Consider the following 121896-nt stretch of genomic DNA (forward strand, 5'->3'; position numbering starts at 1 on the left):
TTACTACCTCCTTTTGGTGGCTGCATCCCCCACAAGTTTACTGAATAAGTTTCATGTAACATTAAAAAAAAAAGACATAGAACATTTCATCAGCCCCAAACTTTCCTTGTGCCTTTTTATGGGCAGTTCCCATCCCTCACACTTGGCCTTCAGGCCACCACCGGTCTGCTTTTCATCATAGAGTTTTGCCTTTTCTAGAATTTCATACGCGGAAGGGAGGAAACTGCAAGCAGATGGCATAGCAGGTGCAAATACAGGATTTTTTTCTTGAGATTCACGCATGTTGCTGCTTATATCAGGGGTCGTTCCCTCCTATGACTGAGTAGTGCCCCATGGTATAAGGGGGCCACAATTTGTAGATCCATTCACCAGCTCACTCTCCTTGCGTACCTGTCCACACACCTGCTCACGGTTCCTCACCTCCACCCACCCTAGTTTGCCCACAGTCCTGCTTCCCACCCCCTCACCCTCACACACAGCCCCCTGCCCTGCACACACCCACTGCCACCTTATTGACTTCCCGCCAAAAAAGGAAGAACCCCATCCCTCTTCGATGACCTTTTAAAGGTGTAGGTAAAGATGGCTGTGTGAGGCCAGCTGGTGGCTCTCCCCTCCCCTAGCTGAGGCCAGGTCTGGGAGAAAGCTAGGCAGACAGGGGATGCTGTCTGAGGCCTCTCTGCCCTGGGGTCCCAGCTCCGCCTCTTCTGGGCCTTGAGACAGGAAGTCAGGTCTGGACAAGGAGGCAGGTGGGACCACTGGCTCCTTCGAGGGCTGCCAAGCATCCCACCTGCTCCTAGGAGTGACCTCATCCACCGCCACCCACACACACACACAATCTTGCTATTTTGGGGATAGGGGAAGGGAAACCCAGAGAGAGCAAGGGCTTGCCCAAGGTTACACAGCTCAGAGGGGAACCAGGGCAACTTCACCTCCTTGCCTGCTATCGGCAACTGAGATACATAGAGGCCCCACAAGATCCAGAGAACGTCCTAGAAGAGTCCTCAGGCCACTGTGAATGCTTGAATGGAGGCAGGCAAGGTCAGCCTATCCACCCCTCTGGCCTCACACTGCCAGGGAACCAGGCAGGGAGTGGGAGACACTGCTGCTTCTCTGCACTATCTACTCGGGTCTCTCTCTCCACTGCCCCGTGAGCTTGCCCGAACCCCTCCAGCTGTCACCTGACTGAGTAGAGGAGAAGAAACAAATGAGGGGCCCCTCCCTACCAGGCAAGCGGGCTATCAGATCCCAGGGTTAGGAAGAAGGGGCTACTCCCTGCCTCATTAAGAGCTGTTCTCTCTATCCTACCTCCCTACTTACGTTCCCTACCCCCCTCCCTCCCAATAAGCCAGTAATAATAATCCCTTTTCAAAAGCCCCACAATTCCCACTGCTGGGCTCAGAGACAGAGACACAAGCTAGCAGCCTGTGGCTGTGCATAAACATGAGAGACAGATGTTGCCAACATCTGGAGACCAAGGAGGCCCAGTGCTGCCTGGAACTGGGAAAAGTGCCCAGCTGGGAAGAGTGCTGCTGGGGAGGGAACCCCTATCTGTCACTCATCGGGCCAGGGGCCACTTTACCCCAAAAGAGGGCCCCTAGTTCCCGGCCAGCGCTCCCAGGCTTGGAAGTGCTTTGGCGGGGGAAGCTGGGCGGGTGCTGCCTGCAAGGAGGGGACTTCAAAGGTTCCTCTAATCCCTGGTGACATTTTCAGACATAGGAGTTTGCTTTTTTATGCTGCTGATCAAAGCCCAAGCCTTTATAAATAACCCTCATAAAAGCCAAGGGGCTTGTAAAGTTAAACAATAAGTCACAAAGAGTGTGAGCATTCAGGGGCAAGAGACAGGCTGGGGGAGTCTGGCTCCTGCCCCTACTATGCTCACCAGATGGCCACCCTCCCTTGCCCCCAGTGAGTCAAAAGATGGAAGGACCTGTGGGAGGTCAGGAGGCAGTCCTGTAGGGTCTGGCTTGCATTTGAAGGTTTCTCTCCAGCCCCTGCCAGTCTCCAATAGGCATCCTAGGGCTGGTCTTTCATTCATTAACTCATTCATTCTTTCAGTCAGTCAGTCAATCAACAAACATTTCCTGCTGCCATCCCTGTGCAAGGCCCCTGGACAAGGATCATAAGGCTAGGCATTACAAGTGTTTGAATCACAGCATTGCCAACTCCTAGCTGGGGGACTTCCAGAAAATCACATCATGTCTCTGAGACTCAGTTTTCTCATCTATATAATTTAGGACATTTTGAACCTGTCCTAAAGGAGTCATTGAGAGGCTTCAGTGGGCCTGGCATGTGGTTAAGGCTCAAATATGGGTCATTATTTCTATTAACCAGACAGCAAAAATCATAATCAATGGTGTCTACAGAAGGCCTCTTTTTTAATTTATTTATTTATTGACTTGAGAGAGAGAGAGAAACATCAATTTGTTGTTCCACTTATCCATTCATTTATTGGTTGATTTTTGTTCGTGCCTTGACCAGGAATTGAACCCGTAACCTTGGCATACCAGGATGACGCTCTAACCAACTGAGCTACCAGGCCAAGCCTCTGTCTGGCTCCTGCTCCCTCCAGATAACTTCCTCTTTTGCCCTTATGTGTGCAGGGGCCCCAGTTGGGAATGGGTTTTGGTTTACATTTTCTGTGAAGTCACTGAGGCCATGAGCCATCAACCAAAGAAAGGCTGTTTCCAGAGCCAGAGGATGGCAGGGTGTGGGGGGTTGATATGAGTGCAAGTCCTACGTACAGCACTTCCCAGCTATACACCCAGTTCTCCCTCTCTCAGCCTCAATTTTCTCATCTATAAAATGGGGGCACTGGGGAAGATCCAGTGAGAGCAGGACTATCCAGTGCCTGGCACATAACTGTGGACACTTTTGGCTCTCCCCATGGTGGAAACTTCCAGAGGGAGAGCTTAGCATCAGTGCAGAAGGAGTAGAAGGGATCGGACTGGCAGGTGATGAGGGCCCTTTGTTCCCAGTACACTGGGAGCAGGGCCTGGGGCCTCCCTTGGATGAGGAGGTCAGGATGTGGGACAGACTATACCCTGCCCCATCAAAGACCACCCTACGTGTAAACGGCAGCTTCAGGATGGTGGCAAGCCCATTTCATAGATGAGGCCCAGGGCAGTAGAAGCATTTCCTCCCAGCCAGATTGTGTCAAGATTGGAATTTGAACCCAGGCCAGGCTGATTCCAGATCAGCCTTTTCTGCTGCTCCTGTCGGTGCCAGGGGTTTCTCCCAAAGCTGGTTTCTCCCGCAGCATCTGCCTAACCAGCCATCCCGGAGAAAGCAAACAAGTCCCAGAGCTGAGAGCCTGGCTTTACATCCCTGCAGCTCTTGCTACGGGGGATTCAAACTTAGCTTCCACCACCCCAGCTGCCAGCTCCTGGTTCTCCACGGAGGCTGGAAGTCTGAGATGGGGGTGCCAGCCATCATGGTTAGGTGAGGGCCCTCTTCCTGGCTGCAGACTTCCCATTGTGTCCTCACATGGTTGAGGGGCCAGGGAGCTCTCGGGGTCTCCTTTATAAGGGCATTAATCCCATTAATGAACTTTGCTGTCCCAAGGACACCGCCTCCAAAAAGCATTGCTGAGGGTGCTAGGTGTTCAACATAATGTACTTAGGGAGGACCCAAACACTCAGACCACGGCATTGGGGAATTCCATTCATTGATTTTATCCTTCACTCATTCAGTCAGCAAGGCAGTCACTGAACAATTCTTCATTAGCACCTATCCTGTGTAGGCCCCATGCTGATCACCAAGGCCATATAATCAGGGTCTCTGCCCTGCAGAGCTCACGTCCAGTGTTGTCAGAGCGAGGCTCTGAGCACAGAGGTGGAGCTCAAACCATATGAGGGGAGAGCCACAGGAGCTTTCAGTGGAGGTGACAGTTGAGCTGGGGTCCAAACAGTGAGTAACAAGTCAGCCTGAGACGGGGGACCAGAAAGGGTATTTATGGCAGAGGGAACAGAGGGGAAAGTGAGAAGGCACAGTCATACACACAGAAGGGGGCCTCCCCCACATCACTCCTTTGTCATAGTTCAAGATCAGAATCCTCTGAGTTGTGGGTGTGTCGGGCATCCTGAGATCCTCGTATCCTCCGTGTCCCCCACCCCCATCTTCTTATTCCCATTATGGCACCTGAGGCAAGGGAGGCTCAGAGAGGTTGAGTAACTTGCCCAGGGCTACACAGCAAAAACACTTTGGATCTGGATCAGCTTGGTGGATGTGGGCACTGGGGAGCTAGCTGTTTATCAGGGGTCCTCCCAGAGCCTCCAGGGTTTACAGCTTGTGCCCTCAGCAAGTAACCTCTCCTTGCTGAGTCTCAATTTCCTCATCTGCAAAATGAGACTCAGGTGAAGTCCCCCTGCCCCTGCCCCACCTGTTACAGCCACATCTCTCACTGACCTCATTTGGGAAGTTGGCCTGGAAGCAGCTGTCCCAGGGGAATGCCAGCCATAAACCCTGTCCCAACTAGGCCAGGGACAATGGGATCCCCCTGTGGGCATCTGGCCTAATTGGCAGCAGACCCCAGGGAGCTGTGCCAGCTTCACTAACACTTGCTTGGAGATCCTCAGGGCCGGTCCCAGGACCCAGCTCCCCTGTGGCCAGAGGATGGCTTCCTGCCATGCCCACGCTGGTGCCGCCCGCAGATGCCCTTGCTTGATCCCCAGAGCACCCAGTGGAGTCAGTACTTAGGTCTCCCCTTTCCAAAGGAGGGGTTGGGTGGCAGGGTGGAACCTCCCACAGAGCCCTTGCCATGCTATGCCGACAACATCCCAGGCCCTGGTTCCCTTGTCTCGATCATGAGGACGATGAGGCCAATTCCATGGGCCAGGCACTGGCCTCGGTTCCCTCATCTGTAATATGGGCGGATCTGACTTACTAGGTTAGCATAAGAATTAACCACCATAAGAGCAGGTACTTTTTAGGGGCTTTGCATGCATGGACTCATTCAATCCTCACTTCAACCTCAAGAGGTAACCCCTACTGTTATCCCTATTTTAAAGTTCGGCAAACAGAGGAACCAAGAGGTGAAGAGACTCATCCAAATGCAGATAAAGTCCTGGCATAGAAGGCCTTGATAAAGGCTAGCTTTTATTTCTGTTCCACTCCCTCCAGTATCCAAAGAACCCTTGCTCACACTCCCTGCTGCTCCCTTATATTCCACCTCTGTCCAGACAGTGGCAGAGAGTGTCATTTGTGGGGTCACCTGGGGGACAGAGTTGCAAATGCTTGTACCTTGATTAAAGTTAGACTGCAGAAGGAACTTTCCAGCCCATGAGGACTGTGAGCAGAAGAGCGTATCTCTCATGGCCAAGGTTGAGAGAGATGCTGAGATAAAAAACTTGCCCCAAGACAAAAATAGGGTAGGCAGCCCCTTCCAAGTTCCCTGCAGCCTCAGGATTCTAGATGCAGGACCGTGGCGGGGCCTGCACAGTGCCCTTTCTCTTGTATGTTTCTTCCTGGGGTTGGGGGATGCCAGGCTATTGTCTGGCACTTGGAGGAGGTGGAGTTCCTTGGTGACGGGATCCTGGGATTGGTGAGAAGACCCCCTTCCCCACCCCATGCACATCGGCCCCCAAGAGCAGCTAGCTGGGCAGCATTTCTGCTGTCTGTGGGCTCATTTATCATTCCGAGGGGGGTACCGCCACTGTGAGGTCCCCCGGGATAGCTCTTCTGTGGCCCCGTCTGATTGAAATTCAGGCCCAGTGCACACAGCCCTGGCAAGTGGCTGCCCAGAACCCAAAATAAATAATACCAGGGGCAGGAGGCACAGATCTGCTGCTAGTTATGGCATATCCTGATTAAATGGGGGTGCATAAGCCCCAGCCAGTTGGCTCAGCAGTAGAGCGTTGGCTCAGTGTTTGTATTTCCCGGGTTTGATTCCTGGTCAGGGCACACAGGAGAAGTACCCATCTGCTTCTCCACCGCTCCCCCTCTTTCTTCTTTCTCCTCCTCCCCTCCTGCAGCCAAGGCTTGATTAGAGCAAGTTGGCCCTGGGTGCTGAGGCTGGCTCCATGGCCTCAGCTTCAGGCCTAAAATTGGCTCCGGTTGCAATGGAGCAACAGCCCCAGATCGGCAGAGCATCGCCCCTTAGTGGGCATGCCAGGTGGATCCCGGTTGGGGCACATGTGGGAGTCTGTCTCTGCCTCCCCTCCTCTCACTAAATATATATATATATATATGGGGTGCATAAATAAATATTTCAGCTTCCAAGATGAATAAGCCAGCAGGACTATTTGTGGCCAGCTCTGCTCTGAGCCTCTCTTGTCCTTCTTCCCTGTGGGGGCAAGGGACAGAGCATTGGCACCACTTGTTGGATGGCCCAAGAGCCATCCTCACCTCTTGACCTCAGTTTCCTCATCCATCAAATGGGTGTCATTGATCACCCCTAAGCCAAGCTCACAGCTTATGGAGTGAAAATTGGAAAGGACACTTGGGATAATTGGGTTTTGATTGTAAAGATTAAAGGACAGAGAATTTGGGGGCAGGTGGTCTTGGGTTTGAATTCCAGCTCTAGGACCATCCCCTTGCCTCAGTTTCTCCTTCTGTATTTTGGGTGGATATTAAGAGCCAATGAATGCTCTGGGCCATGCTTAGCAGACAGCACAGGAAGCAGCCACTGTGAGGATTATCAACACCACATACCTGAGCCCTGGCAGTTTATGTCATTAAACATGGAGGTCCCCAGAAGACCCCATCCTGGGCTGGGACCACATTCTCCCTGCCCACTGGGAGGCCTCGCCTAGAGACTTCCATGCCTGTCCTCACAGATGCCACCTACTCATTTCCAGGAGGCAGAGCAATTATGAAAAGGGGCCCCCCAGGGAGAAGAGGAGGAGAGAGAATCATCCTGGAAAAGTTTAAATCAATTAACTCCCTTCCAGAAAACAGGCTGGAAAATGTAATGGCAAAATAATGATTTTTCTCTGCAGGATTAAATGACATAGACCAGAGCCCAGAGAGGACTTGGGGAGGCAGGCACAGGAGCCTCGTCTGTGACTGTCTGTGTGGCCTTAAGCAAGCCTTCTCTCCTTTCCCAAGCCTGAGCTTCCCCATCTGGACGAGGGGAGGGCTTGGGCCAGCATCAGGAATGGCTAATAGATGGCGGCGTGCCTCCGGTAACTCTTAACTCCATTGTCCAAGCTGGTGTTGCTAGTCAATTGCAGCCCTGTACTCATTGAGCCCAGATGGGACAGCAGAACCAATCAAAGCCAGAGCTCAAGGCATTCCTTCCAGATAGGCTAGCGCAGGTGCAGAGGCACCGAACTGCACTAAGATGGTCTGCAAGCCCTCCTCTAGCGCAACCAACGTCAATATTCACCCACTGTTATTTCTACTACGACAGACTCAGAGTCCATCACAGCACTTCCAGCAAAGGTTAACATTCACTTGAGTGTTAGCCGTGGGCCAGGCACTGTTCTAAATGCTTCCAGGTATTAACTAATTAAAACCTCATAACCGTCAGACACAGCAGTTACTATCATTACTCTGTTTATTTTTGCAGAGGAGAAAACCAAAGCCCAGAGAGGGGACGTGATTTGGTTGGAGGTCACACAAGTGGGATCAAGTTTTGAATTCATGTCTCTCTGTCCCCTTACCTGAACCCCAGCAATCCAGATGGGGTAATAACGTCAACCTTCTCTTCTCTTGTCATTGGAAGTCTGGGGAAGAGAGCCAGTCTAGTATTGGCCCACACCAAGCTATGCGCCACGTTAGCCTCATTTTCCAGGTGAGGAAGCTGAAGCCTAGCAGGGGGAGGGACCTGCCCAATGTCACAGGGCTGGTTGTTGGCTGGGTGGGGTGGGGTGAGGTGGCACTGTTCATTTTCCTCCTTCCCTCTCCTGCAGGAATGGTACCCATTTATTCTGAAACCCCCAGTGCCCAGCCAAGGCCTGGCACACTGGAATCGTGGAATGAATGAATGAATGCATGCATGAGTGAGCCAGCTAGTATTAGAAGAGTGCCAGGCTTAGGGTACACACCACCCTTTCCACCATCAGCCCTCCAACCCGTAAACTAACTCCCTGTCCTTTGCTGACCCACCTTCCCCAGCTGGGTGACCTCTCACCTCTGCTCACAGCCCCAGATGACGCCAAAGGCTTCTGGTCGGGGCCCAAATCCATCATTTCTGAGCGGTCTGTCCCAGTCCTGCCTCCCTCCATCCATCTTCCCACTGCAGCTAGAGAGAAGGGGTGGTGTTGCGATGGAGGAGGGGTCCCACTCCCAGAAGTTTTGGCCCCACTGAAGTCCTCTCCAGTGCCTCCCATCACCTCGCAAATGGCCATTTCCTACCTGCAGAACCCTTCGGTCAAATACCTTGGAACCAGACATATTAGACAACCAAAGGCAGAGAGAGGGTTCTAGTGAAAAGGTGCCAATCCACCCTCCTGGCTTTATAGCAGCCCCCAAGGTGGAGACCCCCCAGAGAAGCTTTAAAAAACCATGGAGATCAATTCTGCCCTGGGGGCCCAGAGACCTGGGTATGAATTCCTACCCAGCCCCTGGCTCACTCTGGGCCCTGGAACAAGTCCCTTCCCCTCTCTGAATCTCAGTTTCCCATCAGCAACATGCAAGAATTGAGCTTAGTGGTTTTCAAACCTGTACTATTGGAACAATGGAAACCTTTTTTCAAATTAAGTCACATGCTGAACTCCAGTGTGAAAAAGAGATGAAATTGAACGTTGAGGTTGGTGAGGTAGGGGGTAGAGTGTGGACCCCAGAGCTCTCTCTTTTCAGCTCTCTCAGTCCACCCACACCACAGCTTGTAGTTCCTGACACATATTCCTAAAACCCCAAGGTTCCTAGAAATTTTTTGAAAATACACAAACAGAGATTTTTCCCCAATTATTTTATTATGAAACATTTCGAGCATACAGCACAGTTGAAAGACATTTACATTGAACACACAAATAGCTACTATGCAGATTCTACTCTTAACATTTTATTGTATTTACTTGCTTCATCAAATAAGGGCACCCTCTCGGTTCTTCAGAATTCCATGGCTCAGAGAGGGCCGTGCTGGGGGGGTCTGAGTCCTTTCCAGGAAGCCCTGTGCGTTCATGATGGCAATGTCAGCTGCTGCAACAAACAGACCCTGGCATTCTAGTGGCGTAACTCAACAGGAGTTCATTGCTCACCTAACAGTCAAAACCTGTGTTGTTGGTCAACAGGTGTGTGACTTTCCTGCTCAAGTGATTTAGGGACCCAGGCTCCATCCATCTTTGGTCTTGCTCTAATCTAGAAGGGTCGATCATATGCCTTGGGGCAAAAGAGGCCAGTTAAAGAAAATAGGCATGTGTACTTCTTACATTTCATGGGCAAAAAGCTAATCCTCCAGCCATGCCTGGAAATATAGACCCTGGCTATGTACCCCAGCTGGGCTCCGCTTCCTGGAGGCCATCCCATCCAATAGAAAGGGGTGTGGAGTTCAGTGGTGAGTTGGCTATCTCTGCCATGCCCAGTGTGGCTGGAAGCTTTCACAACCATCTAAAATTAACCTAATTATCCTAGCCATCCCCTAGTCTCCATGCCAGATCAGAGGAGCCCTAGCCAGCTCTCCAGAGGACTTTAAGTTAGCTCAACACATATTAAGCTCTTATTGTATACCTGGGCTCTGTACCAAGACTTGTCCATACAAAGATGCACAAGACCAGACTCCTATTCTTAAGAACTTTCCAGTAAATGGAACAGACAACTCCTTTGTCTTGAATCACCCTTTCCTGAGAAAACGCCCAGGAGACTTTTTTTTTTTTTTAGGGTAGGTGGGTCTGATGTTGGAATACTGGAGGAAGGGTCTGATTGGATATACCTTTCCTAGGCACCTTCTGTGTGCCCACACCATTCATGTGGTCAAACTCATTTCATTCTTCCTTCACTCTTGCGAAGGCACTTGCCCCATTTTACATAAGGGAATGAACGCTCAGAGTGGTGCAGTGACTTGCCTAAGGTCACACAGCCATGGTGGAGCTAGGATTTGAACCCAAATATCACTTCCTAGTTCCCTGCTCGTTTCTGTTCTATGAGGTCATCTGTTGGAATCTGTAGTTGAAGAGAGACACAGAGGGTTAGCTTCCCTTCTGACACAGGCCCAAAGTTGAGAGCTTCACACGTGTCCCCTAATTTCTTCCTTCCTGCACCCATGAAGTTGGTGCTGTTTTTCTTGCCACTGTAGAAAACAAGAAGCTGAGTCTCAGAGAGGTGAAGTGACTTACCCAAGGTTACACAGCCAGTCTGGTTTCGTATCCTGGTCTATTTGACATCATTGGGGCACATCTTAATGTATGGGTGGTTTTTATGGCTAAACATAGAGGCAGTGGAATGGTTCCTTGTCACAAGAATGGCTTAAGAGGCAAAGCGATGCTTTCTGCACTAACAATGGCATGAACATATTTTAAGGCAATGGAATGGCGTCTCTGAGCAATAATGGTTTACAAAACGGCTGCAGACAGCTGAGCGGAGCCCCTCCCTGCTGGATCCCAGCCAGGAAGGGTCTCTGGGGCAAGGGCAGAGGCACCTTCCTGGAGCTCTCTGGGTCTGAGCCAAGGGCTAGGGCTGCAGGAGGGAGCCCAAGGCGACTGGACAGGAAGCAGGGACCTGGCCTATTGATGACAAAGGGCCCAATCAATGCTATCTCCCCAGGCCAAGCCTGGCCAGACATTGATTTCTGCCGCTGTTGTTAACTCCCTGTTTATGTAACGCCTGAACTTTGCACAACTGAACCGTTTCATGTGCAGAAGAGGGCCTGTTGCCATGAAAACCAGGCTGCACATGACAGCGGGGATGCGGCGGGATCCCTGTTTTATTGGCCTGCGCTGAATGTATTTTAACCTTGATAAGTCAATAACTTTTTGTACAAAAGGAGATCTGCCAGGCGGGCTTGGGAGGGCCTGCTGGCCTTTCTGGGCCAGGGGGGGGATGCAGAGCGGGTTGTGTTTAATCCCTTGGAAATCTCCCTGAAACTCAGAGCCCGCGAGAAACAAGCCCAGCTGGCCAGAATGCAGACGACCTTGAGAGGTTGTGGGACCACCCTCACCTTCAATCACTGTTTCTTGTGGGGTAATGCTAACAGCTAAGTCAGAAACCCTCTATGGCAAAGAGACCCCACCAGGGTTTAAATCTTAGTCCGAATCACTCAGGAGCCCTCTGCCACCTTGAACAAGGCCACTGACCCCAGCCTCAGGGTCTACCCTGGTTTCTCTTCATGGGCTGATTACAAGGTTTACAGAGTGTGTATGAGGAGCCCCTGGGCTATTGCTTGTTCCACTGATGGGTGTTACTGCTGTTGTTGCTATATTTTACAATAATAATCATTGATTATATTTGTAGAGCCCATTAGGCTTTAGGAACTGTCATATTATTTTCTCATCGTTCTTGAGATAGGCAGGCATAGGGTAGATAATCCCAATTTTCAGATGAGGAAACTAAGGCCCAGGGAAATTGGCTGACTTGTCTGGGGGGTCGGGGGGAGGCTGGTCACATGACAAGGAAGGAACCAAGCCTTCTGACTCCCAGGCCAGTGTTTTCTAACTCCATTCACAGGAATTGTTCCCCAACAGCCAAACCCAAACTCCTGGCAGACATCATTAATCGATGACAGCTCAGCCCTCTTTCCCCTCTGAGCCTGGGTGAGGCCTCAGAATCCTCCTCAACCCAGAGCTGATGTTTGAGGTGAGACTGATAAGAAACTGTGTACCCCCAAAAGGTCTCTGGGTTCAAGTCCCAGCTCTGGCACAAACTTGCCACATGACTTTGGGCAAGGTCCCTTCTCTGGACCTCTGACCTCCAGTAGTGAAACAGGGGGGCATTCTCTGAGGGTTCTCCCAGGTAAAACGAACCCCTACTTGCTGGTTCCTGTCTCAAAAACCAAGGCCCCTTAAACCCCTCCTAACTCTATCAATAAATATTGACATAGAACCTACTCTATGTCAGTGATTATGCAAAGTGCTGGGGACACAGCAGTGGAGACAATGACAAAGAGTCCCTTCCTTCCTGGAGCTGACAGTTTAGACAGGGAGGCAGAAAATAAACAAGTCAACCCACAAGTCCTCAGGGAGTTGCCAACATTAATAAGTACTGAAAAGGGAAAAGCAAAAGGACGATGCTCTGGGGAGAATAACATCAGATGGGGTAGTCAGGGAGGGCTTCTCTGAGGAGGTGACATTTGAGCTGAGCCTTAAAGTATAATACTGAGCCAGCAGTGCAAAGGGCAGAAGGAAGAGTGTTCTGGGCAGAGGGAACAGCTTGTGCAAAGACCTCAAGGTAGGAAACAGTTTGGCATCTTCAAGCAACCAAGAGGCCAGAGTGGCTAGAGGGGTGTGAGGGTGGAGTATATTCCGGGAGTGTGGTAGGAACCAGTCCCTGAGGCTCCCTAGGCCTCCACAGGCCCCCTCTCTTGGCCTCCTTGTCCCATCCCCCTAGGCCTGCCCTAGAGAGAGGCTCCAGGTATGGGGGGGCAGGGTGAATAACAAGGTTACACGTGCTTCTTCTTTTCCCTTTTCTCCAGGAGGAGCATAAAGAGCTCTTTCTTTTCTGCTTATTAATAGCTCTGATTAAATTATCTCTGAAAAATCTACGTGGTGTGCACCAATGGGGGCTCGGCTCCCTTCAGGCTCTGGCCTAGATTACAGCAACGAGGGCAGGTGAGGCAGGCAGTTGGGTGCTGGGAAGGGAGCCTGGGGCAGGCCTGCTTCCACCACCAGGATAAAGGCGCGGTGTCCGCTTCCCTGCCTCTCTCCCCAACTCCTGCTCAGCCTCTGACCCACGTCCACTCTTGGGACAGTCACAGCTACCTCACTTGGGACACTAGGCCTTTGCATTCACAGCTCTTCTGTCCCTTCTCCCCTTAGTCACCTCCTACTCATGTGTCACAGGGCAGCTGATCAGCCTTTTCACTATCACCCGCACACCGGCTTGGTCAGGAGCCCGCTCTGGGCTTTCCTTTTCCCTTCCCTGTTACCCTGGATGATAACTGCTAGTTGCCTTCTCTGTCCCCCATGAAACTTGAGTTCCATGAAGCCAGGGATTGTCTGGTTCACTGCTGAATCCCCAGTGGCAGTCACAGGGCAGGCCCTCAGGAAATGATGAATGAATGAATGAATGAATGAGCAGAATTAAAGGAGGAATGATCAGGTGCCACTGAGTGAGGGCATGGCTAACCATATATATGTGGGAGCAAATTTCCAGGCTCCAGGCCCCTTGAGCAGTGCCTATGTGGCACTTATCCCCATTTCACAGATGGGGAAAAGTGAGACATAGAGCCGATGAGGCATATGGCTAGTAAACTGAAGAGTCAGGGTTCAAACCAGTCAGTCTGATTCTCCCCCTCCTCCTCTCCCTGCTCTCCCTACCTACTAGAAAAAAAACCACAAAAACTAAATGAATGGGCACATTCATTCATTGACTCAGAGATGAATTCAGCAAACCTTTATTGGGCACTGACTGTATGCCAGGGCTGTGCTAGGGATGAAACAGTCAGACTGCAGCCCCCGCCCTCGCAGAGCCCCTAGGTTGGTGGAGAAGACTGACAAATGAGTGGATACATCTTTAAAAGGGGAAGCAGTCAAGAAAGGCTTCCCAGAGGAGTTGGCATCCTAGCTGAAATCTGAAGGAAGGTCAAGAATCAACTGCCTGGAGGGAGGATATTCTAAGTGGAGGGGGACAGCATGGGCCTGGAAGTCCAAGAGACACACTGGAGAAAGTGCAGGCACATCAGCAAGGCTGCTGTGTAGGGAGCATACAGGGGCAGTGAAGAATGAGGCGCCCTCTGTCCCGAGCCCCCTCAGGGCCTCTTGGACTGCTCTCTGCAGCCAGTGTCAGGGGCCTGCCTGCCTGCCTGGTGGTTCCGTGGACCGTGGCAAATCCATCTTGACACTGTCTCCATTCACATAGTGCAGAGTTATTGGACACAACCAAGAGCAAGGGGAGGCTGGATCAAGGCTGGGAGTTGGGGAAGGGGGTGGGCATGAGGGTCCAACCTCAGGGAGGTGGGCATGAGCGAGGGTGGTGTAGGCTGCTGAACACTATAAGTGTGTGAGGGCAAGACATAAGTGAAGGCCCAAGACTGAGCATCTATGGGGGAGGGGGGCTCACCTGTCTGGAGCGGTGTGAGAGACACCTAGAAGATACCCCTCCACCTACATGGCTACCTTTGAGCCTGCTGCTGTCTGAGATTCCACCATGGATCTTACAGACTTCAGAGATGGTGGGGTCTTAGAGATCTTCTAAACCCCTGGCTATACACTGGAATAATGTGGAGGCCTTTGCAAACTGCTGAGGCAGGGAGGGGCTGCCAGCTCCAGAGTCTGATTGGTAGCTTGGATTATGAGTCTCATCTTCCATGTTACCGCAGAAGAAACTGAGGTCCAGAGAGAAAGAAACTTGCCCACAAGGTCACACTCAGTCAATCAGAGGCTGGCACTGCGTGCAATAAATCAAGGTCAGGGGCACTGGTGTTTGGGACCCGGTTTTGTCATTGTGTGGCCTTGTGCAAGTCACGTGGCCTTCTTCGGCTGTAAAATGTAGATAATAATCAAATAGACCTCATAGGGTTGCTGTGAGGGTGAAAGGAGATAGAAATATGTGATATAAATAGCACCGAGCACTGAATGGCCCATAGTTGGTGTCAAGTCATGGTAACCTACAATGGAAAAAAAAATCCCAAACTTTGGGAAGGCTGTGGTGTGGCCTGCTGCCTGCTCCTCCCCTTCCTGCCTGTTTGCTTCCCAAGGTTTTGGTTGTTGGTCCCTCGACATGCACCTGGCTGGGGTGCCCCACACATTCTCCCCACCTGTCCAGGGCCCAGTCCACCCAGTGCGTTGCCCAGGCAACGTTCCCTGACGTCACTGCCAGTTCAGGCGGCCGGCCCCAGAGTGGAAGCAGCTGGCAGCAAGATCACATTTCCAGGTAAATCCCCACCCCCCCACCCAAACTCCTGGGGGTGCTGAGTTGGGTGTGGCTGCAGAGGGGGGAGAACTAAAGGGGTGGGGGACGTACTGGGAACCATGCGTGAGGCCGCTGCTCAGCAGCCTGAAACAGGGCCAGCTCCTGTCCTAGATAAGGCAGTAGGTGGCCTACTTGAGCCGGCCCTGGAGCTCCCCCACCGGCGCCTCTCCCAGATTCTGTGTAGGGATGGGTTGGCTCCTGGAAGTAGGCCAGAGCTGACTATAATCAGCTCATCCCACGGAGTACATTCAACAATGTCTCCAAAGCCCACCGTGTCTTGAAAACCACACCTGGCATTTATGGAGCACTTATTGTCAACAGCTGGCATTTACGAAGCACTCAGTGTGTTCTGAGTCCTTCCCACACAACTCACTTTGCCCTCACAACAACCCTGTATGGTAGGATATGATATGCAGACAAGAAACCGAGGCACAGAGTCATAAAGATAAGTGTTCAAGGCCAACAGCTAGCAAGGACAGGACCAGAACCCCACCCAGGTTCTGTGGGACTCTAGAGGGTCGCATGAACATAGTCTGAGGGTAGTGGGAGGAGTTCTGGCTGCTACTTTGCATTTCTATAGGGCTCCTAAGGTCTTTCCTGGAAAGCTAGCTCCCCAACTTGCTGTGTGAGGACACATGGCAACTGAGGGAACTGTTCTTCCTAAAAAGCAAGGTTCAGTATAGTTTGATGGATTCAAAATTTGGAACCCAGTTTCCGCATCTGTTAAGTGGCAAAGAATACCAGTGCCTGCCTCCCGTGATTGTGATGAGGATTCCGTGAGGCAGAGTTCTAAAGAGCTCAGTATGGTGCCTGGTTATATAGTTAGTGCCCCAGATATTTCAACGTTGCTACCAAAAATCAACCACTTCCAAAAATATGTTTTGGGGCAAAATAGTCCAGATAGAATGTCTTAACCTCAATTTCCTCTATAAGTTGGTAGTATAATAATAGTGCCTATCCATAACAGTTTTCCCATCTGTATAATGGGGGTAATAATACTTGCTGTAACTTACAGGATTATGTGTGAACATTGGGGAAAGTACTTCATTACACGTGTTAGCTTCTTTTATTGTTTTTCTTATTTTTAACAATTAACTACCAAAATGTGCTTAATAATGATACCTGTTTTTCCACCTCCGTTCTCGACAAAGGGACTATAAGTACCAGCATGCCATGCACCCTCAGTTGGGGTCCCTGCGCCCAGTGACTGCGTGCTGCATACTGGGAGTTGCAGTCCTTTCGAGGCTGGCCCCGCCTCGCTCCAGCTTTGGGGAGGAGGTTGGAGAGCCGCCCTGCCGGCCTTTGAATTTTGCCGCGAAAAGCGCGCGTGGTGGCCCCTCGGCCACGCCCCCTGCAGGACGCGGCGCCGCGTCACCCTGGTAACCGCCTCTCAGCCGTCGCTGATTGGGCCGGACATCAGGGGGCGGGTAGGGGGCGAGACGCGACGGCAGCTGCGGGCGCTCGCGCCTGTCAGTCGGGTCCGAGCGGAGGAGCGGGCAGGGTGGCTGGGCCGGCTGCTCCGCGAAGAGGCTGCGCGCGCCAGCCGGGGGAGGCTAAGAGCCAGGCCCATCACCTGCGCGGCGAGGCGCGCGGCACCTGGACCTGAAGCGAGGCGAGGCGCCGGCGCGCGGCAGGCAGCGCGACACTGAGGTCCCGGGAGCCGCCGCGCGCCACCCGGGGCCATGGGCGCGTGAGAGCCTGGTGCGTGCCGCCCCTGCTGCACCTCGCGAGCTCGCAGTCCCGGTTCAACGTCCTCCGGGCCTTCCCCACGTCCTCTCTGTTCCATCGTGACCGGTTATTTCTTGGCGCTGAGGTCCCCGGGGCTGCATTCGAGCCTCCGTCGCCTCGGCTGCCGCTAGTCTCCGGCATCCCCTCCCCCCACAGCCGGAGGAGGAGGGGCCTGTACATTCTCTCCGCCGCTCTTTGCAACCTGCGGAGGCCAGTGCATGCCCCGCGAGGCGCCCGGACCGCTGCAGGTGCGTGCAATCCCAAAGGAGAAGATTCCCCCACCTTCGGCCGAATCTGGGGGCTGCTAGCCGCCGGCGGGCGATCGAGCGAGAGGAAGCAACAAAGACCGGCTACAGCTGGGGCCGGCAAGAGAGGCCGTGGCCGCCGGGCTCCCGGCGCGGGCGAAGAGGGCACCCCGGGGAGCGGCGCGGGCTGAGCTGCAGCCCTGAGCAGGACCCGGAGGGGAGGCGCAGCGCCGCCCGCCGGACGCGGGGAGCAGAAGCTCCGGCAAGGATGCGCCGCTTGAGCGCCCGCGCGGCCCTGGTCACGGGCGGGCGCGACCTCCGCTAAGCGGAGAGACCCTCCACCCCCGACTTCAGACGGCGCGGGCCGGCGCCTGTATCGGCCCCACCGACAGCATCCCTTTCCATCTAGAGAGAGGTATCGGCCCCCAAGGGGGGCTCTCTCGGGCAGCCTCTGTCACCTCTGCATGGCTGCAGCCCTGCGAGCCGAGAGTCGTCGCCGCTGAGACCTGGTTGATCCGGTAAGTTCCGCGAGGCGGGGTTGCGAGTTAGAGCTGGGGGCACCCCCTGGCGTTGGGGTAGCCCAGATTGGAAATAAAAGAACCCTGGACTGTTGGGGATCTTGAAGCAGTGGTGCCTCTTGACCTCCCCTTTCCTTCCCACACACCACTTGTCTGGACTCGCCAGCCGGTCAAAGTTGAAGTTGGGGACCCGTTGTGGGGACTCTGCTGAGCTCTATCTAGGCCAGGTATATACCAGAGGTAACTGCATCCCATCCTTAAAGCCAAAAGTAGCAGGGGTAGTGGCTCTGTCTTCCGAACATTCCCCAGGAACTCCCTGTCTTGGAGTGTTTGAGGAGGGGGACACCCAGGATGGGACTGCTTGGGGTTCTCCCAAGTAGCCTCTGAGATCTTCAGTGGACATCAGCTCAGAGGGGTATGTGGAGTCCTGGTTATGCAGGTGGCTGCTTTTGAGGATTGAGCTCTCTAAGGTTAGACAGGATCCCGTCACAGCTGGTATTCCTACAAAAAACTCACAGGTGCAGTGCGTGCCTAATGCAGTGTGGTGTGATGTCACTACCAGGCATCTGACGCCACTGGGGTTGCAGTGTCAGTGGAGACAGGACTTGTCCTGACCCAAGGTCGGAGGGGGTGGGAGTGGTGGTGACCAGAAGCCAGAGGATGTCATTGGGTAGTGGAGGGGGGAAGGCAAACTCCCCACCCCAACTGCAGTCCTCTGACCTAAATCCCCAGTGCCCTGATGAGGTGGGGGAGGGAGGCAGCACCAGCTGTCCTTATGATGCTCCTTCCTCCAAGGACAGGTGTTCATTTTTGGTTATATAGCCTGGCAGTGCCTGGGGTCTTAGGAATCCCAAACAGAGCAACTTTCTGCTTTCAAAAGGGATGCTATAGAGACCACCTCCCTGAACGCCAACACACACCAAGCTGGCAACCTGAAGTTCCCCAGTCTCCAGAGAGCTGTGAGCCCCTGCCTTAAAAAGGGCTACTTCTACTCAGGAAAACATGGGTGCCTCACCACCAGCCAAGGAAGGTGCAGAGCAACTGTTGTCTGCTGCCCCTTACATCCAGGGAGGTTCCCTGCTGTTGACTGCCAAGATGAGGGGCTTTGGCCAAGCCTAAACTCCTGACTGCCCCACTCCTTTGGTGTTTAGGATGATTTTGACAAGCTCCATGCGGTGCTCATTAAGTGAATGAAGGGCAAGTCAGGCCCATCAGTGCCAAGGTCTGAGTGAAGCATGTCTCTGCCACAGTGCCAGCTTTGATGGGGGTCAGGCAACAACCCTCTCCTCCCTACCACACCCCAGTACTGGCCCTGTTCCTTGTGAATGCCCAGAGAACCCTCCCAGCAGCATTGTGCTGCTGACTCTTTGATTCCTCTTCTAAGTTCCTTCCAGCAATTGCTGCCAGTGTCGGATGTGGGTGAAACTGCTGTGATCACATTTCTAGGAAAAGGTTAGAGAACTGTGTCATTGCTTCAGTGGTGTGGGGTTGGGTGAGAGCAGGGGGAGTGTGTCTGAGGTCATTTTGAGAAGCCAGGCGCTGTCTCGATGCAGCGAGCATTTTTTTCTGTTCTCCTACCCGGCTCTCTAGCTAGATGAACAGGTCAATAAATATCAGTGGAACTGCTTTTGGGGGCTTTACTTGAAGATGGTATTTCCAGCTGAAATGGTGCTGTTAAACACACAGGCTTCCAAGGACAGAGGAGCAATAGCAGATGGGGTAGAAGTGGGAGAGGTGGGCAGAGAGCTGTTTGCGCTGCCTCTCAAAGCTTCCCAGTTTAGAAACAAACTCGGAGTGTGCCAGAGATCCACAAACACAGGCAGTTGGAGGTCCTCCATGGAGTATTTACACTTCCAGAGCCAAGGCGGAGGGAAAGGCTGTCAGAATTGGGCAATTCCTTCTGTTCCCTTCCCTGGGCTTGGCAATAGCATCAGGCAACGTGCAGGAGGGGGTGCCAGCTTACCCAGCATCTTCCTACGTGCCAGGCACTTTATAGAATCTCAGTTACTCCTTGCAGTGACCCTCATGCTGTGGCCATTATACAGATGAGAAGACCGAGGCTCAGAGGAAGTGATGAGCTACAGGTGCTCAGCCAGGCAACTGCAGGTGTTTGGCTCTCAGTTGCGCTGGTGTCCGAGTTCCCTGTCTTACCGGCCTCTTGCATGGGCAGAGGTGGAGGCACCCCCACTTGTTGGATAAGGTGCCTGCAAGAGTCAGGGGCTATTGCCTATAGAAGTTTGGCCTCATTGAGATGTCTTGCCACACTGAAGCCCAGGTTGGGACCCGGCTTCCCCATTACCTACAGGACAGATTGAGCAGAAGAGCCACTTCTGTCCTGGTCTTGTGGGCAGCCTGCTCCCCTCAGCCCTGGCACCTCTTTCCTCAGTGCTGGAGGAGGGAAGGCATGGCATGTAACCTGCCTGCCAGGAAGGGATGAGAAAGTTGGCCCTGGGCCCCTTGTCATCTGCCCCTATGAGCTTACCGAGGGAGGGGTGTCTGTCAGGCTGCCCCCAGCCATCCCAGGGACCCCCTTGGAGGCACCCAGCTGGTGGGAAGGCAAGGATGCAGATAGGGCACAGGCATCTGTGACTTGCTGACCCAGCCTGAGGGTGGGGAAGGGCCCTATAGGAGGGGTGCCATGTGACTCTCAGAAAGGACAAATAGGGATCTGCAGCAGGGCAGAAAGAGTGTTCTGGACAGTGGGAGTGGCCATGTAGTGGGCCTCTGATTGCTGGGGTATGCTGAATGAGGGGAAGAGGTGGCTATGCCCTGGAGGTGTAGGTGGGTGGGGAGGTTTAAGCAAAGGAAAGGATCCAGCTAGGGCTCCCTTGTCAGAGAGGGTGACTCTGAAGGGATGACCCCAGACATCCCTTCCAGTCAGGGTGGGGAAGGCCTGCTCAGCTCTCAGGGCAGTCCTCTTTCTCAAGGTGAGCTGTCCACCCTCCACCTCCAATAATCCTTATCACTTACCTAATTCCATGTAAGCTCACCCATCCCCTCTCCCTTTTGAGCCTCACAGTTGCTCTGGACCTGGGCTGAATTACTTAAATCCCCAACTTGAAAGAGCCAGGCTGCGGAGTGGGTCCACCCCTTGTTGGCTGTGTGACCTTGGGTGAGTAGCTTTGCCTATCTGAGCCTCAGTTTCCTCACCTGTGAGAAGGAGCTGATAACAGTACCCACTTCCCAGGGTGTGGTAAGGATTCAGTGAGGGTTTAGCACAGGTGGTGGCATACAGCAGGCACTCCTTAAATGGACATTCTCCTGGCCAGCATTAGCCTTATCCTCAGAATGGGGCCTTGAAAAGCTTTCCCAGTCCCTGTTGGAATCAATGATCAAAGACCCCAGGGATGGTCAGGACTCCCACTCTTCCAGTTGCCTCTGCTGGTCTGTCACCCACCGACCCCCAGCACCACACCTATGTGGCTCCCATCTGAGCTTCTGGGGTGGGTGCTGGGGCCTGGCGGGGGCCCTCCCCAACCTCCCTTTTGCCCCCTCCACCTTCCAATCCCTCACAAATCGGAGGAAGCAAGCTGAGCAGCTCATATTCATGAACCGTAATTCAATCAGGCGGCGATTCCTCTGGGCTTGGGGCGGGGGTGAGAACGAGGAGGCGCGCACAAAAGGGCCGCTTTATTACCTCCCGCGGGCCGGGAATTGCTGCTCTCCCCCAGCAGCGGCCGGAGCCGCCTTTATTGTGTTAACCCATTTGGGTGTCAAGAGCTATTGTGCGCTTTCTCTGCCTGTGCTGGGCAGGCTGCAGGAGGAGGGCGATGCGCCGGCCGGTCACCTCCGCGGGCGCCGCCCACCGCCCTGATTGGTTGCTAAGTGATTTGCATCTAAGGTAATCACTTTTATCTCAGAAGGATGTCGACCATAATTATAAGCTACTGACATCTTTTGAAATCTGCCTAATGACTATTTTAGTCTGCAGAGGGTGTGGAGGGGGGGGATTCTGGAGGCTAAGCGGGTGAGAGAGGGAGGAGGCTGGAAGGTGGTTTAATTTCTTCCACCTGGACCATTGATTGGTTAGTTGAGAATTATGTGAGTGCCTACTGCGTGCCTCAAACAAAAGACACTGCGGAGATGGGGGTGTTGCATCCCTGTGGGCGGAGTTAGTACCATTTCAGAGATGGGGAAATAAAGGCATTGAGGAATGAGCCACCTGCCTGGAATCACACACCCAATAAGTGGCTGCAAGCTGAGTCTTTCCCACCCCCAAATTCCTGCTGGAGTGGGTGTAGACAGAAATAAAAATGATAATCATTCCTGGGTAGAGGTCATGTGTCTGGTACCTCCTTGGGCTATATCATAGCCCTAAGAAATGCAGATGCTACTTCATTTCACCGGGGAGGAGACAGGGCACAGAGAAATTATGTCACTGCCCAAGGTCCAACAGAGAGTGGCAGAAGTGTGAGTTCTGTTGGTGGCCAGAAGTTGGATTCCTTCTCCCCCCTTCTCCACCCCTCATAGTTTCATATGGTAACCCCCCCCCCCCCCGGCATCAGCCTGGGTCAGGGCACCGTGCTGGCCACTCTCTGGGTGGCAAAGCTCTAAGGAAACAGATGGCCCAGAGCTTCCATGAGGAGTAAGATGAGTCTGCAACCAGCTCAGATTCTGGATAGACCCGGAGCAGGGCTGGAGGAGAGGCATCAAGGAGGGAAAAACTCCAGCTGGTAATGGAGGGCTTCCTGACAGAGGGGGCTTTTGCTCTGGACCCTGAAGACTGGGTAGATCTGCTCCAGCATAGAGCAAATGGGGCTGTCATGGGCAGAGGGAGTTTGAGAACCAAGGGGCACGACCAGGAAGAGCAGGGGAAGCTTACAGGTGGTGCTGGAAGAGAGCTAGACAGGAGAGTGCAGGGCTCGAGTGTGATTGGGGTGGAACCCCGGCTCCTCCTCCCACTGGCTCTGTGTCTTCAGACAGGTCAGGTTACCTCACTGAGTCTCACTGTCCTCATCTGTGCAAGGGAATCATAACAGTTTCCCACAGGTGGGTGGAATGAGCTTGACTAAGCCCTTCGGAGCTGGGTGAGCAGGGCCCAGGCCCCAGCCAGCCATCCTGGCCTCACAGCAGACCAGCATCCCAGCCCTAGCAGCTGTTTGGGGCCCTGGGAGCCCCAGCCATTGTGCGGAGGGCAAAGGGGACAAAGGCCCGAGAGGTCAGGGGGTAAAGCTGAGGCTGGCTGTGAACAGGCGCTTGGGGATGGGGACTTAATGATGAAAAACTTAATGACCCAGAGTCTGTGGGGAAGGGGCCTCCCTTGGAGGAGTAGGAGGTGGGGGGTGTCCTGCCACCAGCTGTCTGCTCCACAGATCCACTGCCAAGGCAGAGTCAGAGTTCAGGTCTGAGCTTGGCACTTGGGGAGGCAGAGGTGGCAGGACCTCCCAGCCAAAATCAGTCCCCAGGCCTGAATTTGGGGCTTGGCCCTGCCCCTTGCATCTGAGTAACCTCAGTCTCATCATCTGTCAGATGAGCCAGGGATCCACTTCGGAGGGCAGCTGTGAGGCTTGGCAGTAACCGAGAGCAAGTGGGCAGTAAACAGGAACTGCTATTTTTGCTCTTTATTCATCCGATCATTCAGAGAGATTCAGTGCTCCATGCCAGGCTCCCTGCCAGGTGCTGGGGACGCAGAGATGAACAAGCCCAATTGACTTGAAAGCTAGTATGGCCTCCAACACATCATCACAGTACAGTGGGTTAGTAGCCACAATACAGGAATTCACAGTCTGCAGGCACTGTGCCAGGAGCCCGGGGACGGCAGTGAACAAGCCAGATATGGCCCTTTGGAGCCCCCAGTCTCTCAGTGTATGCTAGGAAGTCAGAGTTGGAAATTATTACTTCCAACTGAGGTAGCCACTGAGGGCTCCCTGGAGGTAGAGGCATTTTCAATGCTGGCTTTGGAGGTTTCTATCTAAACACCTTTGCCTGTTATGGGAACCCCAGGACACTGGTGGCATCTGCTATGTGCCACACTGAGCTTCTGCCTTTGGCATTTTGTTCTCTCATGTAATCCTCATATGGTTCTGGGAAGAGTATTTTCATCCCTGTCGTGTAAATGAAGAAACTGAGGCTCATTGAAATGATGTGGCAGTCCAGGGCCATATGGCAAGGCAACACAATCCCATTCCTTATCCATGCAAGCTTTTGATGGTCCCCTGCCTGTGAAGGCACTGGGCTCTGTGGGGCTGTCTCACGAGACTCCTTGGGCAGTGGCTGAGAGGATCCATTTCTGAGCCAGCTGTTACCTTTATAAGCTACATGACCTTGAGCAGGTCACCCCTCCCACCTCCACCCCAGCCGGGCCTCAGCTACGTCCTCTGTAAAATGTCAAGGATGGCAAATCCATGGCAGGCCTGGCTTGCTTTACACTGCTGTGCCCTTGGCAGACATTGCCAATCAATTGCTGCCCTCTTCCCCTGCTGAGTTCTTCCCCTGACCTTGGATTATTTCCAGGGCTTTGGGCAGGCAGCACGAGTCAATCAGCAGGGTTCTTTCCGGGATTCTGGGCAGGCAGCACCAATATATGAGCTGAAGCCCATTTGCCTGCCTGGCCTTGAAGAGCCCAGGAGTCCCTCTGGCCCTTTTCCATGTGGTTTAGAGGACCAGGGTACCAGAGCGAGGGATATTGGGGGATCTTCTCTGAGGATATGGGTTGTTCTTCAGCCACAAGAGCTGTTGAGGTGTGAGAGTCTGTTATCTTGTTGCATTACCCAGAAAGACCTGTGTCCCCATCCGTGCAGCCTAGCTCATGCTCAGTGTGAGTGCCCTGGGCAGATTCTGAATACTTTCCATCTGAATGATAATTACCGCATTTATTGAACTCTTCCTGAGAGCTGGGTTCTTCATGGGCATCCTCTTATTCATCATTCTACAGAATATCTGCAGCATACCTCTTAGCCCCTCTCGGAAGAATTCTTAGCCCATTTCAGAGATGAGGAAACCGAGGCTCAGAGTGGTTAAAAATAAGGTTATGCACTTGCTAAGTGGCTGAGCTGGCAGTCACACTCAGGTCTTGATGTCCAGAGCCTGGAGCATGGCTGAGCAAGGCAGACAGACAGACAGGGCAACCTTTCTGGGGGTCATTTCATTAAAGGCTGGTTGACTTCTGACAGGCAGAGCTGGGCCTTCTAGGAAAATGAACGGGGCACCTTAGGTGGAAAAAACAGCATGAGCAGCAGCTCAGAGGCAGGCAGGCAGGCAAGAGTGACTAGGTTGAGGGTCTAGTGTGTGGATGAATGCGGCTGGAATGTGGAGAAAAAGGGAACCCTGGGGAGCCAAGGCTGATCTTGGCATTTGGACTTTGCCCTTCCTTAGTGGGGAACTGTGGCAGCTCTTTGGGTAGATGAACAACCCAGTCCTGTCTAAGTGTATTTATTTAACATCTCCATGAACCCAGGGTGATGCTTGGGGCTTCCTCTGGTCTACTGGAAGCTTTAGCCAGGAACAGTGCCTGGTGCACAGTAGGTAGGCATCCAAGAAATGTTTGTTGAATGAATAAATGAATGCTTGCTGGACTGAAATGCTCTTGATCTCCCCGTGGGTCCAACTGCATGGAGGAGAGGCCAGAATCTCTCTTTCCAGGGAAAGTTGAACATCAGGTTGGGAGCTGGGGCTGGGGGAGGGAGCCAGGCAGGTCCCTGGGGCAGGGGCTTCCCTCCCAGTCCTCCTATCCCTGCTGCCTGTCCCTAAGACCCCTCCTAGACTTTCTAAGGGATGTCCTCACCTCGCTGCCACGCCTGGCGGGCAGCCTGGACCCAGCACTTGGGGGAATAAAAGATGAAGGTTCATGACCATTTTTTAACTCAATAAAGGGAGAGACAAGCTGCAGGCTGCAGGCCGGAGATATAATTAGTTCGCAGCAGTGGCTCTTTCTTGATTTAGCTTCTGAGAGAACAAGACAAGGATGTTATACCCAATTAGCAGTAACATCCAGTCGGAGCCTCAATAGGTGAGATAACAAGCTATTTTTATGACTTTTCTTTCCCAGCTTGGAGGGGGCGGGGGGAAGGGAATATCAGGGCCTTATTTCTTTTCATCAGGGAACAATTATTAGTGATCTCAGGATTTCCCAAAGGCAAATGATGCATTTGTAAACCCAAACAAGCAAGCATCCTGGGACAGCAGGTGGGTGTTGTGAGCCCAGGACTAGTGAAAGGGTGCAGGCCCCTTGGCCCTATTTTGGAAGCCCTCTGAAAAGGCCCCCAAATGCAGAGGGCCCATTGGTTTGGCCAAGGGGAAGCCCAGGCTTTTGCAATGTTCTCAGTAACTGCATTGATTTTCCTACCTGCTTCAAGGAGGCCTAAGGGCCACTTCCCCTGAGGATGAGGAAGGAGCCAGTACTGGACCTTGGCAGCTCTACTTGGCACCACCCTAGATCCTTTCTGCCTACTGGGCCGGAGGTTCTGGTTCCTCAGCCCTGAACCTGTCATTGCACTCTGCCTGCTGGACCCCCATTGTGACTCACATTGCCTGACCACCTCCTGCCTGTCCTGAGTCCCAGACCCAGTCTCTGGCAGGGGTTGAGTGGTGATTAGCTCCACTCTGTCCTCCCTCATTACCCCCTCAGCCAGGACACTGGCACTGGCCAAGTCTCTGCTGGGGCAGGGCAACCCTGCCAAGCCCCACCCCAGTTGCCTGGCCACATTCCGACTCCTGGCGAGGGCTAGGGGATGCCCAGAGAGGTAGCTGGCATGCTGTTGTGACACCCCATCAGCCGGGCCCCAAGCCCAGAGCAGGTTCCTGGGTCTCTGCCCATCCTGTAGCATCTGGCCCCACCCTGCCCCAAGTTCCATCTCCCTGTCAGTGTGGAGCTCCACACTCATGGTTCAGACAACTGACAAATCCAGCCATGCAAAGTGGGAGTTTAATTGCAAACAGTTTTTATGGATCATGGGCCCATCTGTGCCACCATATGCAAGAGGGAAAAAAAAAATCCCCATTAAAAAAATTTTTTTTCCCTGCTCCATCCCCCAAACTGACTCTTAAAAAAAAAACAGTTGCCAAGGTTTCTCTGGCTGTAGCCAAGCACAGAGCCGGAAGCTTCCTGCAGGGTGGGCCTGGCCAAGTCCTAAGGCCAGGTGGGGCAGGGATGAGAGGGCCCCATGGAACCTGACTGCTGAGAGGAGGCGATGGCCACAGCAAACTGCCAGCAGTTCCTGTCCCCACTGGCTCTCTGTCGGTTCCGGGCCTTTGCACATGCTGTTGCTGTCCGAGGACCTGTTGTCCTTTCCCAGCCCTTTGCAGATGCTGTTTGTGTAGCCCCTAGGACAGGACTTGGCATGGTAAGAGCATTATGTAATGCCGATGGAACTGTGATAGTGTAATGGGCACACAGGCACTTCCTCTCCCATTTCTAACCCAGGAAATGGACCTCAGGAGGGGTTTGAGATAGTCAGTGATGCCTTGATTTCCCTACCTGCCTTAAAGAGGTATAAGGAGGCTCAGTCAATTCCGTGGGGCTGCCCAGGCTCACAGACTTCAAATTTCCAGTGGTCCCTCCTGCTGTGGTGCCTGGGCCCAAAGATGAGCCCCACCCAAGGGTTAGTCCTCCTCAGGCCCTCAGAAAGGGATTCTCCCTGGGGCCCGAGTGGGCTGGCCGTCAGCGTTCTGAAAGGACTCGCCTCTGAGGCAGCCTGCCAGGGTTCGATTGCCATGCCGCCTCATGCCAAAGACTTCCCGACTATCATTTCTCCCTCTCCATGCCTCAATTTCTTCCTCTGTGAAATGGGGATAAGTTGATGGGATACTGTGTATGAAGGTCTGTCATTTCTCTTCCTCAAAGAGGGGGTATCTTTGCTTAGTTCACTGATGTTTTTCCAGCATTCTAATGGGACACATGATGTTTACTGAATGCATGAATGAATGAATGAATGAATGAATGAATGAATGAATGAAGTATTTAAAGAACTTCAGAGAGGGAATGAGACAGGGGCTCTTGGCTTGCCAGAAATTCAGAGTTTGTACACCCTTTCTACTGAAGTCTTGAAATCACTGGGCAACCTGTGGGGATTATGAACTCTGTTCTCCTGCTGAGGAAAACTGAGGCCCAGAGAGGTCTAGGGACTCTTCCACAGTTGTACAGCAGGAAGGAGGCCGGAGCTGTGACTGGGACTCGGATCCCTGTGACTCCAGCTGACCAAGTCCCTCCCTTTACATTATAGGTGAGGAAGGTTAGGCCCAGAGTGGGGAAGGGATTTGGCCAAGGTCACACAGCAAAGAAATAGCAGTCAGCATTTGTGGGGTCCTTCCTGCCTACCCCATTATAGGATGAGGAAACAGACCCTCTGGCCTCAGAGCTGCTCTTCCCTCTTCCCAAGACTGTGCCTAGGATCTCTGTGCCTGTGGGTTTCCCCCTCAGCTTTATAAACCCTGCAGCTCAGAGTGTGTCAGCAGCCAGGTCCCATGCTGGAGTCCCTGTGCCCCAGGCCCCAAGGCCCGGTACTTGGTGCAGCCCTCCTGCAACAGGTAGCAGGGGAAAGTGGGACCCCTGGGACCCCGGCAAGCACAGGTTGGCCAGGCCCCTGGCAGGAGCCCAACCCAGGCACCAGGCAGCCCATTCCCCGCCCGTTGTAATCATTAAAACTATTAGAAGGAAACGTTCGCTTGAAGCAAATGTCAGGCGCCGAGCTGTGCTTTGTAAACGCTCACAATTAATGCCAATCAGGCCCGGAAAAAAGCCGGCCTGGAATCCTGTCTGTTTCGTCTCGTTTGTCAGCTGGTGCCGCTTCATGTTGCACATTTTCATACAATTGCTATAAACATAAAAGGGAAACTCCAGTGTTCCCAGGCGCCCGGATGGTGCGCGCCGACTTAATTACTTGGTGTTCCGCTGTTCACTTGGCTGCCCTGAGTGGGTGGAAGGGAGAAAGGGGACTTTGTGTGGCAGGGTACAGTTCTCCTGGGGATCGGCTAGGGAGATGGGTCAAGCTCCAGACCTGGGTCTCTTTCCTCACTTGGCCACGGAAGTGAGGATGACTGTGAAACAAGAAAGAACTGCTAAAATGTTTGCAAAATCCTCGAGGAGAAAAGGGGACCAGAGTCTATTAGACCTGGCTTCAGATCCCTAGTCCATCTCCTAGAATGACTCATTGGGTTTACTGCCTGCCTCCTGCACACCAGATATGAGCCACTTGCCAGCTGGGCCTCAGTTTCCCCATCTGTGAGTTGCAAGTAATAGCCCAGTGGTCAGTATTTCCAGCTGGCTGGGGCCAGGCTCTGGGCTGAGGACATCAAGCAGGCCTCTCCTCTGGCTGTTGCACAATCCTCTTCGAGGATCGACAGGGAGGGTGGGGCCTGGAGTCCCACTGCCGGAAATGTAGAGTGTGGATATGGACCTGGTTACTGGCCTCCGGAGCCTATAGTGGTTGTACCACCCTGGTGTGCCCTCCCTCCCAGGCAGGGTAGCCATAGGGTGAAAAGGAGATGAGAGAGCTAAAAGTCACAGCACACAGTAGGCGTTTCATCAGTGGTAGCTGCCGTCATCCCACTGCCAGCACACAGGCCCAGGCAGTAGGGGGCTCAGGCCCTGGCCTGTGGGTCAGCACCAACACACATGGACCTTGCTGGATGGAGGGTGGAGGGGTCTCCCAGGGGTGCCATTTTCCTTCCCTCCCCAGGGAGCCGGGCCCCCTAGGTTGCCAGGGTGGGACTCAGCAGGGAGACACTGAGAGCATGCCTGGCCAAAGCCTCGGACACTCCTGCCCGTCACCCCTCCCCGCCACCCCTCCCCCGGGTGCCTCTACTCTGGCTCTGGGGTGCTGGGTGCTGACGGTACGCCAGGCCCCATGTCACCTAACTGGACCCTCCACACCCAAGTAGTTGGGCATGTTATTCTCAACTGTCTCCATTGTATGGATGAGAAAACCAAGGTCCAAAGTGACCTAAGGTTACACAGCTAGGAGGGGGGGAAGCTGGAGTCGGAGTCATGTCGAGGTGCATCCACTGCGAAGTCTTTCTCATGCCTTCCCAGCCCCCTCCCCGTCGTGGCCTGGATGTGGCCTTGCCACACACTACGAACCCTCCCCAAGACCCTTTGAGCTCCCTGGCTCTGTGCGGACGGGTCTTCTGAGGCCAGGCTGGCTCTGCAGGGACACACCAGCCTTTGTGTAGGCTGGGGCCAGGCGGGGCAGCCATCGGGGTGGGGAGAGGGCGGTGCGGCCAAGCTGGCCAGGGATAAATGCTCAGAGCTAGGAATAGAGGCCCCTTTGTGTGGTGCTCAGTGGGGGAGGGGGTGCTGCCAGCTGCCACCCTGTGTGACCGGGGAGGTCTGAGCCCTCCACAGAGGTCTGCTGCCACCCCCAGGGGACTGGCCAGGAGCCTGTCATCTTCTCCCCTGCTGCCTTTTTCCACCACTATTTAACTTCCTCTCATTTCCTGGGGCCTCTGGCTGCTATGGTGCTATGGGTAGCCACTCACTGGGCTTGCTGCAGGCCTACTATGTGCCCCCACGGGGCCAGCACTGCACCAACCCTGCAGGTAAAGGGCAGTAGTGCCATGTGATACGCTGAGGCTCAGAGACAGGTGTCTCACCATACAGTCACAGCTGGTCACAGGACCAAGATCTGTGCCCTGCTGCTTGGGGGGTCCTGGGAGCCAAGGCTGCAACGTGAGGTGCCCCCCTGTTGTCTGGATGGCCTTAAGAAGGCTGCTGGCTGTCCCTGCTCCCTGGGTGGGCACCAGGTGTCCATTCCATTCCTCTCCTGGTCAGGCTCTGGACTAGAAGCTGCAGCTTTAGTGGGGTCCAAGCATAGGACCCTGGTGAGGGCTACCCTACCCATGACATGTTCTCTGAACCTCAGTCTCCTTGGCTTAAAACTGGGAGTGAAATAGAATCCAGTGTTGGGGGTGCCAGGGTGCAGGTAAAGCACTGAGCTTGGTGTCTACTGTGCACACTCCGGCTGCACAAACATGGCCTGCGTTTCCAGCATACCTACTATGTTCTGGGACAGGTGAGGGAACAAGCCGAGTCAGTGGGTGGGTGACAGGGATGTAGGGGAAACTCTTAGCATTAGCATGTGGCAAGGGTTGTCTCATTGGGTCCCTGCTGCAGCCCCATTTTACAGGTCAGCAGACTGAGGCTTGAGGTCCCAAGGAGCCAGGAACAAGGAGAGGTAGCTTCCCCGAAGGCCCCACCTTTAGTCTCTTCCTGACCCTCACCTGGCCCATTGGACAGCTGTCCACTGCAGTCACTGCCCAAGCCCCTTTGTGAGCCTGTCTCTGTGGGCGGCCCGGAACCACCCACAGGAGTCTCTAAAGGCTACTTGGCTTCTCACAGTGTTTCACAGCCACCAGGGACCAGCTCACCCTCCCCAGGTTGTTCCCTCCTCTGGGTCTTTGCTGAGGCTGGGGCCTTCACCAGAAGTGCCTCCACTGTCCTCCTCTGCGGGGGCAACTCCTACTGGCCTCTTCCCTAAATACCCCCTGTCTAGTTGAGTCTTGGAGTCCCCTTGCTGGGTCTTTTATACCCTACTCACTGTCACCAGAGCCCCAAGCCTTTTCATCTCCCAGCTCTTTAGTGTGGCGCATAGTAGGCCTTCAGTGAGGTCTAAAACAGAGACACAGGCCTGGCCTTTCAGGGACCTAATCCCCACCTAGCGGGAGAAACAAATACAAACTGATTGTTGACAAGGCTGCATGTCCAGGAACGGGGTCAAGTGCAGGGCACCAAGGAGCAGGAAGCTCCCACCTGACTCTCCCTGCTCCTCAGAAGGACTGAACCCTCTGAGCCCCTACTACGCTCCTGAATGCTCCTGAAAACACAGTGGTCTCCATTTAATCCTCCCAAGGCAAAGCAGGTTTACAGATGGGACAAGAGGCTCAGAAAGGCAGATGCTGGCTGAGGCCCCACAGCTCCTGAAGGTGGAGTCTTGCTCTGAGGCTCTGCCTGTCTGACCCCAGAGCCTACACCTTTCTCCAAATCAGAAAATTCAGGTGCCCGCAGGGCCAGCCAGGTGGCACAGTGAACAAAGCAGCTGCCACTTAGCTTCGTGGGAATGTGGACTTCGTGGTTTCAGAACTACCAGTTTTAGTTAATTTTCAAGAGAAACCAGACAATGAGAATTTTAGGTGGAATCTTTGTTTTTGTTTTTCTTTTCTTTTTGGTATTGCCAACCATGTGATAATTTTTTTTTATTTTTTTATTTTATTTTATTTTTTTTTACTGTAGCAAATAGGGCAAAGAAAAGATGTCTGTGGGCAAGATTTGCACCCTTCAATGATGTGATACTGGCTGGTTGGATGGCATGATAGGGGCCCAACAGGCCTCACCTTCCCCATCCCCAGCCGGTAAGAGCCCCCAGAATCCAGGGGCAGCTCCAGATACCCCTCACGACACCCCCAGATGCCGCCTGCACTGCCAGAGACAGGAGGCAGGGCCCAAGCCCCGCAAGGGCACCACCCAAATAGCTATAATCAGCAGCCTCGCCAAGACTTCAGACTCACCCAATTATCCTGTGAGGGAAAAAAAAACACAAAATGAAAACAAATTAACATGTTTGCATAGAAGCCGCTGCAGCAACACACACAGCCGTGTGCACGCACATGCTGGCGCGTGCCCTGGAGAGGCTCGAGACACCGCCGCCCCCTCTCCAGGCCTGGCACCCACCTGGCAGGGCTGGGCTGGGCGTGCCAGGCTGTGCCCACTGTTGTGAGCCAAAATGTACACTAGGCTCAGCAACTAGATTGTCCCTAAACCTGATTGGGCCTTGTGTCAGTCCATAAGCTTTCAGGTTTGTTTGTTTTTTAACTTAATAAACACATACAATTCATTATGTGCCAAAATTCAACCTCGTGATCTCAACCCCTTTCTTCAGATGGGAAACTGAGCACAGAGAGGTTAGTTGACCTGCCCTAGGCTGTACAGCTGGCGAATGGAAGAGGTGGGGTCTGAACGCAGATGGGCCAGCTCTGGGATGCTGTAACACTGCACCTTCTCTGTGGCTCCCTCCTATCTGTGGATGATGTGCCAAGACCTCCATCTGGCCTTCAAGGCCCCCTGGCCATCCCCACCTCTCCCGTCAGTTGGTGTCCTTTCTTCTCTCACACACCTCCACCCCACCCTGCGTGCTCTCTTCGCTGTGGGGTTGCCGGTGTGGTCACGATCACCGAGCCAAATGGGTATGTGTTCACATACCTGATATACTAGTCCCTCGTTGGAGCGCAAGTGGTTCCTCCTCTGTGCCTCAGTTTCTCTTCCTGGGAGATTGGGATAATAATAGTGTGTACCTCAGAGAGGTTAAGAGAATTCAGTGGGTGAACCACTGCAATGTACTTATGCTTTGTGGCTGTGCATGGGGTGAGGTCCACTGGGAAGCCCTCACCTCTCCGCTCACTGTTCAGTCAGCCCTGAGAGACCCAGCCCATCAGACTCCCTGGGCCCCTGTTGGGTGCCTTTGGGTGCCGTGTCAGGCACTGCCTTTGCACCCAGAGGCATGGAGCCAAGGGGCTCAGATTCTCCTTCCAGGGAGCTGCTCCTCTTGAGCGTGACTCCGCTTCTCTGGGCTTCCTCGAAGCTCCAGCTGACCCAGGGCCAGGGTTGCTGGGCGTGTGCCTAATTACCTCTGTTGTGTCTGAGTCGGCTCTGGTCCCACAGCCTGGCACACAGTGGGCACTAAGGCAGGGCTTGGCGCATGGAGCCGTCCCTTCTCCCCACGCGCACCTGCTCATGTTTGGGGTGTGTCCCTGGGAGTTGAAGGACAAACTGTGCTAGAAGTTGTTGTTAAGAAGCTCACTGGCCCTGGCCGGTTGGCTCAGCGGTAGAGCATCGGCCTAGCGTGCGGAGGACCCGGGTTCGATTCCCGGCCAGGGCACACAGGAGAAGCGCCCATTTGCTTCTCCACCCCTCCGCCGTGCTTTCCTCTCTGTCTCTCTCTTCCCCTCCCGCAGCCAAGGCTCCATTGGAGCAAAGATGGCCCGGGCGCTGGGGATGGCTCTGTGGCCTCTGCCCCAGGTGCTAGAGTGGCTCTGGTCGCAACATGGCGACGCCCAGGATGGGCAGAGCATCGCCCCCTGGTGGGCAGAGCATCGCCCCTGGTGGGCGTGCCGGGTGGATCCCGGTCGGGCGCATGCGGGAGTCTGTCTGACTGTCTCTCCCTGTTTCCAGCTTCAGAAAAATGAAAAAAAAAAAGAAACACCTCACTGGGCCTGACCAGGTGGTGGTGCAGTGGATAGAGTGTCGGACTGGGATGTGGAAGGGCCTAGGTTTGAGACCCCGAGGTCACCAGCTTGAGCGCGGGCTCATCTGGTTTGAGCAAAACTCACCAGCTTGGACCCAAGGTCGCTGGCTCGAGCAAGGGGTTACTCGGTCTACTGAAGGCCCGCGGTCAAGGCACATATGAGAAAGCAATCAATGAACAACTAAGGTGTCGCAATGAAAAACTGATAATTGATGCTTCTCATCTCTCTCTGTTCCTGTCTACCTGTCCCTATCTATCCCTCTCTCTGACTCTCTCTCTGTCTCTGAAAAAAAAAAAAAAAGCTCAAAGCTCATTGGGCAATAGTAAGAACAGCCACTGCCACTCAGCAAGTGGCAGTACTCAGTGTCCACATCATCTGGCTCCGTCCACATCATGGCTGGGAGAGGAGGGCACAGTTTCTAGCCCCATTTTTCAGGTAGAGAAACTGAGGTTCCAAGGGACTCAGTGACTTACTGAAGAGAGTCCTGCTGTTAGTGGCAGAGCTAGGGTTGGAACACAGCAGTTCTGGGCTGCGCTGCTGTTTGGCCCCTTCTGGATGCTGCCGGTCAAAGGCTGAGGCAGGCAGTGCCTCGAAGCTCTGAGGACCAGCAGTGGGATACTGCCCTGGTGGTGGTGGTGGCGGAGGGCTAGCTTCATTGGCCTCAGGATGTCCCCTTTGGCATCAGCCTCAGCCTCCAGTCACGCCAACCACTCAGGACCAGGCCAGCACCTGGGGGAACTGACCCAATGCCCACCCCAGCAGTGGCCAGTCCTTTAGGACATTGGGTGCCTACTTGCAATCCCAGCCTTTCCTCAGCATAGCCCTGCCACAGGCTTGGCTCCACATCCAGACCCTACCACGTAGCTTGGGACAAACCCTGTTCTCTTTGAGCAGAATGGGAGCAGAGGATAAGCTGCACCTCTCGGGACGAGCTCAAAGCTGAGATGTGGTGTCCAGCTTGCGGAAGCAGCCCCCTGCGCAGACCCCCTAAAGGCCCTTCCTCTCCTCCAGAAGCTTCCCAGCCCTTGAGCTTCCAGGACACAGTTGGGGCCGGGGCTTGCCTTGCCTCCCAAGCCATGCCCCACTGGCATGTGACAGTGGGCTTCAGAGAAGGCTTTTGCCTACTTACTGCCAGCCCTGCCCCTCTGCCCACTCACCACTGTGTTGACAAGCATTCATTTGGTTCTCTGGGGTCCAAGTGGATGGAGGTGGTAACTGTGCACTGACATGAGGGGGGAAGAGACCCCCAAGGCAGATGACCGGAGAGGAAAGAAGAGGAGAGGAGACGTGTGAGCCCTGGCCATGCAGAGAGCTGGTAGAGAGGCCCCAGTGCACCCTCTGTCTGGCGGAGATTTACTGAGCATATCCTCCGTGCCTGGCCTTGGCGTAGAAAGGGACCAGAGATGGGTCTGTGCGGCCCCAGCTCGGCTACCTCACTGCCATGCAACCCTGGGCAAGATACGGTCTCCCCGGTCTCAACCTCCTCGAACTGAGCTGGGGGGAGGGTCGCAGTAAGAGGCCGTTCAGTAGTAGTTAGTTGAAGGCCTGGGAATTGCACACTCAGAGGTTCCAACCCCTGCCCCACCCCTTGGGGGCAGGGTAGGAGCCAGTTCCAGTGGCTGTCCTGCAGCTGTGAATGGCTGGGGGCACGGCTCCCTCCTGCCCACCTTCTGAGGCTCAGAGAGCAACAGCTAGGGGCTGGTTGGGTGCAAGAAGGAGGGAGAAGATTCTTTTCCTCCCCCATTACCAAAGTAATATTCATCTTGTAGTATTTGGAAACGTTAAAGTCTGATGCAGAAAAATTCAGCCATCACCCAACTGCGCAGAGCTGAGCACTTGGTGTCATGATGAGACATTCTTCCCAGGTGTCAGGCATTCAGATAGTGTCTGATTTGGCCCTTTATAAAGGACCTGGTCAGGCAGGGCTCATGTGAGCGAGTTGCTGCATGGACATGGCCAAGCGCAGCCCCGGGGAAAGGACCTGCTCCGTGCTAAGCCTGTCCCGGGCCCTGCGCCTATCGGCATGTTCTGGCCTGAGCTTCTGGGAGCCACCTGCCTGCCTGCCTGCCCAGCAGCCCATTGTCTGGCATGTGAGGGCTCCGAGCAGCCGTTGTTCTGCACACATCTGATCCCGTCTTTTCCACATCAGATCATTTGTAACCATCACCAGGCAATTGGGCTCGTCGCTGATTCAATCTCGGCTTTGTGCTGTCACAGCCGTTTTTCTGTGCTGGGCTGATTTTGAAAAGAGGCCTATCTTCTGGGCCCGCTTTTTATAAATGGGGGGAGGGGCGGAGACCTTTATGTGTATACGTGTGTCTGTGTATGTATGTCCCCCGCACATGTGCATACAGACAGACACGTTGGTGTCTGTCTCTCATCACCAAGAGTAGAATTTGGAATGAGGTAGGTGGACAAGGGCCCTAGGCTGCCATCCCAACCCCCATCCTCTACCACCTGTCCACCCTACACACCTACTGTGTGCCTCAGAGTTTAAACACAGCAGAGTGTGTGCTGTAGAGGAGATAAATGCTAAATCATTCATCAATAAGATATCGTCAGAGTGGTCATGACCATGAAGAAATTGTAGTGATGAGATAGTGGCCAGGGCAGAAAGTTGCTAACCTAGATGGGTGATCAAGGAGGGCCTCTTGGAGGAGGCGATGTTTGAATTGAGGCATGAATGAGGAGACAGAGCTGGCACAGAGTATGGTAGTGGTACCCAGTCTGAACTAAGATGTCCTGTTAGTGTAAAATCCACCCCACATTTTAAAGACTTAGTATGGAAAAAAAAAGAATGTAAACTATTTTATTAGTACTTTTTGAATATTGATTACATGTTGAAGTGATAGTATTTTGAATATACTGGATTTATTAAACATAATTTCTCTTGTGGGTACTAGAACATTTATTAGATATATTTTTTAATTGGATGACATTGATAAATCAGGGTACATATGTTCAGAGAATATTATATTTTTATTGGAGAGCGTTGTTGTAGACTATTTAGGTAGAAATACAACTGCAACTGCAAAGGCCCTGAGGTAAGACCAAAGTTAGCCTGCTCGAGGACCAGAGGAAAAGGTTGTGCAGCTGAGCAGGGAGATTGTGGGGAGGGAGTGGGGTTAGAGGTCCATGCAGGGCCTCAGAGGATATTGTTAGAAATGCCATGGAAGTCGGCAGGGGAGATTTTAGTGAAGAAGGCAGTCAGTTCCCCAGGGAAATCTCCGCCTGGCCACTGCGGGTGGGGAAGGGTGTGTAGGGGCCATGGAAGTTGAAGGTAATAGGGCATATGGTTGGAACAGGGGTCTGTCATAGAAGAATTGCTGACAGGACCTGTTGGAGGGTAGCTAGACCAGATCTCCCCCACACACATACGCTCCCTGACCTCCACCCGCAAAGCTCTCTGCTTCCCTTAGCTCCTGGATTTCAAAGCCTCTGGGCCTTCCTCTGCTCTGGCCTTTCTCCCCACCCAGCTCCATCTTCCCTGGAGCAGCTTCTCCTGATCGTGTCGGTGAGCTTACCACACGCCCCAGCATCCTCCTCTGCAGGTGGTCAGTGGCTAAATCCATTTTTTTTTTTCATTTTTCTGAAGCTGGAAACAGGGAGACAGTCAGACAGACTCCCGCATGCGCCCGACCGGGATCCACCCGGCACGCCCACCATGGGGCGACTGCTCTGCCCATCCTGGGCGTCACCATGTTGCGACCAGAGCCACTCTAGTGCCTGAGGCAGAGGCCACAGAGCCATCCCCAGCGCCCGGGCCATCTTTTGCTCCAATGGAGCCTTGGCTGCGGGAGGAGAAGAGAAAGAGAGAGGAAAGCGCGGCGGAGGGGTGGAGAAGCAAATAGGCGCTTCTCCTGTGTGCCCTGGCCGGGAATCGAACCCGGGTCCTCCGCACACTAGGCCGACGCTCTACCGCTGAGCCAACCGGCCAGGGCTAAATCCCTTTTATAAAGTTACCTTTTTAGAAAAAAAACAAGTGATGCATGTTCGCCATAGAGAGATTAGTACAAAGAAGCATAAAGAAGAAAAATCAAACTCCACAGAGGTAAAGTCACACAGCCAGGCTGTGGCAGAGCTGGGATTGGAACCCAGGTGGTCTGGTCCCCATACCCCAGGGCTAAAATTAGGGTGCTTTGTGACCAGATGAGCAGAGGGAGCTCTTCCACCTGAAAGGGGTTGGAGACACTGTAGCCCCTGAACCGAGCTCATAGCGAAGGGCAGAAGCTGGAGACTTGGCCCACATATTAGTGGGTTTTGGCTCTTGGATTCATGTGTTTTTGGTGCCCTGTTCTGCCTGTTCTGTTTTCCCACTCCTGTCTCAAAACTCCACTGGTTTCTGCACCAGACTGACCCCACCCCCACCCCCATCAGTTGAGCCTTGGCTTCAGGCTAACAGTCCAGACCTGCATTCACCAGCCACTTTTATCCCCCCTCCTTACACACACCTTCTGGCCATTCCTCCATTCCTGCTCGGGCTTCCTGCTCAGGCACTGTCTTCTTCCCTTCCTCCTCTTCCCTTGTGGTCTAATCCTCAGGCCCACCTTGTCTGCTGGGCTCTCCTGCCCCTCCCACCAGCTGGCTTGTGGCCCTGCACAGCACTTCCCGCCCCCACTTCCCCGCCCAGGGCCTCTGTTTCCTCATCTGTACAGCTACCACAGTAATTGTCTCTTTCTCCTGGGTGTGTGGTGGGTTAAGTCAGATGATGTCTGTAAAGTGCTGAGCCCATGGGGAACACTAAAAATAAAAACTAGCTCCTATTATTGCTCTGATTATTGGATTTTCTTCTCCCTTGTTGCTGACTTAACCCTGAACTGAGGGTGCAGGAACCTGGAGTAGGGAGGGATGGGAGAATAAGGCAAGAGGATGACTGGGGGTGCCCCTCCCAGCTCCGTGATGGGCTTACCTTTGCCCTTTACCCTATTGTCTGGAGTTACCTGGTAACTCCCACTGTCCTTTTGGTCTCTGCTTATATGTTGCTTCTCCAGGAAGGTTCAGTGACCTCCTCCAAAAATACTGGGTTGAGGATTTTCTGCTGAGCTTCCCCAGTCCCTGTTATATATAGAATCTAGCAATGATGGCATTTGGTATTGACTCCAAGCTACATACACACACACGCCTTTGCTGGAAGGTGACCATGGAGACTTGATAGCACTTGTGATTATAAAGAAACAAGGCCTGACTAGGAGCAGGAGGTCTTGAATGACTTGTACAGTTGGCTCCACCACAGATTTCCCACCTTTCAGGTGGCAGCTGGGGAGGGAATCAGATTTGGCAACATCGCTCCCTAGCTAGGACTGCCTGAAGGCTCATTTGCATGAGAATGAGCCTCCTCCCTACCCCCTTCACTCCCTAGGTGCTGCCTCTCAAGGGCCAGCCAGATCTGTTGCCAGTGGCAATAATGCCCCCTCACCTCCTTACTAGGAGGGGCAGGTTTGAGCCTTCATATGAGACTCCCTCACCCCATCCAGCTTTCCCTCCCACCCACCCACGCACCCACCCACCAGCACCTTCTCTTAGCCTCTCCCTGTCCTGAACCAGCACTTGTCCACAGGAAGTGATCACCTCACCTTGAGGCTGGGGGCACTTGCCCCTGTCCTGGTGACTCTGCCTGGCCTCGCACAGATGGGGTGCTGTCAGTTACCCACGAAGAAGGTGTCTTCTCCAGCAGCCTGGAGCTGCTTCAGGGTCTCCATACACTTTGCCTGTGCATTTGTCTGTGCTTGGGACCCCTCCCCCTGCCTTCTTTTGGCTGTTTCCTATCTGCCTACCTGTAGGTAATAATCATAAACCATACTAATAATGGCTGACACTTAGGGAGTTGCTACTGTGACACTGTGACCCTGGCACTTTATTTGTACTAATTCGTGGTAAGGAATTAACTTCTTTTACAAAAGAGGAAACCGAGGCTCAGAGAGATGGAGGTATTTGCCCAAGGCCACAGAATTAGGGATAAAGCTGGGATTTAGTTAAGAGATAAAATTTAGGCATCTGGCTCCAAAGCCCGGTATATAATGCTGACAACTTTACAAGCAGCAAGGCAGTGCTTGCATCTTGATACCCCTAGAACAGGTAGAGTGGCCCCATTATGACTTGTTACCCTGCCTTGTAATTGCCCCTGACCTCTCCCGTTAGGGTCTGTCTCTGCTTCAGCATGTAGCACAGGGCCTGCACATAGTAGGCACATAATCTGTCATGTTCTGTCCAGATGTTAGAGTGCTGTCCAGGGCAGATACAGCAAGTTAGTTCCCATGGCGACTGACGTCACTACGTTCCCAGGCTCGGCCCCGCCCCCGTCTCCAAGGCACTTGTTCTGGGTGCTGGCCGTGGTGCTGAAGGGCCCAAACCAGCTGCCCACTCCCAGATGGCAGCCCTGTGTTCCAGTGGGACGCTTCCTGAGCCCCGCCTTGTCCTGACTCCCCTCGCCCAGCCTCTTTTCCGTCCTTCCTTCTGAAGACGGTTTCCTGAAGGCCTGCTATGCACGGGCACTGGTCATAGCACCGTGAACCAATGGAGAAGGGACCAGGGAGAGCCCCACAGGGAATCTCACTTATTCTATTATTCATCAGACATTTATCAAGTGCCTTGTATGTCTCTGAGAAGCCTTTGAGGAACCTGGCTTCAGTTGGAAGTAGAGTAGAATTTCAAGGGGTAGAGACGTGGAAAGAGCTTGCAAGCAAGAAAGAATTGCATGGGCATAGGCCAGCAAGTGTGGCGATGAGAGGTGTGTCCTGAGGGATACCCATCTCCGGACTCCACTGCCTGCTATCCAGAATTCATGATTGTCGGTTCACTTTTTGGTCTCCCATGTGGCCCAGAACTATCAGCATCTGTGGCTCCCGTTGGCCACCCAGAGCTGGGCCCAAGTGAGGAGCTAGTGAGGACTGAATGGAAGGCCGTCCCCTGGGCTAGAGACTGGTGTTTCTGTCCTGGAACCAGAGGGAGGAAGGTATGCTCTGTGGCTAGATTTGCATTTTAGAGACTCTGGCTGCGGGGATGATGTTGCAGTAATCTTGGCAGTGAATGAGGCCTCCACTTGAAGAGGGTAATGTCGTCCACCCCCCACCCCCCTGCCACCAGCCTTAAGAAAAGAAAGTGAAAATCCCCTTCTGGTACTGTAGCCCAAACGGCAGTGGGAAATAATCACTTTTCCTAGGCTCCCTTATCCACGCCCGAGCCCTGCGCCGTTTAATCAGCAGTGCCAGTGTGACTTGAAGATTCCTGGGCTTGAGAGATCAGGAGAGGGGTTAAAGAAAATTACCCTTGCCTCCTCCATGCTAATGTAATCTCTAACCAGATCTGCCTAGCTGCAGCTCAAATTGCTTTTTAGATTAACATTTAATTATTAACAGGGTCCCCTGGAAGGCCTCAGGCTTGGATCGTGGATGGGGGAGGGCTTCTCCTCTGGCTGCCTTGCACAGAGATGGGGGAGGGGAGTGAAGGGTAGGAGGGTGTGGGGTCAGGAAGGGAGTGAGAAAGCAGGAAAGGAGGACAGGGAGGCAGATGGAGAGGAACTGAGACAGGAGAGGAAGAGAGAGAGTGCATCCTCCAGGTGTGGGGGAGGGACTGTGCACCCAGATTCCCTATGACCTCCTGAGCAAGGGTCTCTCCACCCTTCTGCTCTGGCTAAGGGCAGGCAGATCCTGCCTCTTGGTGTTTTTGGAGACTCCGTGCTGGCCCGGCTCACGGTAGCAGGGACCAACACGGAAAAGCGACCCACTCAGGGCCACAGAGCCAGGATCTGACCCCAGCTCTCCCAGGCTGCCAACCCAGCGTGCTTCCTCACCGCCCTGGGCCTCCTGCCACCACTTCAGATTCTTGCCTGCACGTGTACACAGGCTAGGGCCAGGCCAGGGCAAAGGAGGAGGAGGCTTCCAGTCCAGTAAGGGGGCTGGAGGTGAGAACGGGAGGTGAGAACATTGGGAGGGCTCCCGCCCCCCGCCCCGCCCCCCCCCCCGCCCCTTTCCCATGAAGGATACAGCAGGCAGCTCCTCTGCATATTTTTAGGGAACTCAGAGTCCTAACAGTCTACTCATTGCTTTACACGAAGTGCTGGGTTTTCCCAGTTTCCTGTCTCGTCCCCACTCAAGATTCTAAATCTCTCAAGGGTGGACTGCATCTAGAAGCCCCTTTGTGCGCCCATGGGCTGAGGACCTAGCCCTGTGTCTTGCAGGAAACTGGTACCCTGGATTGGTGTGAAAATCAAATTGTAACATCCCCTCATCCAAGCTGGAAGGCCCTTCCACCATTGGTTGTCCTACTCCTTGTTAAAACCAATGAGGCAAACAGACTCAGAAAGGAGCCATGAGAAAGAGGTCCTCAAGGTCACTCAACCATTCAGGAACCCCCCCCCCCAGTGTTGGCCACTGCCTGGCAGGTGCCACCCTGAGGCCTCTGGGGCCAGCCTTCCTCTCTGAATTTCTAGTCTCATTGGATGCTGGGACGGGCCTGGCATGACCTTCCTCTCCAAGCCACAGCCAGTCTTCGGTCTCGAGTGGAGCCACAGAGGCCATAGTGCACAGCACCATGGAGGTGGGGGAAGGACGGGGACTAGAAATGGAACAGTTCTTGGCCTTCCTGGGTTCACAGTCTCACCCTGCTATGGAGCCCAAGCACTTACATTCTGCCTTGATCCGGGGCCAGCCCAGCACCTGCCACTTCTGGGACATACTGGAGGCTGGAGGGAAAGGCCATATGTGGGAGTGGGAATTCAGTTCTGGTTGGGTGGTCCCCTTTGGTGGGACACTCATTGATATTCCTTCTCCCAGTTTCCTGTCTCATCCCCATTCAAGATTCTAAGTCCCTCAGGGACAGACTGCACCTAGAGCCCCCTTTGTGTGCTGGCTTCCAAAAGATGCTCAGGGGGTGTTTGCTGCCTGGATGAATGAATGCACGTGGATAAATGACAGCCGCTTAGGAGAGTTGGGCCTATGTCTTTTTCACCTCAGTACTGTTCTGGCCAATGCAGGGCCCACACATGGCCCTCTGCAAATGCCCTCTGTCTATGGGGTAAGTGGCCTCCTGGGCGCGCTCGTACTCCTTCCCCATCTCCTCCTTTTGTGATTCCAACCCCTCCTTGAGTAGAATCAAGATAGATCTGGGCCTTGGAGAGAAGCAGGCCTCTGTCTCTGCTCCTCCCTGCCTAGCTGACGGGAGCTGGGGGCAGACAAGCCCCTGCCTCAGTGGAGACTGGGACTGGGGGCTCTACAGTGTGGGACTGAGGGTGCAGGCTCTGCTGGGGACTCGCACGCTCGTCTCTGCCACCTAAAAGCCGTGCGACCTTGTGCAGATGGCTTCCCCTCTTTCTGACCATTTCCAAATCTGTAAAATGGGGCTAAAAACAGAACCCACCACAGAGGCTGCTAGGAGGATGTCGCGACAGGTACAGCAGACAGGATGTACACGGGGTGTGGCCCAGGGCGCATTCAGTGAGTGTGCTCTGCTATTGTTAGCACTCCTGCGGGTATTGTTATTTTTTAACTCCCCCTCCTTGCAGCCAGACAGGCAGGGAGAGATGACAAAAGGCAGGCAGGGCCAAAGGCCCTGATTCCCTGTTCTTTTAATAAAAATAAAGACAGCCTTTAGACATCCTCCTCCTATGCATTGTTCTGCCAAGGCAAGCAGCACAGACTTAATTCCTCCTTGGACTTGGAAAGTTCCTTCCTTCCTTTCCCCTCCCCTGTCACATTTCCTTTATCTAAATCCTTAGCTATGAAAGGGCATATCAACAACTGGGGGCGTTATCTGGTGGCGGGGACCTTTTCCTAGGGGTGCCTCCAAGATAAAGGCGTCTTATCAGCCCCCATGTCAGGGACAGTGCCAAAGCATTCTAATCATTGAGGTTTGCGGCATTTTCTACCTCCCCCCCCCCTTTTCTTTATTAAAGTCACAAAAGACCTTGGGCTTATAGACAGCCAGATTTGCAGATAGGGTTTCAGAATAAGCGGTGCTCCCAGGATGGTCCTTGGCTGGCTCTCTGCAGATGGCAAGATGCTAAGCAGAGAGGGGCAGGGTGAGGTCACGGGAGGATCAGGAGTGTCTTACCTGCGTGCCCCAGTCTTGTCCCCAGCTTGCTGTGTGACCTCGTGCATGGCGCTTGGCTTCTCTGAGCTTCGGTCCTTCATCTGATGACAATCGATTCATTTATTCAGCCATTCATTCAACACCTGCTTATTAAATGGTTACTCTTTGCCAGGCACTGGGGGGAAAGAAACAAATAAGACATGGTCCTTACCCCAAAAAAAAACTCAGAGCTCAGTGGAGACAGACAGATGTGCAAATTGGCAGTTACAGCTCGGTGTGATTAGGGCTGTGAGGGGGATGCCCAAGGAAGGGGAGCCAGAGTCTAAGTTAAAATGGATCAAGGCAGCAGTGCTGTTGGCAGAGGAACCAGCAGCGGAAAGGTTTGGAGGTGTGGGCAGCCAGGCCCGAGGGAGGGCTGGGAGGGTGCTAGGAGAGATGAGGGAGGCAGGCCATGGGGGCCTTGAGGGCCAGGCAGTGAGGGTCAGGCTCCATTCTGCAGCCAGAGAGAAGTGCTCAGGCCAAGGAGAGGGATCTTCATCTTGGATGCAGATGGTGGCGATGATGTGGAAACTGGAGGTGGTGGTCCAGTCATCCTCACACATGGCCGGCCCCTGCCCCCTCCACACTGGACCCCCACCTGCCCCAGCCACAGGGCACAGGTTCCTGGGGAAATGCGCAGTCAGTTGGGGGGATTTAGGGGGTGCAGAGAGAAATCCTCCTCTCCAAGTTGAGACAGTCTCTCAGGCTGCAGGGCACTGCCTGCTGGGCCCCCAGAAGCTAGGGATGGACCCATGCAGCTGCACTGGAGAAGCCAAGGGATTCTCTGTGGCCCCAAGTTAGGGCAGGTGACCTCTCTGCTCCCAGAACTGCCTGGGCATTCACTATCAGAGCACTCTGAAAACCGGAGCCCCACTGGGAGGGCCGGTGGGGGTGTCAGGAGAGGCCCTAGAATAGGCAGCCTGCCTCTCACCCAGCTAACGACTGTACCTGCCCCTTTCAGCTGCAAAGCATGCTGGGATGCATGACTCCTGGGACTTTTGAGATGGGAGCTGGAAAGGGGTTGGGTTTCTGGGCCCCTGGCACCCAGTGAAAGGCCAGAGGTGGAGAGGAGCTCCAGAGATGAGGCTGGACATGGGGAGGGCCCTAGAGGAAAATGACCTGAGTGATGTCACGGAGCCATGTTCATAGAGAGGGACAGTACCTTCCCTAGGGTCACACAGTGGGCACTGGCTGGGGGAGGTCCCAGACTTTCAGCCCAGGTTTCCTCAGTGCACAAGGTCGGTGGCCTTCCTCCTCTCTGGCCCACTGCCGCCCTGGACTGTGGGCAGCAGTGTAGCCCAGCAGTAAGGGCAGACCCACCAGCCACTGCTTGCTGGGTGGCTCTGGGCAGGGTGCTGCTTCTTCCTGGCTTGGATTTCCCCATCTTGGAGGAAGAGGCTTGGGCCCTACATCAGGGTGGCTTTCTCCAGGTATTCCCCTCCGTCCCCCAACACCTGCCTCAGAATGGCAAGAGGCAGACACTACACTGGGCTGGAGTGGGGGACAGAGGCCAGGCTGCGTGTGGGGTAGCCACAGCCTCTTACCTTCCCAGTGTGCCCTCGATTGTACATGTCCGTGGACTACCTGCGTGTGTGAGAAAGGGTGCCACAGGGTGAGGAAGAGCATGTCCCATGGTGTGGGTAACCGTGTGACAGTGGTGTGCCTATCTGCAGGACAGTGTATGCAGCAAGTGGGTACAGGTGCATGTGGGCGCTCAGCACCCCAGAAGGCACATCCAAATATCCCCGGCGTCTGAGCGGGGCCCAGCGTGCCCATGTGTGCAGATGTGTCCTCAAGGGCCCCCTTGTGGCCCACTCCCACCTCCCGCTCACGTCCTGAGTCCCCGAGGAGCCGTGCCTCGTTCCTGCAAGTCAAGGGCTTTCATCTCTGCAATAAGCCCACTTCATTCCCTTTTTAAACTGTATAATTTCTGCCTGATTGTAATGGCATATTTTAAAATTACCAGAAATCAAAGCTGGGAAGTGGATACTGCAGCTTTTATTGCGTTGCTGCGTTAAGACCGGCGATTGGGGGTGGGAGGCAGGGGGAGGAAGATGAGAACCACCCACCCTCCCCCACCCATCCCTTCTTTCTCTTTTTTTTTTTTTTTTTTTGAGACAGTAATAGGAGAAAATTGGTTTTGAAACTGAATAAAAGTCCCTTTCAGTGTAAATCATTTCTTTCAGGGTACCTTTGCTGAAAGTAAAATAGACCATAATGAAAGGTGGTTACGTGATTGTCTTTCATTTAGCGAGAGGCCAGGACAGACAGGAGGCTGCACCGTCTCGGGGAAATACAAGATTGGAATAATTGCGCAGTAACAAGGAGCTTGTTGTGAAATTAGTATCTTAAGAAAGTAGTGAAAAAAAGGCTTTTCCTCATGAATACTTCATTATTAGAGGAAAGCGGCAGAATTTAGGGCTCCAGACACCTGTTTAGTATTAAATAACTTCCTTTTCTTCCCCTTAAACACCCCCCCCCCTTCACTCTTTCTTCTCTTTTCTTTTCTAAAGCCAGCATGAGGATTGAGTTGGCCCAGCTTGGCTGCTTAGGACTCAGGTCGTGGGGCGGGGTGGGGTGGGGTGGGGTTCGGTGGTGGTAGGGACAAGGCACGGGGGCTGGGTGGACATCAGGGGTGTCCAGGGTCCAGCTCACAGCTGGGCCTGCCATCTCCCTCCTCAGAAGAGAGGAAGGGAGGGACCTGGCCGAGAACCCCCCCCACACCTTCTCCCCGTAGCCTCCAGGGGAGGCGCTGCCTGGGTCACCCCACTCCTCAGGGACTCTGGGTTCTCAGGAAAATGGATTTTATGAAGAAAAGATGTGTGTTTCCATGTGAACACTGGTCATGTGACTCTGGGTGAGCAAGCCCAGATTGTCCTGTTTGGAGCCATATCAGAGCTGCCACCTATGGAGACCTCCGGCTGGCCTCGCCCTGCCCCTCCCATTTGGGGAAGCTCGGTCAGGAAGCCATGGTGGTCTTTGGGGCCCGGGCTTAGTGTTCAGTCTGAGATCAAGGCCAGGCTCAGCACAGGTCAGGGTTGGAGCTTCCCTCCTTTCCCAGGGACGCCAGCCTGGACATCCCCCTTCCAGGGGTGCTGTGAGAATACCCAGACAAGGGGCCTACCAACTTCAGGAAAATGGAGCACCATGTACCCGCCGGCAGTTCCCAGGCACCCCTCCCTGCAGGTTCCAAAGATGACCAGATGGGGTCTTTGCCTGTGATGCGCTCCAGGCTGAAGGGTGTGTGTGTGGAAGGGAGCTGGAAGGAGAGCGGCTGAGGGAACACAGGGGTGAGGATTGTAAGAATCTGAGGCCTGAGGGTGCCAGGGAGCCCCTCGGAGGAGGTGGCCACACTCCGAGCAGGGCTGGCGCGTGTCTGAGTGGTCAGCTCTGGCCCCATCACAGTGGAAGTCCATCACTCCAGACAGCCGGATCTTTTCCTTCCTGTGAGGCTGCAGAGGAGCCCCTTGACGCCCCCAGGCCTCAGTTCCTCGTCTGTCTGATAAGGGGGAGAAGGGGTCTGCTCTGAAAGTCTCTGATGTTCTCTGGGGTCGTGGGGGGCTGCTGGCAGTGACTCCCAGCTGGGGGAGGTGCGAGGCGGGCATGGAACAGCCCACATGACAAGTACCTCATCTCCCTCCTCACAGGGACCCTGACGCAGAGCGTGCCACGCCACAGGCCCCCAGTTCAGCCATGCTGGCCTGTCTGCAGAGAACCCAGAACCCCCCGGGCCAACACCTGGCTTGCCCGAGCAAGAGCCTGGAGCTGCGCAAATGTGAGTGGGTACCTCGTGGGCGCTGTGCCCTCTCTGCCTCCCATTCCCCACCGCCTCTCCCCTTCTCTGCCCACTCTGAGTCCACAGGGCTTCCTTTCTGTTTCTGGACACACCAGGCTTTTCCCAGCTCAGGCCTCTGTAGGGCAGTTGTCAGGAGGGAGTGCCCGCCACACTGAGCATGCCCACCCCCCTGGACCCTGTCTTGAGCTCTCCGTGTCCCTCTCGGCCTTTGCCCATGCTGTGCTGCCTCCTTGGAGTCCCCCACACACAATGGCACCCACACCCTTTGTCTGGCCAACTCCTACTGGGTGTGACCCCCATCCTAGCTGCCTTCTCTGACACTACCAGCACCATGGCCCCTACCCCAGCCCCTCCTTGGACCCCCCCACATGCCATGTGTGTCTCGCTCACCATCGCGTTCCTGCACTAGCAGAGTAGGATAATGGAAGCAAATGGTCCTGCATGGGGTCTGCGCGCAAGGCCCAATTCTCTGTGTGACCTCAGGCATGCCCTTTCCCTGTCTGGGCCTTGCTTTTCCAATGTTGTCAAATTAGGGGGCTGGACTTGGTTCCGCTAAGCCTCTGTCCTTCCTGACCACCTAGGACAGGGATCCCAAGCCCTCTGATTATTTTTAGACACCCTAGAGTGGTTGGTTTTAATTTTGAACTATTTGGAAACATTTAAAAACAGAGAGATTTGAATAAAAATATGGATTGCTAGTGTCTCTTTAAAAAAAAAAATCACACCTGGCCGGTTGGCTCAGTGGTAGAACATTGGCGTGGCGTGCAGAAGTCCTGGGTTCGATTCCCGGCCAGGGCACACAGGAGAAGCGCCCATCTGCTTCTCCCCCTCTCCCCCCTCCTTCCTCTCTGTCTCTCTCTTCCCCTCCCACAGCCAAGGCTCCATTGGAGCAAAGATGGCCGGGCGCTGGGGATGGCTCTGTGGCCTCTGCCTCAGGCGCTAGAGTGGCTCTGGTCGCAACATAGCCACACCCAGGATGGGCAGAGCGTCACCCCCTGGCGGGCGTGCTGGGTGGATCCTGGTCGGGTGCATGCGGGAGTCTGTCTGACTGTCTCTCCCCGTTTCCAGCTTCAGGAAAAAAAAAAAAAAAAAAATCACAGGATCTGGTAACAGGCTTGTGCTCCTGTGCTAGAGCTGTTGTTAGAACTGACTGTTGCCTCTTTAAAGGGACAGACACATCTCCCGTTCACCACAGTCCCCACCCACCCCTCCCTAGCACCCCTGTCCAGTCCAACAGCACGGGATCAGCCGCCATTTATCACTGTGCCTGTTTTCTTTTTTAATATAAATTTAACTTTAGACTTGGTAATGCCTCCTTGTGGTCCAGTATCAGGTTCTACAAGTGAAAACCTCGCTTTCCCATACTGCCTGGCCCCGCCTCCTTGTAGGGGTAGCCGATGTTGTCAGCTTGTGACTACTTCCAAGAGATGTTTTATGCACGTCCCAACAAACATGCGGGTACACACGTATTTTGCACACTGTGCTGCACTTCACTTCTTCACCTAGTGATACATCTTGTATGTCAGCCTCCAAAGAGCTTCCTCATTCTTTGGCCCCAGAGTTTTCCATAGCGAGGATGATCAGCCCTTAGGTTGCCCCTTACCCGACCTATTGCCTTTCAGAGCAATGCAGCAATAAACAATTGTGTATGTCTCACAAAGCAGTAAAACTACGGGATAACTTTCTAGAAGTGGAAATACTGGGTCAAAGGTATGTGCCCTTGTAACTGTGGCCTCACTGACTCATCATTTCTTTGGTCCATTTTTTTTCCAATTAGGTTGTTCTTGTTGATATATAGAAGCTGTTTGTATATGATGGAATTAGACCTCTGAATGTCATATGAATTGCAGCTGTTTTCCCAGTTTGTCATTTGTCCTTGATTCCACTGTGAATTCACCAGAATTTTCTTTGTAAAGTGAAATTCATCATTATTTACTTCTACGGCCTTTGGATTTTGTGTTATACTTAAAGTGTCTTTCTTCATGCTGAAAGTTAAAAAAGGCAGCTCCCCCAGGGTTTTTTTAAATTTCTTTACGGTTTGATTTTTTAAATGTGGACTGCCTGATTGTTTTGTAATTAATCTGGCATAAAGAACGAGCTGTGGTTCCAAGGTTAATCAAGCATCGGTGCAATACAGTTTTAACTATTGTAGCGTTATAAGACATTTTTTTAAATTTAACAGTTTTATTGAGATGTAATTCATGTGCCATAAAATCCATTTGAAGTGTACACTTTGATGGTTTTTAGTGTATTTACAGAATTTTGCAGCCATTGCCACTCAATTACAGAGTGCTCTATCACTGCAGGAAGGAGCCCTTCCCTAACCGCCAGCAGTCACTCCTTCCCCCTCTGCCCCCTTCCTTCTCTACAGAGTCCCCCATTCTGGGCTTTCCTAAGGTGGGAGCCGGGCCACGGGTGGCCTTCTGGGACTGGCTTCTTTCACTTAGCACAGTGTTTTCAAGGGTGACCCATGTCACAGCACGTGTGTAACTTACTTTAACATTTGCTGATCTGTGTTCCGTCTATTCATCGTCCCCCCCAGTGCAGAACCTCCTTGGCTGTTCTCTTTATTTGGAACCAGTTTAAGTAAGGACAAATATCCTGTTTGTGTTTTTACAGGGACTGTGTTAAGTTTATACATTACTATAGGAAGGAATGGCACTGTTACTCTGACGGCTTCCCTCCGAGAACACGGGCTCTCCCTTTCTGTGTGCCCGGCTTTCTTGTGCGTCCCTTGGGAATGTCTTAATATTTGCTTCGTTTAGATCTTACACATTTTTTTAGTTTACTTCTGGATAGTTACCCTTTTTTTGGTGAGTCTTTTCTCTCATTAATGGAGGTTATTTATGGAAAGGGCGCCACCTTACTGAAATCTTTTGTTTGTAATGATTTTTTTTTAATTTAGTCTCTTAGGTTTTCTAGTTCTACTATCATTATCATTTGCAAATGATAATTTTACTTCCTACTTTGGAAGTTTTATACCTTCTTTGTCCTGTTCAATAGTGTTGGCTCGTACCCCTGAAACGAGTGTTTGCAACCCTTTCCACGCGATCTACGAAAACATGGCGCGCCTTCACTCAGCACACCCGTGGTATCTCCACACTTGACAGTCTGAGCTGGGTGAGAGCTGAGGACTACGGTTTGGTTAAGAGTAGAGCTGTTGGCTCTTGAAAGTCACATAGTGCTTCAACCAGCTGTGTGTGCACACACATAGCAAGGTCTTCTCCTTGTCGTGTGAGAAAACAATGCTAATATCTCCTGGCTCCAGTCCTGGCTCTTGGTCTCCCTCACCACGGAATGTTCTCTTCTGGCCATCTTTCATGCCTTTGTCAATATGAACTTCTAGAATTTTTTTCTCTTGAACTATACTGCTCACAGACATTAGGGGATCAGGGAACATGCAGATACTCCAATACTTTCAGCCTTTTGTATGGCGCATTTTCACTCATGAAGTGAAAGTTGGGTTTGCATCTCATTTGCATAACTGAATAACTTTCTTTGATTTGTCGTTTGCTTTTTTTTTAACATTTTTTTTACATTTTTTTTATCATTTATTTTAGAGAGGAGAGGGAAAGACAGAGAGAGAGAGAGAGAGAGAGGGGAGAGACAGAGAGAGAGAGAAGGGGGGAGGAGCTGGAAGCATCAACTCCCATATGTGCCTTGACCAGGCAAGCCCAGGGTTTCGAACTGGCAACCTCAGCATTTCCAGGTCGACGCTTTATCCACTGCACCACCACAGGTCAGGCTGTTGTTTGCTTTTTTAAAAAAATTATTTTTATTTATTCATTTTAGAGGAGAGAGAGAGAGAGAGAAGAGGGGAGGAGCAGGAAGCATCAACTCCCATATGTGCCTTGACCGAGCAAGCCCAGGGTTTTGAACCAGTGATCTCAGCATTCTAGGCGCTTGATCCACTGCGCCACCACAGGGCAGGCCCGTTTGCTTTTCTGATAGTCTTGTTTAATTAAAAAAAAATCAAATGCTTCTTTTTTTATTACTTCATATTCACTTTGAAATATCCCCTAATTTTTGTGAGCAGTGTATCTTCCTCCCATTGCAGCTTTTGCATCTATCAGAACTGATCCGCTCCCCGTGGTGCGGGGGCCCCATGCACACAGACAGAGTTTGAACCTGAACCATCCCAGGTCCTGCCAGATGAATTATTTGCGTCCCAGGACCTCGGTGATTGAGACAGCACTCAACTGCTCCTTTCCACCTTGGCCTTCACATTTGTCAAAAATCACGTCCTTTTGCAGAGTTAATTTTCTTGTTTCATCGTTATATACTGCTCACAAAAATTAGGGGATATTTTATCACTTCATATTAATTTTTAAATATCTCCTAATTCTTGTGAGCAGTATATAAATCTACTAAGGTTCCTGAGAGCTGACACATAACATTTTCTTCTCTCCTTTCTCTCTGTGTCCTCCCTCCTCCAAAACACTGGTCACAGACAAGTAGTGGAGCCCAGACCGCCACCTGCTCCACCTTCTTAACTGCCTGTTCTCTCGTCAGATAACTCCCTTTTCTTTGCGTCAGCGAGGACTTGGTAAGCTTGAGAAAGCTGTTTAAACTTCTCTCCTTCATTTGGATTCTTATCAGGTGGGATTTCAAGGCCAGCTTCCTGTGACCTTTTTCATTTCTCCCCGGGTGGCATTGGGTTTGACCCCGAAACATCATAGTAAGTGGTTTCTTTCACCGTTTTTGACAGCTGGTGTGCGGGCCGGGCCGAGGCAGGTGGGGGGAGCACGTTGCTACACACAGCTCAGAAGGCCGCCGCTCCTCAGCCTCTTCCCGAGTTCTGGAAAGTTCCTCTTTTTATATTGTATATTTTGTGTTGTTTTCATTTCTCCTGATTAGGTTAGTTGGCTAATGAGGTTATCCATCCCCTTGTCCCAAAGTTCCATATTTAGGATTTATTAGTAATTACCCCTTTCTGTTTTCTAATTCATTAATTTATGCCTTTATCTTTATTAAAATCTTCCTACTTTCCTTGGTTTTTTAATTTCTTGAGTTAAAGGCTTAAATCTCTATAATGATAAATAAGAAAGGGAAAATTAAGGCCATGAATTTTCTGAAAACTGCTTTACTATATATCCTGCAGGTTCTAATGTGTAGTATTTTTATTACCATTTTCCCTAGCTATTTTATCATTTTGGCTTTGATTTCCTCTTTGACCTAAGGCTCATTTGAGTTCTAACGCCCCACCCAGGGAGCAGGTGCTTTTGTGTTTTGTTTTTTCTATGTAGTTTTATTGCATTACGATCAAAATGCTGTCTATGATTTCTACTCTTTTTTTAAATTTATTTTATTGAAGTTTTCTTTGCGCTATCCTCCATGGTCATTTTTGGTGAGTTTTGAGACTTTTTGTGAGGACTTGAAAAGAAGGTCTGGCTCTGTTTTTAGGATTCAGAGACTGCTGTATACCCTGTGTGTCTATGCCATCACTCACGTTAGTTAGGTGTTCGATAGCCTCACCTCCCTCTCGTGGAACGGGAAATGAGTTCGATGTCCGTTGCTAATGTGTTCCGGTCTGTTTCTCCTTGTAGCACCTACAGCTCTGGCCTTATGAATGGTGATGCAAGGTTATTTAACACAACGATGTTAATTCCTTAAATCTCCAGAGTAACTTACCGCGTTTTTCTTTACTGTGTTTAATATGTACTACAGGGGCAGGTTCCGTTTTCTCTGTTAAGATAGTCACCTCTGCTCCTTTAATTCATACTTTTTCTTGAAACCTTGGCCAATCCTTTCATTTCAACCTTTCTGAATCACTTTGTTTAGCTGTGACTCATATACTATAGATTTGGATTGAGCTTTGCGACTCCATCTGAATGCCTTTTTCGAAATTTCTGCGAGCTTAGCCCATTTACATTTACTGATATGACAGATGTCTCATCGTAATTCATTTTGTGCTTTGCTGTAATTGCTTTTAAAAGTCTTTCCTCATGTGATCTGTGTTCTCTGCTTAGTGCATCTACTAATCACGAGGAAGGTGTAACTTTAAATAATACCCTAATTTTCTATTTCTTTGGAACAGTATCTGTTACTTTCCCTAAGATGAACAAAATGATGAAATTAGTGTGCAGTTGATGCTTGAACAACACAGGTTTGAACTCTGCAGACCCAATTCTATGTGGATTTTTAAAATAGGTACAATACCATAAATACATTTTTCCTTCCTTATGATTTTATTAGTCATGTTTTCTCTAGCTTGCGTTCTTGTAAGACTACAGTATGTAATGCATGTAATACACAAAATATTTGTTAATCAAATGTTTATACCAGGGGTCCCCAAGGTGTGACCCCCTGAGGCCATTTATCCGGCCCCTGCCACACTTCTGGAAGGGGCACCTCTTTCATTGGTGGTCAGTGAGAGGAGCATAGTTCCCATTGAAATACTGGTCAGTTTGTTGATTTAAATTTACTTGTTCTTTATTTTAAATATTGTATTTGTTCCCTTTTTTTTTTTTACTTTAAAATAAGATATGTGCAGTGTGCATAGGGATTTGTTCATAGTTTTTTTTTTATAGTCTGGCCCTCCAACGGTCTGAGGGACAGTGAACTGGCCCCCTGTGTAAAAAGTTTGGGGACCCCTGGTTTATACTATCGGTAAGGCTTCTAGTCAGTAACAGGCTGTTGGTGGTCAGGTTTTTGGGGAGTCAGAAGTTTCATGTGGGTTTTGTACTAGGGGGAAATCGGCACCCCTAACCCCTGTGTTGTTCCAGGGTCAACTGTATTTTTCTTTCTTCGTTTCCTTAGGGTTTACATCATACCTTTAAACCTCTATTACTGGACATCAGCTTCAAATGATGTCCTTTGATCCCAGCTGTTAAAATGAGGACATCTGTGTACTTACACTCCTGTCCCCTCCCTTCTGTTATTAGGGATACCGTTACTGTATTCCTAGGCCTTGTGATGTTAGCATCTTGTTACAGCACCACAGCCCCAGCTGTTCCTGTCTCGGTCTCCCAGGTAAACAGGGTCGCTCCTAACCACCAGTTCTCCGGCCTTAGTTTCCCATCATCTGAAAGGCAGCCCGCTAGTCTGTGGCTTGAGGCCTAACTTGAACAGCCCTCCTGGAGTTCCCGCACGTCCTAAAAAAAAAACAACAAAACAAAACATCCCTAGGTCACCTTGTTTCCTCCAGGATTTTTGTAGACCTTGTTCTGTTCTCACATTGGATGTTGCCATGGAGAAGTGGAAGCCTGATCTTTCCTCCTCTGTGTTTCATTTTGATCTCTCCGTATCTTTCATGTCATTACTTTACTTGCATGCATCTTGGGATTGACCATTCAAGTCTGCCTTTCCCGGACACAGCGCCCTCCCCTTTGGACAGACACATCCAAGGCTTGTGTTACTTCACATCCCCTTTGGGGGCCCCCGGCGAAGCACAGACTGGCTGTCCTTTGCCCAGCTCCCCTCTGTACCCTCTTCTGATTACACCTCTCTATAACTCACTTCTCCTGGTTCTGTGCCTTTTTCCTCCTTGCGCTCGCTCGTCCCACTGTCCCCTTTGGCTTTTACAATGAGATTTTTCTTCTATTCCAGTATATCTGCTTTGTGGTTTTGCTTCAGAGAAACAATTGTCACTACATCGTTTTCCCTTCACACTGAAATACTGAGTATTAACCTCCATCTCTTCTGCGACCACATTTTTCTGATGGGAAGTGTGTCGTTTGCGAGTCATCACTTAGACTTTGCCTTGCCTCCCTTTCCTGATGTGTTTTGATTCAGTCCTGAGCTGGTTCAGTGTTCTGTGTCTCGGGAGGAGGCGAGGGTCTCCTTGCAGCTGCTTCAGAGACACACAGGTTCCTACACACACGCGCGACTGGTGGGACCTCTCACCCAGCCCTGCCTTCTTGACTCCTCAGAACCGCATGGGGATGCTCTGTCACCTGCCGAAGCGCCCCTGGCTTCAGGGCTGCAGAGATGGGGTTTGGATTTTATGCCTCGGGGAGTGGTCCTCGCATTTGGGAAGTGCTAGCTCATCCCGACATCTCCGGCTGTGGCATCCCCCACTGGCTCTCATTGCTTTGGACAGCCTGTCATCTCTTTTCTGAGTGTTTGTTCAGGGGGTTAGCTAGTTTTGCCAAAAATGGAATTGGTGTTTTTTTATTCCATGTTTGCTTTTCAGGGTATTTCCAGGAAGAGAAGGGGGGAGGCCCCCCCTGAAGGTGTTCTTTCAGGGATAAGGGCTTACAGAAATATCTGTCTGCCTCATTAAAAACAGAACAATGACAGTCTTGGAGGGCCTCCGGTTTCCAGAAAAAATGTTCTGCATGCATAGCCCCCTTTGTTCCTCTGTGAGACCTCCAGGGAGACCCCTTCACTGTCCATGAAATTGTCCAGGGCACCCAATTCAGAAAGCACAAGAATTCATAGTACAAAAGACTTCTTCCCAGAGGAGACTGATGTTAGCAGTTCTTAAATACCCTCCAGAAAAGTACGTTCATGTGGAGGGGCAGTGAATACCTTCTACACAGACGTTCCCAGCCCCTCGTGGTTCCTTGCCTTTTCCTTGCTGGTCTCTGAGATTACTCCCCATCTGATGGGATGAGCGCCCGCATTCTAACACCTGCATCGCTTCCATCACACAGATGAGGAATAACGACATTTTTAACCGTCCTCCTGTGGATGGACATTTAGGTTGTTTCTAGTCTCTTGCTATTCTGAACAGTGTTGTAATGAACGTCTTTGTACATGTGTGTATATCTGTGCAAAAATAATTCCAGAGTGGGCTTGCTAGCTCAGAGGGTCTGTGTATTTTAACCTTTTGATTGCTCCTGTCCAGCTGCCAGGCTTCCTTCCCTGCCTGGCCCTCTGCTGCCAGCTGGCTGGAGGCAGGGACCGGGCATGATGACCTGGGCTGATCCAAGACCAGAACTGGGGAGTGTGGAGAGCCACCAGGGTCGTCCTGCTGCCCCTGCCCACTCAGACCCTGTGATATCCTCGCACTTATTGGAAAAGACACGGACTCTGCCTGTAATTGAAGAGCACAGGGAAGAGGGAGGCAGGAAGGGAGATAGGCAAATTGAATTGGGCGCCCTGCCATCAGTCAAGGCTCAGACAATTGGAAGAGGAGGTTCCTGCCCTTTCCTCCTGGGCATGACTTCTGGGCAGTCAGGCCCTAGGCCCACCCCTGTGTCTCGGTGGCCCTGAGGCAGAACTGAGACAAGCAGGGCTGGCCCCAAGTTTCACAACCCTGAGCTGTGCTCTTCCTACCACGGGATAGGGGCCTTGACTGCGCCATGTGCAGTGTGACCTTGGACAAGTCACTCAGCCTCTTAGGGCCTGTGTTCCTCCTTCTGTGAAGCCAAGGGTCATATCAGACGGACTTAAGAAGCTGTACAGCTCTGGCCATCTGTGATGATGATGTCAACAGCCCAGTGAGAGGAAGACATGGCCCAGTCTGAGCCCCCTCCTCTTCCTATAAAATGGGATCAGAGCCCCTGTCTGGGCTGCACAAGGACTGGCCACCACCTATGCCCTAAACGTGACCAGCAAACCAGAAATGGCTGCAGCTCACCTCTCAGGGATCCAAGGTCAGGCAGGTGAAGAGCTGGGGGCCCTGTGGCTGTGTGGCCAGGAATTTGGGTGGCTGGCTATCGCAGCCTGTTCTGAGTAACTAGAGAAAAGTGACCTGGGAAAAAAAGGAGAAATGATGTAGGGGGAGGGAAGTCCATTCTTCCCCTCTCCTACCTCAGGCCCAAGATCTTGGACAACTACCAACTGGCCAGAGTCCCCGGGTTCCAAACAGGACCTGCCCACCCATGGGACAGAAGCCTGTTTTTCTCAGCTGCTCAAGAGCCACTAATAAATATTTGACTTTCTCATCATGGTGTTGATACATAAACTTTGGGTCATGGGCTGCTAAAAGCACAGCTGCTCAGAGAGCTCCAGAGCGGCGCCACCGTGGGGGCGGGGGGTACTCAGGGGCCTGTCTCCCCCAGGACGCTGGCTTGAGCTTCTACCCCCACTCTGCCACCCCTTGTGTAAGCAATGCAGCCTCTCTGTACCTCAGCCTGCCCCTCTGTAGCTGAGGGTAGTGGGCCCACTCTTCCCCCATGAGCCCCCAGGGCACAGACTTTGAACTCAAGATGGTCTGGGGGGTCAAATCCTGGCTGTTCCCTGGTCACAGGCGTGGTCTTGGTTGGACAAGTGAGGAACTGGGCCTCTCCAGGCCTGTTTGCTCTGCCGTAGTGTGGGGACAAGAACAGGAGGAGAGAACCCGCAGGGGCTGGGAGAGACTTAAGACACTTTATCGGCCCCATCCCTACCAGGTGGTGGGAGCCCCCTCCACACATCCATGCTCACAAGGCAACAAGGGGTTTCCCACCCATTTCTCCTTCCCCCCACCCCAAGAAGCTCTGATGGGCTTGCTGACTCAAGACCAGAAGCCACCCTTCTCAGGCCCTGCCCCTCAGCCCACCCCCGCAGATATCCCTGACCCTGAGAGGCTGCAGCCACCGCCCCGCCCCGTGAGCATTCCTGCAGGTGCAGCTGCTTCCACTGACACTAATAAAATACGGAAGAAACAAAGCAATTTCAAATTCCAATAAAATTAAAAACCTCTGGCCATACAGCAGATCCAATTATGTAGCTGTTGCCGGGTGCAGCCTGGTGGCTGGAAGGAAGGGGCAGTGCCGCCCTGCTGGGCACTGAGCCCGGGAGAGGACAGAGGCTGGGATACAAAGGGCAAGGGCCAGGCGGCATTAGCCCTCTTTTACTCCCTAACATACAACTAAGCTCTTAGCAAACTGGGAAGGCAGGCGACTATGACAGCGTCTCCAACCACGATCCACAACAAGCCAACACAAGGACCGATAAAATCAGAGGGTGACAGAGATCCAGATCACTGCCTTCCCACACTGCACAGAGGTCCTGGCCCGCTCAGTAAGACAGGGAACATAAATAACAAGGTGGAAGGATTAGAGAGAAGTAAAATAACAAGTTATAAGGATTACAGAGTGAAACTATCTGCAATGAAACCCCAAGAGAGTAAGACTTCAGCAAGACGGCAAATACACAAACGCAATCATCTTCCTCTGCAATAGAAGTTGGCAGACTTTTTCTATATAGAGTCAGTAGTTTTGGCCCTGCAGGGCATACAGTCTCAATTTAACCAACTCGCCTCCGCTGCACTAGAGCGTGAAAACTGTCCCAGATGCACAGGAACAGGCACGGCTGTGTTCCAATAAAACTTTATTTACAAAAAGCAGGCAGCAGGACACAGTCACATGCTTCTGACTCTATACCTGTAACAAAACACTGAAAAATAAATTTTACAAAAAAGATACCATTACAATATTTTGGAAACAGCTTTATGTGCATGATAACTCACATGCCATACCATTCACCCATTCAAAGTGTACTAGTGAATACATTTCAGTATAAATTCACAGAGTTGAGCAAGCATCACCACTGTCCAAGTCCGGAACATTTCCTCCTCACAGAAGCAACCCCAAACCCATTAGCAGGCACCCCTCATTCCCCCCAGCCCCCTCACAGCCCTAGGCAAGCACTAAACCACTTTCTGTCTCTATAGATTTTGGACATTTTGTAAAAATGGAATCATACAATATGTGACCTTTTATGTCTGGCTTCCTTCCCATAGTATCATGTCTTCGCGGTTTATCCATGCTGACTGCATGTTTAGTCATGTAACAGGACTTCATTCCTTGTTATTGCCAAATAATATTCCATTGTATGGATGTGCCCTGCTTTACTATCCATTTATCAGCTGATGGATTTTTAGTCTGTTTCCACGTTTTTGGTGACTATGACTAGTGCCGCTATGAACATTCATGTACACATTTCTGTGTGGACGTATGTTTTCACTTCTCTCACGTATACACCTTGGATAGAATTGCTGGGTCATGTAACTATGCTTAAATTTTTTTCCCCTTAAATATTAAATTTAATGGGGTGACATTGATCAATGAGTACATACATGGGTTTCAGATGAACATCTCCATGGCATCTGAACCATCGATTGGGTGGTGTGTCCATCACCTAGAGTCAGCTCATTTTCTGTCACCATATATTTGTTCCCCCCCCTCTATGCTTAATTTTTTGAGGAACTGACACACTGGTCTCCAAAGCAGCTGCACTGTGTTACATTTCCACCGGCAGTTGTATAACTGCTACACATAGTTATTAAGTTGTGTTAGTCCTTTATTCTGGACACAAGTCCCTTATCAGATCCATGATGTGCGGCTCAGCAAAATATACCATAAAAAAAGTGAATTTGCAGTGGCCAGGACATGGAAACAACCAAAAAGCCCATCAATAGACGACTGGATAAAGAAGATGTGGCACATATACACTATGGAATACTACTCAGCCACAAGAAATGATGACATCGGATCATTTACAGCAAAATGGTGGGATCTTGATAACATTATACGAAGTGAAATAAGTAAATCAGAAAAAACCAGGAACTGCATTATTCCATACGTAGGTGGGACATAAAAGTGAGACTAAGAGACATTGATAAGAGTGTGGTGGTTACGGGGGGAGGGGGGAGAGGGAAAGGGAAAGGGGGAGGGGGAGGGGCACAAAGAAAACTAGATAGAAGGTGACAGAGGACAATCTGACTTTGGGTGATGGGTATGCAACATAATTGAATGACAAGATAACCTGGACATGTTATCTTTGAATATATGTATCCTGATTTATTGATGTCACCCCATTAAAAAAATAAAATTTTAAAAATATATTAAAAAATTTAAAAAAATAAAAAAAAGTGAATTTGTGAGAGGGTGGTGTTGGCAGCACTTATACAGGACCAGCATCCAGAATGGAGAGCCCTGGATGTGGGAGGGGCAGAGAGCCAGTGGGGGGCAGGATGCAGTGAGCCTGGGACCACTCCCACGTGGGGAGGGAGGTGGATGCAGACAGCCGGGAGTAGGTCTACAGGAGGGAGAGGTGAGGCTGCAGTTCCAAAGGGCAGAGATGGCCACTGTAAAGACAGGGACCCGCAGCAGTGCGGGCAGGTAGGTGAGCTGGGAGCTCAGACAAACTCGGGACCTGGGGACGGAGAGAGAATGAGGTGCAGGCTCCCAAAGCCAGATGCCAGTCAGGGAGCAGGGAAGAGAAACAGGCACAGGTGGGGACAGGAATATTGGCTGGGGAGGGACTGAAGTACCCCCAGCCCTGCCTACAGGGACACCTTGGCCACTCCAGAGCTCTAGCTGCGACTGAGGGGGTACGGAAGGTGTGTGTGGACACACGTGTGTGCCTGTGAACATCTGCAGGTCTTTGTATGTACAGGACGTTCCTGAATGTCTGAGCACATGTATGTGTGAGCTTCCACGCATGTGTGCACACACACACAATGGAAGACAAAGAACCCTGTGTGCTGTGCCCGGTAATAACCACTACCTGGCACTGCCTATTCTGGAAGGCAGGCAGCAGTCTTTTCTAAGCACCCACTAGAGGTCAAGCCTTCCGAAATGCATCCTCTCTAATCTTCATTCTGTCCCCTCAGGGGAAATGGATGCCAGGGAGCTGCGATCACTTCCCTGAGGTCCCCTGGCTGGTAACTGCGGTCGGTACCTGGATTCACACCCGAGTCTGATATCCAAGACCCACAGGCTGACACCCGAGTCAGTGGGCTGGGGACAGGTCAGGGCGGTTGGCACCCACCCTGCCCCTCACCACAGCCCTCCTGGGCAGCCTCATTAGGAATTCTGCCGGTGCCACCAACTAATTAGTGTCACGTTAATTGAGCATTCAGGAAGCTGCCACCTCCAAGGGCAGTGTCGGCTGCCAAGGGGAATGCAGATGTGGGCTGCTCCTCCCTGTGGGCTGGGGCCAGGCCCTGTGCCCAGGGGTCCCTTCTGTCCTGAAGCACCCCTCACCCCCACCTCACCACAGGCGATGCCCACTGTGACTTCCTGAGCCTTAAGGAGGAGGCAACAGGCAAAACCTCCAACAGCATGATAAAGAAAAGGCACTGGCTAGACACCTACTGTGTGCTGGCACACGCCATTCCCCCACCGCTCCTGTGGAGTCGGCTCCACTTACAGCACTGGCTAGACACCTACTGTGTGCTGGCACACGCCATTCCCCCACCGCTCCTGTGGAGTCGGCTCCACTTACAGCACTGGCTAGACACCTACTGTGTGCTGGCACACGCCATTCCCCCACCGCTCCTGTGGAGTCGGCTCCACTTACAGCCGCTCTGGGGGACTGTCCAGGGCATCTCCCCGAGCCTGCCTTCCACTGTACCAGCACTGAGGGGTGGCGCGTGTCCACGGTGGGTGCCTGGGGTCCCACTGAGAACCCCGGAGTATGGGACAGGGCGGTCTGAGCTGGTGTCGTGCCCCTACCCCGTCCACACACCCCCTCTCCTGCCCCTTGATGAGCACGTACCACATGCCTTGCAGCACAGAGTATCGCACAGACTTCAGCACCCAACCGTCCACCTGACAGATGACTGAGGGTCACATCAGGTGGCTACCCCAGGTCACCCACAGCAAGGGGTAATGCTGGCTCTAGCCTGAGTCCTACTTCTCACCTCTGCGGTCTCAAAGGCAGAGCCCCCCCTCCCCCAGCTTCCCACAGACCTGGCACCACCCGATCCTGCTTTCATGTCTCCCTGTGGCAACATTAAATCTCACTTCCCTTTGAAAGGGCTGCTTTTAATTGGCTTAATACACTCGTTAATAACCGTGTCTACTTAACGCACCTGTAAAAGGCTCGTAACATTAACTTAATGGCAGGGGTGACTGGCCCACGCTTCCAGGCAGCCATTTAAATTTCCCTACAAGGCTCTGATGGGGCCCCGGTGGGCAGAGACCGGGCAGGGGTGGCCCAGTGCACACCGGAGCCCACGTTCTGTCTGGCAGCGGCTCTGTGGCCTCTGAACAGGGAATTCAGTGACCTCTGCACCTCATTCGTGCGTCCATCCTGCCTACCAGGTGTGTCATCTGCCCTGCTTAGGTCTGCACGTCATTTCAGAAGTTGGCGTCCCTGCTCACCGCAGTCCCTATGCTGTGTGGGCCTTGTGGCTTGTTCCCGGCTTATCTGTCCTCCAGTGGTCAGCAAAAACACATGGGAATTTGCCCTTGCAATCCCTGCTCGATCTGTTCCTCGAAGGTCCAACGTCCTCTTCTAAAACCTGGGGCCTGCCTCCCAAGGATAGCACAAGGATGGCACACTGAGCACTGGGCACAGTGCCTGGCCCAGAGGCAACCGTCAGCAGAGGGTGGCTGTCTGCACGTGAGAGGCACTGGGACGTAGCCCAGGGGTGGGTGGGGTGGGGCTGCAGCGGGAGGGCTGAGCCCGTGACCAGGGCCGGGAGTGCACCGAGCAGCTCAGGGTTCACACAGACGGGCTCACTGGAGGGTTTGAGGGGGGGGGTATACAGTGTGATCTCCCCCTACTAGACTGTCAGCCCCACGAGGACAGGGACAGGGACTTTGGTTTGCTTTGATGGTTACTGCGGCATCCGAAAGGCCCAGGACAGCGCTGCACACAGGATGGGCTCAGGAGAGCTCTGTGGGTGCCGGTGGGCGGGGGGCTCTGGCAGGCTGCCCTCCGTGGGGCCATCTCCCTGGCCCAGCCCCTCCCAGGACTAACTCTCCCAACTGTCATGACCGTCAGTGAGCAAGGCTCCCAGGCTGGTTGGGTTCAACTGGCCACAGCTTCACCATCCATTCACCACGACATCCCTGAGCACCTGCTATGTGTCTGTGGGAACACAGCAGCGAACGAGACTGCTCAGGGAGCCCGTGCCAGGTGGGGGAGAACCAGTGCGTATGGCGACGCAGCCCAGGCGCTGATGGACTCCCGGTAGGGTCCCTCAACCCAGCCAGGACAGGTGGAAAGGTTGGAGGGAATAGGACCCAAGCTGGGCCCTGGCCCCCCACCCTCACCACTGCTCAGAAACCCACCACAGACAGCTGGCTCAGCTGGTTCCTTCCTGTGAGGCCTTTTTCTGTGTCATTTGTTTGCCAAGACAAGGCTGTACAACAGCACAGAACACAGTGGCTGGACCCACCTCTGGGGAAGGTATGGATCCTCAACCAAGCTGGGGTCCGGGACCCACGCTGGCCCAAGTGCCTGGGGACCCCAAGCCATGGCCACGATACTCTGATGGGAAGGCCGTGCCTGATGTGCCCAGAGTGCTTTGGGAACAAGATGCGAAGCAAGGGCCACAGCAGCACCGCACCAGGCCCGGTCTGAGACGGGGCACACAGGTGACCCGCAGGCCCACCTGAAGTCTCACGTCCAAAACCCCAAAGAGCACTGAGCAGGCCCAACCTAGCACGTGTGTGGGCGACCCTGGCTCGGGGCCGCCAGCTGGACATCCCTAGGAGCCAGGGGAAGCCAAGGCAGAGAGCTGCCTGCCCGCGTGGCCTCTCCCGGGCCATCTCCTGCCTCTCTGAGCCTCGGGGCTGGCTCCTCACAATCGCCCTCCTCCTCATTCTGTGGAAGAGGAGGAGGGGGACCATGAGTCCCTGGCAAGCACTCCAGGTCCAAATCCCAGCTCTGCCCCCGGCGGTTGTATGGACCTGGGAAGCTCTGAGCTTCTACCTCCTCCTCGGTCAAACGGGGGCCTGTACAATTTATCTATTGCTGTGTAAAAAGCTGCTCCAAAACTTAGTGGCTTAAAACATCGATGATCACGTAGTAGCTCTTGTGGTTTCTGGGCATCGGGAGTTTGGTGGCTCAGCTGGGCAGTTCTTCTCCGGTGTCATGTGAGGCTGCAGTCACCTGAAAGCCTGACCGGGGCTGGAGAACCCACTTCCAAGAAGGCACCCATGCTCGCGCAGGAGGCCTCAGCCCACCCCAGCATGGGCCTCCCCGCGGGCTGCTCCGCTGTCCTCACATGGCGGCTACTCCCCCAGAGCATGGGATCCAAGCAGCAGTGAGCAAGGAGGAGCGGCATTACCTTTTATGACCTCGCCCCAGAACCCACACTGCCTGGCTTGCACACTGTCTTACAGACTGGACAGGTCGGCCCCGTTTGGAGTGGGAGGGGACCACAAAGGACATGAATACAGGGAGGTGAGAATCACTCACGTGGGGAATTGGGAAGATCTGGGAGGCCACCTGCTGCATGCCGTAACTTGTCTGCTTCCTCGTCTGTACAATGGGGGCCACCCCCCACCTCCCAGAGCTGTCAGGTGCCCCATACCAGAGCTGCTGAGAAGAGCTGCAGGCTGAGATTCTCCCGTGCACTAAGCACTCACCAAAGGGCAGCCCCTGTGTGACTCAGCACCAGGGGCTCCAACAAAAGCCAAAGGAACCAGCCACCCTCAGGGAGCCCTGCCGACCAGCCGGGGGCCAGGTGGGCCCCTTCTTTCAATGAGTGGGAACCAGGATCAGGCGTTGCTTCCCCCCACCCTGCTTCTTAAGGTTTTAAACACCTAATTTATTCCATCCATTAGATAGATTTTGTAGATTTAATCATTTTCACAGTTGGTGGCTCATTGGATACTCAAGATAAACTCCAAATGAAAGTATAATGGTGAGGACAAATGAGTTTTCACACCACAATGGCAGAAACTTGCTTGGGAAGAGAGTTTAAGGGGAACAAAAATACATACAGATATAATTTTTTTTCCCCCCGGCAGCTGCTTTTGCTGACTATAGTAGGTTACCACAGTTAATTTCACCAGTTTTGTTCATCTGTAAAATTGCATAAAAGTGACATTTTTGTGCTCATTATAGCAACTGCTGATTTATGGCTGGTAAATGAAGAGCTGGTCCCTTTTTTGCGGGGCTCTCCGAGCGGTGCTAAGTGCCCATGAAATTGCTTGTATAATGTAGTTTAAATCCAATCTCAGAGAAAGATTCCCCCGTTGGCCAAAGTGACATTTCCATTCTCCACACTGAGTTTATTTTAGGCCACTTAGATGGGGGCAGCCCCGGGCAGGGTCAGGATGGCAGCCCCTGGCCGGGTCCACCTCCCTAGCCCAAGCTAGGTCAGAGGACAAACGGCTCTTCTCCAGCCTCCTCCGGGTGCCGCCTTCCTGACCCCTCCCCTCCCTGCTGCCCTACCCAGCTCAGACCACGTCTCTGCACCTCAGAGCAGAGCAAAATGACCCACCAGCATCCCGGCCCCCTACCCGCCCCCCAAGCTTAAAACCTTCCCTGGCTGCCAATGCCCCAGGGGCACGGCTCCCCCAGCGCTGCGGAAGCTCAGGCCCTCATAGTTCTTTGTGATGGGCTGTGCTGTGCATCTTGGGAAGTTTAGCAGCCTCTCTGGCCTCTGCCCACTAGATACCAGTAGCACCCCCTCTTCAAGTTGTGACAACTGAATATATCTCTAGACATCACCAGTGTGCCCTGGGGACAGAATACCCTGTTGAGAACTGCCGCCCCCACAGGGAAAAGCGTCCCCATTCCATTCCAGCCCCCCACACCCTGCCCCAGCCGCGTTTTGGGGTCCTCTCTGGATGTGGCTCTGGGCTCCCACTCTCGCTCTGAACTGCTTCCAGCTCCCACCCAGACGTGATTCCTTCCTCGCCCCTGGACCTTGGCCCATGCTGGTTCTTCCACCTGAAATTTGTGTCTCCTCCCTCCTCAGCCCTTTCACTATTGCCCTAACTAGGGTGCTCTTCCAGAAAGCCGTCTCTGAAGCCCGGCTGGGTTGGCGCCCTCATGTCCCCACGCTATCTGCCCTTCCCATCGAGGCATGCATTTTCCCCAGTCTGGCTGTGAGCCCGTGAGGGTTGCGGGCGAGGCTCTGGAAGGAGAGGTGGTGTCTGCACTCTGCCGGGCCACAGTCCCCTACCCCTCTCCCAAGGCAACAGGGAGGGTGTGAACTCACACTTGGAGAGTGCCCGCCTCTGCTAACACACTCCACTGCAAACGACTTGTTACACCCTCACAGACACCCCGGGAGGTCGTGTTAGCAGCAGCATCCCATTTTACAGATGTGGAAACTGAGGCTCAGAGTAGTGAAGCATATCCCTGCTGAGTCCCCCCTGTAGTCACTGGTGGGTCCCAGAAGTGCCCACAGGGTGGGGAAGGCAGTATACCTCCTCCTTGCCTGAAGGCCCGGACAGGTCACAATCTCCTAGCACCCACTGTGCGCCCCTCCTGCTGCTGGGCCCCTTGTCACCCTGCATACCTGGCATGGTCATTTCCCCATTTAACTGTGAGAAACTGAGATTCAGCCAGGCAAGCAATTTACACAGGGCCACAGAGCCCACAACCAGGCCGGGCGGCTCCGAAGCTCGGGCAGGTTCCTCCCACCTGCCTCACGCAGCACCCCCCCCAGACCCCAGAGAGTCCTGGGCAGCACTGCGAAACGTCTCAGGACCAGGGAGGGGTTTGGATGGGAGGAGGTCAGCCCACCAGTGACCCCTCCCCTGTGGCAGGAGCCAGCTGTGCCCACAGACATAGTATAGTTCCCGAGAAAGGCAGTGGCTCTGCAGGGGACAGACGGGAAGGGGTGGCAGCGGCAGCTCCCACCAGGCCCTGTGCCGGGCTCTGTTCACAGCAATGCCGAGCTCCCCCCCAACAGAGAAGGGAAGTGAGACACCGTGAGGTAAAGGGGAAGAAGGAATGACCACGGTGACCACAGTGGCACAGTCCTTTTGGCAAACTGTTGGGGCATTTCCTCCCAAAGCTGAGCGTCCGCCTCCTCCGTGTCCCGGCGGGCCCGCTCATGAGTGTGCACCTGGCCCAGCTCGCTGAGTACGGGCCCCGGGACCAGAGGGCCATCTGTACCAGCCCCACACCAGAAACGGCCCAAACGCCATCAACAGGAAGGATGAGTACATTGTGAGGTAGTCACACAGGACACCACATTCCCATGGGACGAATAAACCACCACACAGGCCACCTGGATGGGCCTCACAAACACAGCCTTAGGTGATAGAGGCCGACACAAATGCGAATGCATCACACAGTCCGTCTCAGCACGGACCAACGCCAGGCACAGACAGGAGAGCTGCTAGCCTGTGCCTGGTTAGTGAAGGGGAGGGGGCAGGGGCCCTCTGCAGACTGGCTGTGTCCTGTCCCTTGAGCCCGGCATTGTTATATGAGTGTGTCCTGTTTGTGAAAGTTCAGCCAGCTTACGATGTGTGCCGATTCCTTTACACTGTGATCCCAAGCTTAACAACTCAAAAGGAACGAGGGAGCAAGAGAAGGTGGCCCAGCAGCTCTGGGAATCCTCCTTGGGAGCAGGGTGGTGGCTCCAGGCCTCCCCGTGTCACCCGGTCAGTGCTCACCTGTGCTTTCCTCCCCCTACATCCCCACAGGCGAGACGGTGGCCAGCCCTATGCATTCCTCCCGCTACCCGAGCCCGGCTGAGCTGGACGCCTACGCCGAGAAGGTGGCCAACAGCCCGCTGTCCATCAAGATCTTCCCCACCACCATCCGTGTGCCCCAGCACAAGCACCTGAGCCGCACCGTCAACGGCTATGACACCTGCGGCCAGCGCTACAGCCCCTACCCGCAGCACGCCGCCGGCTACCAGGGCCTGCTGGCCGTTGTCAAGGCCGCCGTCTCCTCCTCCAGCGTGGCTGCGCCCACAGGGCCTGCCAAGAGCGTGCTCAAGAGCGCCGAGGGCAAGCGGACCAAGCTGTCGCCAGCTGCCGTGCAGGTGGGCATCGCGCCCTACCCAGCGCCCAGCACTCTGGGCCCCTTGGCCTACCCCAAGCCGCCCGAGGCGCCCGCCCCGCCACCCGGCCTGCCGGCGGCTGCTGCCACTACCGCCTCCGTCATCCCCCTGCCCGGCCGCGGCCTGGCCCTGCCGCCTTCCAACCTGCCCTCCATCCACAGCATCCTCTACCAGCTCAACCAGCAGTGCCAGGCCCCCGGCGCTGCGCCCGCCGCCTGCCAGGGCGTGGCCGTGCCCCACCCCAGCCCAGCCAAGCACGGCCCGGTGCCCAGCTTCCCCAGCATGGCCTACCCAGCCGCCGCTGGCCTGCCCGACTGCCGAAAAGGCGCCGAGCTGGGCCAGGCAAGCACAGCGGCCTTGACGTTAGCTGGGGCCACCAAGCCTGCAGGGTACGTGGACGGCAGCCTGGACTACCTGCTGTGGCCACAGAAGCCGCCCCCACCACCGCCTCAGCCCCTGCGGGCCTACAGCAGTGGCACCGTGGCCAGCAAGTCCCCGGAGGCTTGTGGGGGGCGGGCGTACGAGCGGGCCAGCGGGTCCCCCCTCAACTGCAGCGTGGGGCTGCCCGCCAGCTTCACTGTGGGTCAGTACTTTGCTGGCCCCTGGAACAGCGTGTTGGTGACTCCCACCAGCGACTGCTACAACCCAGCCGCGGTGGCGGTCACCGAGCTGGGGCCAGGGGTGGCCCGGGAGCTGCCGGGGCCCCCCGCCGAGGGCCTCTCGGGCCTGCCCAGCAAGAGCGTGTGCAACACGGCGGTGCTGAGCAGCAGCCTGCAGTCTCTGGAGTATCTCATCAACGACCTGCGGCCGCCCTGCATCAAGGAGCAGATGCTGGGCAAAGGCTACGAGACGGTGGCCGTGCCCCGGCTGCTCGACCACCAGCATGCCCACATCCGCCTTCCCGTCTACAGATAAGGCCTGCCTTATGGCGGCAGGGACAGACGGACAGGGCGCCGAGGGGGCGGGAGGCCGAAGGATGGTGGTCACGCACAGGGGCCGGGGGGCTGCCATGTCCATCGAGGTGTGGCAGGGTGACCTTGCTCACCCAGGCCCCTCCCCTCCCCGCCCCATCAGCTGCCCCAGGACATGCGAGGGCCCCTGAGCAGCTGCCTATGTCCCTGCCCGCGGAGGGAGGGAGGGAGGAATCCCCTCCAACGGGAGTCCTTCCTGGCTCTCCAGGAGGCAGCTCAGGCCAGGGTGGGGTGCAGGAAAAAATAGGGTGGTTTACAATCAGGTGGGGTCATACAGCTTCTCCCCCACAAGCTCCCCAGTCGTCTGGAAAAGGAGCAGAGGGAGTCGCTGGTCCCACAGTGTCCCCCACTGGCCAGCCCAGGGGAACACGGCTCCCCTAGAGGCACCAGGGACTGTCAGGTTCCCTGTTCCTCCTCCTCTAGACTCCTTCCCCTCCTCCACTCATGCCCAACACAGGAAAATCGCACCCCCAGCCCCGTGCTCAAACCTGAACTGCCACCTCCCCCCCCCCTTTCTCCAGGACATCTTACAGGGCTGCCGGGCACTGCACAAGGGCACCTCAGCCAAGGGGACACCACTTGCACCCCAGACTTGTATATTTATTATGGCAATTTTCTGAATCTTGAAGAAGGGGTGCCATTTCCCTATTCGCACAAAGGTACCACAGGGGTTAGCAACGGGCCTGCCCCCTTCATCCCCATCAGAGGAACCCCACCCGCCTTCTAAGGGGCTCTTTCCTTGGAAACAGCTAAGGAGTAACCTACTGGTTTTAACTGGGAGACCCAATGCAACTCCTTTCCTGCCAGCCGCCCTCCAAGGCCTGCCCCACACCACCAAGGGGTGAGGGGAGGCAGGCAGGGGTCCCCCAGGAAGTCCCCAAGGCCCACACTCCCCAGTCCTGGCCCCTCTGGCGCTCCGGAAGCGGTACTGTATCTCTCTCCAAGGCCTGTTCAAGCACTAAGTGCATTTACAAATCTCTGAGAATGTTTTTTTTTTATACTAAAATTGACCATTATATTCTACTGTGAGAAGTGCAGTCTGCACTATATTGTTTTAAAAACTAAGAGAAAGAAAAAAAAAGGGAAAACACAGATGGTGTCTCAGCTGTGGGATTGCTTTGTAGCTCTTGGTTTGTGCTTTCTTCCTCGCCTTGGGAGCAACACATGCTCGCCTCCTCTGCAGACCAGGCTCGGAGCCCCCAGAAGCAGGCCAGGGGCCCCGGCACCTGCGGTGCTGGGCCACTTTGCCTGTGTTGTTCCATTTACTCTTCCAGCTCCTTTGAGGTGGATGCTGTCATGTCATTTGCCTTGTTCACGTCTCCGCCACTTGGTCAGGCCAGAGATCGTCCATAGAGCAGCTGAGACAGAACCACCCCTGGGCCCCTTGGCTCCTCCCTCTGAGTGGCACAAGGTGGTGGTGGTTGGGGGTGACATCCCCCCCTGCACTGCTAAATTCCTTCCCAGCTCTTCCTCTGTGTCTCACATGTTCCAGCCTTCCATGGGGGCAAGTGTGGCTAGGGACAGGCCAGAGTGCCTGGGCCGCGGCCATCTCCCTGGCCGGCCAGCACATACCCACCCCACACCCTGGTGCCTGGGATTTGCAGGCAGCCACGCCCACCTCAAGGAGCTCAGCACTTTCCAGGCACTTCCTGTGCCGGGTGTCTTCATATGCACTATGTCTCACTGGGGCCTCATCACCCCTTGCAAGGTAGTGGGTACTCTAGAGGAGGGAACTGAGGCTTAGAGGTGAGAAGTGACCTGCCTTAGGTCACAAAGCAAGTCTGTGGAAAGCTGGGGTTTGAACCCCACAGCATGGACTCTTCCTCACGTCCTGGCCCTGCGTCCTCCAGCGGCCTGCCAGCCCGACATCCCCCCATGTATGCCCGGCTGGAGGAAACTGGGGAGTCCCTGGGTGCTGCCTGCATGCCTGCCATGGTAAGGTCCTGGCAGAGGTGGGGACAGAGGAGATGCCTTGAATGTGACCCTGCAAGGGGTATTCACCTCCCTAAGTCCAGACCCCCGAGCCTGGCAGCACATGGAGGAGGACATGGAGGCTCCAGGAAGAAGGGGCGTGTCCAGGAAGGGACCCAGCCCTTCTGAGCTGAGTCAGTGAACCAAGCATGTCACCCCGTGCCCCAGGCAGGAGGGTCCTGCAGAGTGATGAGCTGGGACAGGCAGCCCTGTGTGGGGGGCCGCTGGGAGTAACCATAAACAGTGTGTAAATAGCTGACAAAGTGGTTTTCTGACCTCACAGAATTTAGTCTCACAATACCCCTCCCAGGTGCGTAATCAAGTCATCCCCATTGTACAGATGAGGAAGGACACAGAGAAAGTTAAAAAAGACCGCAGGATAGGAAGAGGGAGCCAGGCTCCGGCATCAACCCTCCGCCCCCCACATCAGGCTGCCTTCACCCTCAGACATAGCTGAAGCCCACCTGGAGGCAATGCAGCACTGGCGCAGACCCAGGAGGCAGGCAGGCCCAGCCAGCTTCTGGAGTGAGTGAGACATGGCTCAAATCCTGCTGTTGCTACTCAGAGTGGCCCTGAGCCATTCTATCCCCAGCCAGACCAGAGATGGAATCCAAGGAGACAAAAGAATAGCGTGGATACTTGGGAGGGGGCAAGTCAACAGGGTCCACAGCCAGGTTTAGGGCTGGGCGCTGGCCTGTGGCTCAGCTGGTCCCAGGGACCACCACTGGGGCTGCCTCATGACCAACGTGGTGTTAAGGGTAGCCCAAGTTCCCATGTTCCGGGCTCACCGCCAGGCCCACCCACACTGGGGCAGGCAGAGAGGGGAAGGAGGTGAGACTGGATCACCCTCCAAGCCAATCCCTCACATTTGCAGGTGGGGTCTGAGGACCCACCTCCTATCCTAGGAAACCTCCCTGTCCTCTGCCAGGCAGGTGGGCAGTGAGGGCACATGGGCCCAGCGGGGGTACTAGCCCATCCCCAGGTGCCTTGGCAGGGTTCCTTCTCCCCAGGAGCTGAGCTAGCTGATCTCAAATGGCCCTCTGGCATCAGGCCACCTTGCCCTTTACACAATCAATCCCCTTTGATTACAACGTTGGAAGAGCAGCACAGGTGACAATGAGAATGTTACTCATACCGCTACAATTACCAACAGACCCCAGTTACTGTAGGCAGACTAGGCACCACATTCAGCTAAAGTCCTCACGTAACATCCATAGATGCTGTGACTGTATACAAAACAATGTAGAATTAAACCAGTTTTACCACAGGCTAATTGATAGAAACAAGAGTTAAGTTCCCACAGCATCCCATCAATGTTCACATGAAATACTGTTGAACAGAACGACCTTATATGAGGAACTGCTGCACTCAGTTCGAACACCTTTCCAAGTGCGTATGACACAGGTTCCGCAGACGCACCTTCCCACGTCACAGCTGAGGTCAGAGAGGCCCGAGAAGGGCCATTATCTGCCCAAAGCCACACAGCTGAGGATGGAGAACGGCGCAGAAGCTGGGAAGGAACACAGGCCTTCCGGTTCAGACTCGGCTCTTAGCTGCCGTGCTATGCACAGAACAAGCCCAAAGCCTCCCCCCAAGGATGGCCCATTTGGCTCCAGAACCTTCGTCCAGCCTTGGGTTCCACACCCCTGTTTGCGGGGACTTCATGCTGGGTGAAAGAGCAGAGGGGATAGCCTGCCAGCTATCCAGCCCCAGCCTCCGCCAGCTGCCATCCTTCCTCTGTCTCTCAAGCTCTCCTGGGACCCCAGAATAGCCCCCTCCTCTCCATTTTAGCTGTTTTGGGCTCACACCTCTTAGAGCTGAGCTGTCCGATATGGTAGCAACCTGCGGCTGGCACATTACCTCAACTATTATCACCACGTACTGTCACAACAACTATGAGAACACCGCCGCATCCTACAGAGACATCAGAGCTGCCCCAGAGCGGCGCGAGGGCTCCGGCAAATATACTCGGGGAACATATGGAGGGACCAATAGGGACACCTACCTTCCCAGGGTGGCTCCCTGCTTTCCTGACACGTATCCCAGCCTTTAGGGCACTGTCCTGTCCTGTTCTGGGAACGGGAAGCTGAGATAAGCTCAACCCTACACTTGCCCTCAGAGACTTCCCAGCTACAGCCAGGACCCCACGCCCACGCACGCCACGGTCCCACGTGCGCCCAGGTTCCATGGCGCTGCACTGCGCCTGCGCATCCCGGCTCTCTTAAAGCGCCCAAGCGGCTGCCAGCCCCCCTGTCCTGTCCGCTGGGAGGTAGAACCTGTCCGCTGTGATGGGTGACTCAGTGGACAAAAGGCTTTCTGGTTAAATCACCATCATCACCAGCTCGCCAGAGAATATCAGGAGGAGAGGAGGAAAACAAAACAAAAACTCGAGCTCAGTATCCCATAGCCTCCATATGTGACCCTGGGAGATTTGTGTGGCCTCACTGAGCCTCAATTCTTGATTTGTCAAAGGGAGTGGTAGCACCTAAAAGAGGAATAGCACCAGGTGGTGTGTGATCAGGATGACAGGGCACATTAGTCCTGTAAGAGGCCACCTCCCTGAGGGCAGTGGGATCTGGTGGTTCCAGTCCTCAACCTCACACTGTCCCTCACCAGCTTGTGGCCTTTGGCAAGTGACTGCCCCCTGAGCTGCCTACTCTCCACTGTAAAGTGAGGCTAATGCTACAAAGCCTGTACCATGTGGGTTGAGCAGAGATGGGTGATCCTACAGCACAGAGCCTGTTCCGTAAAAGATGCCCAAAATGTCAGGTGTGCTGTTTCTGTTGTCACTTGATCCAGCTGATGCTTACCTTGGAGCAGTGAGTGTCCAAGTCTAAGGAGTTTGAGAAACAGATTCAGATCCCTCCTCCCTCCCTCCCTCTCTCTCTCTCCCTCCCTCCTTGTCAGAGTGGCACGGCTTCCCTTAGCATATTAAAGGACCTGAAAAGTCCTGCAGGCAAGCTTCCCTTCCAACTTTAGCCCAGAATTTCCCTTTTTGAACACTTAAATTCTTGTTTCCTAAGAACAAACAGGACTTCAGGAAATACTGAGTCCTACCTCTTCAGTAAGTCCCTTCAACTGTCTGGACCCATTTCCCCAGCTGCAACACAAACACTCCTAATGATAATGAGTTTGCAGCAGAGCAAGGGCTAGGATCCAACCCTGACCTGGAGCTAGGCCTCCATTCTGGAGCCACGGCACCCTAAAGGGTCTTTATCCACCTGTAAAACTAGGTCCAGATGAAGGGAAAGACCCCCAGGGATAAAGGGAGCCCTCATTGGACAAATGGGGATGAGTACTCCTATTTTGGAAAAGAGAGGTTCAGAGAGGGGAGGCAACTTGCCTAAAGACACACAGCAAATAGGTTCTAGATGCTCCAGAGGCAGTTCCAGGCTGCCTTCTCTCTTTGTTGAAGGGGATGGGAGAATTTCCTGAGTCTTACAGCCTCAGGACACACATAAAGGGGAGCTCAGCAAGGGGCTCTTCCCCACCAGTTTCCTTGGTTCCAAGTTTCCCTCAGGACCCCTCTGAGGAGGCCCTGGGTGTAACCACAGTGACCCCTAGTGGCCAATCTCCAGGATCAGCAGCCCCAACCTGCTCAGGCCAAAGGCAAGTATGTGGGATCCAATGGACCCACGCATCCCAAAGGTGAGGTGGCTAAGAGCAAGGGGGACTCTCTGAGGTCACTGAGTACTTTGAGATATTGAGAAGATTCTGAGGTGAGATCTGGGAAGCTGGGTTCGAGTCCCAGCTCCACCCAACCTCTCCTGTCCTCACCTGTTAGAAGCCATTACAGCCTGTTGCTGTTTAGAAATGGACTGTGTGTGCGCTTTGGAAGGGCCAAAAACACTCAGTTTATTATTTTTTTTCCTTTTTTTTTTTTTTTGTATTTTTCTGAAGCTGGAAACGGGGAGAGACAGTCAGACAGACTCCCGCATGCGCCCGACCGGGATCCACCCGGCACGCCCACCAGGGGCAACACTCTGCCCACCAGGGGGCGATGCTCTGCCCCTCCAGGGGGTCGCTCTGCCGCGACCAGAGCCACTGTAGCGCCTGGGGCAGAGGCCAAGGAGCCATCCCCAGTGCCCGGGCCATCTCTGCTCCAATGGAGCCTCGGCTGCGGGAGGGGAAGAGAGAGACAGAGAGGAAGGAGGGGGTGGGGGTGGAGAGCAAATGGGCGCCTCTCCTATGTGCCCTGGCCGGGAATCGAACCCGGGTCCCCCGCATGCCAGGCCGACGCTCTACCGCTGAGCCAACCGGCCAGGGCCAAAAAACACTCAGTTTAAAACAAAAAACAATTCCTGCCACCCTCCAGAAAGTTTCTCCTCCTAAGACAGAGTGTTCAAATCTGGTTCCACCATGTCCAGGCTGTGTGTCTTTAGGCAAGTGTGTTTACTTCATCGAGTCTCACTTTCTTTATCTGTAATGAAAGGATAAATATTTGTTCTTGTACCTGCATGAGTCTGGCAGAGTAACAGGAAACCCTGACCTTTAAATAAGAAAGAAAAATGATCTCAATCATAAGACCAGGGTTGGTTAGTTCAGCTGCTTGAGGGTATCATCCAGGACTCATGTCCTCTTCATCTTTCTGTTCCACCAAGCCCCTTCCTGGCCACAAAATGGCTGCGGCAGCCCCTGGTATCACACCAAGTGCCTAACAAAGGAGAAGACAGTATCTTCCTATATCTTCCTACATTTCTCTTATTTTCCCAGACTTTCTCCTCCTTCAGATGTCCCCTTTTGTCTCTTCACATGTCCCCTTTTGTCTCATGGACCCGAACTGGTTCACATGGTTATTCCTCTACCAATACCTAGTAAAGAAAACAGAGTCATGGTGGTTGCCTGAGCCAGAGTGGAGAACTGGAAACAAAACGAGGTGCTATGAATAAGGAAGAGGGGCCATGATTCCTGGGGAGCATCAGCACCAGCCCATAAGCTCTGCACATGGTTCCTGAGATATGAATGTCCAGCACTTAGTAGGTGCCTTATCCACATTCATTTGCTTCCTCCTTTCTGTGATTCTTCCAAGAACACAAGACTTGCAATCTGGTCTCTCCTGACCCAGCCGCCTGTCCTCCACCCCAGGGGCTTAGGTCCCCGCTGCCTAGGGCCCCTTCTCTCCTGTCCTCTGGTTCCACCACCATCACCATCTTTCTTTCAGTCTCTACACTCCTATGAACAAAGCTCTCCCCATTGTCCCCAAAGACTTTGGAATTCTAAAAAATAAAAGGTAGGGAGTGCTTGATTCTCATACAGATGTTTTCACCAGGGAATCAAAGATTAATAACTACAAACAGGGGCCTGGAATATTTAATCGCTCTGTACAAACAACTGAAGTGATCAGAATACACAGCTCTCTGGGCAAGGTGGGGGGCCCACTGCCAACTATGACATTCGGGAGTGTCAGAAGCATGCGTTTTGGGGAGATGAACAGTGTGGTGGAAAATGGTTTTTGGTATTTTTAAAAAATCCCCAGCATTCATCTAAAATAATAATAACAGCTAATAACATCAGGGCATGTAATAACGAACTATTCATAGGCATATGAGGTAATTGTTCAATTAAGATCCGAGATTTCTCAGACTGTCTTTTCTGATCGGGCCCTATTGTTTTTTACTCCTGTAGTGCTAATTATTTCCCAGTAGTGCTTTAAACTTAGGATGAAAAAAGCACCTCCTGTCAAATATGACATACAAGTGCTTTATCATTATGAAATACACACGTATGCACATAATAAGAAATCCTTGTCAGAATCAAGTTAGGGGCAGGTTCAAAGAGAGAGGGTTAGAAATGGGAGTTGACGGTCTCAGGGGCTCAGCAAAAGGGGCAGGGGACAGCCTGGGTCTTTACTGCATAAATGACCCAGCTTCTATACCTCTCACCCCTCAGGGGTCAGTGTTTTCTTTCCAGGATGGAGTCTGAGGGCAGAATGCCTGGGTTCAAATTCCACCTCCACCACTTACCAGCCAGGTGTCCTGGGTAAGAATTTTCGCTCTCTGAACCTCAGTCTCTTTGTCTCTAACACGGAGTGCTGAGGATATTCAATTTTTGGCCTGCCCAGATTCTGTTTACTATTTCTTCTAGAGTCTGTATCCATTATTGCCATAAAATTGATGCCTGTACTTTTAAAAAAATCACAGAAACTCAGTGTCATACAAAAGCAGGCCTTTCTCATGCATCTGTGGGGTTCCTCTGGTCTCACCTAGGCTTGTGGGTAAGACATATCTCTGCTCCAAATATCTCTCATCCTCCTCTGGGGGGCGGGGCTAGGCATGTCTGCTAACATCCCATTGGTTAGAAACAAGTTACACGGTCAAGTCCAGGGCTGTGAAATTATGCTTTGCCCACAGTGAGAGGACACCACAAAGTTATACTGCAAAGTCATGGATAAAGGGAAGAGTCGGGAATTGGGGCCTCTGGCACAGATATCAACATTCCAGCTTTCTTCAGGAAATTGCCCCTAATCATCTTTTGAGCTATAAAGAATCAATACCCAAATCATCAAATATTTAGGATATCACAGTTGAAAAAGTTATTATGTGTTTAGATAAAAATGTACTCAGAGAAAAATTCATAGCTTACAATTTTTTTTTTAGAAATGAATGAATTAAGTATACACCTCAGTAAGAGCTGAGAGGGTGTTTTGATTGTGTGGGTGGGTCCACTTCATAACCCCCCAGAGAAGTGACCTCTTCAGAGCCGCAGAATGAACCACAGCCATTCTTGGTGACCATACTGTCTACTCCCTATTGGAAAGATGGCATGGAGGGCAGGCGACTGTAGCAGATGCTGCTGGTTGCCTATGTAATACTGGTTCCTCCATTCTCCTTTCCCACAGAACCCAGGCCTGCCCACAGTTACCCAGAAGGCTTGGCTCAGCCAGGAAGGGCATCCCATTCTCTAGCCATGAGATTGGCTCAGACATGACACGTAAGCCAAGTCCATCCAATCAGAATGGCTCTCGGGATACCCCCTCCCCTTTGAGAATGCTGGATGAAGACCCTCTCTCTGTGAGTTGGATTGGAATGAGGAAGCACATAGCCCTGTGAAAATTTGAGCCATTCATGGACCCAGAGAAGAGTCCATCAGCACCTGGAAGACAACACAGAGGGAGAGGAGAGAACAGGTCCTTGGGAAGGATGGAGTTCCCCCAGCCACCCTTGACGGTAATACAATTAGTCCCCTTTCTTCTCAAAGAGCTGTATAGACTTGTGTTCCTCATGCCTTTGGTTCTCATCCTTCTGACAAACGGGGACACAGAGGCCCAGAGAGGTACAGTGACCTGTTGCTATTATATGGACAGAGGGCACAGCCCCCACACCCTGTGACTTTCTCACTGCAGCTGCCCGTGGCCAGGTCATGAGCCCCCTGGTCCTCTGAGATGAGGTTTTGGAGAGAACCAGGGACCCGTCTGAGGCAGGCCCAGGGCCGGGGAGGTCAGAGTAAACTGCAGTGAGCTGCAGGGTCCTCACCCCAGGGCGGAGCAGCAGGCCTGGGTGTCTGTGGGAGCCTCTCCTCGTGCCAGGAGGTTGGAGTTGCCCCAGAGGGGGGCTTCATCAGCAGCGGTGAGTGATCCCGAGGGGAACAGCGGCCCTTGGAAGTAAAGTGGGTCAGCCTTCACTCCACTCCATTCACAGCCCTGGCAGGAGGTGGGCCCCTGAAGGGAGAAGCGGGCCCCCTGCCCCAGCCACCCCGAGCACTCGCACCACTCTGGTAGCCACCACTGTCCGTGTGAAGGCCACCTCGTCCTCTCAATCACCCCACTACTGACACGCAGTGGCTCACCCACTGCCACAGCTGCCATGACCTCCGATCTCCCCATCACTCAGGCCGCCGCCACTACCTCCTGTCCAGTCCCCGGCCATCACCCTAACCACCACCTTGGTCATCACAGCTGCCCTCACCCCCATCCCAGCCACAGGCTGTCTCCCTGTCATCCGTGCCCGTTCCCGCTCCCCCCCTCATCACCCCACCACCTCCACTATCAGTGAATGAACATTTATTGAGCACCAACAACCCCCAGACCCTCTACAGAACACACAGGAGGTGCGGCCCGCCCCAAGGTCCTGGCCCTCAGCAAGGCCACCTGCTGGAGCACGCGGTACCGTGCGCGGTCCAGGGCACAGGCGGGGCTGGGAGCTTGGCCAGGGGTGTGCCTGGAACGGGGTCCTGAGGCTTCTTCCAGGTTCGGCTGGGGGTGGGGGTCACGCCGCTTTCCTGAGAGCACAGCAAATAAATAATGGAGAGACAGGGGAGCCCCTCTGGGTGGAAAGGCCCTGGCTTTGGCTTATGTGACTCCATGGGAGTGAGACAGGTGGCCAGGAGCCCTGTGCCCAGGGAGGGAGGTGAAGCTGGGAGCAGCAGCCTGGGGACCAGAGGGTCCTAGGGCCATCCCAGACATCTCTGCCTGGCCCTCAACTCTGGGGGTCAAGAGAGCATGTGGCTGAAATGCAGGTGGACGAGAAATGGGCCGGTGTAGGGGACGGGGCTGGGCTGTGGGCCGGAGACCATGCCCTGGCCTGCAGCCCCTAGAGGGGGGCGTCATCAGTCCTCCATTTAGGGGGATAGCTCTGCTGGTGGCCGTCGCAGCTGGGGTTCCCCATGTTGTCCAGAGGCACCACCACCTCATCTGGGTTCGAGCTTTTGTTCAGTTCCACCACGCGCGGCACCACCGAGGACCAGCGATCTGCAGTGAGCAGGGCGGAGTGAGGGGGGGTGGGTAGTGCGCGTGCACACATAAAGCACCTACTGTGTACCATACAGTTCACAGTGGTCTGAAGGGGGAGTTCTTATTATTCCCATTTCACAGAGATGGAAACTGGGGCTTAGAGGTGTCAAGGGCTTGCCTAGGAGCTTGCAAGAGTAAATAGATCAGAATTCAAGCCAGGTCAGACTGTCTGAGCGCCCACGCCCTCCCCACCGTGCCTCATGCACCTCGCTCAGTGGAAGTGTGGTGCCCCTGGCGTTCACAAGCAGCAAAGGGAACTCAGCAGTCAGCTCTTTGGACCCTCCCATTCCGCAGATGTGAACACTGAGTCCCAGAAAGGGGACCACTCAAAGCCAATTAGCAGTGAGACTGGCCCGGGCCCCCCTCTACAGCCTTGGGAGGCTGCCTCCCTGATCCCCCCATCCCTTCACTCACCCCTCCGGAGGCGGCCCATGGTGTGCGAGAAGCCGTAATACTGGTAGCTCTCGTTCTTGCCCGGGTCCTCATTAATGATGCCCAAGTTTTGGTTCCAGTGGGACCAGTTCACCTCATCCACCCTGGTGGGGCCACAGCCGAGAAAGGTCAGGGGGAGGCCCCACTGAGGAGGTGGCACCCCTCCCCTCCCCCAGGCAGCCTCCCTGCTCCAGCCTCCACAGCACAACCCCCTCCTCATTTTTATTCTGGTGAAATACACATAACACAACATTTGCCATTGTAAGCATATTTTAAGTGTACAATTCAGTGCATGAAATAGATTCCCAAGGTTGGGCAATCATCACCGCTCTCTAGTCCAAAACTTTTTTATCACTTGATTATGTACCCGACTCTCCCCTCCACCAGCCCCTGGTTACCTCTATTTCCTGCCTCTCTAAATTTACCTATTCTATATGTTTCCTATAGATGCAATCATATCCTACATGGCCCTTTGGGTCTGGCTGCTTTCACTTTGCGTAATGTTTCTGAGGTTCATCCATGTTTGTACAATAGCATGTGTTGGCATGCCATTCCTTTTCATGGCTGAGTAATATTCCATTGTAGAGTTAGACCACATTAGGTTTGTCCATACATCGGGAGGTGGATGCCCTCCTTCTTAATTCCCGTTTTTAGGATACTCTCAGAAGGTCAGGTTACAAGCCCAAATTAGCTCAAGGCAATTTTTCCTTTTTAAAATGATTTTTGTTCTTTTTATTCAACCTCCATTTCTTGAGCAATCACTATGTGTCAGGAACAAAGGTACATCCTGCTGTTCCCATTTTACAGACGAGGAAACTAACTTCGCCTGGCTCCAAGCATGACCCTGCACCCTATGCTGGCCATCACTGCACAAGACTGATTCCACTTAAGAGAAAAGATTGGGCCCGGGGGTCCCCTGGGAAGCAGGCATTCCCTGTGCATCTGGCAATTCCAAGTCCTGGAGCTATGATTCCTCTCCTTCTCCCTTTCTGCCGATGCACCCAAACCCACCGCCCTGTTTTATCTGCAGCGATGCCCTGAGATGAACAATGTCCCCAAGTCTCTGCTTCCCCCATCAAGGGACAGAGGAGCGGTCACAGTCACTGCGCTGTGGGTGTCCCAGTGTGCATCTCATGTGCTAACCCATCCAATCTGCACTGCTGGCCTCGGGGGTGTATTACCATGTCACAGATGAAGAAACCAAGGCTGAGAAGTGAACCAACTTGCCCAAGATCAGCCAGCAGGACCGAACTTTGGTCAGGACCATTGGAGCCTCAGTGGATCAAGAAGTTGCCATGAAGAGGAAACAGAAGGAGGCGCGCTACTGCCGGATGGTTCCGGCCCACCGCCCTGCCTCACCTGAAGCACCACCTGCGGTCTGGGGTGCCATCCGAGCTCTTGCCCACGGTCACCATCTCGCCGGAGCGAAAGGCCTTCCTCAGGAACACGGGGAAGGAGCGCTCGATGTCCAGGATGGTGGTGGCCCACTGCAGGGAGGGGGGGCCTTAGGTGAGCCTCTCCCGGCCCGGCCCGCACCTACTGCTCAAGTGGCAGAAATGACGTGACCGGCCCGGGTGGGCAGAGAAATGGGCTTTCCAGCTCCCACAGACCCTGGACCCAGAGTTATAAACTCGAATACCCACAGGGACCCTGCGGAATAAATGAGTAAAGCAGGGTCAGGTGCAGACAGGCCGCAGCCCAAGCCCTAGGACTCACGCACCGCAGTCGCCACTCAGTGTGAGTAGCACTAGGGAGGAGCAGGGACTTGGGCAAATGAGGGAGCACAGCCCCGTGTACAGGGGGCAGCCGCCGCCCTCATCCACCCGAGCGCTGCCAGCCAGGAGTGGGGGCCCGCCTTGCCAGGCTTCCAACTTTTCAAGAAAGGCCAGAAGCCTAGATTTTTATATGAAATCTCTTAATTTAAAATTTTTACATTTTTTTTTTAAAAGGGTGACATAGAAAAATAAATCTTTGCTGGTCAAATCCCATCCACAGTACCAGGCTGTCTCTTATGAGCTACACCCAGTGGGGAAACTAAGGCCTGGGGAAGTAAGCAGTGTGGAGAGAGATTCCGAGCAGGTCTGGATGTGTCCAGGAGACCAGATGTGGGAGGATGACCTTTGGATTTCCTTTTCTCACTGACCCTTTTCCTTGAAATGTGCTGAATCAAGGTCAGTGTGAGTGCTGCACATCTGAGCCTTGGAAAGTCCCTGTTTATTGTGAAAACCCAGGTTCATGAACTGAGTGACCCAGGCAGGCTGGGCCCCAGGGGCCTCTGCTTCTTAGGATTGCACAGAAACCTCTGGGAAGCAAAGCAGCGCGCGCGCACGCACACACACACACACACACACACGCACACGCCCCATGTCAGCGAGGCCACACCCACACTGTCCTTTACATGACTGAGCACGCTCTGGGCTCAGTGGGGAGCCCTGCTGCAATGCCAGCGATCTCTGAGCATTTCCTGGGCCTACAGAGCTCACTCAGTGGTGCCGATGAAGCTGACCATGTCCTGCAAACTCTTCCACCAGGTATATTTGAAACCATTGCCAGTGGTCAGGCACAAAGCCACTGGAAAGGCAGTGGGAAGTAGGCAGCAGCCTTGCATGCCCATCTTACAGATAGGGAAGTGGAGACAGGTGATGTGGCTTGCCCCGCGCGGAAGGCCGAGCAGGTGTGGTGGGTCGGATCTCCCCATCCAGGAAGGAGAAGGGCAGGTGGCGGGTAGGGGTACCTGCAGCTTCCAGATGTGCTTGCTCTCCTTGGAGACCTGGCCCACCGTCTCCCCCATGAGGGCGATGAGCATGTTCAGGAGCAGCACGAAGGTGAGGATGATGTAGGTGACCAGCAGGATGATGAACACCACGGGGTACTTGGTGCTGCTCAGCATCTCCAGGTCGCCCATGCCGATGGTCAGCTTGAAGAGGTCCAGGAGGAAGGTGCTGAAGGTGTCGCTGTCGCGGCACGAGGGGTACGTGGGCACCGTGCAGTTGGTGTGGTCCTCGTTGCACACCTTCATGTTGGCGCACGGATTCAGTAGGGACACCAGGGCTGTGGGAGGGACGAGAGTGGCAGTCACTGAGTGTGAGACACAGGCTGAGAGGTGGGGGGAATCGTTCCCATTTGATGGAGGGGAAAACTGAGACTTGGGGGACAGGAGAGCACCGACCCAAAGTTACCCAGCATGCAAGCCAAGCCAAGGGTTGAACCTGGGTCTTCCTGAATCCAAAGCCATTGCTCTTCCCCTAGACTCTCGCTAACAGGGAAGAGGTGCCAAGATCTAGTCAAGGGGCTCTCAACCTGGGGCAATCCCCCCCTCCCCCAGGACATCTGGCAATGTCTTGAGACGTGTTTGGCTGTCACAACCCGAGAGGAGTGCTATGAGGCATCTACTCAGCAGAGGCCAGGGATGCTGCTCAACATCCCACCACGCACAGCACGGCCCCACCATACAGAATGATCAGGCCCAAAACGTCAACGGTGCCAAGGCTAAGAAGCCCTATTGTCCCTAGAGGGTTTGGGAGCCTGGAATGCCAGCATTCCTGGGGGCAGACTCTCTCTCATGTTCCTGTTTTCTGGCCCACACCAGCTCACAGAGGAAGGGGGGGAAGCCGAAACCAGGTACCTGTCCCATCAGTCCCAGGAGCCGTGCTTGCTAAGGCCCTTACCCTCTGCAGACATCTCAAACTGCTCATGGTGCTCATCCCTTCCCACTAAGCCCAGACGAAGCCTCAGAGTCCTTTCAACACAGGTTGGCAGCAATAACTGCCCCTACACCATCCAAGGCAGGGTACATGAGGAGACTGAGCCCCTTCAGTCAGCGAGGCATCGAATGTCAGAGTGCTGCAACCTGGGATTATAGTAATAAGTTTTCAACTCATATGCTAAGGCTGTTCGATTGTGTAGTGGCTGCTCAAATATGTGCTGAGAAGGATTCTGAGACCTTGTCTGGACTCATCAGAAAAATAGTCCTGTGATCCATTAGCAATGTCTGTCACAGGTACAGAAGTAGAGAACAGGAGCATGTGCCATGTTTGTGTCATGTCAGTCTCAGACTACGGATCTAGTGTGCCATAGCAGGAGAAGCCCTGGCACCAAGCGGACCACTAAGTTGCTACTTTAACCCTTAAGTTTCTGCCCCAGTTTCTATAATTAGCTGAAGTAGGACTGGAGTAGACCTGAATCCCAAACCATTATGGGACTCATGACACCCTGTCTAGTTCTTCCAAGTCCTATCACTGGGAGGAGGGCAGCTGTATTCTGTCCCTCTCTCCCCAGCTAAGGCTATACTTCTCATTTGCCAAAATAACCCACACAGAGCGGTTAAACTATTGCCACCTTCAAACTCCTGCTTCAGCTGGTCCCCAGACCAACCTCCTCAGATGTGAATGTGGCCAGGTGAAGCCTGAGCTGGCCCTGCCCTACTGGATGCTAGGCATAGAATGTCAGACAACCCACCCCAACGGGACCAGCCCGATGGCTTGGTCAGTTTCCCCATCCCTAGTCCCTTCCCAATAGCCTGTGCCACTGAGGCTCCATGGCATCATTACATCGTGGACAAAGTACAGTGGAGAGAGCAGAATGGAGCTTTAAAAAAGACCTGGGGTAACAGATGATTAAAACTCACTCTCCCCTGTGTCCAAGCCCCTTCAATGTGACTCTGTAGCTCCCTCTATCCGGAGGTTTATTATTCATTGATTCTTCAGAGAGATGGGACATGGGGAAAGCATTCATTTGCTGCTCTACTTAGTTGTACATTCATATGTTGCTTTCTGTAAGTGCTCTGATTCAAACCCTTGTCGTTTCAGGACGACACTCTAACCAATTGAGCTACCAGCCAGGGCTCCTTCTATCAAGAGGCTTAATCGATTTCCCCGCCCTCTGAACCAAGGCTGGCCTTGAGACTTGCTTCAGCCAACAGAGTGAGGCAGAAGTAATGCCATGCCAGGAAGTGACCTTGAATACTTCCACTCACATTCTGAGACCCCTCAGATACACCCCCCCCCCCCGGCCAAGCCCCGGCTAGACAGCTGGAGGGTGAGTGACCGTGGGGAAGAGAGCAAAGCCACCCCCATGGAGGCCATCCCAGCTGGACCGTCGGCTGGCAACTGCCCACCCAATGAACACAGACACGGGGGCCTGTCAAGATAAGCCAAATCTGTCCAGGTCAACACAGCCACTGAACTGACCCGTGGACTTGCAAACAATAAATACATGCTGGTTGTTTTAAGCCACTAAATTTTAGGTGGCTTCTTTTGCAACGATTCCTAATATACCAGTTTTACCATTTCCTAGCCTTTGAACTCGGGCAAATTATTTAACCTTTCTAAGCCTTAGTCTCCTTATGTATAAAAGGAAATAATAAAGGCACTTACCTCACAGACGTGTTGGGAGAATTAAATGAGGCAGGAAGGGGAAAGGACTTCACCCAGTGCCTGGCACACAGTGAGGACTCAACAAACGCAGGCTGTTTTCGCACCACCCCACCAAGCCCCCGGGGCGCCCAGAGCTCACCTGAAGCATAGCCGATCATGAAGAGCAAGTAGACCAGCAGGAAGCGGAACAGGTCTTTGAAGAGGATCTACAGACCCCAGAGGGATGATGAGACGTGGTTTCTCACTCTCCCAATGCCTCCATCCCAAACCCTCTCTCCACCTGCACCCTTGCCCACCCCATGCCCAGCCCCTGCTTGCTATCCCCACAGTGCCCCACAGCTCAGGTCCATGGGCACTGTCTGCACATGTAAGAAGTGTACATGGTGTGTGTGCCCCCCTCCAGGGCACACAGTTCAGCAGGTACCCCCACCATACCTTCTGGATCATGATGCTGTAAGTTCCTGTTAGTTTCAGCCCACGTGTGAAGTAAAGAGCGTTCATCCAGCCCAGGACCAAGGCAAAGACCATGACAGCCAGGTAAGCCTCAATGCCTGCCAGGTAGAGGGCCGCCGAGACAATCACCAGCACAGAGTAGATGAAGCTGCGGGCAGCAGAGACCACAAGAGGGGCCAGAGGGAAGAAGGGACAGTGAGGTCCTGAAGGGGGGGACATGCCCTAAGCCTTCCAGGATACCAAGACTTCCTAATCCCCTCTAGAAACCCAGAGAATAAATAAAGTGGATTTCTTTGGGTTCCCCAGCATTCTGTTAACCAGAACACTCAATAAATAGACAATTACTGTGTGTGTAATTGTCACACAGTAATAGAGGACCTGCAAAATCCCAAAGAAATGCCCTTTGGAACTGCTAGAGAAAGATTCAGTGGTGTTTGATAGATATTTGGTGGCTAAGTGAATTTCACTGTTCCCTAACTCTAGGGAAAAGAAAACAATGTAGGACACACAATGTAACTAATCCTGTGCCCTAGGCAGACATCATTAATCAATCACAGAATTCTTTCCCACTAAACACAGACACATCCTCAAGATTCTTCTCAACATGGCACTCCAGGCAGACATTAGCAACCAATCACCAGCATAAGAAGTTAAATTATTTCTATCTATGGTGCACATGTAACTCTCTAGCAACTCGAATCTTGCTTTAATCAGAAGACCCTATTGCTTAACATTGATTGGCCTTGTCCTGACTTTGGGCTACAGATGTCCAGGCTGGGTGAGCTCAACTCCTAATAGAGTCACATACCCCCACTCCCATCTGGATGACGCCCCAGCCCAACCCTACCTTCCTCACCCAGGAGCTGCCATCCCGGGACCTCTACTCACTAGAGTAACTGGAAGGAGCCATCGATGAAGAGAGAATTCACTCCAGGACATTTCTTCATGAACAAGTCTTTAATCTGGAGGTGGGGAGAAGGCAGGTAAGAGGGGGGGAACCCGCAGGATGCAGAGGGGAGGCGAGGGGAGAAAGGGGAAGGGAGGAAATAGAAAGAGGCAGACTGTGGTACAGAGAAAAGACGATGGACTCCTTTCGGTTGGGAAAGGCGGAGAGAGCAGGGAAGGAGAGTACAGCATTGGAGCAGGAGGCGAAAGGAGGCGGGGGAAGATAAAAGGAGGAAAGGGACGAGAAGGGTGGGCAGGGTGAGTGGGTTTAGGGGCCAAGCACTCACATTGGTGAAAAAGAACAGGACCCCAGTGAAGAGCGTGACGATCTCACCGGCCAGCCTCAGGTAGTCTACCGTCGTGTGGTAAGGGTACGGCGGCTAGGGGGCAGGGGACACGCAGGTCCTCACCTGGCCCCATATCCAGATGTCCCCTCAATATCCCCAACATCTGGATCCTGGGGAGCCTCTCCCTCCTTCTCTCCCCCCTGGGTGCTGGGGAGGCACCTCCTCATCCCATTCCTAAGCCTTCTCTAGTTCCTTCCACAGGGAACTCCTAAGGACCCAGCGATGTCCCAGCTTCCGCCGGGCTCGCAGCCACTCACAGTGCCCTCCAGCGGCTGGTAGTAGGCAGTAAGGGTGAAGATGACCATGGCACACAGATAGGAGACCACGTTGATGTAGAAGGAGACGGCCCCGAACTTGCGCCACTTGTCACGCAGCAGTTCATTGATGGGTTCCACGGCCAGCATCTCATGGCGGTTCTGTGGGAGGCAGGGTGGGCAGGGCCACCCTCCCGGTGGGCAGGCTGACCACAGTATACCCTCCCCCACCCTCTGCCCCGTCAGCAGTTTCTCCTCCAAACCCATTCTTCAGCGATACTCAAGGGTTCGCAGGGGGAGTGGAGGCAGATTCAGAATCAGTCCCTGACTCCTGAGCTCAGCGTTCAAGGCTCTGTGCAGTTCTGCCCCAACTTACCTTTCCAGCCTATTCTAGACTCATAAAACCCAGAGCTGGTAAACTGTTCTCCTGGTCCCCAAACTCTAATCAGTGAATGGTACCAAGCTACCGGCAGCAAAATCCCCTATGAAGCTTGACAAAAATAAAAATCCCTGGGCTTCAACCTCAGAAATCTAATTCAGGAAGCAAGATTGGGAAATTCAGCCCAAGGATGACAAATATTTGACTAACCACATTTTTCCAATTATGAACCCACAGCAGACATCAATAATCGAGTCCTGCACAATAATTCTCTAATATAGTTCCCACGGCAGAAACTGCCAATCAATCAGAGTTTGCACCAAAGATGCTAAACCTCTCGCCACTCCTCATTGAAATCAAGTCGGTCACTAATTTCTAGATGAGGGCAGTAAGCTCAGACAAGAGAAGGCATCTGTCCAAGCTGGACAGAGCCATCCTGTCCCTCCAGTGACTTGAGTCTCTTTATAACCATGGATCTGTGCAACAATATAGCCACAAAGATGCTACTGCAGTACTATTCCTGGTAGTTAGAGGCAGAAACAAACCCAAACGACAAAGAATAGAGGAATGGTTCATTAAAATGGGGAACATTTACATGCAGCAACGATACTCCGGAAGAATACTTAATGGTGCAGAACAATGTTCACAAAATACTGCTAAGTAAAAAAAAAAAGAGAGCTTTCAAAACTTCATATAACAACTACTAATGATAATAGCTGACACATAATGTTTATTCTGTGCCAGGCTGTTCTAAAATGAACTCATCTGTCCTCCCAACAGCCCTACGGGATATGCATCATCCTTATCCTCAGCCTCAGAGGGCTGAGTCTCCTGTCTTGAGTCACACAGCATGTAAGTTCCAGAGCCGAATCCTATCCCAGTCCAGCCTGCCCCTAAAGCCCGGCCCTTATAATCCTCTCTTTCTCCCTCAGTGCCAGACGTCATTCTGTACATTTAGTTGGCAACTTCTTTTGCACTCAGCTCCTAGACCCACTGCTTTGGGCCCCAGGGTCACATTCCCTGCTCTCAGCCACAGCCCTCCCTGCCCGGGGCCCTGCCTGCTCCGGCACCCACCTCGATCTTGCTGTTGTATACCAGGATCTCCAGCACGGAGGCCTCCTCCCCACACGTGTCCAGGGAGGAGAGGTCATAGAGCGAGGAGTACACGGGTCCGTAGGCCCAGTCCTTGAACTTGCGGGACAGGTGTCTGGTGTCCTCATCTGTCACCTCCCGACGGATGATGTGCTGGAAGACCTGCAAGGAGAAGGGAGGGCCAGGGGTCCCAGGGAGAAGCATTGCAGGGAGGCCCCCGGGAGGGCGGGGTGCAGCCCATCAAAGGGCACCTCCCCACAGAGCAGGGGAGGGAGGAAGGAAAACATGTACTGAGAGTGCACTGTGTGCCAGACCCTCTGCTCCTGCCATCTTGCTGAATTCTTACCCTTACTGTCTTGGTTCGCAGATGAGCAAACCAAGGCTCAGAGGAAGGAAGGGCGTTCCCTGAGGCCGCACGAGCTGAGCCGCAGCCACACGGAGCCCAGGCTGACCCTGGGAATCTGAACTGAGTGGTATCACCTTTATGTAATTAAAACAGCGATTTATCAATCTCGTTACTATGTTGATTCTAATGATAATTATCATACCGGCCCTTCCTGATGCCACGCCTACTCTCATTGGCTCCCACACAGGCAAACTGAGGGACAGAGAGGGGTGGGAGTTGCCCAGGGCCACGCAGTTTAGTAGGACAGAACCAGATTTTATTTTATTTTTTTTATTTATTTATTTATTTATTTTTATTTATTTATTTTTTATTTACAGGGACAGAGAGAGAGAGTCAGAGAGAGGGATAGATAGGGACAGACAGACAGGAACAGAGATGAGAAGCATCGATCGTCAGTTTTTCGTTGCGACACCTTAGTTGTTCATTGATTGCTTTCTCATATGTGCCTTGACCGCGGGCCTTCAGCAGACCGAGTAACCCCTTGCTTGAGCCAGCAACCTTGGGTCTAAGCTGGTGAGCATTTTTAATTTTGCTCAAGCCAGATGAGCCCGCGCTCAAGCTGGCGACCTCGGGGTCTCGAACCTGGGTCCTCGGCATCCCAGTCCAATGCTCTATCCAATGCACCACCACCTGGTCAGGCCAGAACCAGATTTTAAACCTGGCCCTTTCTGCCCTAGACCCTAGTATAAATTGCAACTGCAGTAGTTTTTGCAACATCTTAAATAGAGTAATAATGAGCCCCACCTTTGATTGAGCACTTACTACCCATCCCAGGCTCCACACTGAGAGCTTGCAATAGACTGCCTCATCTAGCTGACAGAACAACATTATATCACAAGGCACTGTTACTGTCCCCATTTCACAGATGAGGAAACAGGCCCAGAGAGAAGTAGTGAGATGCCCGAGGTCGCACACGGGAAAGTGGCGGAGCTAGCTGGACCAGATATTCCAGACTCCAGAGCTCAGCGGCTTTGGTTCTCAGCCAGGGCAATAGTGTCTCCCGGGGCACAAGTTGGCAACGTCTGGAGACATCTGTGGTTGTCACAGTGGTGGAGTGTGCCACTGGCATCTAGTAGGTTAAGGCCAGGGATGTAGCTCAACATGCTACAATGCGCCAGACAGCCCCTCACCCAGAACCGTTCAGCGCACAGCTGACACTGCCAAGGCTCAGAAGTCCTGCTCCTGGCCCTGTGCTGCGAGGCCCAGAGCAGGAGGGCCTGGCTGCTCAGCAGGTTGGGGGCTGAGTCAGGACCCAGCGGTGGGCTACTGCCAGGCTGGAACCCTGGGACTCTGGTTGCCCTCAGTGGCTTGTCCTGGCTGGTAGGAGTGGGGTGGTGAGTATCCAGTGGGGTGGGATAAGGAGAGAGGCTCTGGGATGAAGTTGAGTAGCTTGGCTGGACAATAGGGAGCCATAGCAGGTTCTTGAGCTGGGAGATCTACACACTGGGGTTGGCATGATGAGAGGAGGTATGTTTTAATAATAATGAATGACAGCAACAGTTCCTCCTGTGTGAGTGCATGCCTCTGTGTGTGTGTGTGTGTGTGTGTGTGAACATGAGTGGGTGGCTTCTTGTGCCACCCAGCCCTGCACTCACCCCAATCTTGCCTGTCTTGGCGGCCATCATGAGGGGTGAGAGGCCATCGTTGTTGAGCACAGCCTCCAGGTTGCTGTCAGGGAAGAGGCGGGCACACTTGAGCAGCAGGAGGTCGTACATCTTGGTGACGAACTTGGTGTTCTCACGGGTGTTGTCGGCAATGGCCACCAGTGCATGCAGCACAGTGTTGCCGCGGGAGTCCTGCCGCCGCATGTCTGCCTTCTTGTGGGGGTTTTCCGTCAGGTAGTTGACGATGTGGGGCTGGTTGGTGCAGGCAGCCAGCGACAGGGGCAGCTCACCTGTGGATCAGGGTGGATGGCAGGGCGTCAGGATAGGGGGCCCAGGGTGGAACTCTGCCTGCAGATATTCAGGGGACAGACACCGTGACGCTGGATGGAACACCAACAGTCTGTGTCCTGTGGCAGCCCCACATTTCTGTGGGTGATACTAGGAAGACGGCGTGGCTGTTTAGGGGTGTGGCCATGCAATTTGGAGGTTGTGAGGCACTTAGTCCTTGAGCCCCACGTAACACATGCCTTTAAGCAGGAAAAATATTCAAATGCTTGCATTGGCCCAACTGGGATGTGGTGGTGATAAAGTTTGGGTCCCTGTGATCTGGCCATTATCCCCAGCGAACACTGGACTAAAGGGTGCCCCCAAAAAGGTACAAAGTGCTGACAACCACCAGGGTCCCCATTGTACAGATGGGGAAGCTGAGGCTCAGGGAAGTGAGGTGATGCTCTATCTCTCAGAGGCAAGACCTCGATGACCAAGACCAACACGTGGCCTGTGTACAGGGCACCCTCTGTGAGCCCTGGGTCTCTGGAGAAGAGTCAGGACTGTGGAGACTACCATGCACCAGGTGGGGGGCTACCTCCCAGCCCCCCACCTGGCCTCCTCACCAAAGTAGAAGTAGCCCCCCTCATCCTTGGGCTGGAAGAAGCGTCCCCGGGCCTGAGCGTGGACATCAGCTCCCTGGGCCACGAGGAGCTCCACGTAGTGTTTGCAGCGGCGCTCAATAGCGATGTGCAGGGCGGTCTGACCTGGACAGGAAGTAGGGGGACAGTCACCTAAGGCTCCAGCAGAGCGAAGACCAGACCTGCCCCACAGGGGGTGGATGCACAGTGTGGCAATTGGGTGGGGGCTGCAGACACGAGCCTTGGTGAGCTGCACCCAAGGGCAGCAATGGACCCTCACAGACACTCCCCAGGTGTGGCATGTCTGAGGCCCAAAGTTCTAGCTCTACTATATCTTGCAAACAGAATTTTAGGCGCGAAGGGTATCCAACTTGTAGAATCCCAGATGTGGGAAACTTTCAGACTCACAAGAGGATTTGATTCTAGAGCAAAAAAATGGCATTGTGGTCTCACAGAATTTTGAACTCGGGATATAAAACATGGGATATGAATCCTCATATCTGGGAATCTGAATGGTCAAATCTGATTCATGGAATCTCAGAATTTTAGACCCAGGAGCTGGATCTCGTGACACCTTTGCCTCGAGTTGAGTGTTGTTGGCTCATAGAACTATTTTCATTTTAGTTTTTTTTTTTTTTAATTTATAAGAACTATTTTCATAGAGCTGTAGTGCATCCCGAACCATAGCATCTTAGGTCCAGAATTCCATGTTCACTAGGCCCAGTGCATCTCAGAATCTTGGCACCTTTGATTCTGAAATGCAGAATGTCAAGGTTCATTCGTTCATTCATTCAACAGTCAGTTTCTAGGTACATGCTAGAATTTGGGGCCCAGTCCAAAGCTCTTGGAGGTCAGACGAGTGAGGATGGTGCCCCATGCCCCCACATCACTGCCACCCGACCCTGGGCCCCACCTCGGTAGTAGATGTCCCGGAAGGGCGAGTTGATGAACTCCCGCATGTTGCCAGTGCGCTCAGCGATATCCAAGAGCAAGGGGATGGTGTCGTTACGACCGTTGCTCAAGTTCAGGAGGGCCTTGGGCAGGCAGGTCTTCCCCGTGGACGGCTCTGGGGGGGACAGACGTACAGGATGAGGTGTGCTGGGCAGCAGGGGACAGGGCACCGGGCAGGGGGTCAGAGTTCCTGACTGTCATGTCTCCTCTCTGAAAATGTTCCCTATCTGCCCCCCATGGAGCTGAAGGGGGTCAAATGAATTCAGAGACTGAAGTCCTTTAAAATGTGGGAAGCCGCAGCCTGTACAGGGCTGGTATTCACCAAAGCAGATTTGGAGGGAATTATAAAAATTCAAATTGATAGAGGAAATGCTGGGTTAAACAAAGCCAATCTATTTCTTTACTACAGGACTTCTCAGAGCCTTTAATATGCTCCTGGGGGCTGTGAACATTTACAAGGCAGGCACAGCAGGTGGCCCTTGCCCACCAATTTGAACATAAGATTCTTTTCCCATGAATCATTTATACTAGTGCCCCTAGAGGGCAGCAGAAGAGGTAGCCGGTTTTCCAAAGTGTAGACTGCTTGCCATAGTGGATGTGAATTTCCTTAAGAGGGAAGGGAGGGGACTTTGGGGGTTCCACAGATGCAATAACTCTACGAGTGAGGTTTCATCCCACTGTCAAACCTCGCTCATGAAGTCAGTCTCCGGTACTAATGGGTCCTTAACACCTGCCACTAACACTTGTTAATGTCCCTTTGCAATTTTCTTTCTCTCGTATTAATTTTTATGGTTATGAGTTGATTTATACCCTAGAAGAATGAGTCAATGAAAAGAGAACTATGAATCAGGCACGTGGCAAAATCGTGCTGGGGACACTGGAATGGCCCCCAGGAGTGAGGTTACTTTGACATGCCTCATTCCTGGCTGCTTCCTGCTGCATCCCTGGCGCCCAGCCCACAGTCAACACTAGGTAACTAGTTCTTGAACGAATAACTGACTCCAGTTCCCCATCTGCATAAAGGGGAGGGGGCTGCCCCAATGCTGGCTGAGGCCCCTGGGAATCCTGTCCAGACACACCCACACTCAGCTCTAACCTGGAGGTGGCCACAGTTGTCGGGCAATTCACAGCTCTCCATGCTGACCTCATCACCTTTCCCTCCCCAAACCCACTCCCAGCCTTCATACATCCCCTCCTCAGAGGATGGTATCTCCAGCCAGACAAAAACCTTTGTATCACTCTTGTCCTTATCCTCCCTTCTTCCCCACATCCACCCCAAGCATGCCTAATTGATCTTACTTCCTATTTCTCCAATTCCTCCACCATTCTCCATCTCTACTGCCACAACCCTGGCCTAGCCATCGTCTCTCTCACATATCCAAGGCACCTGCCTGATTTCTACCAGCTTCTCTGACTTCCTTCAGTCCACTTTCCACATAGCAGCTGGAGTGGTCATGTCAAGTATACTTTTGATCACAGTGAACCACTGGGCCTTTGCACATGCTGTCCCTTTACCCTCTCCCTGGTCCTTCCTTTGCCACCTGATTAACTGCAATTCATTCAGACTCAGCTCAAGCATCACCTCCTCCAGGAAGCTCTCTCAGGTTTTTCTGACTAGGTCAAATCCTCCAACGCAGACTCTTGTTGACACACATTACTATTTATAACTGTGCGTTTATTTCTATGATTGCTTGATCAATGTTGGTCTCACCCAGGAATAGGACTGTGACCAACTTGAAGACAGGGTCATGTCTGCTTGGCTCACCATTGTTCACCCCATGCTGAATGCAGCACCTAACACACGGCAGGTGACCAATATGTCAATAAACATTCAACGAGAGGTGAGCTGGGCATGACAGGTAATTCCAAATCACAAGTAACCCAAAGTATGGGGTATGAAACTAGACCCTGGATTTGGGCTTCCACACCCTCAGACCTAACTTATAGTGGGGTTGGGGAGCTGCCAGTCTGGATCCTGGGATGAGATGTCAAGAACAGTGCCTTCTGCCTGACCTGTGGTGGCGCAGTGGATAAAGCGTCGACCTGGAAACACTGAGGTTGCTGGTTCGAAACCCTGAGCTTGCCTGGTCAAGGCACATATGGGAGTTGATGCTTCTTGCTCCTCTCTCTCTCTCTCTCCCCCTCTGTCTCTCCTCTCTAAAATGAATAAATAAAATAATAATTCTAGAACATTTAAAAAAAAAAAAAAAAAAAAAAAAAAGAACAGTGCCTTCCCAGAAATGGGAGAAACACGCAGTTCCAGACTTGACCACCAGGTGGCGAAGTGGCTCTGCCCATGGGGGAGGGTGGGGCCGCTGGAGCACCCGCCCTATGTTAAAGGAGGTTGTCAAAATTTGGTGGTGGTGCCCTGGCCGGTTGGCTCAGCGGTAGAGCGTCGGCCTAGCGTGCGGAGGACCCGGGTTCGATTCCCGGCCAGGGCACACAGGAGAAGCGCCCATTTGCTTCTCCACCCCTCCGCCGCGCTTTCCTCTCTGTCTCTCTCTTCCCCTCCCGCAGCCAAGGCTCCATTGGAGCAAAGATGGCCCGGGCGCTGGGGATGGCTCTGTGGCCTCTGCCTCAGGTGCTAGAGTGGCTCTGGTCGCAATATGGCGACGCCCAGGATGGGCAGAGCATCGCCCCCTGGTGGGCAGAGCATCACCCCTGGTGGGTGTGCAGGGTGGATCCCGGTCGGGTGCATGCGGGAGTCTGTCTGACTGTCCCTCCCTGTTTCCAGCTTCAGAAAAATGGAAAAAAAAAAAAAAAAATTTGGTGGTGGGGAAAGAGGGGGACTTGAAAGATGAGCTCATGAGCCTCTGGCTAGAAAAACATGCCGGGAGGGTCCAGGTTTTGTGGAACCTGAGACTTATACAACTTGGGGGTCTTGTTTATGAAAACACACAATTATGAATTCAAAATGAGGTGAGAAGCTTTAGCAAGTGAGGGGCTCTGAAGCTTAATTTATGGGCCTCACAGTTTAAGTCCCCTTCTCTGCAGGCACTATTCTCTATGATTTCAAGGACCCCCCTACACTGCCTTGGGGCTCCCAGTCTAGGCTAAGCTTCCCCCGCCACACACACACACACACACACACACACACACTCAGGAGAAGCCAGAAGGAAGCCCAGGCCAGCCCTCCATGGTGCCGCTCTGTCTGCTGAAGGCACAGGCCTCTGCTCCCCATGTCGCAGGGGTTCTCTCTGCCCCGAGGCTCCCCAGTTTAGCCTAATGAACTCCACTTTGGCCTAATGAACCTGGGAAGCCAGGAGGGGCCATTTGACCGGGACTCACATGTGAGTGATCTTCAGTGAGATTATCTGCACTGTCACCGAGACCCTCTGAGGGCAGCAGGGAGCTCCTGTCCTCCTACAATGCTAAACGCGTCCCCCAAACGAGGTGACATCGTCAGGCCTGACACCATGAATGAATATTTTTTGTAAATGTGATCATTTATAAATCTTCAATTTTTAAATTTCTGACAGACACAATGATACGGCATTGTATTGCTTGTGTATGATATACCACAGATCGGTCACCCCACGTAATTTTTTTAAGACTTTATTTATTCTATTTTTAGAGAGGAGAGAGAGAGAGAGAGAAGGGGGGAGAAGCAGGAAGCATCAACTCCCATATGTGCCTTGACCAGGCAAGCCCAGGTTTCAAACCGGCAAACCTCAGTGTTCCAGGTCGACGCTTTATCCCATTGCGCCACCACAGGTAAGGCTATCTCACGTAATTTACTTAAAGTACCTGAAGTCTCAAAAAAAATGGCCCTTCCTGCCTCCCTGAAGCTTTGACAGCCCCAAGCTGTCAACCATGGCCCGCCTTCCTGAGACAGACCCTCCTTTGTAACAGGTAACACAATTCTTGATGTTTTTATATTGGTTTATGTGGTCGAATGGCCGGTTAATTATGGCTCATCTAGTACCAGGCACGTAGCAGGTGCCTGACTTGGGTCGAGAGGTGCACAGGCTAACTTCCTGGATTTACAGAGAAGGCGGGGGAGCTGGTGCCCTGAGGTGTTTGGGGGCTGGAGGGCGAGCTCTCTGGGCTGGGGGAGTCCTAGGGCAGTGGTGACGGAGCCTTCAGCAGAGGGAGGGAGGCCAGAGAGCTGGGCAGGGCAGTGGGGAAGTAGGGGGGGCCTGATCCCCGCCCTGAGCTCCCCTCAGAGGGAGCAGGAGCTCCCCGGATTCCCAGCGGCTCAGCACTGTGGAAGTGGAATTCCCTCTGCTCAGAGGACAGGGCTATGCAACTATCATTCCCCAGTGTACAGATGAGGAAATTGAGGCTCAGAGGGGCCACACATCCCTTAAGTGATGGAAGGGGGATTTGAACCCAGGTAGGTGGACTCTGCTTGCCTTCTATACTGATCTTTTCATAAATAAAGCCTGAACAAATGAACTAATAAAGATAGCGAAAGCCAGAAAGGTTAAATTATATGGTGAGCCTGACCAGGTGGTGGCACAGTGGATAGAGCATCAAACTGAGACCCAGAGAACACAGGTTCAAAACCCCGAGGTTGCTGGCTTGAGTGCAGGCTCACCAGCTTCAGCATGGGGTCGCTGGCTTGAGCATGGGATCACAGACATGACCCCATGGTCGCTGGCTTGAGCCAAAAGGTTGCTGGCTTGAAGCCCAAGGTTGCTGGCTTGAGCCCAAGGTTGCTGGCTTGAGCAAGGGGTCACTCGCTCTGCTGTAAACCCCCTGGTCAAGGCATATATGAGAAATCAATCAATGAACAACTAAGGAGCCGCAATGAAGAATTGATGCTTCTCATCTCTCTCCCTTCCTGTCTGCCTGTCCCTATCTGTCCCTCTCTCTGACTCTCTCTCTGTCTCTGTCCAAAAAAAAAAAAATGGTGAAAGACACAAAGGACCAGATTCCTTGTCCAGTGCTCTTTCTGGCCAGTGCAGCCCACTGACCCAGGGGAAGATGCTGGGGGGAAAGGACCCACCTGTGCCAGGCTCCCCCACCTCTGGCTGGCCCGCCCACTCTCCTGCCTGGGTGGCTCACCCCGGAACTCCTCATCTGTCAGACGCTTCTTGTGGGTCAGCAAGAAGGGGAGCAGCCCGTCTAGGTCAGCGGTGGAGCCTCGAGACACGATGTCAAAGAGGATGGGCCGGTTGAAGACTTTGAGGATGGGGGGCGGCTGGGGGGCGGGAGCTTTGGGGCTCTGCGGCTGCTTCCTGGAGAGGGGAAGGCATGGTCATAGGAGGGCTTGTCCCGTGCCCACCCCACCATCCCTGGGGGGCAGGCAGAGCCTTAGGGATAGACCAGACCGAGAGGAAAGGGATGGCTGGAGACACAAAGAAATGTTTAATTCAACACACTCTTCTTAGTACCTACTGTGTTTTAAGTGGTAAAATATGGACAAGCAGCAATACACAAGCCTGTCCATCCACCCATCCATCCATCCATTCTGCCATTTGTCATTTATTGAATACTTACTGAGCCAAAGACTGAAGGAGGCGAAGGCAGTGAGAAAATAGAGGAAGAAGGGAAGGAGAGCCCGAGGCCAGGGCAGGCAGTGGGCAGTGGCCAAGGGCAGAGAATACCCTCGCCAGAGAGCCCTCCAGTGGCGTGTGCCAGGGAAGTGGGTGCTCTCCGGATGATGGGGCCACAGAGACTGCTACAGCCCCTCATGGCACCTGCAGAGCCCCCGTTTTATCTGCTCTTGAACTCTGACCTTTGATCTAAGATGTGAAATGAAAAGAACACCATCACCCCCAAACCTCACTGAGGCAGCATTCAGGGTCTTGGAAGACCTCAGCCACTCAGACACACCCCCAGTTCCCTTACCGCGCCCCCAAAGCCATCAGCCCTGACTGTCAGGAGACTTCAAGGAGGAGGTCTGAGAGGGGGAAAGGGGACAGACATGGAGCCCATCAGCTTCGGAGGGATGGGGACACTGAGGCATTTTGCTGCCCTGAGTCTGTTTCCACCTGAGCAGAGGTTGTGCGGATATCTGCGAAGCTTTGTTCCTGGACACATCAAGCCTCTCCAGCCTCAGGCCCTCATATGTGCACTTTCCTCCACCTGGAGCACCTTCCCCCCCTGTGGCTGCCCTTTCTCATCCCCTAGCTTTGGGCTTAAATGGCAGCTCCTCCAAGAAGCCCTCCTGGACTACCTTTCCTGTATCAGCTTCCCTCTCCTACCTCAGCCCCTCCTCCAACTCAAATTGTATCTTCACATACTTATTTACTTAACCCTCCATTGGAAGGTGCCACCTGAGAAGGGGCGTATCTGGTCTCGCTCATCCCTGGAGCCCCAGGGGCAACCCCACTGCCTGGCACATGATGGGTGCTTGAGAAACAGCCACTGAATAAATCAGTGACTCAGTAATAAATAAAGGGGACAGCCCTTCACCTGGCAAGGGCTGAGAAGGTGAAGGGGCTGCATCCAAAGATATAACTGAGTCTGATCAGCGAGGAGGACAGGAGAACCAGGTAACAACAGGACAAGTCCAGACTTCAAGATTGTCCTCCGGATACACACAGACGCCTGAGAGAGGTGTCTAGGGGTTTTCATGGGTGGCAGGCTGGACCAATAGACAACGGATGAACAGATGAGTGATGATGGATGGACAGACTGAACAAGTGAATGGGCAGGCAGAAAGATGGGTAGTTGGATGAATGGATGAGTAGTTGATGCAGTAGAGTCGAGGAAAGGGGCTGGTTTCCCTCGGGGTACTCGGGGCACGTGAGGCACGGCAGGGTCCAGAGCTAGAAAGGGTCACAGACTGCACTAGTCCAGCAGGAGCAGAGGCTGGGGGCGGTGGTGACGATAAAACTGTTGTTGTCAGCCCACCCCACCCCCCACCCAAATTGCCAAAAGCTGGGGAACTCCCTGGACTTCCTAAAGGACCAGGAAGGAGACTCAATCTCATAAGGCTTGGCATCTGCAGGTGACAGACACCAGAGACAGGCTGGAAACAACCTTGAGAGCCCAGGTTTGCAGAATGCCACACAAACCACAGGAAGATGTCAGGAAAATGCCTTGGAGTCTGGACTCTGGGCTGCAGGAGTCAGCTCAGCTGAACCCATGGCAGGTGGATGGGGCCCCGACAATGGGATACAGGGAACTGGCTGTAGGGAACTGGAGCTCAGCCTAGCGCAGAATGCATCATTGAGATGGCCGTGTGTTGTTACCCCACCCAGGGGCTTCTCTCCACTCTCCTTCTCTTCTCTCAGCCCACTTCCTTCATGGGAGAGAAAGCGTTAATGCTTTGGAGGTCTGAACTCGCCCCAAACCCCAGGAGAGCCACCATAAATCCAGGAATGAAGGTGTGATACTTGGAAGAGACTCAGGAGTGGCAGTTGGGGTGTGTGCCAGCAGAAGAAAGTAGATGGGTGGATGGGTGGGTGGGTGGATGGACGGATGGATGGATGGACGGACAGATAAGAAAAATGAGTGGAAATTGAATCAGTGATGAGCAAATGAATGAGTGAGTGAACAAATGGATGGACAGATATCTAGGAGAATGAACTGGTGAAAAGAAGGAAGGAAAGAAGGAAGGAAGGAAAAAAAGGAGGAAGGGAAGAAAGGAGGGAGGAAGGGAAGGAGGGAGAGAGGAAGGGAGGGAAGGAGGGAGGAAGGAAGGAAGGAAGGAAAGAAGGAAAGGAGAAATGGAGGGAGGGAGGACAGAGGGAGGGAAGGAGGGAGGAAGAGGAAGGATGAGAGAGAAAATAGAACATTAAAAATGAATGAATGATCTAAGAACTATATGAATCCATACATAAAAGGGACATAAAGATGAGACTCAGAGACATGAACAAGAATGTGATGGCAACAGGGGTGGGGGGTGGGGGGAGGGGGGAGGGGGTGAAGAAGGAGAGAGGGGTTAGGGGAGGGGAGGGGCACAAAGAAAACCAGATAGAAGATGACAGAAGACAATTTAACTTTGGGGGAGGGGTATACAGCACAATCAAATGTCAAAATAATCTAGAGATATTTTCTCTCAACATATGTACCCTGATTTATCAATGTCACTGCATTAAATTTAATTTAAAAAAATGAATGAATGATAAATGGTTTGATAGATAACTGATTGGTTGGATAACTAGAAACAATGTGTAGATGAGAGGATGGATGGATGGATGGATGGATGGATAGTAGATGGATGGATGGATGAATGGATGGATGGATGGATGGATGGGTGGAAAAGTGGTGGATGAATGAAAGGTTGACTGAATGAGTGGAGGGATAGACAAATAGATAACAAAAATAGATGGGTAAATAAATATTTGAATGATGATGGACAGGTGGACTGAACAAGTGGATGGACAAGTGGAAAGACAGGTAGCTGGATAAATGGATGAGTAGAGGATGAATGGATGAGTGGGTGGATGGATGAACAGACAAGTATATAAAAAGATGGACAGGTTGGTGGGTGGGTGGAGAGGTGGGTGGGTGGGGGGTGAGAGGTGGGTGGGTGGGTGGAGGGGGGGGGTGAGAGGTGGGTGGGTTAATGGAGAGGTGGGTGGTTAGATGGAGAGGTGGGGGGGTGGGGGGGTGAGAGGTGGGTGGGTGGATGGAGAGGTGAGTGGGTGGATGGAGAGGTGGGTGGGGGGTGGAGAGGTAGGTGGGGGGGTGAGAGGTGGGTGGGTTGATGGAGAGGTGGGTGGTGGGTGGAGAGGTGGGTGGGGGGGTGAGAGGTGAGTGGGTTGATGGAGAGGTAGGTGGGGGGGTGAGAGGTGGGTGGGGGGTGGAGAGGTGGGTGGGGGGGTGAGAGGTGAGTGGGTTGATGGAGAGGTGGGGGGTGGATGGAGAGGTGGGGGGGTGAGAGGTAGGTGGGTGGAGAGGTGGAGGGGTGAGAGGTGGGGGGGTGGAGAGGTGGGTGGGTGGAGAGGTGGGTGGGTGAGAGGTGGGTGGGTGGAGAGGTGGGGGGGTGAGAGGTGGGGGGGTGGATGGAGAGGTGCATGCATTCAATAGAGAAGAGACCACTGGCCAGGCAGCCAGCAATACTCACTCCATGACCTTCCTCCTCCACCGCTTGTTGTCACTGGGGTGGTGACGATAGGTGCCGTAGTCAAAGAGTGAATCCATGGGTGCCTTCTTGGGTCCGGGCACCACCGAGGACTCATACAGGGTGGACTCCAGCAGGTCAATGGGGTTGGGCACCCCCTTGCGGAAGGCACCCTGGAACTTCATGCGCAGGTTTGGTCGCCCATCGCCTGTGCTGGCGGGGCGACCAGCATCGGCCGGTGAGGGCGAGGGTGATCCATCTTCCCCCTCAAACAGATTGGCCAGTGAAGAGAGGGGAAAGGCCTCCCCACCAGGGGGGCCACTCTCCTCCCCGGGGGGCTCGGCCACCTCCCCAGGTCCTGTGCGGGCGCCTTCGCTGGGATCTGCCATGCTGACCCCAGACCTGTCTGCACTGCTGGGCCTGCAAGGGAACAGGAGAAGAGTCAGGCAGAGCCAGGCCAGTGGTGGGGGCTCCAGGAAGCCCCCTCCCATATGGGCAAACAGCCCTGCTGCCAGCTGCTTCAAAGCCACCGTTGTAATGACAGGGGTGCAGGGTGGCCACTCCCAGATGTGGTTGGCCGCCAGCCCCAGGCAGGAGCTGCAACAGGAGCCTCTTTCAGGGACCGGGAAACGCAGTCAGCCTCGGGCCCAGCTACCCTGGGCATGCGCGGGCGCGGGAAGGGCCTCAAAGACACCCTGCAACCTCAGACCTGGAGCTGAGGCTTACCCCTGCTCAACCCAACCAGCTTCGGAGCCCCACGGAGCAGGGTGCAAAGCCAGGCTCCACCCCTAGCAACTGCGTGAGGATGGCAAGTCAACAGTTCACAGCCTTGGGTGTTTCACTGGTAAAATGGGAACATCAAAACACAGTGCCTGGCACACAGTTAGCACCTACAAAGCAATCCTCAGCTACATGCTTTGAGCACAGTAAGTGCTCAGAAAATCCGTGTGAACCCACTGTGTCCTCAATAGTGAACCTAGTACCCTCAATTTCCTCACCAACACCGTCATTCTGATCCCCATTTTCCAGAAGAGGAAAGCAAGGCCCCAAGACTATAGCTGACTCCCCACAGGCACAAACTGCTCCCAGGGCCAAGTGCTGATGCCCCCCCACTCCCACCCCGACCTGGTTAACTCCCATCCATCTGCGTTCCCAGCTCAACTGTCCCTTCCTCTGGGAAGCCCTCCCTGACCATCTGTTTACAGCAGGGGTCGGGAACCTTTTTGGCTGAGAGAGCCATGAACGCCACATATTTTAAAATGTAATTTCATACCTGACCAGGTGGTGGCGCAGTGGCTAGAGTGTTGGACTGGGATGCGGAGGACTCAGGTTCGAGACCCCAAGGTCACCAGCTTGAGCACAGGCTCATCTGGTTTGAGCAAAGCTCACCAGCTTAGACCCAAGGTCGCTGGCTCCAGCAAGGGGTTACTCGGTCTGCTGAAGGCCCACGGTCAAGGCACATATGAGAAAGCAATCAATGAACAACTAAGGTGTTGCAACAAAAAACTAATAATTGATGCTTCTCATCTCTCTCTGTTCCTGTCTGTCTGTCCCTATCTATCCCTCTCTCTGACTCTCTCTCTCTCTGTAAAATAAATAAATAAATAAAATGTAATTCCATGAGAGCCATACAACGACCCATGTACATTATGCATTATCCAATAAAAATTTGGTGTTGTCCCAGAGGACAGCTGTGATTGGCTCCAGCCACTCGCAACCATGAACATGAGCGGTAGGAAATGAATGGATTGTAATACATGAGAATGTTTTATATTTTTAACGTTATTATTTTTTTATTAAAGATTTGTCTGCGAGCCATATGCAGCCATCAAAAGAGCCACATCTAGCTCGCAAGCCATAGGTTCCCGAGCCCTGGTTTACAGCAATGGTTTTCAACCAGTGTGCCACAAGAATTTTTAAGACATGCAATCCCTGACTATTTAGTCAGGGGCACTGACTTCTTTTCCCTCAGATTGTCAAATAAAAAAATGACAACAGCCAGCACAACAATAGCTGTCTGGTGTAAATGAATCAAAATTATACCTATTTTTTGGTCACATCAGCAAAAAATATACTTTCAGGTGTGCTGCACAATTTCAGCAATTAGTGTATGTGTGCCATGAGATGAAAAAGGTTGAAGACTGTGGGTTTTAGAGGACCAGTTAATTCCCAGGCTGCATCTGTCTTGTTCACTCCTGTGTTCCCAACATCTGGAAGAGTGTCACATGGACAAATGACCTGTGAGAAAGGTATTTTTTGTTCTCATTTCTCAGATGAGGAAACTGGAGCTTCAAGAAGGGCAGTGACGCCTGACCAGGCGGTGTTGTTCCCTCTCTCTGACTCTGTCTCTGCCACACACACACAAAAAAAAGAAGGGCAGTGACCCTGGCCTGTTGGCTGAGTGGTAGAGCATCAGACAAGCGTGTGGGAGTCCCGGGTTCCATCCCCGGCCAGGGCACACAGGAGAAGCGCCCATCTGCTTCTCCACCCCTCCCCCTCTCCTTCCTCTCTTTCTCTCTCTTCCCCTCCCGCAGCCAAGGCTCCATTGGAGCAGAGTTGGCCCGGGTGCTGAGGACAGCTACATGGCCTTTACCTCAGGTGCTAGAATGGCTCCAGCCGCAACAAAAATTCCCCAGATGGGCCAAGTATCGCCCCCTGGTGGGCATGCCGGGTGGATCCCAGTAGGGTGCATGCGGGAGTCTGTCTGACTGCTCCTCACTTCTAACTTCGAAAAAATACAAAAAAAAAAAAAAAGAAGGGCAGTGACGCCTGACCAGGCGGTGGTGCAGTAGATAGATCACCAGCTTGAGCACAGGTTCATCTGGTTTGAGCAAGGCTCACCAGGAGCAGGAGTGAACAAGGTCGCTGGCTTGAGCGAGGGGTCATTCAGTCTGTTGTAGCCCCCTGGTCAAGGCACATATGAGAAAGCAGTCAATGAACAACTAAGGTGCTGAAATGAAGAATTGATGCTTCTCATGTCTGTCCCTTCCTGTCTGTCTGACTCTCACTGTCTCTGTCACACACACACAGAAAAGAAGGGCAGTGACACTATTAGGACAGTGTATTTTCAACCGCTGGCCCACCAGAAATTCTGTGTTGGTCCACAAAAGAGTTAAGCACTGTGATATTGTATGAAGATTGCAGACTCAATGATCTTAGGCAAATTTGCTTATGCTCAGGGCGATTGCCACTTTATCAGTTTGTATCATCAATGAAAATACTACTGAGGTTGTCTCAGGTATCTTTGGACCTCGCAGGTTCATTTGAACAACCTTTTGCACAGTGCAGGGCATCTACAAGTCATGTGTAATGGACAAAAAACATTTGAACAAACTTATGACTCAATGCGTCGTGCATGTGGAGCTCAAAAGTCAAGCACCAGCTTGTACTATGTTGCACTGTTAAGCGCGGTCAGATAAAACTTTATTTGTTACGTGTTTCTGTTTCTGGCCGGCTAGGCCACCAGTTCCCAAGTGTAAAAAGGTGCAAAGCTACTGATATAGAGGCCGTTTTGACAGTTGTCAGATGGGAGGGAGTAGAAGGGATAGGTAGCAGAGGTGAAGGGATTAAGAAATACAAATTGTGGCCTGACCTGTGGTGGCACAGTAGATAGGCGTTGACCTGGAACGCTGAGGTTGCTGGTTCGAAACCCTGGGCTTGCCTGATCAAGGCACATATGGCAGTTGATGCTTCCTGCTCCTCCCCTCCTTCTCTCTCTCTCTCTAAAATAAATAAATAAAGTTTTTAAAAAAAGATTAAAAAAAAAAGAAGTACAAATTGGTAGTTATGCAATAGTCACAGGGATGTAAAGCATAGCATTGGGAATATAGTCAATTTCCCTACTGTATTACGGCAATAGAATAATACAATACAAACTATTGAATATTGTAGTACCTATGTATGGTGTGAGATAGGTACTAGTTTTATCGAGGTGATCACTTTGCAAGTTATACAAATGTCTAATCACTGGGCTGTACACCTGAAATTAGTATCTTGTGTGTCAACTGTAATTTAAAAATAAAGATAAATAAATAAAAGAGGGGCACTCGCCTGATCAGGCGGTGGCGCAGTGGGTGGAGCATCAGACTGGGATGCGGAAGGACCCGGGTTCGAGACCCCGAGGTAGCCAGCTTCAGCGCAGGCTCATCTGGCTTGAGCAAAAGGTTCACCAGCTTGGACCCAGGGTCGCTGGCTCGAGCAAGGGGTTACTCAGTTTGCTGAAGGCCTGCGGTCGAGGCACATATGAGAAAGCAATCAATGAACAACTAAGGTGTCGCAACAAAAAACTGATGATTGCCTGACTAGGCGGTGGCGCAGTGGATAGAGCGTTGGACTGGGATGCCGAGGACCCAGGTTCGAGACCCTGAGGTTGCCAGCTTGAGCACAGGCTCATCTGGTTTGCCCAAAAAAAGCTCACTAGTTTGGACCCAAGGTCACTGGCTCGAGCAAGGGGTTACTCGGTCTGCTGAAGGCCCACGGTCAAGGCACATATGAGAAAGCAATCAATGAACAACTCGGGTGTCGCAACAAAAAACTGATGATTGATGCTTCATCTCTCTCCGTTCCTGTCTGTCTGTCCCCATCTATCCCTCTCTCTGACTCTCTCTCTCTGTCCCTGTAAAAAAAAAAGAGGGGCACTCACAGCTTGGAGGGAGAAAAGCTGGACTTGAACCCAGGTATCTCTGGCTCCACGCCAGAATGAGCCAGAAGCAAGGGCAGGAAGGGCAAGGCCCTGCTGGCTGGCAGCCCGCCCTCTGTGCACCCCGCCGGGCGAGTGGGGCTGGGCACTGAACCCCCAGCACCCCAGCCAGGCAGCAGGATGGTGTCTGAAGAGCCCTCTTTTCTGTCTCCTCTCCCGTCCAACATATTAGCAGAGGAACAAAGACTGGTTCCCACCTTGTTTGTTCTGTGGCTGCAAGGAGGGAAGGCTTGGGCCAGAGCCGTGGGGACTGCTAGAGGTCTCTCTTGGTGGGCGCAGGGGGGCACACAGATGTCAGAGCTCCGGCCAGGGACTGGCCCCTCCCCACGCACCAGTATGGAAGGCGAGCTGCAACGTGACATTCGGGTCATTCAGCCCTGGTCTCTAATCTCAGAACTGCTATTAGCCTATCACTTTAGCTACCTGAGCCTCAGTTTACTTGCCTATAAACTGGGTACAATTGTAGTAGCTTTTTCATAGGAGATCAGGCATCTCCAGTACTGACCCTGGGATTAAACTGGGGGCTGTCAATTATTATAATTAAAGGAAGAAGGAAGGGTTAGGAGCACAGTTTTTTGTTGTTGTTTTTTGTGACAGAAACAGAGAGAGTCAGAGACAGGGACAGAGGCAGACAAGCAACAGGAAGGGAGAGAGATGAGCAGCATCAATTCTTCCTTGCGGCTCTTTAGTTGTTCATTGATTACTTTCTCATATGTGCCTTGACCGGGAGGCTACAGAAGACCCAGTGACTCCTTGCTCAAGCCAGCGACCTTGGGTTCAAGCCTTGCTCAAACCAGATGAGCCCGCGTTCAAGCTGGTGACCTCGGGGTCTCGAACCTGGGTCCTCCGCATCCCAGTCCGGCACTCTATCCACTGCGCCTGGTCAGGCAGCAGCACAGTTTTTGATGTCAGATATTGCTGGTTCCTATCCTAGAAACTAGCAGCTTTGTGATCTTCGATGAATCACTTCCTCTTTCTACTTTCTAGGCCTCGATTTTCACCACCTGTACAACCCGGCAACCACGCCTCCACCTAGAGTTCTTGGGATGTGCTAGTGACCTCAGGAATTTGAAACACCCACTCTGCTGGCACCTAGTAGGACCTCAGGAAACATGTAGTTCGTGTGCACCAGCCAGGCGGGAAAAGGAAATGTGGATCCTTGTCCCCTAGCAGCTGTCGCATGACTTTGGGCTTTGTTCTGGAGGAATATGAGGCAGGAAGGGGTGTCTGTTGGGGGTACAGGCATAAGGGGGGAAATTAGACTCCCCCAGAAACAGCCCTGTTGCCTCACTGGGGACTGTAGGTCAGGGAGAGAGGAGGCATTGAGCACATGTCTATGCTGTCAGCACCCTCCTAATTACACACCCCTTCCCAAGGCATCCCTTCCCCACACCCACCTCAGGGGCCCAAGGCCAGAGGAGGCAGCCAGGAGGGCCCCTCCCAAACCCCACCATGCTGTACCCCGCCCCCAAGGAACCCCAGCCTAGGCAGCATCCAGGGGTTCTGGGGCTCCACAACTGCAGGTCTGAAGTCAGCCAACCCCAGGTTCAAATCCCTTCCCAGCCACTCACTGGCTGCGTGTAGCCTTGGGCAAGGCACAGTGATCATTGCTAGCAATTTAGTTGTGATGAAATCCTAATTATGAAATAAAGCTCCCTCATTATCACAATTCTGTTGGTCTCACTGTGCCAGGCACCAGCCTACAAGCTTCACAGGCTCAGAGATCTGCTCCCCAGGACACTTCTCAATGCCTGGGGCACTGGCGCAATGCACAGGAAGGAGAGAGCTACCAGTATGTAGGAGGTCAAGGCCAAGAACAGTGTTAAACATCCTACAGTGAAAGACAGTCCCCACCACCAGGAATGATCCAGACAAGAGGTCAACAGCGCTGAGGCTGCAAAACGCTGCTCTCCAAGAAGGCACAAAATCCCCATTTTATAGAGGAGGAAACTGAGGCTCTGAGAGATTAGGTGACTGAGGCAACAGAGCAGGGCAACAACAGCTGTCTGCAGAGTCTGGGTGCCAGACATCGCCCGGAGCCATTACAGGATTGTGTTCAGTCCACAAAACCACTCTGGAAGGTAAGGGTTATTGTTACCAGCTCAGGCTAAGCTCTCTGGGCCTCAGTTTCCCACCCACACAATAAGAGTTGCAATAACAGCGTCTATCCCATAGGGCTGCTGGGATATAAAGCAGGGCAGGTGTTTCTTGGGGACCTTTGTAAGCATTTGAAAATGCTTAGACCATCATCATGACCATTAGGATACAGTCCAGTTTACCTGTCCCCCTCAACCCCTAGCCCTGCACACACAGGTACTACTACAGACTGGCACTCACAGCCCACGATAAAACTCACCAAGGCCCTTCCAGCCTAGCCTTGAGTTAATCACTCAGAGCCTGGTGAGCAAAGTGGGGCTACGGCTCCCACTTTAGAGCTGCGGACACTGGGGCTCTGAGAGGCCACCCAGGGAGCGAATGGCCTCTGGATCTTAACCCTGGATTCCTTCTACACCGCACCACACTGGAGTGTGTATACACACCAACGCACACGTATACACACAAGTGCGTGTACACACCCACATACACAGGACCTGCTCTGCAGCTCTGTGGCAGTTCCCTCCTCAAACAGTACCCTGTTCTCTGTGGTCAGGGAAAGAGTTCACTCCCTGTTCTAATTTGCCCTGTAGGTTGTAATTACACATTCCAAACCCCTGCCAGACTCCGGAGGGAGGGAGGGGTGCAGGCGAGAGGGGGGAGGCGGAGGAAGGCAGAGAGTCCTCAAGTGCGCTGTGTGCTGTGTGCTGTGCCTGTGAATGTCCTGTAAGCTTGCTTACTCGTGGCAGCAGGCAGGCAGCAGGGGCTCAAGCAAGGACATTTACACGTGAGGGTGACCACTGCGTTCACTTACAGCAGCAGATTTTAAACGTCTTTAAAAATCCAAACCCTTTGTTTGAATGTATTTACTAGAGATTGTCGTCCACACACTGATGGAGGGACGTGGGGATCTGAATTTCAGGGCCCAAGGAACAGGATTAGAAGTCATTTGCCTATTCGTTCGTCCAGCCAATATTAATTGAGCACCTACTGCGGGCCCGGTACTGGGGATACAGATGTGAGCAAGACAGGAATCTATGCCCTTCTGGGTGGACCTTCTGGTGGGGAAACAAGGTAAACAGCTAGAGAAAGCAAAAAGCAGTCGTGTCTGGTGGTGGTAAGCGCTGTGCAGACCAGGAGCTCAGGAATGGCGAGCTAAGAGGTGCAGGGGTCCTGAGCAGGGTGAGGACAATCAAGACTGAGCCAGGGTCCCCCAGCTGTCCTCTCTGCCCTGGACAGAGGCTGCAGTCTCTCCAGGCACAAGGCCATCTGGAAGGTCATACATTCTGCTCTGATGGCCCATGAGGACTCCCTAGGGCAGCTAAATCCACTTCTGACCAGGCGGGAGCCAGCGGGGCATGGACAGAGCCTGCGTTCTGACGTCAGACAGATTCCCCGCGGCTCCCTGGCCCACTTCTCATTATTAGCTGGGCTGGCCAGCACGGGTTCCTTAGCCTCTCTGAGCCTCCCTTTCCTCACCTGCCCACGGGATCTTTAACTGGGTTGTTGTGAGAATTAGGAGTTGGGTCAGACCCCTGGCACAGAGAAAGCCCTCAATAAACAGCAAATTGCCACCTATCTCTCTGAGAATCCAGGATTCAGCGGGGAGGCAGGGGAGGGCGGGGGAGGCCTCCTGCGCCCCCTCCCCGCCCCCACAAACCTACACAAGCAGAGTGGAAGGGGCCCATCCTCGCCTCACCCGTACCCCGTGGCTTTGCCTGATCTCGTGGAAAACCCTGGCAAATATTTGTCAAATCCCATCCTCCTGATTACGTGGTCAAGGAAAGCTGCTTAAATCTGGGGGCAAGTCTGGGCGTGTGGGGCCGCTCCACTCCAGGGGGAAGTCCAGGGAGCTCCTTCTTCCCGGTTCCCTCCCCCCCAGGGTCAGTTCACTCCCAAGGGCATCTGTTGAGTGCCACCTGTTTGCAGGGCACCCGGGGGGGGGGGGTATAAAAAGGTGGAACCTCCTAAAAGCATCTAGGAGAGAAGGCATGTGGCTCCCCCGACCCCAGCCTGTGCCCCCAGCCTGTGCCTGGGCTGTTCCTCCACCTGGAATGCTTCCCGCACTGGCTGGCTCTCTTCCTTTGGGGCTCATTTTAACCGGCACGGCCTCTGAAAAGCCTTCCTGGCCCCCCAGTCTAAAGCTCATTTGCAGGGCAACCTGTGTCTCCCTTCAGAGCACTTTCCATGATTAAACTTTTACAGTCACATATATTATTCTTTTAATCACCTTCAACCTTCTCCTCTCATTTTCGTTCCACAGCGCAGGGATTATTTTGTGTCTGCTGTACCCTCAGCATGTAGCGCCGTGCCCAGGCAGATTGAGCATTTGTAAACATTTGCTTTCTTGGAAGACAGGTGGCCCCTGATGCTCAGGAAGGTACAGGCAGGGGGAAGAGTCATTCATACTTTTTAAAATTATTTTATTTATTGATTTTGCGGGAGAGGGAAAGGGAGACAGAGGGAGAAGGAGAGAGGGAGAGGAAGAGAGAGAGAGACAGACAGACAGAGAAAGTCCATTTGTTGTCCCACTTACTCATGCATTCATTGGCTGATTCTTGTATGTGCCCTGACCGGGATTAAACCTGCAACCTTGACATATTGAGATGACGCTCTAACTAACTGAGCTACCCGCCCAGGGCCAAGAGGCATTCATCTTGATGGGGACAGGGCTAGGTTGCAAAGAGGAGGGCGTTTGGATTGGAGCTTGACAAAGAGAATGGGATTAAAGGACAAAGGGGACAGTAAGGTCAACGTGTGGAGGAGAGCAAGAGCAGGGCATTGAGGAAAGGTACAGCCTGGGGCGCTAGGGGGTGTGAGGCAGGGAGGGAGGAAAGCTGAGTGAGTGGGAGGGTAGGAGGCAGGAGACCAGGCCCAGGGCACTTATTCCCGCCCCATCCTGGGGCTCCTTGCCCAATCAGCAGGGACCCACTCCCTGGAATAAACAGTACTGTGAGCCCCTGGCGTTCTTGGAGGGGTGGTGGGAATGGTGACGGGACTGGGAGGACAGGACCCTGAGGTTTGCTGGTGCTGCAGAGGAGACACCAGCCCTGTCCAACCCCCACCGTCCAGGTAAAGAAACTGAGGCTCAGAGAGGTGCAGTCACCTGTCCAGTGTTGCCCAGTTCCTGAGTTGGGTACACAGGATTAAAACCCATGTGGCCCCAGGACCTGTGCCTTCGATGGATACTTTACAAGGACCAGGGGACTTGAGAAAGGAAGGCTGGAAAGAGGGGGTGGAGGAAGCGGTGCAGGATAGGTGGTGGGGACCACAGCCTGGGGGTAGACTGCCTGCCAACTCACCAGCTGTGTGACCCTGGACAAGTCACCTGGTTTGCCTGTGCCTCGGTTTCCTCACTTGTTAATGATGATGATCCTAGGACCCAGCCCTGCGGACTAGTGTGAGGGTTAAAGGAGACAGTGTGTAAAACACTGAGCCCCGTGCCTGGCAGAGCACACACACTCAGTGAGGGACGGGTGCTGTTAGTATCATCAGTGTCATTATCTTATTGTTAGAGGATGGATGAACAAACCAACTGAGGACCGAGGAAGGTATGACTGCAGGGAGGGCAGGGTGGCTGGGCCCAGCGCCTAGGCCCCGGCAGCCACCTCAGAGCAGCCGCCGCTGCGAGCAGCCAGCTGGGACCTCAGCCCCTTGGCCAAGGGAAACCTGCTGCTTGCCAGGCTCCCTGGCCGGCGGAGTAGCGGGGGGCATCACGCCACGCTGGGCACCTTCCCCAGCCTGCCGTATTTACCTAGCAGGACCCAGCCCACTTCCTGTTTGCTGCACAGTGGCCGCCTGTCCAGGGTAGACAGAGCCCCAGTGTCCTGTCAGGCCCCCCCCACACTGGAGGGTGCCCCCTTCAAGCTCACGCCACCCAGGTTGGGCAGGGCTGGGGTGACTCACTGGGCCCACAGAAGGCAAGGTCAGTGTGGCCACAGCAAAGACTCGGTCATCCCACAGGCCCCTGGCTGGAGGGATTCCATAGTCTGCACAAATACACCCCTCCAAGCTTTTGTGGGCACCCATGCATGTCCAAAGACCCCCAGCCCAAGGTGGGAGCCATTGGGAGGCAGGGAGACTCAATGGTTTACGGGAACGCACCATGCAGCACAAGAGACCACATATGATAGGGTTCCATTTACATGAAATGTCCGGCACAGGCAAATCCTAGAAACAGAAACTGGTTCATGATTGCCAGGGGCTGGAGGAGTGGGGGGCAGTGACTGCTAATGGGCACGGGGTTCCTTTTGGGGGTGATGAAACGTTCTGGAACTAAATAGTGGTGATGTCTGTACAACTCGGAATACACTTTAAAAAACCACTGAATTGTACACTTTGAAGGAATGAATTGTATGGTATGTGAATTACACTTCGATAACCCTTCTAGGCTCAGTGATCTCAGAGAAGCGGCTTCCCCACCCTGAGCCTCAGTTTCCCGGTGACACGCGGGGGTCTGGCACACAGCAGGAGCTTGAGGACAGGCTGTCCCCTCCTCAGGAGGGACCCGCTCCCCGCCTTGCCGTTACTGCGGTCAGAGCACAACCTTGGGCATCCAGCGTCTCAGACTCAGTCCCGCTCCGAGCATCACGCCACTGAGCCAGCCCAGGGGGAGGGGGCTCTCGGAACCATAGGAACCCCTCCTCCTTGGCCCAGCCTCTCTCCTGGAGGACAGTCACAGTCACAGAGACCCCCCCCATAGAGGACTGTGTCACCTCAGGAATCACATGACACCCTGTTCTGCTCTCCACCTGCCACTCACTGGCTGGGTGGCCTCCGGCAAGTCACACTTTCTGGGCCTCAGTTTTTTCATCTATAAAATGGGGGAACACTGCCACCCAGAAAGGGTGAGCCTATATTTGCTTTGCAATTATTTCTTGGACTGAACATTTGTGCTTTCAATTAAAAAATAAAGAGAAAGCCTGACCTGTGGTGGCGCAGTGGATAAAGTGTCAACCTGGAAACGCTGAGGCTGCCGGTTCAAAACCCTGGGCTTGCCTGGTCAAGGCACATATGGGAGTTGATGCTTCCTGCTCCTCCCCCCTTCTCTCTCTCTCCCCCCCCCCTCTATAATGAATAAATAAAATCTTTTTAAAAAAAATAAAGAGACAGCTCTTACACCAAAAGGCTGATGTGAGGATTAAAGGTGATAAGAAAATAAATAAATAAATAAAATAAAGGTGATAAGGGTTTGGGCCCTGCTCGGATAGCTCAGTTGGTTGGAGCATTGTCCCGATATGCAAAGGTTGCAGGTTCGATACCCGTCAGGGCACTTACAAGAAACAGATCAATGTTTCTGTCTCTCTCCCTTCCTGTCTCCCTAAAATCAATAAATAAGTTTAAAAAATAAAAAAAATAATAATAAAAGAGTCTAGGACAGTGCCCAGTACACAGTAAGCTCTCTACAAACAGCAGCCGCCTTTTGATCGTTGTTATGTTCCCTCGATTTACAGCTGAGGAGGTGAGGCCAGAGAAGGCAGGGCAGAGCGGGCGCTGGGACCCAGACTTCTCGGCTCCAAGGGCGGCTGGTGACTCTGCTGGGAGAGAAGGTTTCCTCACCTCCTCATTTCCATCTCTCCCCACTGCTGGCAAGCTATCAGGACAGGCACTGGCCCGTTTCCCACCTGGGGGTCTGAGGCTCAGAGGAAACAGGACGCCCACCCATCCATCCATACACCCCTCCACCTCATTCACGCATACAAAACCATACAAAACCCCAGAGCGCAGAGCAGACATGTGGAATGAATGGGTTGGCGGGAGCCGGGGAAGGGAGCCTGAGGCAATAGAAAACCAGTCAGAGGTCCTCCCTCTGCCCCAGCCTGCCTCTCCACCAGCCTCTGCCAACAGCAGGTTGGTTAACTGCCTAGAATCAGGGCCGAGGCCAGTGCCTGAAATCCCACCATCAACAGTGCCTGCCTGCGTTTGTGTAGTTCACGCTATTTTAACCCAAATAACTCTAGAAGTTAGATATTGTCTTCACTCCCAGATGAATTCACTGAGGCATGGCAGAATGGAGGTGGGGACTGGCATTTATCGAGCACCTAGCACACTCTGAGCACTTTCACGTTTAGCTCCCATCTGAGGTAGGCTTTATTGTTAGCCCGTTTTCACAGATGAACAAACTGAGGCACAGAGAGACCACAAGATTCAACCGAGGTCACAACTCAGCAGGAAGAGAATGTGGCTAGGATTTCAACCATCTTCTTGTAACCCATTTGAGTTCATCCCTTTGGGGTCTATGGATCCCTTTGGTGGTCTTCTCTCTGGGACCACCCTCCTAAATGCCATACCCCTCGGAACTCACAAGGACAGCGAGCACCGTAGTGAGGACCTGAGACGCCACAGGCATCTTGGCTTTACCACGTGGTAGCTGTGTGACCCCAGGCAGATCACTTCACCTCTCTGAGCCTGTTTCCTTGTTTCTAAAAGGGAATGAATGGAGGCAGCCACTGCTGGGCTGCTTGGTCATTGTGAATGGTAGCCCCAAAGGACACAAGCTCCAGGAGGGCAGTGTCCTCTTCTGTTCTGGTCACCTTGGAGTCCCCAGTGCCTAGAACACAGCCTGGCACATAATAGCTGCTCAAGATATACTTGCTGAATGACCAAATCAGTGATTCAATGAATGAACAAATGAACTCATGGATATAAATGAAAGGAATCAAAGACAAGCTTAGTCATTCTCCCCAGGGCAGACAGCTCCAAAGCTGGACCTTTACCCAACTAACCAGCTAACTTCCTCCTTCCCATCCTTTCATGAGTAGTTTACTGAGTACCTACTATGAAACCTAACGCCCCACTGTGAGGGTGACAGCTATCATGGGTCCACTTTTACAGATGAGGAAACTGAGGCTCAGAAAGGCTAGGACACTTTCCAAGCTCATTCAGTCTCAGAGCCACAGCCTGACTATGAGCAGGTGGTTTCTGACACCCCTGCCTTGTTGGTCTGTCTGTTCAATCACTCATTACTTCCTTCCTTCATTCATTCATTCCCTCTATGTATTTCAAAGCCTCTCTTCTATGCCAAAGGAAGACAGGAGTGAACCAGGCCAACAAGTCCCGACCTGAGGTCAGTAGGCCCTTTGCCCACTGGGGTCTCCTGAATCCAGGGGGCCCATCTGGGGTATATGTTGGAAGTTACTCACTTCATACACACACAGACACACACACACATACACACAGAGCTGTCCCAAAAGGTGATCAGCCCTCCTGGTCAGGCGGGTGTAACCCAGGCCGCTCCACCCTCAGGAAAAACAGGCGCTTGGTGAGACTGAGCAGCCCTTTGTGTGGGGGGCTGGCAGGGCAGGCGGGCAGGCAGGATGGCCGTTACTCACCACTGAAGAAAAATAAGAGTATTCCCATTTGGTCAATGGCCTGCCTGCCATGCCCCTCTGCTGCCCCACTGCCTCCCGTGGCCTTGCCTGTCCCCTGACCTCATGTGGGGCAGATTTGTTAGCGTTTAGGGAGGACTTCCTATGCCCCTGGCATGGTCTTTGTGACCCACCCTTACCGAAAGGGAAACCAGCTCAGAGAGGTGGGGTGACCTCCTTGGAGTCACACAGCATGTCCCTCCCAGCCTGTACTTTTAGGGCTTCTTTCTGTACTTTTAAGGCAGTGACCAGGGCTTGGGGCAGAAAAGAGAAGCTGATGTCATCAGGAGGGGTCTCAGAGGCAGGAAGGAAGTCGGAGTCACAATAAAAATATGAACCTGGCTTCCTTTCCTTGTTCCTACCAGTCAGGATGCCAGCTCATGGCACCCAGGGGCACCCAAGGCTGGGTGTACCCAGGCCAGGGCAAGAGCAGCAGCTGGAATACCCCGAATGCAACCACAGGCTGGCAAAGCTCTGACTTCCAGCAAACCCTGGGCATCCCCAGAAACAGAGAGGTTAAGCCACTTCCTGAGGTCACACAGCAGTGAGTGGCAGAGGTGAGGTATGAACTGAGGTAGGTCAGACTCCAAGAAGGGTGAGTCCAAGGTGGCTTTCCAGGAAGGACGCTAAGCTGGCCACTGGGCTTTACAGGGATCCAAGGGGACCAGAGTCACTCGGAACTGGCTTCCAGTCCAGCTCTGCCACGAGCCTTCAAGGCAGCCCTGGGCAAACTGCTTCTCTCGGAGTCTGTGTAAAATGGGAGTCTCTCGGAATCTCAGCCATAAAATGGGAGTCAGCCTTCGGGCCCCTGCCCCTGCAGGTTATGACACCGTTGAAGTGAGTATTGGGCACTAACATTGGTCATAAATTAAACAGTCAGTGTTGCGCTGAAGACAGTCCACAACCACTCCATGAAGCAGGCACTATCATCATCCCCATTTTACATATGAGGAAACCGAGGTCCCAAGAGAGAGAAGATCTACTGGGAGCTGGGATTTGAACCAGGTAGCCAGGCTCCAGCTTTAGTTTTTAAGCAGTAAGTCAGGAAAGTAGGAAACACTGACGGCTCCTGGCACTTACTTAATACCCATAAATACTTCATAGCTAAAAGGTATCATCTTTTGTCCAAACACAAGTCTAACTGCCCCTACTACCTTCCACCCACCTGCCCAGCATGGAGGAGCTCTCAGGGGGGCCCCTAGGGATGGGCTGGAGGAAAACACACCCTGGAACAGGTCGGGGGACAGGATGAGGAAGGAGATGGTGCTTTGAAGCCCCACCCATGTGCCTTGACTGTCCAAAGTGGGAACTGAGAGCCCATTTGACAGATGAGAAAACTGAGGCTCAGAGAGACCAGATGATTTGTCTGAGCACCCCTGGTGAGGCGGAACAGACTTAGGGGTTAAGCCCAAGTCTGTCTGAGCAGTTTGTGTTCTTATCTCTACACTGCAGAGCATCTTCCCAATGACTATGGACCCAGACAAAAAGGGACAGGCCACCTTAGAAGTAAACGATATGGATTCTGAAATTAGACAAATGGAGTTCAGATCCCAGCTCTGCCCCTTCCTAGCTAAGGACAGTGAGCAAGCGACTTCACCGCTCAGACCTCAGTTCCTCGCTCTCAAAAATGGGTACTGCCCTGGCCGGTTGGCTCAGCGGTAGAGCGTCGGCCTAGCGTGCGGAGGACCCGGGTTCGATTCCCGGCCAGGGCACACAGGAGAAGCGCCCATTTGCTTCTCCACCCCTCCGCCACGCTTTCCTCTCTGTCTCTCTCTTCCCCTCCCGCAGCCAAGGCTCCATTGGAGCAAAGATGGCCCGGGCGCTGGGGATGGCTCTGTGGCCTCTGCCCCAGGCGCTAGAGTGGCTATGGTCGCAACATGGCGACGCCCAGGATGGGCAGATTATCGCCCCCTGGTGGGCAGAGCGTCGCCCCTGGTGGGCGTGCCGGGTGGATCCCGGTCGGGCGCATGCGGGAGTCTGTCTGACTGTCTCTCCCCATTTCCAGCTTCAGAAAAAATGAAAAAAAAAAAAAGAAAAAAAAAATGGGTACCATCACAGTTTTGTATCCAAATGTGCTAGGGGTATTTGGTGCAGTGCCTGGCACATAGTAGGTGCTCAATAAATGCTCGCTAGTGTTGTCATGACCACTAACGCAGCCCAGGCTTGGTGAAAGCCAGACAGAACCTTGTACCCAGAGTTCAGAGTGACAACTCTGGGGCCCAAGATTATTAGTATCTCAAGAGATCTGAATTAATCTTTAACAGGTGAATTCCTCTCCAAATTAGTGATGCAGAGCATTCCAGAGGACTGGCTGGCATGAAACGTTCTCTTGGCTCCCTGGATCCTGTGTGTGACAGGACACGGAGCTGTTCCCTGGCTCCCTAGGATGTGGGGAGACACCTGGAGGGTCTTTCCTAGAGTCAAGTGGGGGAAACTGAGACAGACAGCAGGTCAGGGGCCTGCAGGGGTAGAGATGCCCATTTCACATGGGTTCCCCCCTCCAGGAACAGACAAAGGCATTCAGAGGACTCCCATTTCTCAAAATAATGTGTTCAGTCACTCAGTCATGCCATAGAGGTTTACTGAGCACCTACTATGTGCCAGGCACAGTAAAGCCAAACTTATGCGTTTCGCTCACTCCTACAGCTCCTTCCAGTGGCCTCTCTGCAGTCTCCACCTGGGGCCTCCCATCTCTCAACCTGGACAAGTTCCCCAACCTGGGGACCAGCCTCCCTGTCTGGTGTCCGCTCTGCAGCCAGAGGGACCTTTCCAGACCACACACCAGCACGTACCTCCCAGCCTGTACTTTTAGGGCTTCTTTCTAGGTCTGACCTAAGAGATCAGATAGCCCCTGCCTATCTGATCTCTTCCCCTTCCTGTTCCCATCACACACTCCAGACAAATGAAACGATTTCTTGGCTCAACAAGCCCAAGGTTTACTCACCTACTTACTCCATCTCAAAATGACCTCGCCTGCTTTACAACAATGTAACTTGACTGGCCCATGAGTGCCAGGTGCCATCTGTTTGGGAAGCTCTCCCCACCCCGACTGACCAGTACAAGTGGGAAGGGGGAATCCCTTTCCTTTCTGGTTCCCACTGTTACCCAGACAGAATGAAGTAGAGAAACGTGGAAATGGTCAGTTACCTTTTCTCACCCCTTTCTGTGCAACGGCCACCAGCACAGACATAATAGCGGCCAACTCTGAGCTGCGTGTGTGCCAGGCACTGTACAGGGCCCCTCACAGGTCACCCGTCCTCGCGACAGCCCATTTTACAGAACACAGCTAAGGGACTAGCTCAAGGTCACACGGCAGTAGGGGGGCAGAGAGGAGATCTGGGCCCACACAGTCTCTACACAGGCCCCACTTTGACCCTCACAGATAACCAGGGCCTGCCTCTTCTACCTGACCTCTCGGAAGAGGCTACCTCTTCACCTTCCTCAGGAAGCAGTCACTGAGTTGGATCCCTGTCCTTGTCCCTGAGCTAAAGCAGCAAAACTGAAATCCTCGAGTAGTTCTTAGCATCCCAGAACAAAGCTCACTCATGACATCTGCTCAGGATTTCAGGGGTTCACACTGCCACCCCTGCCCCGACCCAAGGCCCTTGTTTTAGAAGCTGAGCCAGAGTAGCCCAGGGCCCGCACCACCCCAATCCTTCCAGGGCACCCCTAGGTGTGCGCAGGAGGGCTTTGGAACTGGACAGCCCTGGCTTTAAATTCCTTGGCTATGGCCCTGACCAGGTGTCTCAGCTGGTATGTTATTCTGATATGCCAAAGTTGCAGGTTTGATCCAGGGTCAGGGCATACACAGGAAACAACCAATGAATGCACAAATAAATAGAACAACAAATTGATGTTTCTCTCTCCCTGCCTCTCTAAAAATCAATAAATTTAAAAAAAATTCCACTTGGCTACATTCTGATCTGAACCTCAGTTTCCTCATCTACAAAGTGACTGGTATAAGGCGCTCAACCATCTGTCCATGGTTGGTAGCCAGGCAAGTGGGGAGTGTAAGAGGTCTCTCTGGTCCTCCCTGACCTCCTGAGAGTCTCTCCACAGCAGGACTGAAGGTTAAAGATTTTCCTGCCTGGGCCCTGGTGGGGTAGCACAGTGAATGAAGCGTCATCCCAGAGCACTGAGGTCATGGGTTCCATCCCACTCAGGGCAGGAACAAGAAGCAACCAATGAATGCACAACGAGATGAAACAACTGAGTAGAACTACGGGGTGATGCTTTTCTTTTTCTCAAATAAATGGAAAAAATATAAATAAGATAGATAGATAGATAGATAGATAGATAGATAGATAGATAGATAGACAGTTAGATAGATAAATGGATGATAGATAGGTTTTCCTGCCTCTTAGGGGAAGCGCCATCTCTCTGGGGCTCAGTAACCCAAAGTGGCCTTTGAAGTTCCAGACTCCCAATTCCCTCCAGCCTGCTTAAAGGTCCAGCGCCAACCTCAGGCCCGCTCAACTCCCTCCTCCAAGCACCTCCAAGTGGGGACCGCCAAGGTGGGCTATGGGCTTCCTCCCAGACCTGCAACGCCCCCACGGCCCGTTTCAGCGCCCATTTCACAGGTGTTAAACTGAACCCCAGGAAAGTGGTGCCCGGCCCAGGGGAACGCAGAGGCATCCCACGCTTCCCTCCCCCGCGAAGAACTTTCGGCGCTTCCGCGACGTCCCCAGAAGCGCGAGGGTATTGACTGGATCGTCCCTCCCCAGGTCCCTGCCCCGAGGGCTCAGGCGGCACTCACCTCGGGAACCGCGCGGCGCCGGCGGCCGGGAGCACAGCGCTTCCTGAATCCCGGCGGCTACCCGGCGCCCGCCCGCCCGCAGCGTTTCTCCTCCCCCGGCTCAGGTTACGGGCAGCGCGCCGCCCTGGGGCCTGCACCCCGCCCACCCCGCCGCCCCGGGGGCCAACGCAGCGCCCGGGGTGAAGGGGCGCCCCTGCACCCTTGGCCGGAGCCGGCCGACCAGGAGCCTCAGTTTCCTCACCTAAAAAATGGGCATCATGATCCCTGGATAGAGGGGCAGACGTTCTTTGGAGAGGAGGGCTCTGGCTGGAATCCTGAGATTTCAGGCTCCTGTCTTGGCCATCGTGGCACTGCTTGCTCCTCTTAACCGACCCACGAATCTGCTCATTCATTCGTTCATTCATTCATTCAGCGGACAATTCAGAGAAAGGTCTGTGTGGGTCCCTCTGGGGCTCTATGAACGCAAACTCCTTTTCTGCACCTCTTTACAAGCGCTTAGCGCGAGCCTGGCACCAACTAGGTGATCAATGCCTGTTTTTTTATTAGATAATGAAAGTGAGCCCACTGTGCACACATCTACTCCAGTCCCTTGATTACCTTCATGTATCAGGCAACTCACTTCTGTCAGATTGGTTGGAAGCCTAGTGAGCCTGAGCTCCAGAACCAGATTCCCTGAGCCCAAACCCTGGTCCTGTGTCTCCCCTGCTGAGCAGTCAGCCCTTTCACCTCTGTGCCTCAGTGTCCCCATTGTCAAGCCAGGTGTGGCCACGCCCTCCAGGTGTAGCCACGCCTACCTCACCCTCACGGTGGGGATCCTGGGAGCACCAGGTCTGTGCAGAGCCCGGGAGCATTTTTAGCCTTTTTCCTCACCATTGTTTTTATTCCATTGAGAGATTTTAGAATTGTTGGAGAGGAAGAAAGAACCAGAACACAAGCGGTATGTTCAAACCACCAGTGTAAGACATTTACCAAAAAAATAAACCTTAAGGATGAACTCAGTGAGCTTGGGCAGGTGGGGGCTGGGGCGGGGGGCGGTGTCAAGTTAACCTTCCTCCCAACCAAGCTGTGAGGTAGGGGCTGCTGTGTCCGCTTTAAGGATGGAAAACTGAGGCTTGGAGAGGATGTAGCCTCTCCGATAGCGGCTCCCTCC

At 53.1% G+C, this 121896-nt stretch overlaps 2 protein-coding genes across 5 annotated transcripts; one reads left to right on the forward strand and one right to left on the reverse strand.

Annotated features, from left to right (window-relative positions):
• The first annotated feature begins 14776 nt into the window (after positions 1–14776).
• FAM222A (family with sequence similarity 222 member A) lies at positions 14777–70115 on the forward strand. Of its 3 annotated transcripts, none has more exons than XM_066260375.1 (3): positions 14777–14904; positions 47320–47447; positions 67691–70115. In XM_066260375.1, the coding sequence occupies exons 2-3, from the start codon at positions 47366–47368 to the stop codon at positions 68965–68967; spliced, it is 1359 nt and encodes a 452-aa protein (XP_066116472.1). In that variant the 5' UTR covers positions 14777–14904; positions 47320–47365; the 3' UTR covers positions 68968–70115. The 3 variants fall into 3 exon arrangements, with proteins under 3 accessions (XP_066116472.1, XP_066116471.1, XP_066116473.1); XM_066260374.1 differs by lacking the exon at positions 14777–14904 and adding an exon at positions 16426–17434; XM_066260376.1 differs by lacking the exon at positions 14777–14904 and adding an exon at positions 20510–20546.
• Positions 70116–78960: 8845 nt separating this feature from the next.
• TRPV4 (transient receptor potential cation channel subfamily V member 4) lies at positions 78961–120818 on the reverse strand. Of its 2 annotated transcripts, XM_066260377.1 has the most exons (17): positions 120747–120818; positions 105423–105552; positions 101834–102250; positions 97879–98051; positions 92831–92983; positions 91903–92043; positions 91001–91299; positions 88982–89161; positions 87532–87690; positions 87215–87307; positions 86871–86944; positions 85965–86130; positions 85669–85735; positions 82889–83205; positions 81514–81641; positions 80137–80258; positions 78961–79680 (listed from the first exon to the last, which is right to left on the reverse strand). In XM_066260377.1, exons 3-17 carry the CDS (start codon positions 102217–102219, stop codon positions 79523–79525), a joined length of 2616 nt encoding a protein of 871 aa, XP_066116474.1. In that variant the 5' UTR covers positions 102220–102250; positions 105423–105552; positions 120747–120818; the 3' UTR covers positions 78961–79522. The 2 variants fall into 2 exon arrangements, with proteins under 2 accessions (XP_066116474.1, XP_066116475.1); XM_066260378.1 differs by lacking the exon at positions 105423–105552 and having other exon boundaries at positions 120747–120817.
• Positions 120819–121896: the final 1078 nt, after the last annotated feature.

Source organism: Saccopteryx bilineata, chromosome 2, assembly GCF_036850765.1.
Source record: "Saccopteryx bilineata isolate mSacBil1 chromosome 2, mSacBil1_pri_phased_curated, whole genome shotgun sequence".
Taxonomy (NCBI): domain Eukaryota; kingdom Metazoa; phylum Chordata; class Mammalia; order Chiroptera; family Emballonuridae; genus Saccopteryx; species Saccopteryx bilineata.

Bases quoted from the DNA above. Each gene is read 5' to 3' on its own strand.
- FAM222A (XM_066260375.1), top strand. From the start codon at position 47,366: ATGCTGGCCTGTCTGCAGAGAACCCAGAACCCCCCGGGCCAACACCTG. The intron at 47,448-67,690 runs GTGAGTGGGTAC...ACATCCCCACAG, and splicing joins GAGCCTGGAGCTGCGCAAAT to GCGAGACGGTGGCCAGCCCT.
- TRPV4 (XM_066260377.1), bottom strand. From the start codon at position 102,219: ATGGCAGATCCCAGCGAAGGCGCCCGCACAGGACCTGGGGAGGTGGCC. The intron at 89,162-91,000 runs GTGAGTGCAGGG...TTCTCCTTGCAG, and splicing joins CCAAGACAGGCAAGATTGGG to GTCTTCCAGCACATCATCCG. The intron at 81,642-82,888 runs GTACCCCTACCC...CCCTCCCTGCAG, and splicing joins AGCACATCTGGAAGCTGCAG to TGGGCCACCACCATCCTGGA.